Source organism: Pongo abelii, chromosome 8, assembly GCF_028885655.2.
Source record: "Pongo abelii isolate AG06213 chromosome 8, NHGRI_mPonAbe1-v2.0_pri, whole genome shotgun sequence".
Taxonomy (NCBI): Eukaryota; Metazoa; Chordata; class Mammalia; order Primates; family Hominidae; genus Pongo; species Pongo abelii.
The window spans coordinates 5,630,126-5,752,021 of record NC_071993.2 but is presented as its reverse complement, the minus strand read 5'-3'; the positions used below and the strand labels follow the sequence as shown (position 1 = coordinate 5,752,021).

Below are 121,896 nucleotides of genomic sequence, written 5' to 3'. Positions count from 1 at the left end.
TAAACTTGGGAAGCTGCTTTGCAAAAATAAATCAATAAAATAAAAATCCCTTACTCAATTGTTGACTGGGTATTATTTGGGAAACAGGAAACAGGTTTTTCATTTCTGCTAGGTTGTGCCCCAGCTTCCATTTGCTTAGCGGCTTAGGGGAACATTGGATTAAAAACCACCCGTAAAGAAAAGGCATTAAAAAACTGATTTGAACGATTTGAAATTATTATCTTGAAAGATCAAAGAAACAGTGATTATGAACACCGGCTCTGGTGGGAAGCGGTTCTTGAAAGTTAAAGCATGGGGGAACTCGAGTACTCTGGAGCATCATCAGCATGAGTACAATGCAAGTGAACTCTGGAAGCCAGACGCATGCTTTGCACGTGGACACACAGACACATGCTTGCACAGGACACCTTTGCAATACATACATGTTTACACATGGACACATGTTTTGCACACGCTTGCACAGGACACGGTTGCACAGGATGCATGTTTTGTACAGGACACATGTTTTGCACATGGAAACACATATCCATGCTTTGCAAAGGGACACAGGGAAGCATGCTTACAATGGATACATGTTTACACACGGACGCATGTTTTGCACAGGACATATGCACGGGATGCATGTTTTGCACACGGACACACACGTTTGCATAGGACAAGTGCACAGGACACGTTTTGCACCAGACGCATTCTGTGCACGGGACGCACGGTTTGCAGATGCAAGCACACACACTCCTCGGCGCGACGGGCGAAGCGGGGTGGCAGCGACAGGGGAGTCGCAGCGACAGCGGAGTCGGGACGCAGGGACAGCGTCTCCGGGAACCTCGCCAAGGCGGCGGGAACTACAACTCCCGGCTCGGTCGCCTCGGGACGACGCGCGGCCCAGCGCAGACTGGCCCCGCCCAGCGGCCCCGCGTGGCCCGGCCCAGGTCCCGGCGCCCAGAGTCGCCGCGCGGCCGCCGGTGAGCCGCATGGAGCCCCGGGCGGCGGACGGCTGCTTCCTGGGCGACGTGGGTACGTGCGGGCGCCGCGGAGGTCAGGGCGAGGCAGCCCCGCCGGCTCGTGGGGCCGGCCGCGTATCCGATGGCCTGCGCCGGGGAGGTGGTGGCGCGCCCTGCGCTGGCTCCGTGGGCGGGGGCGTTTGGCGGGGTGGGCCGCGGTGAGAGCAGGGTCCCAGTGGTGCCGTGCATCCCAGACGGGCTCTCATGTCTGGTGCCTTGTCCCAGGCCAGCGCACTGCGGGGCTGCAGTCCGTGGGGCTCGCCAGGTGTGGGGTTTCGCAGCCGCAAACCCACCGAGCGCCGCGCGCCCTGCGGAAGGTGCGGGGCGCGTGCGGAGCCGTTGCCCAGTGGCGGGGGAGAGCCTGGGAAACGCCCACGGTGCTCCCTCTCGGGGCAGCCAGGCGCGAGCCCACGATAAGAGCTAACCCCCGCTCCACTGGCGCGGGTGAGGCCGTGGCGCAGTGTCCGAGCATCCTGCAGAGGCGTCCGCGTGACCCCTTGTCCGCTCCAGTGAAAGTGGCCTTGGGGCACCGCGGCACACTCCGAAAAGTGCGATCCCAGTTCTACACGCAGCCTACTTTACCATCCGAGCAGCCCAAGAATGAAATGGATTTGAGGGAAGGACACTCTTTGGGGAAGCAAATTTTTTTGCTGCCTATGAAGCAATAATGTGGTCACTGAAATGAACGACGGAAGCACTATGAAAGCCTAAAAAGAAAAAAAAATCTAAGGCATATTCATCCTGGTAAAAACAGTAGTGCACGTAAGAGGGAAAAGTCTTAAGGGTAAATTTAGCTGAAGAGGAAGTTGCAGTCATAGCAAGGCAAAGATATTTTAATTGACTTTGCAAAATAACCACCTTTGACATGATCAAAGGTATCTAATAAGCATGTGTTTTTACTTGGCATTCCAGTCCAGGCAAGCACAAGACTTTGACCCTGACACTGTGATCTGCATTTGATTAGCTTAATTGAGTAAGCAGTGAATAGCTAACGGCGGAAGCTTATTTAAACACATATTTTAATATTTCTGTTCATGGCATCACTTCTGAGCATGTCTTCTGCATCGTTTGTTATGGAATGCATCTGTAGAAGAAAGGCACATTTTAAACTAATGAATCTGCAACTTTTGAGGTTCACTGGTATTTTTGATATTGTCATTTTTTATTTAATATATTTCTCCCCAAATAAGTTCTGCTGATATTTTTTATTCCCAGTGTAATGAATAAGCTGAATGTGTTGGATCCAAAACAATACTGCCATTCCAGCAGCACCAGAGGTGAACCATAGGAGGTTTAGACAATTTTAACATTCTGACCTCAAATTCTGGATGTGTGGTGTACCCCGACCAAAACATTTAGGTTTTGGGCTGTTGCGCAGTCTCTCATGCCTGTAATGCCAGCACTTTGGGAGGCCGAGGCAGGTGGATCACTTGAGGTCAGGAGTTCGAGACCAGCCTGGCCAACATGGCGAAACCCCGTCTCTACTAAAGATACAAAAATTAGCCGAGCATTGTGGCGGGTGCCTGTAGTTCCAGCTACTCGGGAGACTGAGGCAGGAGAATCACTCGAACCTGGGAGGCAGAGGTTGCAGTGAACCGAGATTGGGCGATTGCACTCCAGCCTGGGCGACAGGAGCGAAACTTTGTCTCAAAATAAATAAATAAAAATACAAAAATTAGCCAAGCATAGTGGCGGGCGCCTGTAATCTCAGCTACTTGGGAGGCTGAGGCAGGAGAATCACTTGAACCTGGGAGGCAGAGGTTGTAGTGAGCCGAGATCACGCCATTGCACTCTAGCCTGGGTGACAGAGTGAGACTCTGTCTCAAAAATAAATAAATTAAAAAAAAATAAATAAATAAATTCTGCATTCCCTATGGACGTCCTTCTGCGGGAGATGAACTTCTAACTTACTGGCTGCTCCCCCACTCCCCTGTATGTTCCCCCCAGGGTCCTCCAGTAGAATTGCTTTTGTTTAAATCAGATTTCAGTGTTGACATTATTGTGACTATGTGAATATTGCAGCTGAGCCACTTGCTATGTGGGGACTATGTTTCTGTTTTCGTGTAACGTCTTGCTTTTCTTGGACATGGTGAGTGTTCTTTTTGTTTACCTGTGGTAGGTTCGGTGTTCTCCATGCCTAATCCCTAATTTATCCCCAGACAGTGTTCTTAGGCCCTTCAGGTAAGCAACGAGTCCTGTGTTCTCTCTCTCCTGGTTCAGTGTTTGGAGACGTGTCCCCTGCAGCCTTGGGTTTTCCAGCTCTGCCTGCTGCTGCTCTGGGAAGCCGGGGTGGGGGTGGGGCAGGGGGTGTCTTCCTGTTGTTTATGGGGATTTGCGCATCCCTTTGCGTTCAGTGCCCTCCCAGGGGTGGTTCAGATTCCCTGCTCTTTGCGGTCCCCACCCCGGGTGCCAAGCCTGCCTTCTCTATCCTGGTTAGCCACTGCACCAGCCTGCTCTCCAGCTCCCCCGATGGTCTGGAAATCACTCCCCAGCCTGTTTGTTTTCTACTTGTTTGTATGGATTTATGTCTCCCCACCCAGGTACTCTCAGTTGAGTGAGATCTTTGCGGAGGGGCAGAGAAGATCCTCCGTGTTTAATCAGAAACACAGCTCTATCGCTCTTGATTTCAGTGTCAGGGCGGGGAGAGGGAGAATCCACTAGGGTAGCAGTCCAGGGCATTTCTAAAGGGTAGAGAGTTACTTGGAGTGGGAGGCTATTTTATCCTAAAGTAGGAGTTCAAAGAGGGCCTGTTGACACACCAGAAAAGCTTATTTAGGGCCAATGGAAGTATCAGAGGAAATTAGCAAGTTACAAAGGCTTAGGAAGCATGTTTGTGGGCAAAACAGTACCTCTATCCTCCTTCTCGACACGGCAGCCCTGGGAGACATTGCCTGCTGTCCTAAGGAAACTGAGGCTTAGGTGATTTAGGGTGAAAAGTGTCCCTCAGGTCCCTTAACTGAGACGGGGAAGATGCGGGATCAGAGCTCAAGGGTCCTGAGTCAGGGCCTGAGCTCCCACAGTGCCTTGAGGGTGGGATTGGGATTGGGGGACCCTCCCAATGCTCCCTGGGCCATAGCCTTTTGGGGTGGACCGGGGGGCAAGGGAGGAGTCGGGGTAGCAGATAATTGGGTGAGTGATGAGGGAGTCGGGGAGGAGACGTTGAAGGATAATGCAGCAAATCCAGTGTGGTTTTAGCGCCATGCCGTTGGAAGGAAGTGCCTGTCATTCACCAAGCTCTCCTGACACCTTCGGTCCTTTCTCCCAGTTCCTTTACTCCGTAGCCCACCTATTTTCACCTCTTTTCTCCTTGTCTTCTGCTTTCATTTATTCTTTCCTTTTCTTTTCTCCACTCTCACTGAGTTTTGACCATTTTGTCCCTCTAAAAAGGTAAATACTGGCATTTTTGCTTCATTGAACACATCTTAAAATCAGTCTGCTGTTTGACCTCAAGTTTACTGACAAACTATATTTTGGGGATTCATAATGAAAACATTTAAAAAGACATGGTTGAAAAATATCACCGTAGCAACAAAACACTGAGCCCAGACTTGTAAGTGGGAGTTTCTACATAGAAAAATAAAGATCAATATTTTTTTTCCTTGGGTTTCAAAGACACTAAAACTGAAATTTAGGCTGCGCTATTAAAATTTGGTGATAGTGGTAAGTGCCATGTGTTATGCACCCTCTTTGTTCTGGGGTTGTCACGTAGACTGTCTTTAGTTGTCACCATGAGATCCTTCATTTATCTTTTCCTCTGTGGTCTCTTTGTCTTTGTGGATTTAGCCCCCACTTTTATTCCCTTACTATCACTTCCGTGTGGTTTGGACAGCAGGCAGAGATGAATGGATGCTACATTTGGCTTTTTCTGGGAGTGTTAATCATCTAGGATCTCATCTCATCTCTTCTCTTCTCTTCTCTTCTTGACAGAGTCTCACTCTGTCGCCCAAGCTGGAGTGCAGTGGCACGATCTCAGCTCACTGCAGTCTCCACTTCCTGGTTCAAGCGATTCTCCTGTCTCAGCCTCCTGAGTAGCTGGGATTATTACTGGGATTACAGGCACGTGCCACCACACCAGCTAATTTTTCTATTTTTAGTAGAGATGGGGTTTCGCCGTGTTGGCCAGGCTGATCTCGAACTCCTGACCTCAGGTGATCTGCTTGCCTCAGCCTCCAGAAGTGCTGGGATTACAGGCGTGAGCCACCTCACCCGGCCCATCGTCCAGCATTTCTAAGGCCTTTTCACTTCTAACAGTCAGCACATGTTCATGAATCCTTAGCTTTCTGGGACCCTGGGGGGCTATGTCACTCAGGACTCTTGACTTTTCCCTGAGAGCTGAGGATGAGCCCATTGAGAGCAGCATCAGAAAACCCTCCCTGGGGGCTTCTGGTGCCTGCCTTGGTTCTTCCAGGGTGGGTTCCCCAAGTGTGTGCTCGCCCGCCCCAGCACGGCTTTATGGGTGGGTCAGGGTGGAGGGCCCGCCCTGTTTCAAGAATGCTTACTGGGGTTTTGCAGGGAGGGCTTCTTACAGAGGCTGCGGGTTGTTTTTGACGCAGAAACGACATTTCTGCAGCCAGGACCCCAGACTCCCCTTGGTGATTTACTCTGAACAAAATTTCTGACTCCAGCAACATTTAAGAGTGCATTGTGGGCTGGGCGCAGGGCTCATGCCTGTAATCCCAGCACTTAGGGAGGCCGAGGTGGGAGGATCACTTGAACCCAGGAGTTTGAGACCAGCCTGGGCAACATGATGAAACCCTGTGCCTACAGAAAATACAAAAATTATCCAGTGTGGTGGTGGTGCATGGGCCTGTAGTCCCAGCTACTTGGGAGGCTGAGGTGGGAGGATCACTTGAACCTAGGAGGTTGAGGCTGCAGTGAGCCCTGATCACACCACTGCACTTCAGCTTGGGTGACAGCGAGACTCTGTTTCAAAAATAAATAAATAAATAAATAAATAATAAGAAAACAAAATAGGAAAAAAGGTGCATCTTGGGTATTTGACCTGGATTCAAAGCCAGCATGCTACTGGATCAGCTTTGTCTGGAAGGTGTCCCTGGTGGCATTTGAGAATGCTCTTTGTTGGAGTCGGCCCTGACCCTGGAGAGGCCCCAGGCTCGGTGGGGCGGGGTTGGGGGCAAGTGGTTCCGCTGCATTTACGGTTGCAGTCCCTGTGAGGCCCGCCAGTGTGGTGCAGGCAGGGCAGTGTGGAGGATGGGCTCTGGAGGTGCCCAGCTCTGCAGTGTGCAGGGGCCAGCAGGCCAGCCGCCTCCTAGACACAGGCTCTCTAGGGGGTGGCCAGGCCTGGGCACAGAGCTGCCACTTGGGCCCAATGAGTGGGGCTCTGGCTCTGGGATGACTGAGGAGATACTGGCAAACTAGCTGCCTGGGGGAAAATTAAAGAAAAAGAAACAAAAATAAAAGTCTGCTTTGCTGTTTTCCCTGGTCTAAATACTCACACCCTGGCTGGTTTCAAGCTGCTGGTGGTCTCCGGCCAGCAGAACCTGGCTGTGCAGCCAGCCAGCTGGCGAGATGGCCCGGCACACTGCTGGGTGGCTTACAAGGCAGGGAGGGATGGAGGGGCTCTGGTCTCAGAGGGCCCAGGAACTGAGCAGAAAAATTGGGCAGAGACTCAGTCAGTCACCCGACGTAGATAAGGATCGAGTTACTGGAGCTGGAATGCAAGATTGGGGGGCTTGCTATGGAACAAAGATGAGATGGTAGAACCCGCACCTGCCCTCCCCACAGGACTGGTAGGGTAATAATGACAGCAATGATCCTGGAGCCATTACAGTGCCTGTTACTCAGAACATTTGCAGGTGGCCAGGCACGATTTTCTTCAGTCTTCACAGCACCCATTTGAGGAGAGAGGAGGCCGAGGTTTGGAGAGGGTAAGCTGTGAGACGGGCTTTGAACTCACGAGCGGGGCTGTTCCTGCAGCTTGCCCCTGTAGAGTCTGCTCCCTGAGGGTAGGCTGACTTTGAGCCACTTTACCTGTTCAGCCAGGGCTTCCTAGTCTCAAAGGACAGGTCAGTCCTGGGGCAGGGCACAGCCTCAGATGGGAGGGTGTCGGGGCCCCAGCAAAGGGGCAAGAGAGGGGAAGAGGAGCTGGGGTCCAGAAAGGTCCACACCTGGCACACGGTCTTAGTCAGTAAGGTCATATCGTGGGTGGAAGAGTGGAGAGAATGTTCTGAAGCATGTGTCATTCCTTCTCAAGGTGATGTCTGCCATAGTCTGCAGTAGATACATAGATGACGTCTGTGAAACTCTAGTTTTCAGGGCAAAGGCTTTTGCCTGGCTGTTCATGAGCTCGGGCCTGCAGGTGGCAGGTAAACAGGAGGGGCCGTGTGTGTATCACCGTGACCCTGACCTGAAGCAGAGGAGGAAGTGGGTAGAATCCAGCCATCAGGACTGGACCATGAGTCACCAGGGCTGCAGCCTTGGATCTTTTTGCAACACAAGTTCTTCATTTAATGGATGCACAAGCCCCTGCCTGGCCAGAGTGTGCGAGCGTCATGTTAAGTCTCAGGCCACTGTCCTGGGCTGGAAAGTGGAGCAGGGGACAGAACCCAGTGGCAGGGGTCCGAGTTCAGTCTGGTAGGGGAAGATGCGTCTGGGGAGTGCTTATTCATTCAGATACCTGCACGTGCAGCCTGTGCGGGGAGGCCGGCTAGCTGTGGTACTATCCCCAAGGTGACAGGAAGGCCCAGGGAAGGAAGAATGCTGGTCAGCTGGTGGTGTGGCGATAGCGTGGAGATGGCGTGTGGGGGTGGGCTGCATGCTCGGGAGGCTTCCTGAAGGAGCAGGGGTTCCCTCAGTCGAGGAATTTCAGCCGGAAGCGAGGTGGGGAGTGGGGCTGAGAAGGGCTTTCCAGGCAGGGAAGGAACAGCATACGCAAAGCGTGGGACTTGCAGCCACTGGACACTGTGAGTCGGTAGAGTTTGGTGTCACTGGACGTGGCTATGTGCATGGCGGGGAGCCTGGGGACAGGGCCTGTGACTGCATGGTGGTGGGCCTTGTACCTTGCCTGGATTCTAACCTGGGGGAGGGAGCCCTTGTGAGCAGGCCCTGTCAGACTGGCTTGTCAATCATCTGCATTAGGGAGGGGGCAACGGGAGATCTATTATGTGGCAGCGGTGGGTGGGATTTAGGGGCAGAACGTGAGTCCCGGAAGGAACTTGCCAGGACAGCGTGGAGTTTCGGGTTTCCAAGGCGGTGCTCTGCCAAGGGAGAGGGTGCAGGGATTGGGGAGGGGGGCGTCTTGCCACCACAGGGAGCCCGGCACAGGGGCTGGAAGCAGCCTGCAATCCATCCTGGCCAGTCCATTCACTAACAGACAGCATTTCCTGCGCTCACTCCTCATCCATTTAAGGTCCGTGACCACAAGCTGTCGTTCCCGATTCTTTTCATCTGGGACATTGACCCTGCCATTGCAGGGCTGAGTCACATTGCTCTGTGGTGGTGGGTGCTGGGGGCTGATTTTTATGCAGGGAATAGGTCTCTTCGCCCCCTGGAAGGGCTGTCGGTGGTTTGGGGGTGTCAGGAAAGGTGACGAGGTGCACCCCAGGCACCTGCTGTCCTCTGGCCTTCTATCCCTCCCTTCCCCAGTGTAAATCTCCTGTGAGGACAGCCTGCGGGTGACAGTCCCCCCATGCTCTAGATCCTCCAGCTTCTGGTTACTTAAAATTTTTTTTTTTCTATTTTTAATTGTAGTAAAGAGCACAGAAGTTACCACCTTAGCCATTTCAAGTGTCCATTTCAGTAGGGTTGAGTACATTTACATTTTTGTGTAACAGATCTCTAGAACTTCTTCATCCTGTAAAACTGAAATTCTGTCCCCATGAAACACTAACTCCCTGTTTCCCCTCCCCCCAGCCCCTGGCAACTACCTTTCTACCTTCCATCTCCATGAATTTGACTGCTCGAGGGACCTCACATAAGTGGAATCATACAGTATTTGGCTTTTCAGAAATGGCTTATTTGGTTTTTTTTTTTTTTTTCAGACAGAGTCACCCAGGCCGTAGTACAATGGCATGATTTCGGCTCACTGCAATCTCCACCTCCCGGGTTCAAGTGATTCTCCTGCCTTAGCCTCCTGAGTAGCTGGTATTACAGGCATGGGCCACCATGCCCGGCTAATTTTTGTAATTTTAGTAGAGATGGGGTTTCACCATATTGCCTGCCTCGGCCTCCCAAAGTGCTGGGATTAGAGGTGTGACCCAGTGCACCTGGCCAGAAATGGCGTATTTATTTATTTATTTTTGAGACAGAGTCTGGCTCTGTCACCCAGGCTGGAGTGTAGTGGTGCGATCTCAGCTCACTGCAACCTCTGTCTCCTGGGTTCATGCGATTCTCGTGCCTCAGCCTCTGAGTAGCTGGCACTACTGACGCACCATGGATTACAGCCACCATGCCTGGCTAATTTTTGTATTCTTAGTAGAGACGGGGTTTCCCCATGTTGGCCGTGCTGGTCTTGAACTCCTAACCTCAAGTGATCTGCCCGCCTCGGCCTCCCAAAGTGCTGGGATTACAGGTGTGAGCCAGCGTGCCTGGCCTAGAAATGGCTTGTTTGACTCAGCATAATGTCCTTAAGGTTCATCCATGTTGTAGCATGGGACAAGATTTCCTTCATTCCCAACGCTGAATAATATTCCACTGGACACTTGGATTGTTGAGAATAATGCTGCTATGAATGTGGGTGTACAAATGAATCTCTCTTCAAGACCCTGCTTTCCATTCTTCTGGAGATATGCCCAGCAGTGGAGTTGCTGGATCATATGATATCCTGTGTTTCATTTTTTAGGAACTGCCATACAGTCTTCCACAGTGGCTGGACCATTTTATATTCCCATCATCAATGCACAAGAGTACCACTTTCTCCACATTCTTGCCAACACGTATTTGGTTTTTTTGATAATCCTAACAGGTGTGAGGTAGTATTTCATTGTGGTTTTGATTTGCATTTCTTTAACGATTAGTGACATTGAATACCTTTTTTTTTTTATGTTTGTGGCCATGTGTATCCTGTTTAGAGAAATGTCTGTTCAACTCGTTTGCCCATTTTTAAACCTGGTTATTTGTTTTTTTTCTTTTTGAGTTGCAGGAGTTCTTTATATATTCTGGACTAACCCCTTATCAGATATATGACTTGCAAATATTTTCTCCCATTCTGTGGGTTGCCATTTCACTTTGATTGTGCCCTTTGATGCATGGAAGTTTCTTTTTTCTTTTTTTCTCATCATGTCTGCTGCTAATTTTTGCCCTTAATTGCTGCTGGTAAGACTACAGCAGCTGATGTGATTCACTAGAAATAAGTTGCATTTCCTTTGTAGACTGGTGATACAGAGAAATAAAATTAGATTTTCTTTTAAAAATTTTATGTCTGGTGGTAACTGAACCCAGATTTGGCTGCTTACTGCCCAAAAGCCAAACACGAAAGACAAGAGTTGGTGGCAGGTTTATTTGGAGAGCCAGCAAACCAGGAACATGGTAGACAAGTGTCTAAAGTGCCATCTAAGTCAGTACAGGTTTTGGGTTCTTAATTATGTTAAGGGCAGTGGGAAAAAGAGGCTGTTGGGATCAAGAGGTAACCAAGGACCAGTGACATCTGGGCACCAGCGAGGATCCTAGGAGGTTGGGAACATCTTTGTCCTTGATCAGGTCGCAGTGCTCCTATAAATCTTTAACAAAACATAACTAGTTGTTTACATGCTTTCCTTTTAATCCCAGAGTTAATTTCAAAACCGCACGATTGCTCTTTTTGCATATTATCTCAATGCTCTAAAATTATCCTAGCCTCTGTGTAAGAATGGATAATGTCCCCTCAAACAAAAATGTTAGTTCTTTTGCTGTTTCACTGCTACAGACTTTTTTTTTTTTCTTGAGACGGAGTCTTGCTCGGTTGCCCAGGCTGGAATGCAATGGCGCGATCTTGGCTCACTGCAACCTCCGCCTCCTGGGTTCAAGCGATTCTGCTGCCTCAGCCTCCCGAGTAGCTGGGATTACAGTCACGTGCCACCGCGCCTAGCCCAGATGCACTTTGTAAAAGTAAGATCTGGGGAAGATCCAGGTGATAGGAAGGTTTTTCAGGGACATGTCAGAATAGTAAGAGGAAACTGTTGATTGAGAAGAGGGTGTGATGTGATCTTGTCTGCTTGAAGATGGAGAGTTGACAATAAGGATATGTCATCAGCTTTCATCCAGCACTGTTGTCATTTATGACATTTTAAAGTGTCTGGAAGACTCCTCTGTGTCTGAGATGGGTGCTGAGAAAACAGGTGCGTGGTTTCTGCATCTGGGGAGTTTACGGTCTGTACCAGTTAGCAAGCTTTTGTCTGCCCCTGGTTTAGACAATAAAGAAACATGACTAAGCCCGGCCATTGGCTTGGCTCCAGGCACCTGATGGTCCTTGACTCGTCCTCCAGGTTCCAGCCCTTTCCCGGCTTTGCCATTCTTGTAGGTCCTGTCTTCAGGCAGGTAGCCAGATGGCTCAGCAGGTCCAAGTTCACATCCAGGCAGTATCCAGAGAAGGATGGGAGACAGCCTTCCCCTGGAGCTCCTTCTTGGGAGTGAGCAGAGTGTGGAAGCTTGGAGGCCTCTTCGCAGACTCTCCCTCACCTCTGCTTAGCTAGAGTTGTGTTGGATGCTGTATGGGAAATAGGACCGCTATGACTGACTGAGACAAAAAAAAAAGGAAAAAAGAAAACCCAGTTAACATCATCCTTAAAGGTGAATGACTAAATGCTCTCCCCCGAGACTAGAAACAAGACAAGGATGTTGGCTGTCACCCCTTTTGTTCCACATTGCACTGCAAGTCCTAGCCAGAGCAATTCAACAAGAAAAAGAAATAAAAGGGCTGGGCGTGGTGGCTTACACCTGTAATCCCAGCACTTTGAGAGGCTGAGGCGGGTGAATCACCTGAGTTCAGGAGTTTGAGACCATCCTGGCCAGTATGGTGAAACCCCATCTCTACTGAAAATAGAAAAATTAGCTGGGTGTGATGGTGTGTGCCTGTAATCCCAGCTACTTGGGAGGCTGAGGCAGGAGAATTGCTTGAACCCGGGAGGCAGAGGTTGCAGTGAGCTGAGATCACACCATTGCACTCCAGCCTGGGTGACAGAGCGAGACTCCGTCTCATAAATAAATAAATAAATAAATGGCATCCACATTAGACAGGAAGAAGTTAAACGATCTTTGTTTGCAGATGACATGACCTTGTATATAGACAAGCCTGAGGAAGCCACTAAAGCGGAATAATTAAAACATGGATTCTCAAGGCACTCGAGTGCAGGAGACACTGTAAATGCAGGGGTCTGAGCGTGTGTGCGTGAGCATTGTGGGAAGTGTTTCCCAGAGAAGTTGTTTTACCTGGGCCCACCTGGAGGATGTAAACACTTCACCAGGAAATTGCAGAGTGGACAATTGGCAGGGGGGCAAAGGTGGGCGTGTCAGCAGAGAAGGATGTGGAACTGCAGGGGAGTGGTGAGCACCTGTGCCTGCAGAACGGGTTTATGCAGGGGCAGGGGTGGGAGGTGGACCGTGGAGGTGAGCGGGGTCCACAGGACGGAGCCCCTTGTAGGCCTTGCCCAGGAGCTTGGACTCCAGCCTTCAGGCAGTGGGGGTGGCTCAGGGATCTTTGTAGAAGTGCTGGGACAATTGCATGATCACGGATGGTGCCTTGGTGGCATCAGCGGCCCTGGAGTCTTACGTGTGCTCATTTGTCCTGGATGGAAGTGGCAGGGTCTTAGCGTGAGGTCCCCTTCCTTTCCAGGTTTCTGGGTAGAGCGGACCCCTGTGCACGAGGCAGCCCAGCGGGGTGAGAGCCTGCAGCTGCAACAGCTGATTGAGAGTGGCGCCTGCGTGAACCAGGTCACCGTGGACTCCATCACGCCCCTGCACGCGGCCAGTCTGCAGGGCCAGGCGCGGTGCGTGCAGCTGCTGCTGGCGGCTGGGGCCCAGGTGAGAGGCACTGTGGGGCAGACCCCCAGACTGGCTGCAGCTGCCAGAATGGAGGAGGTTGACTCGGGAGAACTTGGGAAAGATGGGAGGGTGGGGGCTGCACCGTGTCCACTGCAGAGAGGTACCAGGAAGCCCATGGCTGAGAAGTGCTCGTGACCTAGGAGGTCACGGTGGTGGAGGACAGGGCAGCCTGAGCAAATTGATGGTGGAGTGCCAGCCCTGTGGTGGGCAGGAGCCAGCAGGCTGGCCGCAGCCTAGATACAGGCTCTCTCAGGGGCGGCCAGGCCTGGGTGCAGAGCTGCCACTTGGGCCCAAAGAGCAGGCTTCCGGCTTTAGGATAACTCAGTGGGATGCTGGCCAGCCAGCTCTCTGAAAAAAGGAACAAAAACAAAACTGTGTTGCTGCTTTCCCTGGTGTAAATGTTCCCACCCTAGCTAGTATTAAGCCACTGGGGGTTTCTGGTCAGCAGAATTCCTGGCACATTGGCAGCCAGCTCTCCCGAGCTGGCAAACACTGGCCCTGCACACCCCTGGCCAATGTATAAGGGACACAGGGACCTGGTCTCAGAGTTCAAGGGGTGGGGAAGAAGAGAAGACGGTGTACTGTTATACTCTTCCCAAAAGCTTGGAATGGAACCCATTTCAGTGTGTACCCAAATAGAATTTGAATTTGGACAAATGCTAAATAAAATTTGCCAATTTGGGGAGTTGCCTTTTTCCTGGCCTCTGACTTTCTCACTAGGGGAGGCGTGGTAAGCTGTCTCAGGCATTCCTTCCACTGAGGTTAGAGTTTTGTGTGAGTGTGTGTGTGTGTGTGTGTGTATGTGTTTTGTTTTTTTTTTTTTTGAGACAAGGTCTTACTCTGTCACCTAGGCTGGAGTGCAGTGGCATGATCATAGCTCACTGTAACCTCGTCCTCCTTGACTCAAGTGATCCTTCCACCTCAGCCTCCCGGGTAGCTGGGACTATAGGTGCATGCCACCACACCCAGCTAATTTTTGTATTTTTTGCAGAGACAGGGTTTTGCCACGTTGCCCAGGCTGGTCTCGAACTCCTGAGCTCAAGTGACTCTCCCTCCTCGCCTTCCAAAGTGCTGGGGTTACAGGTGTGAGCCACTGTGCCTAGCTGAGGTTAGAGTTTTTAAAACTCATTTTTAAAGCCTGCCTTTCCCAGCTTGCACCCTAGGGTTCCCCTGTCCTGCTCTGTGCTTAGGAGGTGTTTGGGGCGGGGGTGGCGAGGGGGCTGCTGAGCTTATCCTGTCCTGAGAGAGAAGAATCCTGAACGAGATGACTTCTCTACTCAGGAGGACGTCGGTGCTCCCCAGCCACGTGCTATCTCTTTCAGTGTCCTTGCCTAGCACACAATAGCAAAGCAAATCGGTGCTTCTAAGAAGCATCTTAGCAAAGATGAACCTGCACCGGGATGGGAAAGCGGGTTGTGTGGCATTTCTCTGCCCTTTGACACTTGTTTCTTCCTCTCATGAGGTGGATGCTCGCAACATCGACGGCAGCACCCCGCTCTGCGATGCCTGCGCCTCGGGCAGCATCGAGTGTGTGAAGCTCTTGCTGTCCTACGGGGCCAAGGTCAACCCTCCCCTGTACACAGCGTCCCCCCTGCACGAGGCCTGCATGAGCGGTGAGTTGGCAGACGGCTGGGCTGGCCCAGCTGGGCTCTGGAAGTTTCCTCCTTCCTGGGATTAAAGGGACTTAGGAAAGGAAGCAGAGTAGACAGAATTGGGAGCCCTTGGCTGGTGAAGGAGTTCTGAGTCTGTTTCTGGCTCTTGGTGGCTCAGCTGCTGAGATTTAAGCTTTCCCTCCTCGAGGTCTTTGTCCAGGGCTGGGGCGGGTGACTCTGTGGTAGGATTCTGTGTCCAAGCCAGGGTCCCTCGGGCCTCTCCACGTTAGCAGCAGGGACTGGGGGACTCTGCAGAGGCTCACCTGGGCTTTGCTATAGTTTGCTCTGCAGGCCCCTGATTGAGATGGGAGATGACAGAGAAACGTGTCCCAACAGCCTGGGCCGGGAGGCTGTGCGTGGTGCTCTCAAAACAGTGCTGGTCCTGCAGGCTCAGGGAGCAGATGGGACTTCAGCTGCCCCCCAAGGACGGGCAGATTGCAGATGCTGGGAAGACAAAAGAGCACCCCGAGCATGGGGAACATTCCTTGTCCTATCTTACTGCATCAGAAGCTCCCAGTGGAGGAGAGAGGACTGGAATTTAGGGTGAGACCAGCTGGTAGGAAGATGTTTAAATGACAGACTAAGGAGTTTGGATTCTACTCTTTCGAGCAGAGGTTGCAAACTGTGGCTTATATCTTGACCGGCCAGCATGGCCTTTGTCTTTGGATGCACATCTAGGGTGCAGGGTATGGGGTATGTACCTTTCCACGGTGCTGGCAGGGCCATGGCTGCATGTGGCTCACCCTTGATTCCTGTTCGTAGGTCTTTCCACGTCTGCAGGCCATGGGGCAGCTCCAGGGAGCTCTTGAAGGTTTCTGAGCAGATGTCAACGGTCAGGAAAACAGAATTTGGGGAAGGTTCATTTAGGCCACTCCATGTGCAGATACACGGAGATGGCAGTGGTGGTTGGGGTCTCCTGGAAGCAGGGGGATGAGTTGGGGACCATTGCTGGGATCAAGGTGCCCAGTGCTCAGAGTAGGCGGGTGGAGTGGGATGGGTTCATTTAGTAGGTTTGGGGAAGGAATCCATAGGATTTGGTATGAAGGGGAGGCTCAAGAGGTCAGAAATGAGTCAGGTTTGAGTTGGGAGCAAGGACCCCAGGAAAGGGAGAGGGTTCTAAAGTGGGAGACACCGGCTGGCGGCCAGCACATGGCTCTGGGGCTGGGGCTGGGGCTGGGTGTGAGGCTGGTGGGGAAAATCAGGGAGCTGCCAACAGTGAAGAGGTAATTGAGTGAAGGGAAAGGTTGGAGCCTAGACGGAATGTGCAGGGGCGGGAGGATGGGGGGCCTGGAACTGTGCTCCAAATCCGCGTTACAGACCCAGGAAGAGGGGCCACTTCAGAGACAGGAGAGGCTGGGCGCTGTGGCTCATGCCCTTGGTAATCCCAGCACTTTGGGAGGCTGAGGTGGGCAGATCACCTGAGGTCAGGAGTTTGAGACCAGCCTGGCCAACATGGCGAAACCCCGTCTCTACTAAAAATACAAAAAAATTAGTCGGGCGTGGTGGTGCACGCCTGTAATTCCAGCTATTTGGGAGGCTGAGGTGGGTGAATTGCTTTAACCCGGGAGATGGAGCTTGTAGTGAGCTGAGATCGCACCACTGCATTCCATCTTGGGCAACAGAATGAGACTTTGTCTGAAAAAAAAAAAAAAAAAAAAAAAAGAGGCAGGAGAGGCGGCTGCTGTGGGGCACAGGAGGATGACCTGCCTAAGAAAGTCTGGGGGGTTTCCTGGGAGGCTGGGCTCAGTGCCGACGGCCGCAGGTAGACACAGCGCAGCGGGGCAGCGGGAGAGTTTTCCCTGACCCATTCTAGGTGGTGCCCCGTGTCTTCTGTTCTCACAGCAAGAGGCCGGCCAGGCCCGTTTCTCCCACTGCCTTGAGCCCTCCCCTCCTCAGCGGGGCGCAGAGCCCTGTCCTGGCTTCCTGAGGGCCGTGGGGTCGTGAACTCCTCCCTAGGTTGGGACGCAGGCCTGCTTGGCTTCTCCGCCCTGCACCAGGGATGGAGGCTGCTGCAGCTGCCGCATCTGTGTGCTTGTTGTCTCCAGTGTCCGTATTCAAGGACATTGTCCCCCCTTTTCCATTTATCTTAAGGGAGTTCCGAATGTGTGAGGCTTCTTATTGACGTCGGGGCCAATCTGGAAGCACACGATTGCCATTTTGGGACCCCTCTGCACGTTGCCTGTGCCCGGGAGCACCTGGACTGTGTCAAAGTGCTGCTCAATGCAGGTGAGTGGGTGTTTACCTGCGTGGGTGTTTAGCTGCGTGAGTGTTTACCTGCGTGGGTGTTTGCCTAAGTGGGAGTTTGCCTGCGTGGGTGTTTACCTGAGTGGGTGTTTGTCTGAGTGGGTGTTTGCCTGAGTGGGTGTTTACCTGCGTGGGTGTTTACCTGTGTGGGTGTTTACCCGAGTGGGTGTTTGCCCGAGTGGATGTTTGCCTGCGTGGGTGTTTACCGGAGTGGTTGTTTGCCCGCGTGGGTGTTTGCCCGAGTGGGTGTTTGCCGCGTGGGTGTTTACCTGAGTGGGTGTTTGCCTGAGTGGGTGTTTACCTGAGCGGCTGTTTACCTGCGTGGGTGTTTACCTGCAGAGTGGGTATTTACGGATTTATCTGAGAAGTTTGCCTGAATGGGTATATACTTGCAAGGCTGTTCACCTGAGCAGGTGTTTACTTGCACGGGTATTTACCTGAACAGGTATTTACTGTGCCTAGCAGACAGCTGGGTAGAGGAGTCAGAGGGACCAGGGTTGGAGGCTGGCTCTCTTACTTGCCAGCTGAGACCTCGGGCCTCAGTTTACATATCTGTAACACTGGAAGAATCTATGCTGCAGGTCGCTGGGAGAACTGGGGATGTTTCCCCGGTGCCTGGTGTGTCCTAGTAGGTACTCAACAGATGCCAGTGATTATTTCTAGAGATCACAGGCCACTGTCCCCACAGCTGCCTGGTGAGGTTGCTGCCTGAATCCAAGAGAGAAGGGGATGTAATGGGAAGTGGAGTCGGCAGCGTTTAGGAGAATATGGAGCATTTGGAATCCAGGCCATTGTCGGGTGTTCGAAAAGACTCAGGATCGAGAGAGATTCCCAAAGAGGGAAAAAAAAATCAAAACCAAAAAGACCAGCCAATCGAGGATTAGGCTCAGGACCTGTGTATACCAAAAGTTTTAGCCAAAGTGACTGTTGGCACAGGGTTTTTCATCAACCCAACTTAAATGTTTTGTTGAGGGAAAATTTTAGTTTCATCGTCTTATCCAAATTCGGGGTGTGGTGTAGGATAAAAACAAAACTGTTTAGGATGGCTGGGCACTGTGGCTCACAGCTATAGTCTCAGCACTTTGGGAGGCTGAGGCGGGAGGATTGCTTGAGCCCGGGAGTTTGAGCCAGCCTGGGAAACATAGCAAGACCCCTTCTCTTAACAACAAGAACAAACCTGTTCAGGAACAGGAAGATCATGAATTCCGTCTGATGACAGCCATTTGAGGTTAGTTATATATAGTTTTTTATTGGAGAATCTTATTCACTTTCATGTGCCACTTTTAAGTCTTTTTAGTGGAAAAGATTCATTTTGTGTAGGAATAGTTGTTGGGGTACTTTTAATTTTTTATACACGGTCTTAAAAGTATCTCCATTGGAAGCAGGCCTAAGCATTTCCAGCCAAGCTGCTCCTCTGGCAGCTGGATCCGTTTCTATGAACACAGGGCAGTGCATTCATATCAAGCCTTTATGAGCTCAGTACACATGAGTTCCATTTTTACTTTAGTTCTGTTTGGTGTGGTTGTAGGGAAAGGGATCAACTTAGTGTTTAAAGCAAACATCCTTTCTGTATCAGTTAGGACTTCATGTCAGTTGGACGCCTTTGCGAGTAACAGGAAGCCACTTCCACTGGTAAACAATGGTGGGCATTTCTAGTTCAGGTGACTTCAGGGCTGAGATGCAGAGCACGTTTAGGGGCGGCTGGACCGGAGGTTCTGTGGTGTCACCCAGGCCTCAGTTTCTTTGAACGTTGCGATTCTGCTTTCCTCAGTGTTGGCTTCATCCTAAGCCTCCGGCTTCCCTGAGCAAGGTCACGGGGCTGCAGTGGCTTCAGGCCTACACGCCAGACCTTTCCTGTTTTAAGCCTTCTGGAGACTCTTTCAGAGGAGTGGAAAATCCCTTTTCACACACCCCTCCCCAGTCCCTTTGCCCAAACTTTGCCAAATTCTGATGGGCTGAAGCCTGGGTCATTAGAACCAATTACTGTGGTCATGGGAGAGGGATTGGACCAGGCGGGACCTACATTGGAGCTGAAGTCAGGTCTGCTCCTGCCCCCACCACATTACCAGGTGGCAGCACAGTCCGGGGTGGGGGCTGGAAAGGAAGGGGCAGCTGTGATGCCCACCGTCGCCCTAAAGCGGGGTTCCCACAGCTCTCCCCAGGAGTTTGCATGCCCCTGGGGAGTTAGAGGTGAACGCGGCTTTCTTGGGGAAGCCTCCCCACAGTGACTGTTGGTGTTGGCTCGATGCTGTGGGTAGCGTCCAGCCATCAGCTCCATGCGGGATTCCTGATTCCCATCCTACTCTCTGGTGGTCTTCTCTAGTACCCCTTGTGAGAGCAGATGGATCATCATCTTTTTCTTAGAAACCATTTTTTCATTGTGGAAAATTTCAAACATACAGAGAAGAGAGAAACAACAGCATCCCCTACGTCCTCACAAACAGATTTTTAAAAAGTAGTGATTCTGAACTTTTGGGGTCAGGTCACAGATCCCTCGGGAAACCAAAGGAAAGCCAGGGACCGTGTCTCTAGAAAAACAGAAGAGTGGAAATTCCCTTTTCCTGCACCCCTCCCCGATCCCTTTGCCCAAACTTTGCCAAATTCTGATCGGCTCAAGCCTGGGTCATTTGAACCAGTTACTGTGGAGAGGGGAGAGGGATTGAACCAGTCGGGGCCCACATGAGTGCAGGTGCTTTCGTGCGCAGTTTGAGAGCTGAGCTGTGAGGCAGCCACGTTGCACCCCGCGGGGGACGTAGAGATCGTTGTTCTTGTTCTTTGCAGGCGGTGAGGCGAGTCCAGGAACCAGATTGTATTTGTAAAGGAGGAGGGCTGGGGAGGGTGAAAGTCAGGTTATGATGGTGAAGTAATTTTTAATCTGATTGCTGACAGTGAATATTGAACTCTGCCAGGAGTGTTCAGAAGCGGCTCCCTGAGGACGGTCGTGCTTCCACCTTTGTTCTTAGAACTGGCCCTGGCACAATTAAAAAAAATTTTTTTTTAATTGTTGTTTAATTTTTTAAAAAGTTTTAAATTATAATTTTTTAAATTTAATTGTTTTTTTTTAATTTCTCTTGTTGCAACAAGCACCTATTGAGCTACTTGTGTTTATGTTCCAGGATTGCGCCAGTCTTGGCGTGCTAAGGTCTTAGATGGTCCCTTCACATCACTGGCCACGGGTTCTCTGAATCCACTTTAATCCTATTTTGTGTTGAAAGCAGGATTTTGGTAATGAGCCTGTGTTGACCCCTTTTCTCTGAAGCATGAAGTTCAGAGCTTTTAATTGCCTAGTTGTTTCCTGGCTCCCCGTCTTTGTCTTTGTCTCTCCCTGTCTCTGCCTCAGTCTTTCTCTTGCCTCTCAGTTCAAGGTATGTTTCCATCCTTGCTTCACACAAAGTTACTTTCTTTTCCTCTCCTACCCTCTTTCTCTCTTCCTTCTTTCCTCTGTATCTGTTCCCTTCTTTCTTTCTTTTTTTTCCGAGACGGAGTCTCGTTCTGTCACCCAGGCTGGAGTGCATTGGTGTGGTCTCTGCTCACTGCAGCCTCCATCTCCCTGGGTCAAGAGATTCTCGTGCCTCAGCCTCCTGAGTAGCTGGGATTAGAGATGTGCACCACCACGCCCAGGTAATTTTTGGCTTTTTAGTAGAGATGAGCTTTCACCATATTGGCTAGGCTGGTCTTGAACTCCTGACCTCAGGTGATCTGCCCGCCCGAGGCTCCCAAAATGCTGGGATTACAGGCATGAGCCACCGCGTCTGGCCCTGTTTTCCTCCAACGAGTACCTGTATATGTTTTCTCTCTCACTATGGGCCTCACTCGGTCATCCAGGCTGGAGTGCAGTGGTACAATCATGGCTTGCTGCAGCCTCAACCTCCCGGGCTCAAGTGATCCTCCTACCTCAGCCTCCACAGTAGGTGGGACCACAGGTGTGTGCCATCACGCCCGGATAATTTTTAAATTTTTTTGTAGAGCGAGGGTCTCACTATGTTACTCAGGCTGGTCTCAATTTCCTGGGCCTAAGAGATCTGCTCGCCTCAGCTTCCCAAAGTGCTGAGATTACAGGCGTGAGCCCTGCGCCTGGCTAAGGCATATATTTTTAATGGACATAGCTGATCAGGTTTCATCTCTGACTCTCTTCTTGGCTCACTCAGTGCTATACTTTCAGGATCCATCCATGTTGCTGCCTGCACCCCTGGCCTGGTGTTTCCTTTCAATCCCTTATTCACATTTTCATTTCCTTCCTTATTCACCTTCTTTCCCTTCCACCCAATCAAATGATGTCAAACACACATTTTGAAAAGATGTACATTGGGAAGGCCGCCTCTCTGCAAGAGCCCCAGCCCAGGCCTCGTCTGTGGAGCGCGGCAGGGAGCGTGATTTTTAGAGCTCTTTCCAGCCATGGTTTTCTCCCTGATCGTGAGAGAGTAGCTGTGCCTCCCTTGGGCCTCTTTCTCTGTTTTTCTTCCTTTGTTAAAATAGAGACCATCTCTTTCTCTCCCAATTGGCAAGAATATTGCCAGAATTAATGACACGAGAGAAACTTGAACTTTAGATTCTGTGGATGGTACAATTTGTTTTTCATTACAAGCGTATGTTTAGTGTTAAAATTTACTTCGTATTATGATTGCAACATTATACTGGAGGAAAACCCCTTATGTGAAAGAGAGGTTGAATTGTGGGGAAGTATTTCTTTAATCTATTGCTTTTAAATATTATTTTTTGTAGTACATTTCTGCCAAATTCAGGACCTAGGTGATTTAGCATTTTTCCTAGTTGAGAGATCCTTTTGCTGTCCTGACTTCTGAGTTTTGGCTGTGGGAAGTGGAAAGAACTTTCTTGACTTATGTCACCACTTTGGAGGGCTGGGGCATTCTTAGGATCCCTCCACGAATGCTGTTATGAGCATGGTTCTTATGTGCTTTTAGGGGATTAAAATATTTTAAAGCAGAAAGCAGGATTTTTCAGATATTTTTTGAGCAGAGGAACTAGAAAATATAATAGCGTTCTACCTCTCAACTCCTCTTTTGACCCTCTGAAACTGTCGGTAAGTGATGACATGCTAGTGGTCTGATTGTTTTCAAATCCCACTTTTGATAATACTTTATGTTTGTGGTTTGAATCTATCATTTGGCGGATTATTTTACTGATGCTGGGTGATTTGCTTGGCTTCTTTAAAATACTTCTCTTTTATTTGTTTTCTGTTATAACCTCCTTTGTTACTTGAGGAACAGACTTCGAATAAAATGGCATTTTCTTTCAAAAGAATTCTGAAGCCCTGGGAGATTCCATTGTATTGGATTAGTGATGGCTGTGCCCTAAGAATGATGTGTTACAAAAATCATATTTTTATCAAAATCTTTTTTTAGTGCATTGAAAAATGCCATATTTGACCAGGTGTGGTGGCTCATGCCTGTAGCCGGGAGTTCGAGACCAACCTGGCCAACATGGTGAAACCCCGTCTCTACAAAAAATAGAAAAATTAGCTGGGCATGGTGGCACACTTGTAATCCCAGCAACTCGGGAGGCTGAGGCAGGAGAATCGCTTGAACCCTGGAGGCAGAGGTTGCAGTGAGCCGAGATCATGTCACTGCACTCCAGCCTGGGTGACAGAGTGAGACTGTCTCAAAACAAACAAACAAACACCCCAAAAAAACCAAAACCAGCCAAATTTAGCTACTAATTCTTTGCATCTTTCTGAATGTCTGCTCTTTTTAAAAAAAAAAAAATTTTTTTTACTTTTACTTTTAATCAGCTTGATGAATGTCTGCTCTTATCGTGAGAAAGCTGAGGAGTGCAGAGCTTACTCTCTTCTCTGAATTGCCTACTGTTTTGGGTACATTATCTGTTTTCCTTTTGTAAAAGAATATGCATTGTTAAGGAACATTCATTCTTTCACTCAACCAGTATTTCTGGAGCCTCTGTCCTGCGCCCACAAGAGGAAGAAGCAGTGTGTGTCTGTGCTGGAGGCCAGGCGGGAGTGCTTGAGTGGCTCTGGTTTGAGCTTCCAGAAATCTCAGGACCCCTGAAGGCAGATTGATAGGGCATTAGAATGGTTGTTTAACTCAGGACGTTTTTCATTTCATTTTTCTTCTTTTCGGTTCTATTTCCAGTTCTTTATTATTGCTGCCTACCTTTGTCTCTCTTCTCATGGGGGGGACAATAAGTAATTCCAGCTTTTGGATGTTGAAAAACATTTTTGAAAGCTATGGTAGAGTCAGGATTGCTTCTGCCACCGTGCTGTGCGACGAAATGGACGTGATTGTCCCCCTGACTTCAAGTTCTCTTCTTGGTGAAATCTCTTCTGCACTCTTGACCTCCAGGGGCCAACGTGAATGCGGCAAAGCTTCATGAGACGGCCCTTCACCACGCGGCCAAGGTCAAGAATGTTGACCTCATCGAGATGCTTATCGAGTTTGGTGGCAACATCTACGCCCGGGACAACCGCGGGAAGAAGCCGTCTGACTACACGTGGAGCAGCAGTGCTCCCGCCAAGTGCTTCGAGTACTACGAAAGTGAGGCGCCCCATTGAGCGCGCCCCATCCCCTCCAGCCTTCAGCCTGGACCCCTGATGTGCCGGCTCCCTGTGGGCTTCCGGGGAGAGCTAGGCTGTTAGTCCTGGCTCCTGTCCTCTGCACTAGGACAGACCCTTAAGCACTTTGCGGGGGCTGTTTGTGCTGTTGCCCCAGCTCTCCCTGGGTTCCCTGTGGCCCGTGGCCTGGAGCAGCAGAAGCTGTGGCTGACGCCTGCCCGGGCACCAGACCTGTGCCTCTTGTGCTGGACATTTGACAGATGAGCCTCCTAGCTGCAGATTAGTTGTTTGATGACAAATTTGGGTGCTGAAATATAATGCCGTGTCTCAAAAAACCAAAACCATGGTTTTGAAAAGGCGCGGTGGCTCACACCTGTAATCCTAGCACTTTGGGAGGCTGAGGCGGGCAGATCACCTGAGGTCAGGAGTTCGAAACCAGCCTGGCCAACTTGATGAAACCCCATCTCTACTAAAAATATAAAAATTAGCCGGGCGTGATGGTGGGTGCCTGTAATTCCAGCTACTCGGGAGGTTGAGGCAGGAGAATTGCTTGTATGCAGGAGGCGGAGGTTGCAGTGAGCTGAGATTGTGCCACTGCACTCCAGCCTGGGTGACAGAGCGAGACTCTGCCTCAAAAACAAAAAACAAAAAACAAAAAATCTCAAAACCAAACAAACCCCCGAACCCCACAAAAGGCAATCCCAGTGGACATCACGCCCCGAATTTCATTTCCTGGGCTCCCTTCCTCGGGTTCCTGGCTGTCCTTCCAGAGAAGGCCTGCAGGACACATCCTGGTTCCAGGGGAAAGGGAGGCGTTTCCGATTCCCTCTGAGTTTGTGTTCGGTTGCAGGTGTTGTGCTCCTGCCTGAAGTTAACCTCACGTCCTTCCTTGCTCCCTTTTTCAGAGACACCTCTGACTCTGTCACAGCTCTGCAGGGTGAGCTTGAGGAAGGCCACTGGCGTCCGTGGGCTGGAGAAGATCGCCAAGTTAAACATCCCGCCCCGGCTCATTGATTACCTCTCCTACAACTGAGTTGCAGGCGGGGTCCGGACCGTGCCTGCCCCCGTTGTGCCCAGCATTGCCCAGGTAAGGGCTCTGCCTGTTCCTCTGAAGCAGCGTGATTGCTGTAGATAGAACAATGCTCCTTCCAGTCCCTTCCTGCGATCCTGTTTAGGCTTCTCTCCTGGATCCTGGATAATGTTTCCAGGGTGCAGGGTGTTGGGAAGGCCTGCGCCTCAGGTCACAATTGTGGGTGTGGCCCTGCGCTGTTCTACGGAACCTACCCTCTCAATGGGCGTGGGCCCAACCGTCCAGTTTTCCTCTTTAATGGACCGTCCTCAAAGGCACTCTCAGCACAGATGGCGTGGGGAGCATAGAGGAGGCTGGCAGAGCTGGGGACTCAGGGCATTGTTGCTGATTCCCACTCGCCTGGGCAGCCTGCTGCAGATGCACAGGCCCCAGATGCAGGCCACCACCTCCGGGTTGGCACCAGGACTGCCCTCGGTGCTCATAGGGAATGGCTGGGCCCACAGAAGGTCGGCCTGGGATGTAGCCTAGGACTGGTGCTCTGCTGGCTGCTGTGTGGATGCTTTTCCTGGAGCACTTTCCAAGGCATCCCCCAGCCCCGAGCCTGCGCACATCTGCCACTCGGGCTTTCTGTGGGTCTTTGTGGGGGAAGGCCCTGGCTCTGTATTCCTCACAAGTAGCACTGAGTTTCTTAGGAAATTCGTCTTCAGTATTAGGTCTTGAACTCTTATAAAAAGTTTATATGTAGGATAAAAACCTCTTAGAGGACATGTAGGCGGTACCACTAAGGTTTTGCTAATGAGCCATTCAAACCGACAGCAGTGTGAAGGTGTGTCAAGGTGTATATTCTTGAGGCTCGGCATTTTTAGTGCAAAGGGCTGTTTGGAGACTCTGTGGGAATTGTTTTTCATCCGTTTCTATGGTTGTCAAATGAATTCTTCACCCACCCTACAGTTTGCTAACTCCTTGAAGCTATCAAATTAGTAAGAGAGGCTGCCCGCACCCAGGGGGCACCATCACCCACTTGTTATTTGGTTTTGCGGATACTCATGGAACATCTATCACATACAACATTGTCCCAGTGCTTTGAGTTGGATGGGAATGGGACTCTGTAGCCAAGGCAGGATAAGAAAATCTTGCAATCCCGTCCTGCAGTAATAGAAACAGGTCGTTCTGCATTATAAGCCATAGGTGGAGCATTCAGTAGCCTATTCAGACTGCATGGGCTGGCCTACGAGTCTTTGTCTTCATAAATTTTAAGAACCCCTCCCACAACAGGGAGTTAAACTGGAGGACCTTTGCATGATTAATTCAGGGATGAGTGGTTTCTGGGGCAATGGAGAATGGGTCAGGCCTGTCCTGGAGACAGTGTGCCCAGAAAAGGGAACGTGGTACTCACCGGATGCACCCAGCCCGGCCTGAACCTCCCACCACAGACAGTGTGGAACAGAGTGAGCCTGAGCTGCCCAAGGTGATGCCCTTTGTGCCGTATGACTGGAGGCCTCTCCACGTGGGTACTTGGGGATGGGGCCACAAATCTGGCAAAAAACTTCATGCTGGCCGCCGTGGGGTTTCTCTTCTCCAGTGTTCCAGCTGTCGTCATGGCGGGTCTTCGTCTTAAACTGAGAAGAAAAGCATTCCTGTTTGATCACCGCCTTAGTTACCAGTTCTGGATCAGTCAGTGTTTCTGCATGGAATAACAACCATTAAAAAAAGCATTGGATTCTGCCCTTTCATCTTTGTAAGAGATTCTTGCCTCTAGCAATGACATCCTGTGATGTCTCACAGTAGAGCACTTAGTGCAGAATCAGGTCCCCACGGCTGTTGCTCATTAAAAGTGGTGGAATAAAGTGCATCCCTGTGTTCACACAACTCTTTTCTTATGGTGCAGAAACACCAAGATGGGCGCATCCTGTGTGGCTGGAGAGGGGTGGCTCTCGTCTTGCCATGTCTCAGGTCGTTCGGCAGCGCTGTGCTTGCCAGGGAACCACACCTTCCCGTCTCTTCCCCAGGTTTCCTGGTGCCAACTTCAGCACCCCCCTTATGTGGACTTTTCTTGGGGGAGACAGACGCTGTCCACGGGACCAGGTGACTGGGATTTTGGGTCCTCCCCTGCCCTTACACAGGGCTGTGACTGCACACAGGTTTGTCTGCTTCTCTACTCTGAGTTTTTCCAGAAAGCTGCAAAACCGAGATAATGGATCAGACTTGGAGCATTGAAGGGGTCTTGATGACCAACCACTGAGCCAAGCCCCTCACCTCAGGTGGACGAGATTCGGTACCCTAGCCTCAGGTTTTTTTTTTTTTTTTGAGACGGAGTCTCGCTCTGTCGCCCAGACTGTAGTGCAGTGGCACAATCTCAGCTCACTGCAAGCTCCATCTCCTGGGTTCACGCCATTCTCCTGCCTCAGCCTCCTGAGTAGCTAGGACTACAGGCGCCCGCCACCACACCTGGCTAATTTTTTTTTTTTTTTTTTGTATTTTTAGTACAGACGAGGTTTCACCATGTTAGCAAGGATGGTCTCGATCTCCTGACCTCGTGATGCTCCCACCTCGGCCTCCCAAAGTGCTGGGTTTACAGGCTTGAGCCACTGCGCCCAGCTGCCTCAGGTTTTTATGCAGCTGAAATTAAATGATTGAAAGATGCCTTGGCTGGGTGGGGTGGCTTACGTCTATAATCCTAGCACTTTGGGGAGCCAAGGTGGGCAGATCACTTGGGCCAGGAGTTTGAAACTAGCCTGGCCAAGATGGTGAAACCCTGTCTCTACTAAAAATACAAAAATAAGCCGGGCGTGGTGGCGTACGCTTGTAATCCCAGCTATTCGGCAGGCTGAGGCAGGAGAATCGCTTGAACTCGGAGACGGAGGTTGCAGTGAGCCAAGATCGTGCCACTGCACTCCAGCCTGGGAGACAGAGTGAGACTCTATCCCCACAAAAAAGAAAAAAAAAAGATGCCTTGAAAAGCATAAAGTGGTCCCCAAATATGAAAGTTACATCGACTGTTGTGTGGTTTTGTTGATGTTTGTAGATCTTGCAGCTGGGTGAACTATTCTCACTTTAAGATCATACCATCTATTTCAGGAGTCCTGCAGTCATAAGACTTCTCAGTTTACATTTTGAAATGCAGTGTGCAGCGGACATATTTGGAGCAGACGTTTGCAATATATAACAAGTAATTGGCAAGCAAAATATATAAAGATCTTATGATAGATCATTAAGAAAATGGGCCAGGTGCTGTGGCTTATGCCTGTCATCCCAGCACTTTGAGAGGCTGAGGCAGGAGGATTGAGCTTAGGAGTTTGAGACAAGCTTGGGCAGCCTAATGAGACCCCATTTCTACAAAAAAGAAAAGATAAACAACCCAATAGAAAAAAACTGGGCAAAGAATAAGAACAGGGCTTTATAAAAGAGGGATCTTGAAATGTCCACTCCCAGGAAAGGATGCTGAGAAGTGATCAGGGAAATTCAAATTAATGTTTAATTCAACAAAGCGATTACCATTGAATGTTGCCATCGGGACAGTCATTGAAAGGTCTGAGTTTCACAGTGTTGATGGGTGGGCCATATGGGCAAATGGAAACGCACAGGCTGCTAGTGGGGAATGCAATGATGATAGGTCTGTTTTGGAGAGCTATTGGCTGATATTAATGCAATGAAAAATGTGCATACCCCTTGTCCCCAGCAATTCTACTTTATATAAATAATACCCTAAAGAAACTCTCAGGTAATATCACAAGGAGACATGTATGAGGTTGTTTACTGCAGCAATACCTGTAATAGTGAAAACCCCATCAGTTGGGAATGAGATGTAGAATATCATATACATCTTACATATCATACCTACACTCGATAAAAGTTAAGATGGATTAGAATTACATGTTTTAACACGAATAGATCTAAAAATATAGTGGTTGATCAAACAATTGCCAGACTTTTCTGTGTATGGTATGAATCAATTTGTCTAATTTTTTTAAAAAGCCCATCTAAGAATTCATACATGTGCAGTAAATACATAAAATCATGGAAAACACAAACTGGCGTCATGGGGATACCTGTGGCTTGGGGATAGGAACACAGGGAACTTCACCTCTGTTGTAGTCCATTTCTTAAAAAGTGATATTGGCCAGGCAGGGTGGCTCACGCCTGTAATCCCAGCACTTTGGGAGGCTGAGGCGGGAGGATTGCTTGAGCTCAGAAGTTCGAGACCAGCCTTGGCAACATAGTGAGACCCTATCTCTAAAAAAAAAAAAAAAAGAAATGATATGAATCACATGATAGAATGCTACTATTTGCTCATGTTGGGGGGTGGGGCAAATAGAAACATGGGTGTTACTCTCCATGTGTTTTGATGTTTGATTTTTTCATAATAAAAATTGAATGCATAGAGGAGCAACAAAGGGCAAAAAAAAAAAAATTATAAACTCGGTTGTGCTTAAAAACACCTTTCAGATTCCTGTTGGCCACAACGGCATGGTTTTGGTTATAGGAGCTCGTATTCCACAGTGGGTGTTGACACCTTTTTTGGAACTACTCTCAGATAAACTAGGTATGCAAAATCCTGGGTCCTGAGGTTTGTCTCACAGAGCCGACCCTCATCTCCTCTGCAGGAAAGTGCTGGGTAAAATGCTTCTCACTGATTAGCCTCGCCTGCGCTGGCATGGCTCCCTCCCTAGATGATGGTGGGTCTTCTAGGTCTGGCTCTGGACAAAGTCCCTGGCATCAAACCCTCCCCTTTGGAGAGGTCATAATTGAGGAACCATTTCACAGTAAGAAAATGCAGCTGCACTCTCTGTGCCCAGCCCATGGAGGGGGGGTGCTGCCCACCTTCTGCAGGTGGGAGGCATCGGGAGGTGAGGGAGACAGCAAGAGACCCCAGTGGGATTCCCAGTGGGATCTCTTGCTCAGCTCTGGGCTCCCCGTGGTCTTCCAGGGAGGGAGTGGAATCTCATCTACTCCTGGACCCATAGCAATGCTCCCTGTGGTATCCCATCTGTGCTACTAGGTGAGTCTGCAGAGAGCTCTGAAGTCATTTGGGATGAAAAGAATGCCTTTGCCTGTCCATTTCATCCCCTGGGCCACTTTGTTAAACTGCTTGTGCTTTCTCTCCAGCGGGCAACACCTGTTTCTTCTAGGCAGTTGAGTTCCTTTATTCAGAAAAATGAGCGTAATACTGGCTCTGAGAACAGAGCTGGACAGCTTGCTCATCTTTCGAGCATCTGTACTGTGGAGAGATGAAGGTAGGGCGTACAGGGCCCTGGCAGGGGCTGTGCCCCCTGTAATGGCTGAGAAAATATTTCCAGACCTTGGAGTCTTTGCCTTTTCTCTTTTCTCCACATTAGCACCACATGGCAGTGACAGCGAGGCCTCAGTGATTTTGGGATGAAGGTCTTGTGATCTCTGACAAGTTGAATGAAAAGATGTCTTAAATTGGTCCAATCGAAAGAGTGCCTCCTTTTTCTCCAAACCATGAAAAAAGGCAGAACAGATGGATGATAGGCCTCTCTGCCTGTCTCTGTCTCTCTCTCTCTCACGCATGTGTGTACACATTTATTCGTTCAAATACAATTTCACTCTAGCATCTGGCCTCCAGGCGTGCGGTTCTTGTGCACACAGACTTCATGGCTGGGGAGAATCTGCCACTGAATGCTGAGCCAGGATGTGCACTTAGCTTCACCATCTGCACACTGAGTGATCAACAAAGAAAAGTCCCTCTGTTCTTGGTGTGACTCCAAATCCCAAAGCTTGTTGCGCTGTGCTGGGGACAGAGGGCTGAGACCAGGGGAGAAGCAGGGACGTCCTCTTGCTCCTTGGTCCTCTTTCCCATCCATCCAAGCCCACCCATCTTCTTCTTTCCTTTTTTACCAGTTGTTCTATTTTAAGTTCTCTGCTGGGCACTAAAGATATGAAAACACATAAAAGCAAATCTTGGCCCCGAGGATCTCAGAGTCTGTTTCTCAGGGAGCAGGTATAGGAACAGATGTTGCACCTCATCATGCAGTGAGCTGGGGGATGCTGTGGTCTGAATGTCTGTCTCTCCCCAGATTCCTGTGTTCAAATCCCCACCCCCACAGTGATGGTATTAGGATGTGGAGCCTCTGGTTGCTGATTAGCTTATGAGGGCAGAGCTCTCTTGAAAGGAACCAGTGCCCTTAGAAAAGAGGTGCCAGGCCTGGCGCACTGGCTCACACCTGTAATCCCAGCACGTTGGGAGGCCAAGGTGGGCGGATCACTTGATGTCAGGAGTTTGAGACCAGCCTGACCAATACGGTGAAACCCCATCTGTACTAAAAATACACAACTAGCCAAGCATGGTGGCGGGCGCCTGTAATCTCAGCTATTTGGGAGACTGAGGCAGGAAAATCTCTTGAAGCTGGGAGGCAGAGGTTGCAGTAAGCCAAGATCGTGCCACTGCACTCCAGCCTGCACAACAAGAGTGAAACTCTGTGTCAAAAATAAAAATAGGTGCCAGAGAGCTGCCTTGCCCCTTCAGGCAGAAGAAGACACAGAAAGAAGGCGCTGTCTGTGAAGAAGAGAGCAGCCATCACCAGGCACTGATCCTGGACTTCGCAGCCTCTAGAACTTTGAGAAATAGATTTCTGTGGTTTAAAAACCACCAGTGTTTAGGTTTTGCTTTCTTTTATTTGAGTCGGGGTCCTGGTCTGTTGCGCAGGCTGGAGTGCAGTGGCATGATCTCAATCTCCTAGGCTGAAGCGATCCTTCCACGTCAGCCTCCTGAGTAGCTGGGACTACAGACATGTGCCACCACATCTGTCTAATTTTTTAATTTTTGTAGAGACAAGGTCTCATTATGTTGCCCAGGCTAGTCTTAGGCTCAAGGATTCCTCCCTCCTCAGCCTCCCGAAGTGTTGAGATTACAGGCATGAGCCACTGTGCCCAGCCATATAGAATCTGTTTTAGCAGCCCCAGCAGACCAGGACAAGGCATGAGCAAACTTGACTCTTAACTCTGCCAAGGACACTGGAGAAGACAGAAGAGGGATGACTGCTGACCTTCTAAAGTCTTGGATTAATAAAGTCAATTACATAGCATAAAGAACAACTTCATTTTGATTCCCATGGTGCTCTGTGGTTTACAAAGCTTTATAATGACTTTGATTAATGGCAGCACTCTTCCGGGGTGAGGATGAAGAAACAGAAGATTTGTTGATGTGACTTTTCCTTCATACTTTTTCTACCAGGCACGAAAAAGAGAGTGAGACTTAATTCTTTGGAATTTTACATGTATAACACGGCTTACTGTAATCCTTCTTATGCTTATGATTTCCAAAGACCTGGGAGAGACTTTGATCATAAAAGGCAAGATTTGGCCATCCGGAGAGCGTGGGATTTTGCCTACGAGCCTCTAGGAATCTGTGGGCGGCAGAACAGAAATAGGTCATTTATAAAACTTAACTTAGCCATAGGAAAAAAGTCCACCACAAGCTGACTTCGAAGAGTCTAATTGTTAGGTTTTTTTCCTTCTTCTTTGCTGTCAGAGGGGTCCCTTGCTGCTTCTAAAATGGCATGGAGTATAAACTTGTATTCAAGAAATATAGGTAAGATACGATTTAGGTGCAGTTTTGGTTAAATACGGCATTGATGAGAGCAGTATTACTCAAGAGGCTGAGTGCTACTGAGTTCCCACATCCAGCCCCCAACCTGTGCTTGTCCCACCAACCAGTGGCTCCCACATCCAGCAGGCTGAATCTAAAACTGGCCTGGTCTATAAGGCCCTTCCTCAGATGATCTGACAGCCCATGGATTAATTCTGTGTCACTTTCAAACAGGGCAACAGAGTTGTCAAGACTTGATAAAGCCCAGTAATATTTCTAATAACAAGTAAACTGAAAGCCCAGTTGGGCACTGGTTCTTATTTTGTGTTGGGCTCCCAGGCCAGCCTACAACGATGTGTTCCTTTGCATTCAACAAACATTCACAGTCAGGCTTCCTAAGCTGGAGTCCCTGGATGTGTGCTTTGCAGATCTTGGCTGTAAAGTATCTCACTGGTCTTTCTCTCTGGCACCTCTTGTTATGCCTCCAGCTGCAGCCAAGCATCTGGGCCTTGGTCACTGAGTGCTGCGATTGCAGGCACTCTGTGCTGACAAGTGACTTGGTTGCCTCAGACCAGGTGTGACTCATTATTTTCCTCCTGACATTCCAAGCACTGAAGTAAATGACTGATGGAAGGAAAGATCCAAAGTGTCAGAGAAGTCTCTCTCTTAGCTGTGAATAACAGGCTACCTTGAATTGGTGTTTCCTTTGTATATTTTGTTTCTAAGCAAATCAAGTCGCGGGTAGAGTTTTGCCCTTGAGCAGCTTCATGAGGTCAAGGAGGGGCGCTCACTTCACTCTGCACGGAAACACTGAGAGTGGAATGAAAATACAACCAGAGAGAATGTCCTCCCCACCAGAAGGTTGCCTTGAGACAGGCCTCCACGCATCGTCGCTGACCTCACACAGTGATACCTCTGCATGCTGGGGAGCAATTCCATCCAAGTAAGTGGTGGGTGGGGACAGTTTCTCTCCCTCTGGGGACATGCCAGACTGAGTCCTTGGCAGTACTCTGTTTTCCCGGGAGGCCCTTTTGCCCAAACTGGGACATCTAGTTCCCTTAGGAAATCAGAATGTTCCCCTGGGCTTGTGGCGTGCTCCCAGGTGGACACTCCTCTGGGAGCGCAGCTCCCTAGGGCAGGATCATTTCACAGGATGGCAGGAAGTTACAGGAGGAGCTTGGACCCAAATCCTCCCCAGTGCAGTCAGGAAACATGGCTGCGAGAGTGTTCCCTGCAAGGCCAGAGATGATGGCTTTAATATTACCTCTCTCTCTTTCTCTCTCATCTATCATCATCTATTCCTTCTCTCTATCATCTATCATCCCTCTATCTTCCTATCCATCCATCAGTCATCTATCTATTCATTTATCTACCCATCCATTGATTATCTATTATCTATCATCTGTCAATTTGTTTTTAGAGACAGGTCCTCACTATCTTGCCCAGGCTGGAGTGCAGTGGCTATTCACAGGAGTGATCCCGCTACCGATCATCACGTGTGTTTAGACTTGCTCCATTTCCAATCTGGGCTGGTTCACCCCTCCCTAGGAAACCTGGCAGTCCCTTGATCCCACGAGTTCACCATATGGATGCTGAACTTAGTGTGGACCCCTGATCTGCATAGTGTACCACAGCTTAGAACTTCTAGACTCAAGCAATCCTCCTGCCTCAGCCTCCTGAGTAGCTGGTATTACAGGTGTCTGCCACTGGCTATCTGTCTGTCAATCATCTATTTATCTGTTTATTATCTATCTATTGATCTGTCATCGATCATCTGTTTATATATCTATCATCAATCAATCAATCAATATATCTGTCTCTTGAGCTATCATCCATCTATTGATCTATCATTGATCTATTATTTAATGGGCACGTATTGAATGTCTAATACATGGCTCTGAAACTGAGTCTCAGGAAGGGAAGTGCAAAGATCTTGGCTTCCCTTTAAGACCCTCCCATTTAGGAGAGGATAAAAGATGCATCAGCTTTATCAACATCGTCTCAACAGAAGCCAGAATGGAGTGAATGCCACACAAGAGGAAAACAGTGCTTGAGAATTTGTTGTTTTTAAAAAATGCATCATGGAGAAAGGGAATTTGAGCTCTGTATCTCCAGTCAAGGAATGATATGAACCGAAACACACATGTTCTGGAAAATTGGTCAGATTGTGGCGTGTGGTGTAGACAGACAGCTGGCAGAGCTGAAGGCCAGATATGGAGTTGGGAGAGGCGGTGAGAGAGGAATGTGAAAGCCAGGCCATGCCTGCCAGTGCAGAGATGGACTGGACTGAACTGGGTGCCCAGGTGGATGAAGCCTGGGTGGGCGTTCAGTAGCTGGGACACAATCTTTGCTCTTCAAATAGAACACCTATCAAGGGAGATCTCAGCATCAGGTGCCCCAGCCTGAGCAGTGCTTGCTGAAGGTGTGTGGAGCAGCAATGGTTGGTTGTCTCAGCGGACACAGGGGCTGTCATGTCTTTATCCTCCAGGCCTTGGAATGATGCTATTCACTATGCGACATTTGCATCTCTGGAGCACTGACCTCAAGCCACCATGTGGTCTATTTAAATTGTGTGTTACTTGGCTATGGCTGCCATAACAAAAGACCACAGATTGGGGCCTTAAACAATAGAAATAAATTTTCTCCAAGTTCTAGAGGCTGAAAATCCAAGATCAACCTGTCAGCAGGTTTGGTTTCCCCTGAGGCCTCTCTCCTTGATGTACAACCACCTTCTTTCTCATGGTGTCTTCACATGGTCTCTTCTCCTTGTGTGCGCATCCTGGGTGTCTCTTCCTCTTCTTATAAGGAACCAGACCTATTTGGTTTAGGGCCTCACTCTTATGACCTCATATAACCTTAATTACACCCTCAAAGGCCCCAACTCCAAATACAGTCACATTGAGAGATAGGGCTTCAACATATGAATTTGGGTGAGGGACACAAGTTAGTCCACACCATATGGCTACTTGGTATATTTCTTTTATACTATAAGCTTCTAAAGACCAGGGACCATGTTTTATTCACCTTCCACAGTGTCTGACACAGAGATAATCCCCATATACTCGTTGAATTAATGGGCTGCTGGATGAAGGCAGAGCTACAGGGCTGCTGCCTCCAGCTGCCCAGGCTGTGCACTGCAGAGCTCCACCTAGAGGACGCCGTGAATATTGCTGCTTGGGGTTACAGAGGGCTGTGTCCCCGCTGGTTGGCGATGATTTGGGGTGTGTCTTTTTCTTAATTTTCTAAAAGTTGCCATGTTCTGCTTCCACAGCTGTGTAAACTCTGAGTGCCTCGAGTGTAAACAGTATTATATCCATTAGTCTGTGAGTAACAGAAACGTCATGTTAAACACAAGAAACCTCATGTCAAACACAAGAGAATTTTTTTTTTTTTTTAACATAATAAGTCTGGGGATAGGCAGTTACTGCCTGTGGTTTAAAGCAGAGTTTCTAATTTTTTTTTCTGATAGCCAATATTTTTAGCATTGTGGGCCAAGTGGTCTCGGTTACAATCACTCCCCTTTGTGATAAACAGGGCAAAATTAGCTCCAGACAAATAAATGAGCATGACTGTGTTCCAATAACTTTATTTACAAAAACAAGTAGTGGGCCAAATTTGACTCATGGGCTGTAGTTTGCCAGCACTCATGTATACCACAGCCAAAGCTTTTGCAGTTTTTTTTTGACCTTTTGACCATGGGACCCTCATGGTCCCAAGATGGCTGCTACAGCTCCGGTCATCATGCCTATCTTCCAGGCAGGAAGAAAATGGAAAGAGCTTGGCAAAAGGGGTGTCTGCCAGCTAAGCAAGCCTTGTGTATTTTTTTTTTTTTGATGTGTTTGTTTTACTTCGGGCAGAGTGCCATCCCAAGCAATATAAGGTTTCTCTTATTGAGGAAGAACAGAAGAATAGACAGTAAGTAGCACCACTCAGCCCCTAGCACCACCACCTTAAAAAAAAAAATCCTCCAACTCCTAGAGTAGTACTGTGCTGAGCACACTGCAGGAAATCCATGAATAACGGCTTCTCGTTTCCTCTCATACTTGTTTCTGGTCACCTCTGGTCTCTTCACTTCATTATTAAATCCTTAGAGAGGACTACAACCTTCGCAGTCTAACTTTGTAAAAAGATGACTCAAATTTTCCGATTCTTGTTAAAAAAAAAACCACATACACCTCAACAGCTCCTTTCATGCTATATAGATTTCCAGGCAGGGAACAAAAGACAGAAAGAGACGGGAAGGCAGGAAGGAGACTATTACGCATTGCTGGCTCAGCAGTAATTGTTGGCAGCTTTCGGAGAGTCGGGAGGTGAGGGCTCAGGCGGCTTTGGGGCCTGATTGATGGGGACCAGGAGGCATGTGTCCTGTGTGTTCGAGGATTTGGGGAAGCAGATTCTGTGGTGTGTCTCAAGCATCCATTCTGATGCTGCCTCCTCCAGGAGTATTTTATGAGAAGGCAGGGATTCTCCTCAAAACTCAGGCTCTGCTCTGTTTTCCATGAGTCTTTCCAAATCCCAGAGCTCAGACCCTGATGAAACTCTTTCAGTCTTGTGAGGGGTGGGGTGTGGCAGAAAGTCCCTAAGCTCCCAGACCCAGGGAGAGCAGTGTTCTCCGGGACCTACAGCGTAATAGTTTCTCTTTCTGCTCCCTCCCCTGCCATCCCTCCCCGCTTTCCAGAATGAGTCTACAGTGAGGACTGGATAGGACAGGAAGAAAGATGCCTGGAGTTAGTGTAGAATCAAGGAGATCTGACACAGAAAAGAAGGAGATGACCCTGGACCCATCCAGCCTCTTCCCTTGATTTGGGAGTGGCCCGGAGGATGATCTGGGTCCCTGGTTTTCGAATCTCTTCGGCAGTTCTCTCTGACATCCGTCCTGGCCACAGCCCCTCCCTTTCCGACCCTTTCCTCACTGCATTCTCTTTCCAACCTTCCATTTTTTTTTTTTTTTTTTTTTTTTGACGCATTGCTGGGAATGCCTGCTACAGACTTAATTATGCCTCCTCCAAATTCCTATTTTGAAGCGCTAACTTCCAATGTGATTATATTGGAGGTAGGGCCTTTAAGCGGGTGAATAAGGTTAAAGGAAATCATAAAGGTGGGACTGTTCTCTTCAAAAAAACTGGTGTTCTTATTAAAAAAAGGAAAAAGACACCAGAGATCTCTCTCTGTCTCAGACAGAAAAAGCTACGGGAGGACACAGTGAGAAAGTGGCTGTCTGCATGCCAGGACAACAGCCCTCACCAGAACCCAAGCACACCAGCACTTTGACCTCGGACCTCCAGCCTCCAGGACTGTGAGAGAATAAATGTCTGCCGTTTAAGCCACCCGGACTGTGGTACTCCGTTATAGCAGCCGGTGAGGCAGTACCCACCCCACCTGCAGTCCTGGAAGGCACAGGTCAGTGTGTGGGTTCTGGATATTTGTGGCTTTAGCAGCTGGAATTTTTATTTATTTGTTTATTTATTTATTTGAAATAGGGTCTGACTCTGTCACCCAGGCTGGAGTTCAGTGGTGCAATCACAGTTCATAGCAGCCTTGAACTCCTGGGTCCAAGTGATCCTCCTGCCTCAGCCTCATGAATAGCTGGGACCACAGGTGTGCACCACCATGCCTGGCTATTTTTTAAAATGTTTTGTAGAGATGGGGTCTTGCCATGGTTCCCCGGCTGGTCTTGATCTTCTGGGCTCAAGAAATCCTTTCACCTTGGCCTCCCAGATTGCTGCGATTATAGGCGTGAGCCCCTACGTTTGGCACAACTGGAATTTTTAGATGCCAATGTAGCCTCAACACTTTCTCCAGACATCCACACTAATGTGGTGAGGTGTATTGCTGGCTTAAAACAACAACAACAGGCTGGGCGCAGTGGCTCACACCTGTAATCCCAGCACTTTGGGAGGCCGAGGCGGGTGGATCATGAGGTCAAGAGATCGAGACCATCCTGGCTAACCCAGTGAAACCTCGTCTCTACTAAAAATACAAAAAAATTAGCCAGGCGTGGTGGCAGGCACCTGTAATCCCAGCTACTCAGGAGGCTGAGGCAGGAGAATGGCATAATCCCAGCTACTCAGGAGGCTGAGGCAGGAGAATGGCGTGAACCCTGGAGGTGGAGCTTGCAGTGAGCTGAGATCGTGCCACTGCACTCCAGCCTGGGCAACAGAGCGAGACTCCGTCTCAAAAAAAAAAACAACAACAACAACAACAACAGTAACACAACAGTAACAACACAACGCCGTAATGCCAACGTGTTCCCTGCCTATCCTCCTTCTCACTGTGAAACACATTTTGGACTGTGGAGAAAGCTTTCTAGTTAAGCAGGAAATTCCTTTCCATCTTTTAGGGCTCAGCTCATTTGTGACCCCTGTGAACGTTCCTTAATTTCCTCCCAGACTGAAGAACCCTTCTCTTTCTGGGTTTCCAGGTACCTTGCTTGTAACTCTACCCAAAGCACTTTGCTTTTAATTCTATAGCAGTTCCTATCTTTCTTGATTCAAATACTTTATTCATGTGCTTGTAAAGTTTCCCAGACTGCAAGGACCTTGAGGCTAGAGGCCAGATCCTGTCTGCCCTCACTGCAGGAGCTCCATGCCCAGCGCACAGCCTGGCTCAGAGAATGAGCTCCGAACACGTTTGCAGCATGAGGGCCAAGGTGGACAGTGGCCTTCAGGGGCCCTGGCTGCTGGTGCCAGGTGGGAGGGACATCTGTTGGTCCTCATCGGTCATTCTGGTTGCACCTGGCTGCTGTTGTCATTCGGCACAGAGGGCTGAACCGGGCACCTCAGTCATTTTTATTTTTTAACCATCATTTCCCAGGGTGACCCTGAGCCGGGCCGCAGCAGTGGAGGGAGGCCTGTTGCGGGAGCAGGTCCGGGTTGACTGTGTGCCGAGGGCAATTGTGAGGTCAGTGGGTAAAGGGAGGAAGCTGCCCTTTGGCAGTGTTTAAAATCTGGAATCTAAGTTTTATTCATGGTGTGGTGTAGATGAGTGAATGCGCAACTATCTGAGTGTGTTCCCCACACAACGGAGTCATCCCTCCCAGCAGATTTCCAGAACCTCTCGGAATAAACCTTCTGGCCCATGTGTGGATCAGTAACAGCTGCTCTCTCACAGCTGCCACAATTGTAGCTGTCCTTTAGGGCTTCTAAACTTCCAACCAGGGTGCCCTGGCAGAAAGCACTTCATGACGAGTCCAGAGTGAGCCTAGCATTGGAAAGGCTGCAGCACCTGTCTCCAAGTCAGAGCGGTGGCAGACCCAGAGACCAAGGGGGGCAGCCTCGCCATCAGTGACGTCGCCTTTGGATCCCTGGGCATCTCCACGGGGCTTCACCTGCTGTCCACGCAGGGCTCCCCACTGGATGCGGCCTGGCTCAGGGTCCACCTGGGAAATGAGAGCGAAAACACATTATTATGATGGCGCCACTCTTTTCACGGGAAAAAGTATATATTTAGGATTAGCCAGCTGGATGCAGTTTATTTTTTAATTAATTGCTTTTAATTTTTGAGACAGGGTCTCACACTGTCACCCAGGCTGGAGTGCAGTGGTATGATCATGGCTCACTGTAGCCTCAACCTCCTGGGCTCAAGTGATTCTCCCACCTCAGCCTCCCGAGCAGCTGGGACCATAGGCGTGAGCTACCACGCTGAGCTAATTTTTAAAAATTTTGTAGAGATGGGGTCTCACTATGTTTCCCAGGCTGGTCTTGAACTCCTGGGTCCAAGTGACCCTCCCACCTTGGCCTCCCAAAGTGCTGGGCTTACAGGTGTGAGCCACCATGCCCAGCTCTGGACACAGTTTAGATGACCCCGTTTTGTGGGCAGCACCCAAACCATCTCAGCCAGGTGCTAATTGAACCTCGGGCCTAAGCAGGGTATGGGCCTTGGGTACACCGATGTCGGAGGGCTTCTTTCCAGCCTGTTTGACCGGAGCCTGCCAGTTTTGACATCCATAAGAAGCACAAGTGTGTGGTTGGCTTCTGTTAGGTTGGTGCAAAAGTACTTGCGGTTTTTGCCATCCAAAGTAATGGCAAAAACTGTGATTACTTTTGCACCAGTCTAATAACGTCTTTATGGCCGACTCGGGTTGGGGGCGCTCCTTCGGGTGCTCTTCCGAGGATAGCTGGGCAGTCTCCGGAGCTGCAGCGTCTTGGGCTGCCGGAGGGTGGCTGACGGCGGATCTCCTTTTTGTGGCTGTGGACACCCTTCAGCATTGCCTCCTTGGCCCTCAAAGCCCCTACTTTGGCTTGGGCTTTGGGAGGGGCAGGAGCTTCCTTCATTACCTTGGGCGCCATCTTGAGAAAAGGGTCCTGGCAGTTCCGTTTCCGGTGCCTCCTGCGGGTGGCAAGTCTTCGAGATGGCCGCATCGGGCAAGTGCTGCTGTCCTCTCTGCTTTACAGATGTGGGGAGGTCTGGGAGGTTAAACCATTTCCTCCAGATCACATTGCCGGGAAGAGGAACCCAGCTGTGCCTGACCGCTCCTTTCTTCTTCCTGCTTCTGCAGAGGTGGAGACGCCCGCGTGGCCCGTGTTGTCTTCCTCTGCCCACTCCAGGCCGAGCATCCCCCTTCCTGTCACGTGCTCTTTGATGGCTTCACTGTCCTGGACACCCCCTCAGATCTGCGCTGTCTCAGAGAAAGCAAGCAAGAATGGGCCCACGGTGCTTCTTGTCTTTGGAAATGGATTTTTACCTTTGCAAGTGAGAGCTTTCAGAGGTACAGAGTCCTGGGGCTGCACAGGAACAGGGGGCCTGGTCGGGGCTCTTTTCCTTTCAGGGGCCTCTTTCTCTATAAAAAAAAAAAATAAAAATGCGATTTTATGACTGTTGGTACAAAGATGAATGTAATCTAGGCTGGATTCATAACTGTATATTATTATTATATTAAAATTTGATTTTAAAAGCAGTGGAGGCTGGGCGTGGTGGCTCACGCCTGTAATCCCAACACTTTGGGAGGCTGAGGTGGGTGGATCACGACGTCAAGAGATCGAGACCATCCCGGCTAACATGGTGAAACCTCGTCTCTACTAAAAAATACAAAAAAATTAGCTGGGCGTGGTGGCCGGCGCCTGTAGTCCCAGCTACTCGGGAGGCTGAGGCAGGAGAATCGCTTGAACCCAGAAGGCAGAGGTTGCAGTGAGCTGAGATGACGCCACTGCACTCCAACCTGGGTGACAGAGCGAGACTCTGTCTCAAAATAAATAAATACATTAATTAATTAATAGAAGTGGAAGAACATTTTCTTGGGTCCCTAAAATATTGTGGGCTCCAGACACTGGAGGATAAGTCACCCCGAGTGTCCTACCCTTTATAATGAGTGGGAATTTAGCCACGGGGATGGGCCGAAAGGGGCTGCTTTGGGGAAGTGATCCTTCTGGGATCCTGTAACCGCTGAAGATCAGAACAAAAGGGGAGATTCTTGAGGTTAGCTTTTTAACTTTTTTGAAACAGGGTCTCACTGTGTCACCCAGGCTGGAGTGCAGTGGCGTGATCTTGGCTCACTGCAGCCTTGATCTCTCATGCTCAAGCAATTTTCATGCCTCAGCCTCCAAAGTAGCTGGGCTGGGACTACAGGTACATACCACCATGTGTGGCTGATTTTTTAATTTTTTGCAGAGACAGGGTCTCCCTATGTTGCCCAGGCTGAGGTGAGCTTTTTAGTGTCACCATTAAGCTGCTTGAAGCTCGAGGTCCTCTGCATGTTCTTAGTTTTCATGAATGAGCCGCAGGTTCACCCCTAAATATTTGCCAGCCACTGCTCAGGCACAGGTTTGTGGTGTGAGTCGTTGGTGCGCAGACGTCCTGAACCCCATTGGCCCTGACCTGCGGGTGACAGGCGCAGCAGGCTCAAAAGCTGCCCGGGTCCATTTGCACCCTCCTGGTGTTTAGCGTTTGGCCACACGGGGGCACGAGCGGGACAGCCTAGATTGGCCTGCGTCCCGTCTGGGCCGCGGGAGGAGACGCGGGAGAAGCCTTGGGCTGGGCCCAGGAGGGTGTCGTCTAGAAGGCCCCTGCTCCCTGCCACCATCAGTAACCCCCAGCCCTGGAGGCATTGAAGGCAACTCAGTCCCAGGGAGCCACGGGCTGGATGGAGCTGGGCCACCCTGATTACAGGTCGTTCAGAGCTGGTGGCCTGGGGGTGTCACGCCCCGGGCCTTGGACTTCTTACCTGAAACACGCAGGGTGCCTGTGAAAGGTCTCAAAGGTCACTTTATGCTCTCAATTCTTCTAAAATTAAAATTAATTTAAAAAGACTTTTTCAGCTTTATTGAGGTATAATTAAATAAAAATTGTATATATTTAAGGTGTACATGATGCTTTGATATATGTATAGACCGAAATGATTATCACAGTCAAACTAATGAACAAACCCATCAGCTCACGTAGTGACAGGATTTCTGTGTGTGTGGTGAGAACACTTAAGATCAAATCTTTTAGCAAATTCCCAGGATACAGTATTATTAACTGTACTCACGATGCCATACATTAGATCTCAAATAACTTACTCATCCTGCATAACTAAAATGTTATACCCTTTGACTGATTCAGATCTTAATTCTGCAGAAAATGCACCAGGGCCAAAGTGTAAGCAGACAAGGAAGGTCTCCAGGGACCACCATAGGACTTTTTTTTTTTTTTTCAGACAGGGTCTTGCTCTGTTGCCCAGGCTGGAGTGCAGTAGTGTGATCACAGCTCACTGCAGCCTTGACCTCCTGGGTTCAAGTGATCCTCCCATCTCAGCCTTCTGAGTACAGCTGGGACCACAGGTGTGTGCCACTACATCCAGGGACCGGAGGAATTTAATCCAGTTGAGCCATCAGCCTGGGTTACAGCCTCCTGCCCTGCAGCCTACTCTTCCCTAAACCCTGGGTGGAATGAGGCCACCCTGTTGGTCAGAACCAGCTCCTGGAAGACTCTGGCAACTTAGACGTGAATCCCAGGGAACTTTCCTCATGACAATGCTAAGTCTCTATCCTGGAAAAGCTGCAGCTTCAGGACCATAATGTGCAACCCACGTGCTGGCATGATGACACGGTCCTGTGCCACAGAGACCCCTGCTCTACATGCGACGATGCACCCTCTGCCCTCTCCATTGCCCCATAATACCCTCCTGTCACTTTCCCTTGGAGAGACACTGCTTTGAGAATATGCCCAGTGCCCTCCTTATTGGAGCCAAGTAATAAACTCATTGATCAAAACTTGCATTCTCACAGAGAGTCATTGTTGCTTGATAGGGGAATGAACCCTGGTATTTTTCGGGTAGCAGAAGCTCATGTTTCATGGCACGGCCAGTTTCTGATACCTGCTTGGCCATTACCTTGGCTGGGTGACCTGAGGCAAGTCACCTTTCCTCTCGGATTCTTTGTGTGTTGTTGGCCCTGTCGTTTCATTTTTTATTTTTATTTTTGAGACAGTCTCATTTTGTCACCTAGGCTGGAGTGCAGTGGCATGATCTCAACTCACTGCAACCTTCGCCTCTTGGGTTCAAGCAATTCTCGTGCCTCAGTCTCCCGAGTAGCTGGCACTACAGGCACACACCACCATGCCTGGCTAATTTTTGTATACTTTGGAGAGACGGGGTTTCTTCCATGTTGTCCAGGCTGGTCTCGAACTCCTGAGCTCAAGTAATCCTCCTGCCTCAGCCTCCCAAAGTGCTGGGGTTACAGGAGTGAACCACCGCACCCAGCCAGCCCTGGTCCTTTCAATGGGCCCTAGCTTGTCTGGGAGCATTCTTTGCGGGGTGAGAGGGAAGTCCATGTAAACTTTGCTTTCTACCTCCATCCCTCACACTGCTTGAGGAAGGTCTGGCTGAGGGCTGTCTCAGAGGAAGGGGGCTGCCTACAGGGGGCCAGGTGATTCCATCACCCGGAACCTCGAACCTTCCACTGTCCTGCTGCTGAGGCCTGGAGGGACGGCTGAGTCTGGGGAGAAAAAAAGCCAGGAGAACTGTGCCTGAAGTAGAAAGTCCACTCATTTGTCCAACAACCATAGCCCTGCACCCCCGGCTCCCAAGCGGCTTCGTCCGGACTTGGCAATGAACCGCTTCACCAGGTGTCCATAGCCCTGCAATCCCGGCTCCCACGTGGCTTCGTCCAGACTCGGCAATGAACCGCTTCCCCAGGTGCTTGTTATTTAAAGTGTCTCCACCATCCTGTGACTTCTTTTAAATTTAACCATCTTGGTGTCTTGCCACCCAGCCCTGAGCAGGGGTGCGGAGGAGTTAGCTGGGTGCTGACGGAGAACGTAGAGTTCTGGATCCTGCTCCGGGATGGTTTTGTAGAAATGTATCGAGGGAATGAATCATTTTCATCAATGGGTGTTTTCCTTCCTATCTTTTCATTTCTTTTTGTTTTACAACATCTTAGTATCTTGGAATTCTGGGAAGGAGAATGTAAACATTTTTCAGAACCAGTATTTTCCTGTCTTCTGTTTGGTCTGGGGCAGTGTCTTGGCCTCTCCTGGGATGTGGTGGCTGTGGAAGGCTGGTGGGGGTGCACCTTCCACAGCACCCCGAGACCCTTGGTAGCTCCCACTTGCCTGCTCTTGCTTTCAGCCCCTAAGGGCCAGCTGGTGGGGCCACCACTCAGCTCAGGGCTGGTGCAGGGCGCTTAAGGCATGTCTTTTGTCCTGATGGGCTCTGGAGGCCGGAACCTCAATTCTGCCTTTTGGTTTTCCCAAGTGAAAGAGAAACACCCAGCCCAGGGTGGGCGGAATGACGCTCGGCTCCAAGTGGAGGCTGGAACACAAAGTGAGTTTCTCCGGAGTGTGGGTTCCTCCTCTGCCATCTGGCAGCCTCCCCATTTCTTCCTCCTCCCCCTGTCCCACGCACTCATCAACCACCTAAGCCTAAACCACTCTCCCAGCGGCTCCCTCCTCCTTCCTCTGTGGATCCTGGGACTCTGTGGCCCACGAGATACCTCCAGCTTCCCTGACCTGGAGGCCAAGGTCACCTGCTCAATAGCCTTGACTTTGGCAGGGCAGGTGTCCCGAGACCTCCCTCCCTGGGACCCCAGCCACCTCCCCCACAGCCTGCCCATTCTCCATCCCCCCTCCCTGTAAGCCAGGCTCCAAAGCCAGTCATAACAAGGCACAAGAAAGGAAAGCGGAGAAAAGGAAAAACATGTATCTTGGCCTCAACACAAACCTAGAGACGATTCACTTCCAAACCACTGAAAACAAGGACGTGCCAGGGGTCTGACGCAAGGGTCTGATGCGGTGCGCTCACTCCTGGCCTTGCGGAAACGGGTCTCTGTTGGGGGGTGGGGGTGAGAATGGGGAGCGACAAGGGAGGTGACAGTCCCCCCACTCCGAAGCAGGGCTGAAAGTTGAGCCCCCATAGGGCTTCCCACATGGAGCAGGCACAGGGGAGGAAGTGGCTGTCTGGAGGGCAGACTGTCAGGCAGCCTTTGCCAGTCCTGGCTCCTCTTCCCCCTCCTCAGCCCTCCGTGCAACCCCAGCCTCTCCCAGAGGGCCTGACTGGTTTTTCCTGTTAACTCCGCCTGTTCTTCTTCTGCGGCCTTTGAAGCTCAGCTCTTTCCTTCCATGCCGTGACCTCAAATCCCGGCCCCTCCACTTCCTTCGTGGGGATTGTCCTTTCTTTCCAGGTCCCTGCATCCTTGTCCCGGAGCAGCCATCAGTGTGGAGCTGGGGCTTGGAGATCTTGCTCCCCGTTGCCTCTAGGGCTCAGGGGCATGGCTGCCGACCACACAGGGGCAGGTGGGTATGTGTGCTCCCTGCAGGAGGACAGGTCTGGCCTGCTGTTGTGATCTGTGGGACTTGGAGGGGTGTCCCTGACACTGAGCAGCTCCTTTCTTCTCACACAGTTCTGGAAAAGCCCATGAGGCTGGGGCAATTGCTGCTCGGAGAGTGTCTCTTATGAGGGAAGAGGTGGAAGGATTCATGCATTCTTTCACTCACTCACTCATTTACTCCTTGATCATTTCAGCACTGAGTGGGCACCTGCCCTGTTCCGGTCTCTTTCCGTAGATTGAGAGGTGGGCTGTTCCAGATTGACAGATGGGCTTGACATGGTCTCAGGCTCTGTGCACAGGGCTCCTGGGGCAGCTCAGAGCTGCAGTGCAGTCAGGTTATACCTCATAAGGAGAAGCCAGTGCAGTCAGGTTATACCTCATAAGGAGAAGCTGCCTGGGACCTTGACCCCTGGCCAGCAGAACAGCTGCTGCAGCTGTCACTGATTACCGAGCCTGCGTGGGCCTCGGGGCCTCGGGGTCGAGTGTCATTTGTCACTCCGGAGAGGACATACTGATGCCTCTCACAGCTTGTGGAGGAAATGTGCAGGCCCGTGGGGTTTCATAGGCTAGCGAGGGCCCTGCGGGCATGACCCGGGCCAGGAGCGGCTTTCTCAGTCTGTCCGTGAGGCCCTGGTCCAGGGAAACTTCCAGGGGCCCGGGCACGTGGCCACCCACTTTCTCAACCTCCTTCCTCAACAAGACACACTTTTTAAGGCTCAGTCCAGAGCTGACCTTCTCCCTGTGGTACTTGGTGATGAGAAGTCTTTCCACCTCCCGAGCCTTGCCCTTTTTGGGGGCATGAGATCCTGGGATGTTATTAACCCTCTGAGGCTCGGTTCCTCATCAGGAGCTTGGGGATCATTGTAGTTCCTACCTCCAAAATTCTTAAAAGGCCTGTTGCTATTATTCAACTTTCCAGACAGTTTAAAAGAGAAGTGCTGGAGAAACAGATCATCATAACAGCACATTTTACTGTAGTCTTCTGACGAGCCAGGTACTGAGGTACACCCAATACTCTCTCTCCAGGTGTAGAGAGTAGAGAAATCCGCTCAATCCTGAGTTTGATAATGAGGAAACAGAGGCCCAGAGAAATTAAGAAATGCATATAAGGGCATACACTGTTAAACAGTAGAGCTGGGATTGCCACCTATGTTGGATGATGGAACCCACGCTTAACCACTACCCTGTTCCAAAACCCAGCGAGGGAAAGAGAAACAGCCACAGAGCCTCTGCCTTCTTTTAAAGCACATTGGCTTCACCTTCAGAGTGGAATGCTGAGCCCTGCCTGGGCTTGCCCTGTAGCGTTTGGGCAAGGAGCTGAGGTCCTTGCACAGAGTGATGTGGTTGGTGCATGGTTGCGTGTGCACTGCCCAGATGCAGGGTGTGGACTTTGCTCAGAAGCACAGCACCTGTGAAGCTTTCGGAAATTATCCCTCTGGCTCCAGCCCTTTCTAGAGATCTCCAGGCACATCTCTGCATGAAGGTTTCAGAGTCACTGGGTTTCCCAGGGCCTTCTCTTTGCTAGGAATCTCTGAGACGCGCTCTGCAAGATAAGTTGGCAGCATCTCTGTGCCTCTGGTTTTGCCAGGCTCCACCAACAACCCGCTAAGAACTCTTCGTCCTCAAGGTAAAACCCAAACTCCTTAGCACAGTATTCAAGGGCCTGCTTCCCTGCCTACCTGCTCACCTTCATCTCTGCCCACCTGCTTACCTGCTCACCTGCCTACCTGCCTACCTGCCTACCTGCTTACCTGCTCACCTGCTCACCTGCTTACCCGCTTGCCTGCCATAGTTACCTGTCCAGCTCGTCTTCCCTGGCCCTCCTGCTGCTGTTCTTCATGGGAACTACCGCTCTCCCATCTTCTCCAGCCAGCCCTCCTCTCTACTGCCACGTCCGCGGCCTTTCACTGTCCTCACAACTGATGCATCCACCCTGGTCCACCTGCCCCAGATGCTCCTTAGGGCAGCGGCCCCACTGAAGCATCTTCACATTCCCATAGAAAATTGTGGGATGCCAGACAGGGACAAGCACCTCCAAGATGAGGGGATCAGAACTAGAGATGAAAAGGGATTTGTCATCCATCACCAAGAAAATCAACACAAGAGGCGGGACTGGAACCCTTTCCCACGGCATCTGGGGTCGATTTGTTTGGGGGCCACAGGGCTTTTTCACCCATGTCCACCTTAGTACACTGAGGGGAACCCCAGTGAAGGCCAATGAGGGAAACCACACATCACTGAGGGCCGACGGAGGCCCCCAAAGCCCAAATCGCTGTGCTCCCCAGTAGGTAAGCATCCCCTGCAAAGAAAGCCTACCTTCTCTCTCCGTCCCCAGATCCCCATATCCAGACAGAGTGAGGAAATGCATAAAAACAAAACACAAAACACACTCCTTCCCCAGGTCCCCAGACACCCTTAACACAGCTATCTGCAGGATTGAATGATTGCCAGGACCACACAATTTACACTTGGCTGTCGTGGTCGGGAGGGGAGGACTGCGCCAGCATGAGAAGACCAGAGAGCAAGGAAATGGAAATTTGGCGAGATCCCGTGGCTGCTATTGGTGGCTGCAGCCAGACAGGAAAACTGAGATGGTGTGAGCAGAAAGGGCTGGAAGGAGTTGGCTTTTTCCAAGAAATTACAGCAGAATCTTCTTCCAAGAGGCTGGGGGCCTCTGCAGACATGATCTCATTACTCACGCCCCAGATCCCCCCGGCTTCCCTATGGACCAAGGGCCAGGGGTCTCTGCCCAGTCCTAGCTCCAAGGAAACTCACTGATTCCCGAGTGGGCGGCACTCGGGGGGGTGGATGGCACTCGGGGGGTGGACGGCACTCGGGGGGGTGGACGGCACTCGGGGGGGTGGACGGCACTCGGGGGGGTGCACGGCTCTCGGGGGGTGGATGGCACTGGGGGGGTGGACGGCACTCGGGGGGGTGGACGGCATTCGGGGGGTGGACGGCACTCGGGGGGTGGACGGCACTCGGGGGGGTGGGCGGCACTCGGGAGGTGGGCGGCACTCGGGGCGTCGGCGGCACTCGGGGGGTCGGTTGGCGGTATTCAGGGAGCCAACCACCCACGTGTTGGAGCCTCTTCTATGCCACAAGCCCTTTGCCAGACACTGACCATTGATACAAGGTGTGTCAGAGCTGGGCCTTAGCAAGCAAGGGACAGAGTTGTGCTTATGATAGGGGCTAAATGAGGTCCTGGAGCTGGTGCAGAAGAACAGAGTCTAGGGGTCCTGGAAGGCTTTGTGGAGCTGCCGTGCTAGCTCCCATCCAGGGTGCCAGCTATGGGCAGGCACTGTGCTGAGTGACCCCTAGACATCAGCTCACTTAATCTCCCTAACAACCCGGAGTCTGCTCAGAGCATGGCCCATTGGCTACCTAAGTGCGGTGCCAGGCACCGGCCATGGACGTTCCCTGGGTGAATGGCTGACAATGATACACACTGCGAAACAAGGAGGCCGAAACCCTGGAAGAAAAGAAGCTTATCAGCAGTCCCTCAGCCCGGGAGTCAGATGCCAAACCCAGGACCCCAGTGGTTAAGAGTCCAAGCCTGGACACCAGAGAGGCCAGGCTGGATGGGGCTGGACTCTCAGTGTGGCCTTGCAAAAGTCACAGCCTCTGAATGCATGGGTTTGGATATGGAGATAAACATATTTCAGAGGCTGTTGGGAGAATGAAATAAAATATAAACTTGCTCGGCACAGGACTGGCTTGCAGTCACCGTGGAATAAATTACCATCACTGAGCTGCGCTCTGATGCTGGGTCTGTGGGTGCCTGCTGTGGTCATGCTGTGCTTTCCCTGGACACTTTTCAGCATCCTCCCTGGGAGCTGCTTCTTCCTAAAGCTTTGGGCTAGGCTTAGATGTCCTCCTGCGTCAATACAACATGACGTGTACAGGAACCTAACTACGGATTTTTAGTGAAGATGTTCATGTTTCTGAGAAAAACAGGCCTATTGAAGTAGCCTCTGTGTTTAAGTTAGAGGCTGGCTTTAACCTGCTGACTGTGGTCATTGAATGACAAACAGAAAAAGTGACCAAATTGTTTAGTAACTTACTCTATCTGAATACTTTGGAAAACAAAATGGACATTTGGGCTAACAATGAAAGGAAGGAAGGAAGGAAAGAAGGAAGGAAGGAAGGAAGGAAGGGCCAGGCACGGTGGCTCATGCCTGTAATCCCAGCAGTTTGGGAGGCCGAGGTGGACGGATTGCCTGAGGTCAGGAGTTTGAGACCCGCCTGACCAACATGGTGAAACCCTGTCTCTACTAAAAATACAAAAATTAGCTGGGTGTGGTGGTGTGCGCCTGTAAACCCAGCTACCCAGGAGGCTGAGGCAGGAGAATTGCTTGAAGCGGGAGGCAGAGGTTGCAGTGAGCTGAGATTGTACCACTGCACTCCAGCCTGGGCGACAGAGCAAGACTCCATCAAAAAAAAAAAAAAAAAAGGAAAAGAAGAAATGGCTAAAACACCACAACCAAGAAGAATGACAATGAATTGCTAATTAGGGTCCCTTCCAAATCTTGGTAAGGATGGGATGTATCTGTTAACTTAGTTAAGATTCTATGGCTTGAGTTTGGTTACTACAGGAAAGCATGGAATGAATCCCAGCTTTGGTTATGAAATGTGAGATCTGTGAAATTCCAGCACTTTATCCAGCACAGTGAAAGCAACATTCTTACCCAAGGAAACAAAAGCCCATCCTTGATCCCCACAGGCTCAACCATGCCCTAATCCTAACCACAGGATTAACCATGCCTAATTAGAGTGTCTGTTAATCATTTTCCCTTGTTTCCCAGGCTGGTGGGCGGAGACACCCACATTTGGGATGGTGGGGGAAGGACACTAGTTTCTCCATGCCTCTGTTCATTATGGCGCTCTGTGGTTTGAGATAGATGAAACACATTGGCATGTCCCAGACTGACAATCTAAGGAAACTGGAGGAATCTTAGCAGCCAGGAGCTGGAGGTTACCCTTAGCTCAGCTGGGGTGAGCAGCTAGAATGCAGCTGGTGGCTCTGTGGAGAAAAAGATGCAGTGGCCTCTCCCTTGGAACAGTCCTCCTCTGTTCCAATTCCCAGTGTTTATTCTGGCCCCAGGCAGAGGGCCCTAGTGGAATAGGGCAGGGAGGAGGCATTTGGAAACCACAGGGTTACTGATGAGATGGTGCAAAACACACCTAACCAAAATACTGGCCCTAGGGTGGATCAGGGTGGTGCATTTCTGGACTGTTCCATGACCGTCAAGGCCAATGTGCACAGCTAAACACAACCAGGTTCCTGGTTCCTGGCAGACCTCGATTTCCTGAAAAACCTTCCACAGAGTGGTCCCAAGCCATATAAATCTATATATGGCTAGAAGGCCATATAAATCTCCTCCCTGCCCCCACTATGACGTGCAGCTTCAGGGTGGATGAATTTGCCTGTGATAAGCAAGGCTTCTGGAAGAAAGACCTGCTTAGGGGATCAAATGCTTCCTGCCTAGGGGAAGGAGTGCCTTGTGCCCTAGCACAGATGGGACCTGGGACCTGCATCCCCCTCTGGCCCCCAGTCCTCCATCCAGGCGCTTAGACTGGGGAGCAGGGGGTAGCACTTCTCTCAGCCCCAGCCTTTGATATGACACAGAGCCTGGGGTTCACTGGAGTAGGGCTGCGGAGGAGGAAACCCTGTGGTCGCGGAGGGGACTGGAGACCTCTGCCCGCCCTTGGGAACGTGCGTCTTTCCTTCTGTTTGCTTGCAGGGAGGAGAAGGTGAGTATAGCAGAGAACTGGAGGGGACTTCGGAGTCCGTCTCCCATGGGGCCTAGTGCTGAAGAACTTTTCCCGGTGGAGGGTGGGGTAGGCCCAGGTCGTGAAACGGAGCCATTTTTTTTTTTAATTTATTTTTATTTTTTTTGGAGACAAAGTCTTGCTCTGTCCAGGCTGGAGTGCCGTGGCACGATCTCGGCTCACTGCAACCTCTGCCTCCCGGGTTCAAGTGATTCTCCTGCCTCAGCCTCCCAAGTAGCTGGGACTACAGGCACATACCACCATGCTGGGCTAATTTTTGTATTTTTAGTAGAGATGGGATTTCACCATGTTGTCCAGGCTGGTCTCAAACTTCTGACCTCAGGTGATCTGCCCACATCGGCCTCCCAAAGTGCTGGGATTACAGGTGTGAGCCACCATGCCTGGCCCACAGACATACTTTTAAGATAGCAGAACCGGGACTGCTGCAGCCTCATACCCAGCTAAGCCTTCAGGTTTCCAAGTAAGACCCAAAGCAGTAAAGACTTCCCTCAATCGGCCAAGTCTTCAGACTGCTCACAGGCAAAAGAAGTGGACAGGGACTCAGCTTCTACACAGCTTCCCTGACCCCTCCCCTGCAGCTTTCTTTTCTTTTCTTTTTTTTTTTTTTTGAGATAGGGTCTCACTCTGTAGCCTAGGCTGGAGTGCAGTGGTGTGATCTTGGCTCACTGCAGCCTTGATCTCCTGGGCTCAGGTGATCCTCCCACCTGAGCCTCCCAGGTAGCTGAGACTACAGGTGTGTGCCACCATGCCTGGCTTGTTTTTTGGTCTGTTTTTGTTTTGTATTTTTTTGTAAAGATGAGGTTTTGCCATGTTGTCCAGGCTGGTCTTGAATTCTTGGGCTCAAGTGATCCTCCCGCCTTGGCCTCCCAAGGTGCTGGGATTTATAGGCATGAACCACCATGCCTGGTCACCCCTGCAACTTTTGATGTCACTTGAAGGCAGGTTCTTTTCTCCCAGCTGAGCCCCAGCTTTCACCTTGAGGGCAGGGACAATGCCTGACTCTCCTTTTGCATCCTCAGTGCCTTGAAATCTAGGCAAGATAGGTGCTCAAAATGTCCAGTGAATGATGAATAAGGGGCAGGAAAACATAGTGGGGGAGGAGGGAAGGGGACAGAACGGTTGCCTGCAGGGAGCCTGCAGGGTGGGGAAGCAGAGATGGGAAGGCCACAGGCAATCCAGCTGGTGAGGTTGGAGGACACTTGTCTCTCAGCCTTTCGATGCCATCTGCAAACCTCACAGGTCCCCTTCCACAGCCTTTCCTGGAGGTTTGCTTAAGAACGTCGAGAGAGGGAATTAGCCAGAGACAACAGGTTTCTCTTCGCAGTGGTTGGAAGTCCGTAGAGGCTGGGGTGGGGAAGGGCTGGCATGGGGAGCCGACTTCAGGTACGTGCTTTCCTCATTCATGCTGAGCCCTGAGCTCTGGACGGCACCACACAGGCCTGCACGCTGGTGAGACTGGCGTGGAGAGGTGAGTCATCCATTCTTCATGGCACAGCTGTCGCCTTCCTGAAACTCACATCAGACACGCACTCATAGAATCAAATGTACCACGTGCAGCCATTACAGAAGGGCACAGCAACCCCAAACTGCTGTTGCCAGGTACGTGCGTGGTTCCTCTCACTCACTGGTCCTGCAGAGCCTGGGGATGTCTGCAAGGATGAAATGAGGTACAGATAAGATTCACTGAGGCCACTTTTCTCTATTTTTGTGCTAAAGTGACCAAGAATAAAAACTCTGGTCACCTGGTAGTCCCTGCACTAGAGGCCAAGTGTGGTGGCTCACGCCTGTGATCCCAGTACTTTGGGAGGCTGAGGTGGGCGGATCACGAGGTCAAGAGATCGAGACCATCCTGGCCAACATGGTGAAACCCCGTCTCTACTAAAAATACAAAAATTAGCTGGACCTGGTGGTGCACACCTGTAATCCCAGCTACTTGGGAGGCTGAGGCAGGAGAATTGCTTGAACCTGGGAGGCGGAGGTTGCAGTGAGCCAAGATCGCACCACTGCATTCCAGCCTCTTGACAGAGAGAGGCTCCCTTTCAAAAAAAGAAAAAAAAAAAAGTAAGTCTACAAATATTGCAGTCTATGGATGCTTGCGAGACCGTGAACCAAGCCTAAACATCTAGAGGCTCCAGTGAATCTGTTTGGCCGGCACTTTGGTTGTATCCACTTACAGAATAACCACTCACTTAGGAAGCATCCAGCCAGCCCTCCCTGCTGTGCACCAGGCCTGGGCTGGGTGCTGGGGTACAGAAAGAAGCAAGGCAGGTGGTGCCTGCCCCAGGACCTCGGCTTCTCTCCATGCCCCATTGGGGGGTCTCCTGAACCTGAGCATTTCTCCAAAGCGAGTGCATTTTGAGTTCCTTTACAAATAATATTTCCAAGGACTGAAACCAAAAGGCCCCAGTAGAAAGAAGGGGTTTATATTCCCGTTCTCCCAGCCCTGCTGCCTAACCTAGAAGCATCAGAGGCAGATGGCTTCTTGGAGGTCACCCAGTGCAGGGTTTCTTTAGGTCAAAAGAGAGTGTGGTGACAGTGTTGTGATGTGTAACGAATTTAGGAGGTGTAACTCAGGCTCTACCTGCAAACCCAGGGTACAGTCTGCTGCTGAGAGGCTGTCAGAGTGGTGAGTAGCCACTCATACCACCTGTCTTCAGAGAATGAGGAGCCGGCAGGGGAGGGGCAGGCCGTGTGGCCTCCGGAGATGGCAGCAGATGGAGATCTGGGCAGAGGCAAGTTGGACTTTGTCCCTGGCTATGCCACTGATTCTGATTCACCGTTTAGAGAGGACTCACTGGTCTTCTCTTCCTGGGCTGTGCTTGCTTGCTTGCTTTCTCTTTCTTTCTTTCTTTCTTTCCTTCTTTCTTTCTTTCTTTCTTTCTCTTTCTTTCTTTCTTTCTTTCTTTTTCTTTCTCCTTCCTTTCTTTTGTTTTCTTTTTCTTTCTTTTTTTCTTTCTCTCTCTCTCTCCTTCCTTCCTTCTTTCATTCTTTTGCTTTCCTTCTCCCTTCTTCCCTTCCCTTTCCTTCCTTCCCTCCTTCTTTCTCTCTTTCTATCCTTTCTTTCTTTCCTTTTTTTTCTTTTTTTTTTTTTTAGAAAGAAGCACCTGCTTTTCTGCCTTCCCTCCTTTGCCTGTCCAAAGGTGAATGATATGAGTCAGGCAGTGTGCATGTCTTCCCAGAAGAAAAAATGAGGCTCAGATGTGACTCAGTGTCCCCGGTGAGTGGGTACATCATAAATGTCAGACATTAACTGCACAGAAAAGCCTTCTTGGGCTGTCTTCACCGTCTTGTTCTTGGCTTTGGATTCCTGAGCTGCACAATAAGGATGTGCATGGTGCTGCTGACCGTATGCTCCCCCGACAGTTCCAGGAAGGTGCAGAGTGCTGACAGCCATGCCCTGGAGCTTTCGCTTGCCAGTGCTTAGTGAGTAAGGAATTGTGAGACTTGTACAGCTCTGACAGCTCCTTAGGGATCACATAGCTCAGTAGGTGAGCCCAGCAGTTTCTGGGTGGGGGAGGGCGCTGAGTGAGCCAGCAGTGGAGAGGGGCTGGACAAGATCCGCTGACCACAGAAGAGAAGAGGGAGGTTCTGAGTGACCCACAGCACACTCCACACCCTTGGAAGATGGGGAAACCTTCCTAGCCTCCCACTGAGTCCTGGAGGCAGCCAGTAGAGCGTTCTGGGTCTGAGACCCGAGTCGTTTTTCACCCTGATCCTGCCCTCTCCTTGGCAGCTCTCAGAACTGACTCCTGAGGGAAGGCAAGTGTTTGAATTGACTTTCTCCAAAATTCTCACTCTTAGGAAGATGCAGGTGGAGTTATCTGTGATTCTCCCTGTGGGTCAGGTGAGTCCTCAAACTGCTTCCCTCATGGTGATAAAGTGGCTGCCAGCACCTTCCAGGTCACATGTATCCTTGTTCATATCTAGGAGGGAGATGGCTCCACATCCCCCAGACATAGAACAAAGTCCCCAAAGAAGAGGACTTGCTGGTTTTCCATTCTTTGCTTTCCTAGTTTCTTAAGTCCTGGAGGTGGTGTGTTAGAGTCAGAATGGACAAGTAGTTCGTTGTCCAGATCAGGCCCTATCCAGAGTGATGGGATGGGTGGTATATGTGATAATGGTGCTGGGATGGCAGGGGGAGCTGGTCACCTTGGCCCTTGTGGGGGACCCAGGAGAGCTGAGTCGAGGTCCAGCTCCGCCACTGGACTTCCTGGGGCTCAGTTTCCTCCTCTGTCAAATGGTGTCATTTGATTGTGATCTGTTTTGTCTCCAGTTTCCTAATAAATGTCAGCTGCTTGACAGAATGCATCTCATTTTGAAGGGAAATGTCCACTGCATTTATTTTAAAATATCTCCTGGAAAAGGGAGACCTTCTTAGCAGAATTTACCATTTAAGGAGCCAAGTGGTATTGCCAGCAGCAGGCACTGGTGACATCTGCCCTCACGGCTGGCCGGGCTTTGAGAGTGAAGCATGGGAATCCTGTCTCCTCTCCCCCTGCTGCCTTGAGCAGAGAAGGAATTTCTCAGGCTCTCGTTCCCAGAAATCTTCCCACTTACGACTCGAATGCAACCTTCTGCTCCCTGCCCACCCTATCAAGCAAAACAAACCTAACAAAACTGCAAGTGATCTAAGACCAAAATAGATCTTTCTGAATTTCAACCTTGCGGGCATGGTGGCTCATTGAACCCAGCTGCCAATTCATCTTCCCAGCATGCGTGGCCTTTCGGTTTCACCCTCTTCTGTGCCCGTGACTGACATGTCCCCTTTGTCCTAATGCTGCCAGCCCTTCCTCCTTGCAGTGACTCTGGGATGGCTTCCCCTTCCTTGACCTCCGTGGGGCGTTCCTCAGCCGATCACTCACTGTTCCTGCCTCCTGGCCGATGGCTCTGATTCGCGATGGCTTCTGCATAGTGAAGGCTGCCAGGCAATCTTCCTGGAGTATCTCCTTCACGACGTTGCTCCTTCTGCCTGAGAATCTGTAACGAGCACGGAAGGTCTCAGGATGTTGTGGGGACACGCTGGGTTGTTCTGATGGGCCTTTTGGGGGCTCCTGTCCGGTGGCCCGGGAATGTGTGTGTGGGAGGACTTGGTGTGGCAATCTGGTTGGAAGGGAGGGGTGGCTTTTATAGAAAGCACACTATCTTTACTTCCTGCATCATCATAAAGCCATGAAAAGACTCAAAGTTTCTAAAGATGATTTTATTAGAGTGCTTCACAGTCCGGCTACAGAACATCCACATCCAACTACTGTTAACAGGGGCTTTGTCAGCTCCCACAGCTAAAACACACCAAGGAAGGTCAGGCATCTGGGTTGATTTTCTCCAAAGCTCTTGATCCTATGAGGCTGCAGGTCGAGTTATCTGTGATGCTCCCTGTGGGTCAGGTTAATTCTCAGCCTGCTTCCCTTATGGTGATAAAGTGGCTGCCAGCACCTCCTGGATCACGTGCGTCCTTGTTCACATGCAGGAGGAGGGAGACATCTGCCCTCACGGCTGGCCAGGGTCTGAGAGTGAACTTTCCCCTAAACGTAGAGCAAAGCCCCAAGTTTCCCTCTGAAAGGATTCATTTAGGTTTTTCGTCCATCCTCGAAACCACATCTACAATAAGAGACGTCACTGCAGGTGCCCGGGGTGCCCTCCTGGACCCTTGGGGGTGTCGGCACCTACCCCACAGGCCACTGCTGAGTGACTGTGGGTTGGCGGGGGAGCCCCGTGTCACCACAACGTAAGATGGAGAAACCACATCACAGGGGAGCAGCGTTAATGGATGGCCTGGCCGAGGGGTAGGTGGAGACTTTGTATGTGTGGGATGCACACACCCCAGCTCCTGCCCAGCCCCACAGGCTGTTAACTGGGCATGAAAGTGCTGGCCCAGGGCTGGGTGCAGGCTCATGTCTGTAATTCTAGCATTTTGGGAGGCCAACGTGGATGGATTGCTTGAGCCCAGGAGTTCGAGACCAGCCTGAGCAACATTGTGAGACCATGATTTTACAAAAAATAAAAAATTAGCCGGGTGTGATGGTGCATGCCTATAGTCCCAGCTACTCGGGGGCTGAGGTGGCAGGATCACTTGAACCAAGGAGGTCGAGGCTACAGAGAGCCAAGATGGCACCACTGCACTCCAGCTTGGGCAACACAACTCTCAATTTGTGCGATCATGGCTCTCTGCATTGATTCTGTCGCCACAAAATAAATAAACAAACAAACAAACAAATAAATAAATAATAAATAAAATAAATAGATAAATGAAGTTCTGGCCCAGAAAAGGAAGTAGGTTTGAGAAATAGTTGGGGTGGGGAAGGAGCTTTCCTGAAAGAGCCACCTTTCCTTTGAAAAAGGAGAAATGGTGGCTCTGGAAGGACCCCCTCTGGAGTCAGACTTGAGTCCAAACATGCTTTTGAGGACACATCAAATGTATGGAAAACGAAGGAGGGGGTACAGGTGTGGGGCCTGTACTGCCCCTGGGGTCCTCCGGTTGATGGCATCCTGTGCCTGCCCTTCAGGATGGAGCGGGTTTCCTTCTGGTGCATAGCTCTGCCTCCCTGGGTGCCTGCTGCCTTTCTGAAAGTCCCCTATTGTGTATGCATCAGCCCCTGATTGATACGGCCACAGAGTAGGTGGACACCTGCGTGCCTCAGTTTCCTCACGGAAGAAGCAGAGATGCGTTCACAGGAAACCACGTAAGAAGCTTCTAGATACAAGCCTCACCCCTGAGGACAAAATTGACTTTCCTCAGGACCGAAAAGTCCCGGGGATTTTGGTTTCTTTCTGGCCGGGAGTCAGGAAAGACCCTGCCTGCCCAGTGGCTGGGACACGTGGCCTCTCCTTCTCTGCTTCCTCGGGGCAGGAAATGGCAGGCGGCACCTCGCTTTACTCCATGTCCAGCCCAACACCCCTTCCTGTGTTGGAAAACGCATAGAATCCATCCGGGGAAGAAAAGGTGCTGCAGTTCCAGTAGCAACAACATCCTCTGTTCACTGCTGCCCGGGCCCTGTGGCACTGGGTGAGATGGTGGGCGGCGGGAGTGGCTGTATTTTGGGAGGCTCCCATGCACGTTGTGTGACCGTGGGGTGGGGCACTCAGTGGTCCCTCGGAGGCATGTTGTTTGGTGGACCTCAAGTTCACAGCAGTGATACCCACTGAGTCAGTGGTGGTAGGGAGGTTCCAGGAGCCTGGCTTTTCAATGCCAGAAGACATGTTGCTGAGGGTCACCTGAAGCTGGAATTGGACCAACCCAGGAAGGATAAATGAGACACTTGCAGAACCAGAAGGACCTTAGTGAGACCCAGTCCCCTCCTTTGAGTTTATATAGAGAGAGACAGGGAGACCCAGGGAAGGGACAGGATTTACCCACAAAACTAAGCACTAGAAAGGGTTGGAATTTGACTTGAATTCTTGAACCTATTATCTCCTCATCTCCAGTCCTGGGCCTGTTATTGCCAATACATCATGTAAATGGAGAAACTTAATGTTTTGAGGAAGTTATGGCTCAAATAACCTACACTGTTAACTATTTTAAGTCCTAAAAAAACAAAAGAAAAACAGGTCAGGCAACCTCATCACTTCTTGGTTCTTGGTTTTCACATCTCAACAGGGTTCTTACCAGTTGGGGTGGTCTGGAGTCAGAAAGGCCCCCAGGGTCTCCCCAGATTTTAGGATTCTAAGGCCTAACTCACAAGTATCTGGTTTGGAGTGAATTTGTATCGGTGGGGAGTCTTCTTCAAGTCACTTAATGCTTTCAGAAAATGTGAAAATAATTAGTGGGGCGTGGTGGGGTACACCTGTGGTCCCAGCTACTCTCGAGGTTGAGGCAGGAGGATCGCTTGAATCCGGGAGGTTGAGGCTGCAGTGAGGTATGATAGCGCCACTGCACTGCAGCCTGAGCAACAGAGCGAGACCCTGTCAAAACAAACAAACAAACAAATAAACACACACAAACCAACCAAATAAAAAAAGCAAGAAAATGTGAACACATGTGAGAGAGGAGAAGGAGCTCCATGAGGATGTTAACACGCCGGCGAGGTCTTTCGGAGGCATTTTGGTTGTCAGGGTTTACACTGGGGAAATTACGTCCATAGAACGGGAAGTAAGAGAACGAAGAGGGTCTTTCGAGGGTCAGCCCCACGAAGTCCACGCTGGCTCCTTGATCATGATTTTGGTTTTGTTTTGAAAGCAGGAACCCAGTCTTCCCATTTCACTGCCTTATGTAACTGCGTGGGCTTGTTTTGAAGCTGGATTTAATTTTAGGTGAAGTTATACATGTTTAGACTTATTAGGCCTCATGAGGAGTGAAACTCAGTCTGGCTGGTGCTTGCTCTGGGAATTAACGTGGTGTTTTCATCCAAGTTCTGGAAATCAACTGCTGCAGGAATATGCCTTGGATCCCACACTGGTGGGATCCCACCCACCCGGGATGCCGTGCAGAGCAGGCCCCAAGCCTGCACCCCCTCTTTCGTTTTCCTACACTCGATGTGTCCTCAAGAGTGCATTTGGACTCAAGTCTGACTCCAGAGAAGGTCCTTCCAGAGCTACCGTTTCTCCTTTTTCAAAGAAAAGGTGGCTCTTTCAGGAAAGCCCCTTCCTCCCACCAACTATTTCTCAAACCTACTCCTTTTGCTGGGCCCGAACTTACTTTCTTTCCTTCCTTCCTTCCTTCCTCCCTCCCTCCCTCCCTCCCTCTCTTCTTTCTTTCTTTCTTTCTTTCTCTTTCCTTCCTTCCTTCCTTCTTTCTTTCTTTCTTTCTTTCCTTCCTTCCCTTCCTTCCTTCCTTCCTTTCTTTCTTTTCTTTCCTTTCTTTCCTTCTTTCTTTCTTTCTTTTCTTTCTTTCTTTCTCTTTCCTTCCTTCCTTCCTTCTTTCTTTCTTTCTTTCTTTTTCTTTCTTTCCTTCCTTCCCTTCCTTCCTTCCTTCCTTCCTTTCTTTCCCTTCCTTCCTTCCTCCCTCCCTCCCTCCCTCCCTCCCTCCCTCTCTCTTTCTTTCTTTCTTTCTTTCTTTCTTTCTTTTTCTTTCTTTCGTCAATGCAGGGAGCTATGATCACACCTCTGCCCTCCACCTCTGTTGCCCAAGCTGGAGTGCAGTGGTGCGATCTCAGCTCTCTGTAGCTTTGACCTCCCTGGCTCAAGCAATCCTGCCACCTCAGCCTCCCAAGTAACTGGGACTACAGGCATACACCACCACATCTGGCTGATCCCTTGTGCCTCGGTTTCCACCTCACCTTTCAGGCCTTTCTAGAAAAATATCCTACAATGAAGCTTGTGGAGATCCTTGAAGATGAGACTGGTGGAGCCTGGTCTAACCCCAAGACGGGTGGGGAGGCCCGAGCAGGGAGTGCGTGTGGGCTGCAATTGCTGTTTTCCACGCAGCACCAAGGATGGCTGCCCGCCTGGGATCCTGCCTTCGCTAATGACATTGAACCTGCATCATGCGTCTGCATGGCCTCCCGGAGTCTGAGGACTGTGCTGCACAGCCTCCTTCTGGGACTGAAGTTGGAGGAGTGAGAAGGGAGGATTCCCTCCTCCTTCTGAAGTCTAAGGACAGGCTCCTTCTGACTGGAGAAAGGAAACATCATTATTGCTTATGAGAGGATGGGAAGGGAACCACCTCCTGCAGAAGACAAACCAGTCTTGGCGTCTCCAAGTGGTTGGCTATGCTGGTGTCTCCTCTCTCTCTAACTTTTCCTTGACTGTGCTTACAGAAAAGTGCGCACGCTGTGAGTGTTCAGCCAGTTGAAGTTTTATAAGCGGAGCCCACTCTGAAGCTGTGCCCTGCCGGCACCCCAGACCCTCTCCCCGCCCCTGCCCCGGGCGGCCGCCTGTCCAGCTCCCAGCAGCAAGGCTGGCTCTGCCTGTTCTTGGACTTCATACACTGGCAGCGGACAGTGTGTGCCCTTTTGTTTCTGGCTCTTTTGCTCAGTGGTGTTTGTCCCACCTCTTTGGAGGGATCTAAAACCCAAGCAGGGTTACCTGTGTGTGGGTCCCACAGGCAGCTTCCCAGTAGGATGTCAGGAAAAGAAAGGGGATGCGCTCAGAGGCAACTTCAGCCCAAAGCCAGAGAGACCAATGTTGTCTCCAGAGCTGGTCCCCACAATGTGGTGCAGAGCTCTGACCACTTGTCCCCAGCATGCAGGCTGCGCAAAGCTGGGGGAAGTCCTCCTGTCCTGGTGGCCCAGAAGCCAATGGAAGAGGCGTGACTTCTCAGGGCCCCCAGTACTCTGTCACATTCACACCCGCTTTCCTGGTGCTAGGAACTGAGTGTTTGTGTCTCCCCCAGATTCCCATGTTGAAATCCTCACCCGCATGAAGATGGTGTTAGGAGGTCAGACCTTTGGAAGGTGATGAGGTCATGAGGGTGGAGCCCCAACGAATGGGATTAGTGCCCTCATGAAAGAGACATGGGAGAGAAGATCTCTCTCCTCCGCTTGCGGGCACAGGGGGAAGCCTGCTCGTCTGCAACCAGGAAGCCGGCCTGCAGCAGAACCTGACGGTGCAGGCGCCCGGATCTCAGAACTGCCAGCCTGCAGAGCTCAGAGGAGAGACATGTCTGTTGTTTGTAGGTCACCCAGTCAGCAGTTCTTTTTATAGCAGCCTGAACTGACTAAGACACTTGGGAAGGTTTGTTCCTTTTTGGTTTTGGTTCTTGTTTTGTTTTAACCTAACCAAATTCTTGACCCAGTTATTTAGAAAAGAGAAGCCATGTCTTCTGAGGCGCCAGTCTTCAACAGGGAAGGCCTCCAGTGGTCTCAGAGTCTGCTGTTTGCTAGGTTGGGGGAAGCTCCTGTGCTTCTTAAAATACTTCTAAGGCAACTTATAGGTCATGAAAGCCATGAAATCATTGTTTTTAAATTGTTTCTCACACCATTAATTCAGGAGGGAGATCTTTATCTTTCATCCTATCTTGGGCAAGAGGAAAAAAGTAGGAATCAAGTTAGGCAGGGACCTCGGAGTCCTTTTGGGAGTGTAAGAGCTGGCCATGCCAACAGATAAGATGGAGCTTTTTAAAAAAATATTTATTTATTTTAAAATAGAGATGAGGACTCACTAAGTTGCCTAGGCTGGTCACGAACTCCTGGCCTCAAGCAGTCCTCCTGCCTTGGCCTCCCAAATTGCTGGGATTACAGGCGTGAGATGGATTTTGTTGTGACACTGTCGGCATGAGTGTGCAGTCGCCACACAGTCTTGGTGACTTAGCCTTTCATGTTAGCTGTGATTAGGATTGTGTCGTTCATGACAGCAACTCTGGAGAAAGGCCTTGGGTAAGGCATGAAATGGTTTTTCTCTTCCTTGAGCTTCAATTTTTTCCCCCCTCAGGATGTTTGCAGATGTTAGGACTATGCCTACATGCTAAGAGCACCTGGGAAGGTGATGGGATTCCTGTGGGCCCCTTATCAGCTGGACTCAGGAAGGTGATGGACTTCCTGTGGGCCCTTCTTCAGATGTGCCTGGGAGGGTAATGGACTTCCTGTGGGCCCCTCATCAAGTGGGCCTGGGAGGGTGATGGACTTCCTGTGGGCCCCTTGTCAGGTGGGCCTGGGAGGGTGATGGACTTCCTGTGACCCCTCATCAGGTGGGCCTGGGAGGGTGACAGACTTCCTGTGGTCCCCTTGTCAGACGGGCCTGGGAGGGTGACAGACTTCCTGTGGTCTCCTCATCAGATGGGCCTGGAAGGGTGATGGACTTCCTGTGGACCCCTTTTCAGATGGGCCTGGGAGGGTGATAGACTTCCTGTGGGCCCCTTTTCAGATGGGCCTGGGAGGGTAACAGACTTCCTGTGGTCCCCTTGTCAGACAGGCCTGGGAGGGTGATGGACTTCCTGTGGGCCCCTCATCAGGTGGGCCCAGGAGGGTGATGGACTTCCTGTGGTCCCCTAGTCAGGTGGGCCCAGGAGGGTGACGGACTTCCTGTGGACCCCTTGTCAGACAGGCCTGGGAGGGTGATGGACTTCCTGTGGGCCCCTCATCAGGTGGGCCCAGGAGGGTGATGGACTTCCTGTGGTCCCCTAGTCAGGTGGGCCTGGGAGGGTGACGGACTTCCTGTGGTCCCCTAGTCAGGTGGGCCTGGGAGGGTGACGGACTTCCTGTGGTCCCCTCGTCAGACGGGCCCGGGAGGGTGATGGACTTACTGTGGGCCCCTCGTCAGGTGGGCCCAGGAGGGTGATGGACTTCCTGTGGTCCCCTCGTCAGATGGGCCTGGAAGCGTGATGGACTTCCTGTGGGCCCCTTTTCAGATGGGCCTGGGAGGGTGATAGACTTCCTGTGGGTCCCTCATCAGATAGGCCTGGGAGGGTAACAGACTTCCTGTGGTCCCCTTGTCAGACAGGCCTGGGAGGGTGATGGACTTCCTGTGGGCCCCTCATCAGGTGGGCCCAGGAGGGTGATGGACTTCCTGTGGTCTCCTCGTCAGATGGGCCTGGAAGGGTGATGGACTTCCTGTGGGTCCCTCATCAGATGGGCCTGGGAGGGTGACAGACTTCCTGTGGTCCCCTTGTCAGACGAGCCTGGGAGGGTGATGGACTTCCCGTGGTCCCCTCGTCAGATGGGCTACTTGCCCGCCCCGTGTCTGTGTTGAGGCTGCAGCAGGAATAGCACATTGGAGCTTAAAGCAGAGTGCTGATGTGTGCACCGCATTCTTCCAGGGCGGCTGTGGTGTTGAAAGCTCATTTGGCCGGGGTTGAATTAGCAGAGTGCATTGAGAAATGGAACTGAAGCCCAGTGTGATCTTCTGGGAAAAGCTGACACCAGGTAGGCCAAAAGCCAACATCAAATCCACACAGTGGCAGCCGCCGACTGCAGTCAGGGAGACAGCCACATGCTCCAAATTGGGTGAAGATGAGGTCTGGAGAGGGCAGATTAGGAACAAATGAAGGGGGCTCAGGGGCTTCTGTGGCTGCTTTGAGGATTCCAGACCAGTGTTATGGGCAGGGGGTGCAAGGCCTGGCTGGTGTTAGGACTCCTGGGTCCTGTCCTGACAAGTGAGGGCCCGGTCAGGGGAATGCCAGCTGCGAGGGGCTCCCCTCTAGAGTCCCAGGGCAGAACTCTGCTTCGCTAGTCTTTCCCAAGCGGGAGGATGGCTTTGCCAGCCTCAGCGCATGCACCCAGCTCTGAGCGCTGTCTGGCATCTCAGTAGCTACTCACTAAACGTGCCAAATTGGTTAAGTCCTAATAGCCAAGGGAGGAAGCGGTCAGAGTGGGCCGGCCCTGAGTGCAGCTCACTGGTGGGGATTTATTGGGAGTGTCTATTGCTTGTTCTCCTCCATAGCAGCACGTGGGAAACAGAGGCATTTCTGGTGTCCAGGTGACCTTGTGAAAGGGTCTTTTTTGTATTTTTTAAGAGATAGGGTCCGCTCAGGCTGGAGTGCAGTGGTGTGATCATAGCTCACTGGAGCCTCTAATTTCTGGGCTCCAGTGGTCCTCCCGCCTCAGCCTCCAGAGTAGCTGGGACTACAGGCTCATGCCACCATGCTTGGCTAAGTTTCGTATTTTTTTGTAGGGATGCAGCCTTGCTATGGTGCCCAGGCTAGTCTTGAAATCCTAGCCTCAAGTGACCTGTCTGCCTTGGCCTCCCAAAGCTCTGGGATTAAATGCATGACTCACCATGCCTGGCCCCAAAGCGTCTTAATTCCAGACCCTCCTTGTTCACTGGAAACTCCTTTTCTGATGCCTTGGGTGAGCTGTGGTCTTCATCGTGGCCTCCCTTTATTTTTTTCCAGCTACCTACATTTCCACTGATTATGTGATTTTGAGGAGACTTGGAAATTTATAACATTTCTCTATGGTTCACCTACCATCTTGGGTCTCTAAAGTTCACTTCCAGCAGGGCCAAGGAAATATTGAAGACTAGACTGTTGTTTTTCCAAATGTTATCACGGGAGCAGGAGCTGAAGAACAGAATCTTCCTCCCGTCTTCCCTTCATGCTCATTCTCTCTCTCTCTCCCCCTCATTCTTCCTCAGTCTCTCTCCCACCCCTCTCTTCTCTCTTTCCCTAGACTACACGATGAGAACATACAAAATAGAAACAGAAAACGAAAATTAGATGTATGTGACCAAGGATTCTGCTTTGAGCAAAGGAAAAATAAACCATACCCACATTTCTATTTTTCCCAGGACTTGAAGAACAACCTTGGCTATTTGGGCAGTTGGCTATTCCTGGGAACATTTCAGAAATAACTCATGTTTGTTTATTATTGAGTATTTATAACAGTTTCAGAGTAGGTTTCCAATAGCCCCACGGAGGAGAGCGTGGGCTCCGGGAGGGATGGACAGGAGGGCCTCTGGGCAGGAGGTGGGAAGGGCACCATCACTGCTGGGTCTCACACCCCCACCTGCTCCTTCAAATTTCTGCTTGCTGAGGCCACAACACGGGAGTGACTTTCCGAAACACAGGGCTCGGAGCTTTGTTTCTCTGTGAGTCTTCCCTGAAAGGACATAAGAGCCTAAATTGGATTACTTCTTGCATTTGATGGAGTGTGGTGCACACACACACACACACACACACACACACACAGGCAAACACTCTGTGCTCAGGCATGGATTAGAGGTGACATTTCTGGAGGCATAAATGGATGGCGGATTCCTGAGCAATCACCCACAGACCTGTGTGCCCAGGAATGCCGCCAGCTGCAGGGCGCTGACATCACCCCTCTCCTCTGGGCCCTGGGAGAAGTGCTCTGACCCCAGGTCTCAGGGCGGTTATTTTTCGCCAGCAGACCCAGGCTGTGGCTTTCTCACGGTGTGCTCCAGGGAGCCAGGCTTTCGGGGAGGGCCCCTTTGGCCTTTTGAGCTCCCAGTCTCTGCCTCTGCTGTGAAAGAACCAAGAGTTACAGGTGGTTAAAGGTGGAGGAGACTTGGGACCCATTTGCTCAGCATCTTCTATTGATAGATGAGGCCAGAGGTCAAACAGCCTGCTCAAGGTCAAGCAGCCTGCTCAAGGTCAAACAGTCAGTGACAAAGCCACTGTCCCCTTCAGCTCGCCCCTGCACTGCTCTTTGTTTATTGCAGTGATCCTCAAACAAGGTAGTCTCAGGACTCACTTTGTACTCTGAAAAACCATTGAGGCTCCCGAAGAGCTCTTGTTTATATGGCCACATCTGTCAATGTACACTGCATTAACAATTACAGCTGAGAAACTTAAAAAATATGTATTTACTAATCTATCAGTCTATTAATAAACCTGTTGCACACCAACGTAAAATATTCTTATAGCAAATAATTACATTTTTTCAAAACAAAATAATTCAGTGAAAAGAAGGGCATTATTTTACATCTTGCAAGTCTTTTTAACGTATGGCTTAATAGAGGACGTTGAGGGTGTCCTATCTCCTTCCGCATTCAATCAGAGTTGAACCTCATGTCATGTAGCTTCTGGAAACTTCACTGTGAGAGAATGAGAATGAAGAAGTCAATTAGTGTCTTAGAATTATTATGAAAGGATCTGGAACCCTTCAGGTGTTCCTCGGTGACACTTTGAGAACCACTGGCCAATCATATGTTTCTGTTGCCTCTCCGGTAGCACTCTTTTTGACTCTGGCCCACACAGTCATTCAATAAACATCCACTGAGGAACTACCAGGTGTTAAGCTGGGAATTTAAAAACAAATGTCGCATATGTAAATGCTGGTCCAAAAACTCAGTTGCAAAAGAAATAGAGCACACTTTATTTTCCTGTAGTAACTTGGCATCTGAGTGCAGGTCCGGGTGGCAGGGTCCTGGGAAATTCCAGTCAGTCCTTCCCCGGCTTTCTCCACCCAAAGATGTGGGGTAATCTTGGGGGTCTCGGGGCCCTCATTTCCTTGTGGGGCCTTTATGCTCTGTGTGCATGGGGGCAGCTGAGACTCCGAGGCCTGGTCTCATGGCACTCCAGCTTCCCGGGCAGGAGGTGAGGGAGGTGGGGGTCCATCTGCCCCCTTCAGAGTTCAGCTCTGTCCCTCAGAGGAGCTGAGAACATGGGCACAGTTCTCCAGGATGCATATTCCCTCTCTCCCTTCTCATTCTCTCTTTTGTTCTCTCTTGTTCTCTTTCTTTCTCCTCTTGTTCTCTCTGTCTTGTTCTTTCTCTCTCTCCTGTCTCTCTCTTGTTCTCTCTCCTTCTTTCTCTTGTTCTCTCTCTCCTCTCTCTTTTTCTCTCTCTCTTGTTCTCTCTCTCCTCTCTCTTCTCTCTCTCCTCTCTCTTGTTCTCTCTCTCTCGTTCTTCTCTCTCTCCTCTCTCTTGTTTTCTCTCTCTCGTTCTTCTCTCTCTCGTCTCTCTTGCATTCTCACTCTCTCATCTCACTCTCATTCTCTCCTCTCTCTTGTTCTCTCTCTCTCTCATTCTCTCTCCTCTCTCTCATTCGGTCTCTCTCATTTTCTCGTTCTCTTTCTCTCTCGTTCTTCTCTCTTTCCTTCTCTCTCGTGTTCTCGCTCTCTCATCTCACTCTTATTCTCTCTCTCCTCTCCCTCGTTCTCTCTCTTGTTCTCTTTCTCTCTCATTCTCTCCCTTGCTCTGTCTCTCTCATTCTCTCTCTCTCATTCTTCTCTCTCTCTCCTTCTCTTTCTCTCTCATTCTTCTCTCTCTCTCCTTCTCTCTCTCGTTCTCTTTCTCTCTCTCATTCTTCTCTCTCCTTCTCTCTCTCGTTCTCTTTCTCTCTGTCATTCTTCTCTCTTTCGTTCTCTTTCTCTCTCTCATTCTTCTCTCTCCTTCTCTCTCTCATTCTCTTTCTCTCTGTCATTCTCTCTCTCTCCTTCTCTCTCTCGTTCTCTCTTTCCCTCTGTTGTTCTTTCTGTGTCTCCTTTGGCTGCTTCCTATCAGGCCTGATGAATCTCTTGTTGGGGAGATCCTTCTCCCCTCAAGCTTCTTCAAGCCCTCTCTGCCCATTCCACCCTCCCCCTTCTCCTGGGGGCTCGGGGTTTTAGAACCAAAAGCTAGAAAAATGTGCAGGCTGTTTCTGCCCCGGCCTGCCTCATGCCTCCCTCAGGATTAAATGAGATAATAATACATGTGCCTGGCACACACAAGGACCCACTGAAGCCGCTGTTGGTGTCCTTGCGATTTGTACTCAGGGATATTGAGGCAGAAAGGTAAACAGGGAAGAGGAAAGGGGAAAATTCAGGGAAAGGAAACCCTGCGGCATTCACATTTCAACACGGGCCATGACAGCGGCGCCTGGTCCCTGGTCTTCTGCAGCTGCTTGGGTCCCTCAGTGCTAAAGGCAGGGGTGGGGAGCATCCCCCCACCAGGGGGGCATCCCCTGCTGCCCTCTCCTCCTTAGCCACTCTCCTTTCTCAGGTCATGGCACGGATTTCATTTCCAGGAAATCCACTTCTAGCTCACTTGTCAGCAGGCCCAGTTGAAGGGACGCAGCCTCGGGGGGTCTCAGCAGGCCCTGTTGGTGGGATGCAGGCCTGTGAGCTCAGCAGGCTCATTTGGTGGGACACAGCCTCATGGGGTCTCAGCATCAGCAGAGCTTTGGAGCCTCCAGTCCCCTCTGACACTGCCCTGCTGGGACTGCCCAGCCTCTGCTCAGAAGCTTCCAGGGATGAGCCCTTCCTTTGCGGCTCCTGAGTCCTCCTCCTGGTGACTCGCCTGCTGCCCCAGGCGTTTTCAGGGGTGTCAGTCCCTATGTGTCCTCATCCGTCTAGGACCAGTGCCCCTGGGAGCACATGCCTGGCCGTCTGCTGGGAGCCTCTGGGCCAGCCCTGGGTAATTTCTGTGGGACACGCAGACCACGGTGGGCGCACCCTGTAGGTAGTCAGTAATGGCCCACGATGACGGGTGTGAGCTGGAGCACAGTGAGCAGGGGCAGCTCACCTCTTTGCAGAAGGCGGGTGGGGCGGCCGCTCTGGGTGGCTGGAACCGATGGGGCAGGGCTGTCTTGACCATAGCTCGGACCCAGGCTGCTCGTCGTCACTCCCTTTGCCCACCTGGATGGGGCTGCTCACGCATGGCCACTGCGAACTGCACTCTGCATGTGTGTATGTGTGTGTGTATGTGTGTGCATGTGTGTATGCGTGTGTATGTGCGTGTATGCACGTGTGTGTTTGTGTGTGTGTGTGGTGGCCTGCGCTCTGTACACACAGCCGCCCAGCAGAGAGAAAGAAGAGCACGGGATGGGAGAATCTCCTTTCTTTCCTCTGACGCTGTTAAGCCTTGTGGGTAAATCTAGAAGACGTGGTTGGTGGACAGTTAAGATTCTGTTAAAAATGGGAAACAGCCCCTGCATGTTGCCTTTAGGCCGTGATGCTCACAGCTGGATGAGTGTCTCACCTGCTTTAGGCCGTGATGCTCACAGCTGGATGAGTGTCTCGCCTGGCTGGTGCTTGCTGCCTTTGAACTCCTTTGCGAAGCAGGCTGGTGGTCTCCTGTGTGGGGATCAGACATGGCATTGGGTCCTGGCTGCACCCCACAGCTGGACCCCGAGCTCTTGTGAGTCTGGGCAGCGTCACCCTTCTGTTCTCCTGGAGGGGAAACGGGAGATGGGTGGATTTGTTGCAGAAAAGCAGGATGAGAAGCCCCGAGGGCCCCAGCCTGGGTTTCCTGCACAGGCAAAGCTACTTGTGGGGGCTTGAGTGAAGAAGCCACAGTATATTACAACTCAGGAAAAAATCCACATTGTCTGTCCTGAGCAGCCTCATGGGAGGTGAATTAGAGGTGAATCAGATGCCTTCGGGGGAGGAAGTGACTTATCAGGCCGAACTTCCTTCAAAGTATATCCATCCATCACTTGCAGAAAACAAAAGAGAGCAAGAGAGAAGACAGTGGGTGAAGTCCTGGTTCCAGACTCCCCTTTTTGCCAGGATATGATGGATCTGTCAGCTGGTGAGGCCCCTCTAAGAGGGGTGGTATCTTCAGGCCAGGTCAGGCCCATCTGGGAGGCTCAGGCATTCCCTGCAAGGGTGAAGGTCGCTCTCCACGCACTTTTAGGGTCCCCTGCTCATACCCTGCCTTGAGGGCTGAATGGTGCCACTGAAGAGCTGGAAAAGCTATAGCTTCCCATGGCAGCCTTTGTGGCCGGGAGTCCTGGTTCAGTCCCGTGCCTATGCCTAGGGATTCTTGCTACTGCATGCATGCTTGTCTTAGGCGGAAAGCTCGGGGAGGCACAGGACTTTCTGTCTGAAACGTTTTGTGCAGTGCTCAGCATGGCACACCTCTCCTCACTGCCCTAGTATGATGATTTCTGCAAGAGTTTATCCTGATGATTCTATTTCCCCACTTTATAAAGGTGCCTGGAGTCCTAGAGAGCTAGAGATGGAGGGAAATTCAGATCATCTAAACCCTTCAGCCCTTCATTGGACAGAAGAGGAAACTGAGGCTCCATCTGCATGACGTTCCCAGAGTCACAGCACAAATTCATGGAAGAAGCAGCAGGAAACAGTTCTCCGGTCTGGGTCCAATGTGTGTTTTAGAAATATCTCCACAGAGTTAATGATTCAATTTTTCATGCATGATTACTAGTAATGACAGTCATGTTATGTTTGTTTCTGTAGCTTTGGAAATCACTCCTTCCACTTGAGTTTCAGGTCCCAATTGTCCACACCTGCAGGAGTGAGGTTTTGCTGAGACTGATAAGGCACTCACATTTTGTGGGAGTTGAATTGTCTCTGTAGCCTAGAATCTAGATTTTTTGCCCTCCTCTGCTCTCAGTGAATGGAGAATTCCATCTCAGTACAATCTGTGAACCATTCTGCAGTAAGATTGTCATCGTCTCATTCATACTACCTGGTCGGTAACACAAAGGGCTGTAATTGATGTGGTTCAGAGACTCACATCCAAGCAATAAAAATGAATCCCTTATGGTGGTCTGCAGCAACGCAAATGGATCCAGTGTCTGGCTTTAATGGGAGCGGGGAAATTGCTAACAGATGACGGTAACTTTCAGAGGGAGAGAGAGAGACGGAGAGAGAGAGAGACGGAGAGAGAAAGAGAGAGAGAGAGAGAGAGAGAGAGAGAGAGAGAGAGAGAGAGAGCCTCTGGCCTTCCAGCTGAAACCACTTCTGATGGCAGCTCTTCTCCCACATGTGCCTCACAGACGTCGAATATTTACGGGGTGCCCTGAGCCCAGCCCTGCTCAGGATTTAACAGCAGGGGCCGCGTGTGTGTGACGGCTGAGGTCACGCAGTCGTTCATTTCAAGCTGTAGAGACATTTGGTTTTAAAAACCCCAGTGCCTCCACTGGGATTGGCTTTCGGAGAAGAAAAACAGCTCCTGAGTTCTTTTCCTGTCCAAGCCCGGGTGGGATCATGCTGCATTGCCAGCCTCCATTAACCCTTTGGGGGTGAGAAAGTTCTTAAACCTTGTGACTTTCTTCTGGTGATTTTTGCCTTTTCGAGGAAGCTATGTGAGCCGCAGTGATTTCCCGTGAGCTGAATTAAAAATGCGTCTGATGCGTATGCACCTGAGCTTGAAAGCCCAAAGACTGCTAAGAAGCCATGTGAGGGCTCAGAAACAAACTTGTTGGGGCTTCAATAAGCCTGTTTCTGGAACCACTTTCCTTGTCTGCAAGGCGGAGGGAGGGAGGGAGGGACTCTTATTTCTAAGTCTTTCTTGAGCTCTTACACTGTGCAAGCCCATGAGCGTATTTAATCGTGCATTAGACAATTGTTTTTAATCTATGCCCTGCCTCTCCCAAGATCAACCTTTCCCTGAGATCAGGGGCCCCCTCTGGGTGCACAGGGATATTTTTATTTTTATTTTTTGAGTTGGAGTTTTGCTCTTGTCACCCAGGCTGGAGTGCAATGGCATGATCTCGACTCACTGAAACCTCTTCCTCCCAGCTTCCAGTGATTCTTCTGCCTCAGTCTCCCAAGGAGCTGAGATTACAGGCATGCACCACCACACTCAGTTAATTTTTGTATTTTTAGGAGAGATGGAGATTCATCATGTTGGCCAGGCTGGTCTTGAACTCCTGACCTCAGGTGATCCTCCTGCCTTGGCCTCCCAAAATGCTGGAATTATAGGCGTGAGGCACCATGCCCAGCCCATAGGGATATTTTTATATAGTTTCCTGCCCCATGGGTCAACTGTTCTTGAACCAAAGAAGTTAAACAAGAGGCAGGGAAGTTATAGGAAGCTTTTAAAATATGCTCCTGTGCAGCACTGCTCACAGCGTGTCACAGATGTGCGGTATTGGAAGACGAAGGTGAAACTGCATGGAGATGATTGTGTGGGGGATGAGGAGGTGGTGGGTAGGGGACTTGGCTTTCTTCACACAAAGACATTCAGGCAAATAGTAAGTCCAAAAGCCGTGTGACAGACAATGGCCATTGTTCCTGCAGGGTGACTCTTTTCTTTTCTTTTCTTTTTTTTTTTTTTGAGGTGGAGTCTCACTCTGTCACCCAGGCTGGAGTGCAATGGTGCGATCTTGGCTCACTGCAACCTCCGCCTCCCAGGTTCAAAGGATTCTCAGCCTCCTGAGTAGCTGGCATTACAGTTGCCCGCCACCACGCCCAGATAATTTTTGTATTTGTTTTAGTAGAGACAGGGTTTCACCATGTTGGCCAGGCTGCTCTTGAACTCCTGACCTTGTGATCCGCCTGCCTCAGCCTCCCAAAGTGCTGGGATTACAGGCGTGAGCCACCGCGCCTGGCGACTCTTTTCAGTCCAAAGAGTCATCATTGTCACTAGACCGTCTTTGAACATGGACAGCAACAGCACTATCTAATATTAACTTTCCCTGAATCAATACCCTCATTTGACAAATTACAATTTAACAAAAATATGTTTATGTGTAGAAAAAAGACTGGAAGGATGCAGTGTCTCCGTGGGTGAGAAAACACACGATTTCTGTTTTCTTCTCACTCACTTGTATTCCCTAAATTTCCTACCGAAAATGTTAATGAATTATTTAGGTAATAAGAACACAATCTTAATTATGTTTAATTGGTACATAAGGAATGACAGAGCTTGGCAGCTTCTTGCAGGGTGCTTTCTGCCATCCCCAGCTGAGACACCAGTGGGGCTTGGAAGCTGCCCTCCAATGATGGCTGGTGATGACGGGGACATGGCCAGCTCCCTTCTCCTCCCTCTCCATTGTGATCCGGGCAATTCCATGTACTCCTCTTCCTAAATCAAGAACACTCTTGATTTCTGGCATTAATACCAGCTCCTGACATAGGACCATGTTGCTCCCTCCTTCAACTCTTTCAGACTTCCCTGCACCGTGGCCCTGAAGGGCCCTCCCGTCCTTCCATGGCACTGAGCTTCCAAAGAGCATGGTGGACACCAGGCCACACTCTTTCTTGTGCTGTCCTCTTAATATTTCAGGTCCATTTGTCAGCCACGCCTCCCCAAACCTTCCCGCACACCACCTGAGAGAGAGTGGGAATCATGCCGTCTCTTCCATTAATGGTAAAGTTAGTACAAATGGCCTAGCTTGGTGCTTCGTGTATATTAAGCTCTGAGAAATAAAGGCAAAATGCAGCTGTGTTTGAACTGCACAGATAGCATCGTGCCTGGATCCTGAGAATCTATAAGATGAAGACTTCAAAGCACGGTGGGCAGTTTGCCAAATATCAGAGGAAGAGAAAGTTTCCGGAAAGCAGGGGTCTAACCCCTAGGAGCAGGCATGCATGGGGGCTGGGTGGGAATCCATGCTGGCCTCCATCACCTGTTCGCATGTGTCCCTGGGTGGCCGTGGAGAAGTTGTTGCTGGGTAATGGGGGGCTGGAGGGGCTCCTAGCAGGAACCCCAACAGGAAGTGCAGGCTAGGGTTTTCCTTGGGTACAGAAGAAAGGGAATGGGAAGGATCTTCTCCGAGGTACAACAGGCAAGAACATGGTCCAAGATCCTGTGACCAGCATTGGTCCAAGCTCAGTCGACATAAGCTCCTAGCAGTGGTGGCATCTGGAGTTTGGAGGTTGTGAGTCCCTGCACCAAATGGCTCCAGCCTGAGTCTCTGCCACGTTCTAGGGATACATCTGCCAAGGTGTGTGTTTGCGTGTGTGTGCGTGCGTGTGTGTATGCATGCACGTGCAGAGGCCACATGGGCTGGGCTGGGGGCTGACGCAGCCTCCCCTTAGCTGCTAGCCCTGCTCAGGCTCACTCATCTCCCACAGCTGTCAGGAAAGAGAGCAGCAGGTTAAAGCAGGCCCGGCTCCTTGTTCCCGGGAAGGCTTAGCTACACCAGCCACCCCTCTGCCTGCCGTGTGGACCTCCAGCTCAGCATTGTCCCTGCAGGAGGCCAGCCCTTGGGGCGCCTGGGGCTGGAAGGCTGAGGTACCCCACCCACCCTTGAGAGTTCCCCGCATCTATGCCAGGAACGCTGCCTTGGGCTTCCTGAGGGGCGCCGTGAGATACAGGGACAGATGCGGGCAGCCCTCTGGGAGCTCAATTGGGGCCCTCCGGGCTGTGGGGTCAGAGAGCGCATTCCACCTCTGCAGGCCGCCCCGTCATCCAGCAGGGCAGCCTGCAGCACTTAGTGTCTCTGGTCAGTTTGTCAGCTGCACCTCCCTGAACCTTCCAGCGCACCACGTGAGAGTGGCAATCACGTTATCTCTTCCCTTTAAGTTAGCGCTAATGGCCTAGTGTAGTGCTTCATGTATATGAAGCCTCAAAAAATAAATGCAAAATGCACCTGTGCTTGAACTACACAGATAGCATCATGCCTGGATCCTGGGAATAATAAGGTGAAGACTTCCAAGCATCCTGGGCAAAGCTCGACAGATACGACAGAGAAAGAGAAAAACGTGAACACCAGGGCGTAGCCCCCAGGAACGGACACATGTGCGGGAGAAGTGAGGAGCAGGCATTAAAGCGGGGGCAGCCTGGAGGGCCTGGGTGAGGAGTTGAGTCTGGATCCTGGGGCTGCGCTCACCCTGCCAGTCTGAAGGGTTCCTGGGCTTTCTCATCCTCCTGACCCCAGCCTCCCCCTGGCCCCTGGAGCGGGAGGGCTTCTGGCTCTGCTTCCTGCTCGACTGCCCTCCACTCCATCTCTTTGTCATCGCCTTACTTTTTGGGGTGAGTACGAGGACAGAGTCGTAAGATAGTAGATGAACAGTACAGTGAGGTCTGAGACTAGGGGTGCATTTTGGAGAAGGGAGGCAGTTAGGGAGGGCCTGGAGCCCCCAGATCGGGAGAAGGAGGATAAGATAGTATAGAAAGCAAGGAAACATTGAATCAAGCATAGCATCCAATTACACTTTAGGTAAAATTCATGAGTCCTATCAAAAAGGCCTGGGGTTGGTTGCAATTAAGGGAGAGCAGCCCCCTCCTGTGTGTGGGGTCCCCCGAAACCAGCCAGAGAGCCCCATCAGCAGGAATGGGAGGGTTCCAGGGAGGGGGAGCGCGGTAGGGGCTGGGGCCTGCCTGCTGCCGGGGTGGAGATCTTCTTTTTCCCTCCCCCGAGGGCCTTTTTCCTTCATGCTGGGTCTCTTTGGAGCAGGTTTGGGAAGTGAGTGGTGAGATGTGACGGTTTACCCCCAAACTTCTGCCTCACCAGCGTTTGGAATTCCTGGTGTCGGCCCACTGCTCACTGAACATTTTGCAAAGACCACATTTCATGAGACTGCTTAAATCAGCCACAAGGGGCCTGCCTGGGTTTGCTTGATCGGATTCTCTAGTCTGGAAACTGTGGGGTGAGGCCCAGCTTTGTGGCCGGATCAGGGCCCTGGAGATGACTTCCTGTCTTTATTCTTTCCAGCTGTGGTCCACCCTGCCATACATCCAGATTAATCTTTGGAAAACCCCTACCGCCATTCCTACCGCCACCCTCCCCTCCTTTTAAAACCTCTGACGGCAGCCCACTACCCACAGGATTGAGACTAAGCTCTTTCCCTGGGCTTCAAGGCTGACCCCAATTCCTCTCCCACCTTGTGGTCCTTCCAGCGCCCCCTTACAGTTCACCCAGCCAGGAAGACTCTTCATCAGCTCCCCACCAGCCCTGCCTGCTTCCACCCTCAGACCTCTGCTTCCACGCTTTCTCCATGCTGAAGGGAAGCTCGAGTTCCATTCATGTCCCAGATCCTCAACGAAGCCTGCCCTAAACAACCTCGGCTGTGATAACCCTTCCCAGAACTTCCATCCCTGCTGTTACCGCAGCAACGCCTGTTTGCTTTTTACCATTTGTTGCACTGGAAAGCCATAGATTTTTTTGATTCACATATTCTATCCAACTAGATAAGAATTCTGTTTTGGTTAAGGACTGTATCTCACACATAGGAGGCTCTGGTGCATGCGCTTAATAGTTTTGCAACTCTAAGTGGGGCTTAGGGACAACAAGGCCACTAGGAACCAGGGCTGAGAGGGCTCAGAGGAGGTGGCCTCACATCTCAAGCTCTGGGATGATGCCTGATGAACTGGGGGCCAACAGGAGTCCCAAAGCACTGACCCCTCAGCTGCCACAGATCAGAGCCTTGGGCTGGGGCTGGGCCATCAGGAATTGCTACAGGTGTTAGGTTGCAGCAGACAGAACCTTTCACCTTGGTTGTTTTCCATGGAATACTATGTCAAGGAACCTTTGGAAACCAGAAGCAGGGCTGGGAATTGGGCAATGGGAGGGGACCCGCCCACCAGTGCTGCAGATGTGGGTGATGGTGCCTCCAGGACCAGCGGTGCCTGGGCTGCCTGTGCCTCACCCAGGTGCATCTCTGCATGGGCAGAACCTGCCCTCCTGGAGACCGGGCTCACCGGCCACCACCAAGTCACTCCCCACCCACCTCCTCCCAGCCAAACCTTTGAGTGGCAGGAGGTGTGTTGTGGTTCCGCAGAGCCAGCCAGAGGCCCTGCAGGTGGGGTGAGGGCCTCCCGTGAAATCCACCTACTCTGCCTCCTGCTTCTCAGTATTGCAACCCCCTTCCTGGCCCCGCTTTCTCTGCTGTTCCTTTTGTTCCTACCTCTGGCTAACCCAGCTTTGTCCCGAGCTGTCATCTCCATCATCTCCCCATTCCCAAGTGCCTCTGAGGAACACCAGGAAAGCATGTGGGACCCATCCTGGGTGCCCAATAATTGGGCTTCAGAATAGCTTTGCTTAAGCCCCCTGAGGACACTCAGTCTCCCTGGCTCCTGCTCCCCCATTTCTCGGTCACACAGTCCCAGCTGTGCCCCCGGAGAGGTTGTCACTCAACAGCCTGGGGCACCAGCCTATTTTTAGGCAGTCCCTGGTCCTCCCCAGCTACTTCCCCAAGAGCCCTCAGGTCCACCCTCCTGGGCTGACAGTGGCTGCGTGTCCCTGGGTCTCCTTTAGGAAAGGTGGCCTCGGCTAGGAGCATCCCGTGCCTAGCAGAGGAAACAGACAGGGAGTAACAGGAGAAGGGTCTTCTGGACAGAGAGGAAATACTTGCTAAGTTTTGGGTGGGTTCTATTTAGAGTGGAGTTGGGGGACAACTGAGGCTGTTGACACCTGCCTTTATTCTGACTATAGGGGGTCCCAGAAGGCTGGGAAGGGGGCCCCAAATTCAAAGAGGTTCTTTCCCTCAGGGCTGTGCAGTTCTGTCGAATTCCTCATGACTCTCCTCCTCAAATTCCCTCACCAGTACATGGGTGGCCTTACTTGGTGGTAGGGCGTGAAAGGGAAAAGCACTTGCAATGAGTGGCAGAGTGGCTGCCCTTTGATGGATCGCTTCTCTGGATCTCAGTTTTCACATCCGTCCAATGGGCATAATGAAATTCCAACCCCATCTATTGTGCAGGGTTGCTGTGAAAACACAACCTCATACCTGAGGGCGCAATGCCAGTGGAGCATGATGTGTTTGCGTCACCTTCAAAATGCCCTCTGGTTTCTGGACGGGGATGCAGGAACAGTCCAGCACTGGAGAGAAGCTGCCCACTAACTGAGTGCAAACCCACGAGGGTGGTGCCTGTCACCTCGTCATTTTTCCAGTAGAGTCACATGTCAGTCTTCACCCGCCGGTCTCTGAGGGCCCCTGGGTGAGGACCCCAAGTCTACGGTAGGAGGGGGGCGCCCGGCTGTCATATTCTGCAGAGCAGACTTTGCTCTAGTGAACACTGAGGGCCTCTCGAAATGAAGCTCTGATGTCGGTGCTCAAAGTCAACCCCCCAACAGGGGCAAGGAGGGGAATAAACAACAGCCAGGCCTGGGGAGCGCTCGCCTCTCCTGCCATGCGTGGCGTGTGAGTGAAGCCCCTGCCAGCATCAGGTCTCTGACATTCCCGAGGACATGGCTGCAGCCCCCGGAGGTGCTCCTGGTCCTGGAGCAGCCCTACCTGGTCCCAGGGGCTCAGGCCAGGCGAGCTGTGAGAGGGGAACTCAGAGCCAGCTCGGCCAGTGCCAGCTGTGGTTCCCCCACCAGCTTGGCATCTCGAGGAGGGGTCATAACAAAACAGACAGGGCCACTCCCTGAGCTGCAAGTTCTGGCCGGGAATCCAGCGGCGTCTGGGGGCCCCGCAGACAGCAGCCTGCCTTTCATGTGCTGAGCTGGGGGCCTGGAGGAAACATTTTCCATGCCTGCTGCCAAATTTCCTCAAAGAACAATGCAAGAGAAGATGCTGTTTTGCAGTCAGGGAAGCTGGAAGGGGGTGGTGGTGCAGGTTTCAGGAAGGTCAGAAGTCAGGCCATGAGCCTCTGGGAAGCTGCGCCCCCTCCCCTAGTAGAACAGGCATCCTGAGACTGTTCCCCTCCCGTGCCCAGGCCCTTCTCAGGGCAGGAGCTGCCGTCATCGTCATTTGCAGGGCACTTGGGCGGGTTATAGGAAGTGGCTGCCCCAGCAGAAATGGCTGGTTTCTCCTGCTTCCCGGAGCTGCGGTGTCTAATTAGTGAGATGGAGGTGAAGGACACCTCTCAGTCTTTGCTGCTGCTGCGAACAGCTGCCAATGTCATCACGAGGCATTTGTCAGGGGCCTGCAGGACTCACTGTAAGATGTGTGAACCCAAAAGTATCTGAGACAGGTCTCAATCCATTTCGAAAGTTCGTTTTGTCAAGGTTAAGGACATGCCCGTGACACAGCCTCAGGAGGTCCTGACAACAGGTACCCAAGGTGTCTGGGACTCAGCTTGGTTTTATACATTTTAGGGAGACATGAGACATCAATCAATATGTGTGAGATGTGCATTGGTTTGGTCCAGAAATGTGGGGCAACTCAAAGTAGGGGTTCCCAGGTCATAGGTAGATAAGAGACAAACAGTCGCATTCTTTTGAGTTTCTGATTAACTCAAATTAGCCTTTCACTGAATACACAATTTACATGTGAGAGAGGGGTAGAGGAACAATCACTGATGCCTCAGTCTGGCTCAGTGAATCTGCGTTTTTACATAGACAACAGGGCAGAGGAAACAATCACATATACACTGGTCTCATATGAACAGAGGGATGGCTTTGAGTTCCGTCTGTTCTTTGTCCACAAGGAATTTCCTTGTGGGTAAATCGTGAGCAAGGTATGTAAATTTTTGTGTAGTGATCTTATTTAGGAATAAAATAGGAGGCAGGTTTGCCTGATGCAGTTCCCAGCTTGACTTTTCCCTTTGGATTAGTAATTTTAGGGTCCCGAAATGTATTTTCCTTTCACAGATGTTTTATGAAGACACCATCTCTGCCTTCTAGAAGATTCTAGTCTACATGGAAAATGCAAGCAAGCATGGCAGAGTGAAAGGCAGCACTGTGGGTTAAGACCACGGACTCTGGAGTTTGCTGTCTGGTCTAAATCCCTAGTTACTTATGGGTCATGTACCATGCCTCAGTTTCCCCTTCCAAAAATGAGGATGAAGATAACAACAGCGTCTCCTTTACGGAGTTGTTATAAGGATGAAATGAGTCACTGTTTGCAAAGCTCTTAGAACAGCGTCTGGCATTACACACCTACAGTGTTTGCAAAATAAATAACACACGAGTAAAATAAAAAATTGGACCATGACAACTGGAATGAGACCACATTTAGTTTTTAAGATGAAGTTTGGCAGTTTTCCAACATGAGGTTTTTTTTTTTCTAAGCATGGTTTCGATTGCTCCAAATCTGTTTTGGGTTTGTGGGAAAGGCAAATGGGAAAAGAATGTGATTCTGAAATGCAGGGAACTTTACAAAGCTTTCGAAGATCACAGCTTCACCTTCCCAAGAGCAAATCCTGAAAACAGAGACCTGTGTTTCTGCAAAGCACTGTGCAAGTCACCTCTCCAACAAGTCTGGGTGGATGGAGAAGTTTCCAGGCTCTCCTGAAATCAACACTCTCTTGTTGATGGGGAGAAATTAAGAACAAGAGGATTTGGCTAAGGTCTCAGCGTGCAATGGCGTCTGAGCTGAAGTGCTGGGCTGCCTACAGAAATCTCTTCTAGAGATTGAGCTGGAGTAGGATTTCTCTCCTCTGAACAAGCAGATGATTATACAATGTTCCATTCTCAGGGGGTAATGCCCTCTCCAGTCTTCCCAAGACCCAGTGAAGAAGAAGAGAGGGTTCCTAGCTAAGGAAGGGAGACAAGGGTGGTGGCTTTCCATAGCTCCCGCACATGCTGGGTGTGAAGCTGGTGGTGGAAGTGTGTTTCCTCAGCAGCTGTGAGTCCACAGAATACTGAGTCCCCACGGACCAGCCAGCAGAGGGACAGCCCTTCCTTAGTGGGGCTCTCCAAGGGCCATAGGAGCACCATGAGCTGGTGCATGTGGCCTCGGGCTGCTCTGGGGAGAGGGTCATTGGTCCCTCTTACTCACCTCCTGTAGGGAGTGGCCAGGCACAGCCTGACCATACAAGGGTGACTAGGAGTTTAGGTTCGAGTGTATTGAGGGTGGCCAGGCATTCTGAGTCTGGGGCCCTCCAGGCAAAAACAACTCATCAACCTTTTGAAAGTAACAGCTGAGTCACTAATACCAGTAGCAACCACAATTTGCACTTTCGGTGTGCCGGCATTCTTCTGAGTGTTTTACCTAGAGTCACTGACTCAATTCTCACTGAAACCCTACGAAGGAGGCAGTGCTGTTGCCTCCATTGTATAGATGAGCCAACTGACACTCAGAGAGGTGAAGTAACTTCCTCAAGGATACACAGCTTATAAACACTGGGATTCACACCCAGTTAGTTTGGCTCCAGAATTCTTGCTCTTGACCCCAACATTACACAGCCTCTGATTTATACAACTACAAACATTTTAAATACTGGAAGCTGAATTCAAACTGTATCCGCCAACTTGACTTCTAAGACCCCATACACTTTACCTGAGGGGTGCTCAGCCACCAGGCAAAGAATGGGCTGTAGTGACACACTGGCACATGTGCCTGCCGCTTGTGTCTGTGTTCTAAGCTGCTGTGTCCCTGTTGATGTGCTTGCGAGTGATCTGAACTCTCGAGACAATTTCTTTTATCTTTTCTTTTTTTTTGAGACGGAGTCTCGCTCTGGCTGGAGTGAAGTGGCGTGATCTTGGCTCACTGCAACCTCCACCTCCTGAGTTCAAGCAATTCTCCTGCCTCAGCCTCCCGAGTAGCTGGGATTACAGGTGCCCGCCACCATGCCTGGCTATTTGTTTTTGTATTTTTAGTACAGACAGGGTTCCACCATGTCGGTCAGGCTGGTTTCAAACTCCTAATCTCAAGTGATCCACCTGCCTCAGCCTCCCAAAGTGCTAGGATTACAGGCCTAAGCTACCGCGCCTGGCCTCTCGAGACAATTTCTGTTCAGCCAACTTTTCCTATATCTTTCTTAAAATTATTAGTTTCTGCCCACTGTTCCAATCGAATATGGGCTCTTTTATGAATACCAGCTCTGTCACCTGCAGCACATTTGCTCTCCCTGGAAGCTTTGGGTCATTTGTGGATCTGGACAGCTTGTTTTCACTGAAGCCGCTGGGTGAGAACAGTGGAGGTGCAGGCGCAGGCGCGGGCGCAGGCTGGGGTCTGGGCAGACACTTCCTTTACGTGCTGCTGTCTGTTCAGCTATGGATCCATCCACTGTGCACTCCCATCCAGCCGGTTTGTCCCAGAGGTGGTGGTAGGGAAGTTCCAGGACATTCCTTGTTCCTTCGCTGTCTTCTCTCTTAGCTGAGCCCTTCCTCACCTTTCCTCCCAGACCCTGTTCCCTCCCCTTACTTGCGGGGCATCCTTGGGGACAGGTTCTGAAACCAGAGCTGTGGGCCAGCGTTCCACCTATTGTCTGGGAGCCAGCGGAGCAGAACAAACCTGCCTGAGATTCTCATTACAGCTTGTGATTTGGGAGAAGGGCCAGCTGCGGCTGTTGCCAGGGCAACCAGTGGTGCAGAAAAAGGTAACAAAAAAGAGCCTGGAGCCTCTTGACCGGACTTCAGGAGTGGAGTGGAGGGGAGGGCTAGGGCTTGCCATTCAGGAGCGATTGTTGAAATGTCAACTGCAATCCCTCTGCCCCTCTCCAGGCCGGGACAGTTCTCAGCACAGCGCCCTGCCATGCACCACCAGCATGTGCCTGCTCTGTGTCTGTGTTTTCAGGGGTCCACTTGGCCCTGCGTAGCCTTTTCTTTTTTGTGCATTTCCCCACTCACACTTGAATGTCTTCAATTCCTTCCTCCCTTTCTCTCATTCTCGTCTGCAGCTCGTTTCCCTCTCCCTTCCCACGTATGAGAAAATCAGCCTCAAAAGATCAAAAGAAAATTAGCCAGGGGTGGTGACACGTGCACGTAATCTAGCTTCTCAGGAGGCTGAGGTGGGAGAATCTCTTGAGCCCAGGAGGTGGGGGCTGCAGTGAGCTGTGATTGCGCCACTGCACTCCAGCCTGCACGACACAACAAGTCCCCAAGTCTCTAAAATAAAATTTAAAAAAGATTGAAAAAATAAAACGAAATGTAAATAAGGCATGGGAGGGAACTGATGGTCCTGCGCTGGCAGAACCTGCGGCCTCAGCACCTAAGCGGCCAATGGGCAAAGGCGGTGAATTCAGCCTGTCTAGATAACGTGTGATGCATTGATTGGGCAGTGATTTGTGACGAGCCCTGTGACGGTTTCTTTCCAGTTACCCACTGGACATCTTGTGCTGCCATATCCTGGGGAGCCAGAGGGGGGTGTTTTCCTTTGGAGGCTTTGAGAGTCATAGCCAAGCCCTTTTCTCCATGGCATCCCTCCCTGACCCCACCCAACATTTCAGGAGTTAACCTTCACACAGAGCCGAGCTCTGGCCGTTTTACTTATTGAACAGGGAATCCCCTACACATTTTAGGTACTCACGCAGCTCACTTGCCTGAGCACAGGCTTCGACCCTTACCTCACTTCTGGTAGGAGGTCTGTTTCATTCCCACCCAAACTGCAGGTTTTTCCCTAATCCCTTAAGGAAGCAGTAACTTTATGTTTCTCAAAATATCCTGATCGGAAGAATCACTCTGCAGCTTAGAGCACAGATTCCTGAGCCGCATCTCAGACCTACTGAATCAGAAACTCTGGGGAGGTTATCTGGGAATCTGCTTTAGAAAAATTGCCCATCGTGATGCTCATGTTAGGAGAGGTTTGGGGAACCAAGGCCAAGTGCTGACTTTCGCTTCTCGGGCTAAGCACTTGGGTTCTGTCCGGGCCTCAGGGTACTCTTTCTTCTGCAAGGTGGAACTGATCCTCACAGCTCTGTTATCCTGCCCACAAACTTCCCAGGCCAGGGAGGCTCTGGGGAGGCATGGCTGGCCTGGTGCTGGCCCAGTGTGGTCAGGACTGGGTCATGCCCCTGTTGCCTGTGGCTCACCATGCTGTGGATATCACATCCATCCATGCCTATTGGCTCATGGCAGCTTAAGCCCTAGAAGGAACGGGTGGGAGAACTTTAGCTCTATGTGCCCACCAGGGATCTCACACCTCCTGGCTGCAGGAGCTGGACAGGAGGTCACCTGGCTTTGATGTAAGCTGCCACCTCTTCATGCATCCATCCTGTGAGCACTCGACATGCCATTGTTCTGTGGCATCGTGGCAGCACCGTATACTGAGAGGAACGCAGGGTTTGGGGCTCAAAAGCTCTGGTTGAATCCTGGCTGCCACTTGCTACCTGTGGGGTCCTGGAGCACTTCGTTTCCTTATCTGTAAAACATGGATAACAACCAACTTCACAGGGTTGCTGTGAAAATTGAGTATGAAAAATTTCCAGCAGAGTGCTTTGCAGATAGAGAACTTGATGCATGTCAGTTCCCTTTCTGTTCATTTTCTGTCTTCCTGTTCAGGTACAGGCTGATTCATTAAACCTCTCTCACTTCTTCTTTCAGATCCCATTAAAACACTTCTGAAGAAAGGTCAAGATACAAAAATCAATTGTACTTTCTTATAGTAGCACCAAACATTTGGGAACTGATATTTAAAAAACCAGTTCCATTTACAATAGTGTCAAAAAACATAAGATAATTAGCAACAGATTAATAAAAGATGGGAAATATTCAATATCAATACTGAAAACACAAGATGATGCTGAGAGAAATTAAAGAAGATGTAAATACATGGAAAAATATACTATGTTTATGGATTGGACAACTCAGTATTAACATGTCAGTTCCCCCTAAGCTGAAGTATGACTTCAACACAATCCCAATAGGCTTTCATTTAAAACAAATATAAATTGACAAATGAATTTTAAAATTTGGAAATTTAGAGACTTAGAATAGCCAAAACAATTTAGGAAAAGAAGAAAAAGTTGGAGAGCTTACACTACCTAACATCAGGTTTTACTGTAAAGCTAGTTATTTAAATAGTGTGGTTTTGACCTAAGAATAGACAAATAGATGAGTGCAGTTCAGAAGTAGACCCACACTGACATGAACAATTGACTGTTGACAAAATTATCCAAGCAATTCAATAGGGAAAGGATGGCCTTTTCAACAAATGGTGGTGGTGGTCAGGCGCGGTGGCTCATCATGCCTGTAATCCCAGCACTTTGGGAGGCCAAGGCAGGCGGATCACCTGAGGTCAGGAGTTCGAGACCAGCCTGGCCAACATGGTGAAACCCCATCTTTACTAAAAATACAAAAATAAGCCAGGCTGGGGGATGGGGGCGCCTGTAATCCCAGCTACTTGGGAGGCTGAGGCAGAAGAATCACTTGAACCCGGGAGGCATAGGTTTCAGTGAGTTGAGACTGCGCCATTGCACTCCAGCCTGGGCAATAAGAGAGAAACTCCGTCTCAAAAAACAACAAACAAACAAATAAAACATCCCCCCCCCCCAAAAAAAAAATGGTGCTGGAACAACTGAATATCCATGGGAAAAACATTAACTTTGATTATTCCCTTGCCATACACAAAATTAAGTCAAGATTGGTCATAAACTCAAATATGAAAGCAAAACCCATAAAAGCTTTTTGAAGAAAATGCGAAATGAAGGATATCTTTGTGGTCAAGGAGCAGACAAAGATTTCTTTGTTAGAATACAGAAAACAACAACCATGAAATAAACAGTTAATGAATTAGATGTTAAAAAAATTAAAAACTTCTGCTCATCAAAGCAAGCCTCATAACGGACAAGCCACAGACTCAGAAAAATATTTGCAAAACCTGTGTCTGACAAAGGATTTATGAGAATTTATAAAGAACTCCTACAGCCTAATAATACAAACACAAATAGCCTAATTAAAAAATGGGCAAAATTCTTGATGGCCTCTCCTTATTTCTTTATAGAAATATATTAGGGTCAGAGGTGGTGGCTCACACTTGTAATCTCAGCACTTTGGAAGGCTGTGGTAGGCGGATCACTTGAGGTCAGGAGTTCAAGACCAGCTTGGCCAACATAGAGAAACCCTGTCTCTACTAAAAATACAAAAATTCGCGGGGTGTGGTGGCACATGCTTGTAATCCCAGCTACTTGGGAGGCTGAGGCGGGAGGATCACTTGAACTCAGGAGGCAGAGGTTGCAGTGAGCCAAGGCACTGTACTGCAGCCTGGGCTCAGAGTGAGACTCTATTTCAAAAAATATATATATATATATATTTTTTCAACTGGCCAATAAATAAATGAAAAGATGCTCCACATTATTACTTCTTAGAGCAATGAAATGAAAACCATAATGCGATACTATGTCCCCCACTAGAATGGCTAAACTTAAGAAGCTTTACAACATCAAGTGCTGACAAGGACAGGGGGCAACCTAAACTCTCTCATACATGGCTGGTGGCAGTACAGGATGGTGTAATCACCTTGGAAAAGTGTTTGGTGCTTATAAAGTTAAACAGATACCTACCCTATGACCCAGACATCTTACTGCTAGATATCTATCAAAAGGAAATGAAAGCATACGTCTACAAACAACCTGTACAAGAATGTTCATAGCAGCTTTATTTGTGATAGTGAAAACCGGGAAGCAACGTCCATCAGAAAGAGAATGAATGAACGTATTCTGTTATATTCTCATAACGGACTCCTGCACCACAATGAAAAGAACTAAAAAGACATGGATGAATCCTGCAGACGTCGCACCGAGCCAAAGAAGCCGGATACAGAAGAGTGCACGGATGTGTGGATGTTTTTTTTTTTTTTTTTGAGATGGAGTCTCGCTTTGTTGCCCAGGCTGGAGTGCAGTGGCATGATCTTGGCTCACTGCAGCCTCTGCCTCCATGGTTCAAGCAATTCTGCTCCCTCAGCCTCCCGTGTAGCTGGGGTTACAGGCGTGCGCCACCATGCCCGGCTAATTTTTGTATTTTTAGTAGAGAGGGGGTTTCACCATGTTGGCCAGACTGGTCTTGAACTCCTGACCTTAGGAAATCCACCCACCTTGGCCTCCCAAGTGCTGGGATTACAGGCATGAGTGACACGCCTGGCTGTTTTTTTTTGTTTTTGTTTTTTTTTTTTTTTTTTTGAGACAGAGTCTTGCTCTATCACCTAGGCTGGAGTGCAGTGGTGCGATCTTGGTTCACTGCCTCCCAAGTTCAAGTGATTTTTGGTCCTCAGCCTCCTGAGTAGCTGGGATTACAGGTGCCCACCACCACACCCGGATAATTTTTGTATTTTTAGTAGAAATAGGGTTTAGCCACATTGGCCAAGCTGGTCTTGAACTCCTGATCTCAAGTGATCTGCCTGCCTCAGACTCCCAAATTGCTGGGATTACAGGCGTGAGTCACTGTGCCTGGCCTTGCTTCCGTTTAGATGAAGCCCCAGCTCAGCAAACCCAGTCTGTATTGAGAGAAATAAGATCTGTGGCTGCTGCTGGGTGGGAACTTGGTCAGGAGGGGGCCAAATGGAGCTTTCTAGCGTGATAAACACGTGCCATATGCCTTGGTAGGGATGCGAGTCACATACATGGATTGTGCATTAAAATGCACTGGACTGTACATTTAAGGTTTCATTTAATGTAAATTTTACTTCTGAAGCACTATGAACAGATATTGACCCTGGTGAGTAGGTTTGCTTTTCTCAGTGGTAGGGGTTAACAATTCTGAAACCATTTTCGGTTTACCAGAGGTTTAAGCAAGTGAGAAAACGTAATAAAATGGGAGTCAGGCTTCTGGCTGGGAAGGGGCAGCGCATCTGTGACCTTCCACTGGTTCCCAATAATGGCCTTAGGGTCCGCCTCCCAAGCACCTCTGCTGGGGCTGCCCCTCAGCCCTCCCGGTGGTGGGGACAGTTCTCATGTGTGTTCGTGAAGACCGCCCAGAACTTCAGCACCTTGGGCCGGGCGTGGTGGCTCACGCCTGTAATCCCAGCATTTTGGGAGGCTGAGGTGGGCAGATCACGAGGTCAGGAGTTCAAGACCAGCCTGAACAACATGGTGAAATCCCGTCTCTACTAAAAATTACAAAAATTAGCCAGGCGTGGTGGTGGTGTGTGCCTGTAATCCCAGCTACTCAGGAGGCTGAGGCAGAAGAATTGCTCGAACCTGAGAGGCAGAGGTTGCAGTGATAGGAGATCGTGCCATTGCACTCCAGCCTGGGCGACAGAATGAGACTCTATCTCAAAAAAAAAAAAAAAAAACGAAGAACTTCAGCACCTTTAACATTGGGCACATGCTGAGATGTAAGTAGGGGACAGAGGTGCCAGAGGAGGGACAAAGGATAACCAATGCCTTCTAACGCCATGGGGGTTTAGGCATGCATCGTTTTTAGCTTCTCGTCGTGGAGATCACGCTGTGTATTTCATTATACATACTTCGCATTCATTTAGGTTGCTTGCTTGGTTCGTATACACACCCTTTACCTCTATGGGGATGATGTGCTGAGGAATAAGGCGTGTGCGGGGTATGTGTGTGTGGGGGGTGTGTGTGTGTGGGGTGTGGGTGTGTGGTGTGTGCGGGGTGTGTGTGGGGGGTGTGCGTGTGCGGGGTGTGTGTGTGCGGGGTGTGTGTGCACGGGGTGTGTGTGTGCAGGGTGTGTGGGTGCGGGGTGTGCGTGTGCAGGGTGTGTGTGTGTGCGGGGTGTGCGTGTGCAGGGTGTGTGGGTGCAGGGTGTGCGTGTGTGCGGGGTGTGCGTGTGCAGGGTGTATGGGTGCAGGGTGTGCGTGTGTGCAGGGTGTGTGTGTGCAGGGTGTGTGGGTGCAGGGTGTGCGTGTGTGGGGTGTGTGTGTGTGCGGGGTGTGTGTGCAGGGTGTGTGTGTGCGGGGTGTGTGTGTGTGCGGGGTGTGTGTGTGTGCGGGGTGTGTGGGTGCAGGGTGTGCGTGTGCAGGGTGTGTGTGTGTGCGGGGTGTGTGTGTGCGGGGTGTGCGTGTGCGGGGTGTGTGGGTGCAGGGTGTGCGTGTGCAGGGTGTGTGTGTGTGCGGGGTGTGTGGGTGGGGTGTGCATGTGCGGAGTGTGTGTGGGGGGGTGTGTGTGCGGGGTGTGCGGGTGCGGGGTGTGCGTGTGCGGGGTGTGTGTGTGGGGTGTGTGTGTGTGTGCGGGGTGTGTGTGTGCGGGGTGTGTGGGTGCAGGGTGTGCGTGTGCGGGGTGTGTGTGTGTGGGGGTGTGTGTGTGGGGGGGTGTGTGTGTGCGGGGTGTGTGTGTGCATGTACATGTGTGTCTGAGTGTGTCAGCATGTGCCTGTGAGCGTGTGCAGGCGTGTGCACGCTCGGGTGTCAGCATCTGAGCATGTGCACACTCGCAGGGGAACTCTGGGGCCCAGGGCTGCCTTCTGTTTCCCTGAGTACAAGGTCCTGAGCTCAGGGACTAGGCCCCGAGGAAACAGGAGCCCAGCTCTCGGAAAGTCCCAGGAACCCCTACTAGAAACATGTACATTTCAAGGAAAAACTGAAGGTTTTTCTTCAGTGTCTGGCATCTGTGTCTTTCCCTCTCTTTAGTCCCTGACTGCCCCTCCTTGTCCCCACTGAGAGGGAGTGGCAGCAAAGGTCTGGGGGGACCAAGGGCAGAGAAGCTGTGTGTGTGCAGGGAGTAGGGGCTGCGGCCTCTTCACAGGAGTGAGAGACGGAGACAGAGAGAGAGACGGGCACAGAGAGACAGAGAGGGACAAAGAGAAAGGCAGAGAGAGACACGGAGAGACACAGACAGACAGTGAGAGAGAGTGACAGAGAGACACAGAAAAAGACACAGAGACAGATGGAGACAGAGACAGAGAGAGAGAGTGAGAGAATGACAGAGAGATACACAGAAAGAGACACAGAGACAGAGACTGAAAGATGGAGACAGAGACAGAGGGAGACACAGAGACAGTGAGAGAGAGTGACAGAGAGACACAGAAAGAGACACAGAGACAGAGACAGATGGAGACAGAGACAGAGAGACAGAGACAGAGAGATAGCGAGAGTGAGAATGACAGAGAGATACACAGAAAGAGACACACAGACAGAGACAGAGGGAGAGTGAGACACAGAGAGACAGAGAGAGAGGGAGAGACAGGTAGAGAGGGAGGGAAGGAGGGAGGGAGGGAGTGGGCACCACGGGTTTGAGGCTGGGTTTGGGGGAGGGTGGCACAGCAGGCAGGAGAGCCCAGGAAAGGGTGGGCCTGGCCTTGGCCTGTGCTGCTCCTGTGCCCCTGCTGAGGGAGAGACCTCCTGGCACCCGCTGCGGGTGCTGGGCCCACCCCCGAGCTTGTTTCTGAGTGGCCGGGCAGAGGACATACTGGGCAGAGCAGGCCTCGGTCTGGGGCAGGTGGCAGAAGGGAAAGCTGCCCCTCTCACCTGGCCCCCACCCAGCTGGCCAGGAAGGCCCCTTGTCCCCTCCTGAGGCCCACCCTCAGCCACCTGGTCCGAGCAGGTGCAGGTGAGACCACGGAACAGCCAGGCCCTCTCCAGTCATACCTCTCACCGCTAGTGTTCTGTGTGGCTCTGGCGAGCCCATTAGTGCCTGTCAAGAGCCTCCCTCGGAGGCACAGCTTCTCTCCGCCAGGTCCTGCTTCGGGGTCACCATAAAGCCTTGTAGGGGGCTGGTTTCTGTGACATCCACGCCGTTAGATTAACGACAGAAATGAGGTGGTTCCCCCTTTAAGGAATCAGGCACAAAATCAGCGTGTGACTCATCGGCCCCCACAAGTTTACAAGGGAGTTGAGTAAAAGCAACCTCACAGGGATAGAGCCGTGCCAGGAGAAAATGGAGACATCTTTCCTTTAACTCTGGAATGTGTTACGGCTGTTCCTGCTTTCTGAGCACCGCCACCTTTCGAGGGCCTGTGATTAGGAAGGAACCTCTTCTTTTGGGGTTATTTATGCTTTCCCTTCTCACTCCGCACAAATATTCGAGAATGATCTCTCTCCTTCATCTACAGACCACCCAGTCTGTGCTGAGTGCCCGCCTCCCGGGGCCACGTGGTGGATCAGAGACCTGCTGTGCTGGGTGAGACCAGGTGCCCTCCAGCCCAGGAGCAGCGAGTCTCACCTGCACGGGGCTGCCGCCTGCCTCACACACACTCCTCTAATCCCAGGGCCATGGGACTTTATAAATGGGGAATCAGAGGCACAGAGAATGAAAATGCCATGGCTAGTAAACGAGATGAGGACCAAGCCATGCTCCTATCCCTGCCAGGATGGCCTTGTGGGAGTGAGGGGTCAGAGACGGCTCATCACAAGCAAGTGACATCCACCTGGGGGCCCAAGCAGGAGGCTTTCCAGAGAAGGAAGGCATGGAGAAGAGGGACCTGGTCCCTGCAGTGTGGGTGGGGCAGGAGGCTGTGCCCTCCAGGGGTGTGGGAGAGCAGCTTGGACCTGGGCAGGGAGCGTCCGAGCGTCTGCACGGGCTGGCTGTGCATCTGTGGAGCTGCCTTTGAGTGTCCTGTAGCCTGTATTATTTAAGGTGACTGCGCATTTATGATGACTGCCAGAAAGCAGCAGGTGCCTGTGAGTGCAGCTGGAACTCTGCCCTGTGGCCTTTGGATCCTGAAGAACGTGCTGGATCATGAACCAGGTGCAGGGGAGGGTGAAGTCCTGCAGCAGAAAGGCATGTGATGGAGAGGAGGTCTCCCTCGCGGCGGGACCCCAGGCAGGTCACTTTCTGTGACCCTCCGTTTCCTCATCCATGACACCGGGCCTCAGGGGTGGCTGAGAGGATGGAATGGGTTAATAGATGAGCAGCATTTGTCCCATGAGTGTTCTCTGTAAGAGCTGGGGGGTGGTGTCATTGCGTTGCTGTGATAAGGGTCGGGACCCCTGGGTTCCAGCCTTGCTCCTCTTACTCCGTTCCTCTCATACCCGCAGGCTCTCTGCACCTCACTCTTCCCCTTCTTGGTGCCTTTCACTCAGACTGTGACTGGTCCAGAGAAATCTGCATGTCATGTGCCGGCCCTTCGAGGGGCTCCCGCGTGAGGGCAACCCCGCCGCCCCACCTGCTGACCTCATGAAGTCTCATAACCTGATTCTTCCTCCTCAGCAGGCCTGGGCAGCCCGGGAGCTTCTACCCATCAGATAACTAAATTCCTCGTGTATTTATCAGGCCAAGAACACCCTGTACCACTCACTCTGGTGGAGCAGCTGCATGTTGTCCTGAGCCTCCTGTAAGATGACCTCGTAGCAGGCCCAGGCACTGCAGGAAGTTGCTGGGTGTGTGGAGGTGGATGCTGTTCTCAGATGTCACACACACAGAGCCAGCATCTCACGCCAGTGATGGAGCCGCTGAGGTGTGATGAAGGACGGATTTGCAACTTAATGGGCCCTGACCTAGGAACCCAGCTTGTCTGCTGGAGGTTTCTGGGTCCTCAAATAACAATAACCACCTCCTGGGGCTATCATGAAAATTTTATGAGATAATGCATCAAAAACTCTTAGCAGAGACCTTTGAAGGGGGTGGGTCACCCCTTCACACCTATGGGTGTTTCTCGTTGGGTGGAACGAGAGACTTGGAAAAGAAAAAGACACAGAGACAAAGTATAGAGAAAGAAATAAGGGGACCCAGGGGACCAGCGTTCAGCATATGGAGGATCCCCCTGGCTTCTGAGTTCCCTTAGTATTTATTGATTATTTGTCGGTGTTTTTCAGAGAGGGGGATGTGTCATGGTCACAAGACAATAGTGGGGAGAGGGTCAGCAGACAAACATGTGAACAAAGGTCTTTGCATCATAGACAAGGTAAAGAATCAAGTGCTGTGCTTTAGATATGCATAGACATAAATATCTCAATGCTTTGTTAAGCAGTATTGCTGCCCGCATGTCTCACCTCCAGCCCTAAGGCGGTTTTTCCCTATCTCAGTAGATGGAACGTACAATCGGGTTTTATACCGAGACATTCCATTGCCCAGGGACGGGCAGGAGACAGATGCCTTCCTCTTGTCTCAACTGCAAGAGGCATGCCTTCCACTTATACTAATCCTCCTCAGCACAGACCCTTTACGGGTGTCGGGCTGGGGGACGGTCAGGTCTTTCCCTTCCCACGAGGCCATATTTCAGACTATCACATGGGGAGAAACCTTGGACAATACGTGGCTTTCCTAGGCAGAGGTCCCTGCGGCCTTCCGCAGTTTTTGTGTCCCTGGGTACTTGAGATTAGGGAGTGGTGATGACTCTTAAGGAGCATGCTGCCTTCAAGCATTTGTTTAACAAAGCACATCTTGCACAACCCTTAATCCATTTAACCCTGAGTTTGACACAGCACATGTTTCAGAGAGCACGGGGTTGGGGGTAAGGTCACAGATTAACAGCATTTCAAGGCAGAAGAATTTTTCTTAATACAGAACAAAATGGAGTCTCTTATGTCTACTTCTTTCTACACAGACATAGTAACAATCTGATCTCTCTTGCTTTTCCCCACAATCTTGACTCATGGTGAGTTCTCAGTAAGTTGTGAGACTATGCACCAACTTCCTTTACGGGATGAATACGGAACACTGGTTGATTTGCCCACGTTTCCAACCTGGGACACTCGATGCCACTGACTTATATATCTGCATACCCCGCCGGCCTGTGAGTCCTTCCAGCTCTGCTTGCTAAATTGTCACATCTGCCCTAGAAAATATCAGTCACACAGTGGAAACATCTCCAGGGAAGTGGATATTCCTGCTAGAAGTGGACTGGGTGGGAGTTGGGAGTCTCAGTGTTTTCTCCGGCTGCTCTCATCACTTGCCAGCTGCATGATTTTTCTTTGCTTAATGTTTAATTTCTCTCAGGGGCCTGGCTCTGAGCTGGGTTAAATAACTCTGGTGAGGGAGCCTGGAGGATCACTGGGGAAAGTCATTGTCTTTGTCCTCAGCAGTGTATTTAATCCTCTGAACTTTAGGTTTCCCTCTCTTCCCTCCCTCCTTCCCTCCCTCCCTCTCTCCCTCCCTCCCTCCCTTCTTCCTTCCTTCCTTCCCTCCTCCCTCCCTCCCTCCCTCCCTCCCTTCCTTCCTTCCTTCCTTGACAAGGTCTCATTCTGTCAACCAGGCTGGAGTACAGTGGCATGATCTCAGCTCACTGCAGCCTTGACCTCCTGGGCTCAAGCGATCCTCCCACCTCAGCCTCCTGAGTAGCTGGGACTACAAGTGCACACCACCATGCCTGGCTAATTTTTGTATTTGTTGTAGAGACAGGGTCTCACTCTGTTGGCCAGGCTGGTCTTGAATTCTTGGGCTCAAGTGATCCTCCCACCTCGGCCTCCCAAAGTGCTGGGACGACAGGCATGAGCCACCACACCCAGCCAACTTTAAGTTCTTTATGCTGTCATGCAGGCCTGCACAGCCCGACGGATCAGCTCCAGACTTGGTGGCCATAAAAAGCCACATGAGCAAGTGCATCACAAGCATATGCCAAGGACAGGCAGAAGGAAGCATTTTGGTGCTTGTCTGGAGAAGCCTGAATGGAACTGGGATCTGTGGGAGCCCATCCCAGTGAAGAAGCAAAGAGCCACCCTTTCTAGTGCGGGGCGTGTAGGGCTTGGGGCTTTGCAGTCCGAATGGGTTTGAGAAGTGGGCAGGCCTACAGCTGACGGCCGAGTGCTCAGAGGCTGCAGACATGCTTGTTCTTGTATGTGAGATGTGGCAATGACAAGAAGAGAGAGGTTAGGAGGCTGATGCGGCTCCTCCAAACCTAGGGATGGACTCTTGGGGCTCTGCCTCCTGGAGGGGCAGGAGTGACCCAGACCTCTCTGCAACAGCTCCAGCTCCTGGAGGACAGGGCGCCAGCTGCCCTGGGTGGTGCTGGCCACTGTGACACTTGGCTGTTGCCCTCTAAGAAGGTCCTGCTGTCATGCCTTCCTCCTGACTGCTGACAGATATTCTTGGGGGAAGAAGCTGGTACAGAGCCTACTGGTTGTGGTCTGAGAAACCTCTTCCATGGCTAAAACCAAATTTCAGGATAGATAAGAGCAGCTCCTCAGAAGAGAAATTTGGGAATCTCTGACGTGAATCAGGAGCAAATGCATCCAAGCCCCTAATGGTGCATAAGTGCGGTGTTAAACGGCTCTGTTCCTGGCCAGCCCGGACCAAACCTACAGCACAAAGGGGGAAGAAAACCCATCAACGAAACCACTTTTAAGATCCATGGTTGTCCCCCATTTGATAACCATGAATCGACTATTCAGGCTGCGTTTACCCAGCTGCAAGAATTCTAAAGAGAATGAGTTGCCCACTGATGCCCCTGGCTGGGCCCAAGGTGTGGGGCCAGGTGTGAGGAGCTGTACTGGCCCCAGCAGGCACCCATGTGGAGAAGCTCTCTCCTTTGCACCTGGACCTGTGGGCTTTGAGAGCTCGGGCCCCAATTATGGCCAGAGCTAGGGTTCGTCTTCCTCTGCCCTGCCAATCCCAGATGTAGTAAGCATTCAGTACATTGTGTTAATAAATATCCATAAACTTGCATCAGCTTATAAAAAGTATTGATAAATTTTGCTCCCATTCACCTAAGATTAGGCGAGTAGATCGTCCATGGGATGAACCTTGATCCAAGAACCCTTCCGTCTGACTCCACCATCCAATGAGTTTTGGCTGCCAGCAAACTACCTCCTCTGGACCTTTGATCTCAGGTCCGGAGAACAAAGGCTGTGATCAGGAACGCAGGGTCCCTGAGGATAAGGACCTGGGCTCCTGTAGAGGCCTGGCACTGGGCCTGGGAAGCTCTTTGTCTGAGTGTCCAAGCCCGGAGTGTGCGGGTCCCCACCCAGTAAACACACCACTCACACTTGTAAACAAGGCATAAAACACACATTTGTGTAAATGCATGAACAAAAATGCAAGGAGGTTCAAACTCTGTCGCTATGAATAGATAGGACTTTGTTCACAAAGCAATGGGTTCTATGAACAGACCCTGGACCTGCTGAAACTCTGAGCCCTGTCCCTCCGTCTGTCCATAGCTGTGAAGGTCAAAGTTCTCTGGGACACCATGATCTTGGGATCCAGTCCCTAGGGCTGGACTGTCCCAGGATGGAGAATATTATAATACTAGTTTCTAGGTATCAACCACCGCCTCTGTTCCAGTGCATTAGATACACCAATTCTTCTAATTACTCTGTGAGGTGGGTTTTGTAAATCCATTTAGAGAATCCAGTTGAGAAAACTGGCACTCAGAGAGGTTGAGCAATTTTTCCGTGATCACACAGCTGGTAGAACCGAGATGCTTCATCACCTCTTTTTGAATCAGATGAGGGCAAAACAACCCCAAATCATTTAACTTGTTTACACTTAGAGTAGAAGTTGAAAAAAGGGGAAGAGAAGGGGTCATGGTTGGGTATCTGGTATCAATGATGGCAATTACGTTCATCTGGACACGCAGGAACCAAACCCACAGCCAGATAAAGGGAAAAGAGTTTTGCAGATGTTCATTGCAAATCAACAAAGCTAGCACCTGTGCAGCACCTGTGTGCAGGTGCTGGCTGGGCCAGGGTCCCTCTTTTTGTGAACAATCGGTTGATGTGAACCCCTTGATGGGGACCTCTGTCTCATGAGAGAGATGGAGGAGCTCATCTTCTCATTGAAAGGAGCATTCAGTTCAATTTAATGAATGTTTACCACATATTTATTATAGGCCAGGCTTGACGCCAGGCACTGGGTGCCTGCAAAAGCAAGGCAGGGACCCTGCCTCCAGCTAGTGAGGAGGGGGACTGAAGTCCAGGAGAAGAATTAGCACTCAAAGCCCTGGACACTGGGCTTCCCTGACACCGCCCCACTGGCCTCCTCGGCCAGATGAGACCTGTGTTGCGGCTGGACGCAGTCCCCGAAGGCTTCACAGTCTGGTCCCCATCCAGCCCTGCGCCCTCTGCTCTCTGCCCCATCTGCATGTAACGGAAACAGATGGGCGAGCTGGCCTCTGAGTCTCGTGCCCCTGCATGCAGACCCGGGCTCTGGAGGAAGTGTGCCTGCCTGGCTTCAAAGCCATGGCCCACCCTTTCCTCCAGAGCCAGCCTGGCTGTGGCGCTGCCTGGGCTGATGAATGCCAAGTCTGTGCCTGGACATCAAAACAATGCAGCCTCCCTCTTCCCTCATCTCTCCGCCTTTGTGGCGGACAGCACACGGCCCACTCTGTGCTGGAGAGGGCAAAGCTTCACCTCTGGCGCATGTGCCCTTCCTTCAAGTGTCTCCCCATCGTGCCGGGTTCCCAGGCAGCTCTCCCTGCAGACCAGGGCTTTTCCACCAGGCCCTTGCCTGAGATTCCACACCTGGGCTCATCGTCAGTTTCACCTGGTGGGCTTCTCAGAAGCATCTGCTGCTTGTTTGGTCCCTCAAGAATATTTCCAAAGGTTTCGGGGGGAGCCTAGAGATCTGTTTTTTTGAGAGTGTCCTGGGGGATCCTGGCAGCAAACCAGGCTGTAAGATGCACGTCCCAAGCCAGGCTCCCCAAATGCACATTTTGCTGGGCTGCCGTTCTATCGTGAAATGTTTCCCAGAAACTTTGCCTGCAAAATCCTCCTTTTCTGGAGATTTGTGATCACAGCAACACACTGAGGAACTAATGAGCCTTTACAACAGATTGCAGTTGTCTAAAGGTAAACACACTCTTTTGAGAGAAGGTAATTTTTTTCCTAGCATCACAACGGTGTTTTCTAGGACTAGAGAGGAAAGTCTTACTCCAGACGTTTTCTTACTTCTTCCCTCTTTTCCATAGACACATACCTACCTTGTGCCCATTCTTTCCATGGGTGTCATGGAATCATAAGGGAAAAATGACTGGAGAAATGAATCCTGTGCCATTCATTAACTCATTAGTGAGTTCTCACCTCCCAGGAAAGATAGTTCTGTGATCCAGTTTAAATATTTACATTTCCATTATGATTTTTAATTGAGGATCTTAACATTAGAAATATCAGACTTCATGACAGATGGAGACGGGATTTGGGGGGGACTATGAGCTTTTGAGAGCAAAATTTATTAATTCATTCAACCAGCCAACAACCAATCAACGAACCAACCACACACCAACCACCCACGCATTCATTCACCCACCCACCAGCCAACCAACCAATCACCAACTGCCTGTAAACCACTAACCATCCAAGCAATCAACCACCAACCAGCCAACCAATCACTTACCTACCTACCAACAAACCAACCAACCACTCACCCACCTACAAACCAACCAACCACTCACCCACCTACCAACCAACCAACTAATCAACCACCAACTAACCAATTAGCCAATCACCAACCAACCAGTGAAGCACCAACCAACCACCAACCAACCAACCAAAAACCACTCACCCACCAACCAGCCAGCCAACAAAACACCAGCTAACCAACCAACCACTTACCCACCAATGAATCAACACTTTATATTAAATAAGGTGCCTTTAAACAGAAACACACATAAAACAAAGTTATATATGGATTGGTTGACAAAAATGCTATGGTCAGGGCTGGTAGGAACATACCCCATATTTCTCCTGGGAACAATGGTTCAGCATAATTGTCTCTTGGTATCCTTGGGGCATTTGTTCCAGGACATTCTGCGGATACGAGAATCCAAAGATATGCAAGGCCCTGATATAAAATGGCATAGTGTTTGCATATAATCTATGCACACCCTCCTGTATACTTTAAATCATTTCTAGATTATTTATAACTCCTAATACAATGTAAATACCATGTAAATAGTTGTTATACTATACTGTTTAGGGAATAATGACAAGAAGTAAAATAGACATGTTTAGTACAGATGTAACCATCGTAGGCTTAACTACATTATCAATCCAGGGTTGGTTGAATCTGAGGTTTTGGAATCCATGGATTCGGAGAGCTGACTGTATTTGCTAATTCACTGTTCTTGGTGACTTTAGAGAACAGAAGTACTGAGAATGACAAACATTGACTGTACTTTGTCTAATACTGAGAACGAAGGAGAATAAATGAGAATTCAGGAAGCATAAAACAAATTAGTTTACAAAGTCTGAGATAAGCTGGCATTTACTGACGATTTGCTTAGATACAGATCTCTGGGCCCTTAAACGTTAACTACAGTTCACAGCCGTGTTGCCTGAGCCCCTAGTTATTCTCCCTTCTAGCCTCTCTCCATAATTTGGGAGGAATTTGACACTTTGGTGGTCAAAAGCAAGAGAAACTGAGACCCTCTCTGAGGTTCACTGATAATTTTATTCTGTTTTTAAAAATAAGGCCAAGATATAATAAAGTGCACAAATCTATACAGTTTGATGGACTTTTGTGTATGTATACAACCATGAAATCATCCCTTGAACCAAGGTTTAGGACATTCCTCCTTAGATCACTGTAGGTCTGAGAGACACACCTCCTTATACCTGGTGTATTCATCAGAAATGATCTCACGTGACCTTCGGAGAGATACCGCCTCCTATACCCAGAGCAGGGATGTGGTTTTTCTCTTCAGGCTCATTAACAAGTCCATATATTGATAAAATACATGTGATAACATTCACATCATAAAACAAAACAAACCATGCAGATGGATAGGAAAAGAAGGGGTATTGCCTTAAACTGTGGTGAAAGACAATATTGTTATTTATTAGTTAATGAGCTGATTCTTTGAAAATGATTAGCTTCTAGAATACAGATGTTGAACAAGGTAGCATTCCTCCTTATCACTGAGCAAATATTTATGGATGGCTATTTGGATGCTAATACAATGTATTGAAATCGATAGCTTCCTCTTAATTTTTGGCTGGTAAACATTTTGTTCGTATCCTGGAGAGTCACGTGTGCAGCATGTGTTTCTCACTGGATGTATCAAAGCTTGTGGGGTGGCTTTCGTTCGTAATTGTCTTCTGTGGATTTATGGCCAGCTTTTGTTTCAACAAAATCAACTACCAAAGAAGCTTGTGACCATGAGTTTGTGAGAAATCTTCAAATTCATTTTTGTTATAGGTGGTATTTAGTAGGTTTTTGTTCATTTGTTTGTTTGTTTGAGACGGGTCTGGCTCTGTCACCCAGGCTGAAGTAGAGTGGCGCATTCTAGGTTCACTGCAACCTCTGTCTCCCTGGTTCAAGCAATTCTGCTTCAGCCTCCTGAGTAGCTGGGATTACAGGCCCATGCCACCATACCCAGCTAATGTTTGTATTTTTGGTAGAGACGGGGTTTCACCATGTTGGCCAGGCTGGTCTCGAACTCCTGACCTCAGGTGATCCGCCTGCCTCGGCCTCCCAAAGTGCTGGGATTATGGTGTGAGCCACAGCACCCGGCCTTTTTTTGAGAAAAAAAGATAGATATGTAATAATCTTGCATGATAGGTTTTTTGTTCTGTAGGGATCTCCGTCAGCCCCTGTTTTATCCATTGGACCAACTGTCTGTAAAGGCAGGTAACTTACTTCTTTCTCCTGGGGAAGGACTTTTTGCCCTAGCCAAAGCTCACTAGTCACAGAGTTGTCCTAGTGACAAAGACACAAATTGAAGCTGCACTCAGTACTCATGGCCGATCAAGGGAAGTGAGCTCATCTCACCTTGACTCACAGCGATGACAGGTTCAAGCCCCTGCCTGTGGGCCTGTTCCTCAGAGGAGGTTTGCAATGGGGGTGGGGGTTGCCATGGTGATGCCCAGTCAACAGAATGGAGAAAAGAGAAATTTGGTTTGAAATGAAATTTGAGTCTTGAGAGAGGGCTGATATGGAGGAGAATCAAACAAGCCACATGGGAGCATCTGAAGGCCTGGAGATGAGGGCCTGTTGCATGGCTGTGAAAATTTGGCCTTTAAAATAACTAGGCATGGGCCAGAAATCACAGCTGGCAGCTGCGACCACCCAAGTGAGTCAAAGGGAGCAGATGAGAAGGTGGGGGGCATGCCTGGGTTAGGGTCCTTGACAGTTTTGTCTAGATTGGGTTTGAGTGTGGGGTGTCCTCATGGGACTCTGGTGAGTTGGGGGTGTGAAAGGCGGTTGACTCCTTGGGGGCTGGTCACCACTCAACAGCTGTTCTCCAGTGGCACCTTATGAAGCAATGTTAGCAATGGGAGCTCCCCTGCCAAGATGTGGGTGGTCGGTACCCAGTGGCTTTCAAAGCCAGCAACCCAGGGATCTCACAGAAGTCCATCAGCCTGAAGGCAGGCATGTGGGAGATGACTAAAACCAGGTGATTAGGCAAGAGGTACCCTCAGAATGCCCTCCAGTTGCCCCACTGTTCTTTTCTGTGCTGCCTGTGTGTGCAGCCGCTGAGCTCCTTGTGTTTTCAGGAGGTGGAGTATGCATCCCTGTGGGCTCATCCATCCTCGCCCTCATCATCCTCCCTGGCACCGTGCAGACTCTGAGCTTCTGCCCACCCCACCCAGGTGTCTTGTCCCACCTGCCTCAGGGAGCCTGGCTGAACAGCAGGCGCCACCCTGAGCCACCCCTTCCCAGCTAGAGCAGCTCCGGTCCGAGACTTCCTCCCAACAGGCGGGCTTCTTGAGCCTCCTTAATCTGCATGGAGGAAATTCAGAAATCCAGTCATCCTGAAACCATCTTCTTTTGGGGCAGGACAGAACCTGTATATGTGGGTAGATGAGTATGGATGGTGGGGATGGGAAGCACATTTGTCATCCTGCTCAGCCCAGAACTTCCCAGATGTTCAGGCCAATCAGGGTGAACTCTTGAACTTCCCTGGGTCTCTGATGCCTGGCTAGTGCCTCCAAAAGCCTCATCCGTGGGTGCTTTAAAAAAAAGACTTGAGGCTTCTTTACAGACACAGCTCATTCTAGAAATCTTCCAGCCCCAACATCACCAAAGGCAAAGAGAAGAAGGAAACTCACTCTTCTAGCAGCCCCTGGGACAAAACCCTGTTAAGCCATTTTATGGGCCATCCCCTAAAACACAACAATTCTGCCAGGCAGGTGTGGCAGAAGCGGGGCTATGTCTTTTCCAGAACACTGCAGCTTCAGCATGTCCTGCCTCGCCTCCCCTGGTTTCCAGCTGGGGCCCATGGGAGTGATGCCGGAGGACACCACCTCCAGGCTGCCCTGAAAACCTCCTGCCCAATACTCTCACCCTGTCTCTTCATCTGTTGACCACTTTAGGGCAGGAGATCCAGCGGGGGACTACGGAGCTCAGTGGAGCTGCGGCTTGGGAGAAGCCCACCCAAGAGAACCAGGTAACTAGAAACCATCACATTCGGCTTCGTGTGAGGGAGAAGCAGGTGTTTCATTGCACACAGTTACTGAGATCTGGGGTTGTTTGTTATTGCAGCGAGGACCTACCCTAACACACGAGGTGTTATATGCATTTTACAGATTGCCAAGATGGTACAGAAAGAAGTGGCAAAACAACACTTAAACCTGCCCAACTTCAAAGTCCACGCCCTTCCCTGGGCTTCAGACTGCCATCTTTGATGCTGTCTTTCATTGAGATGTTGTTTGCATTAAATGGGGGAACTTCTGACACACGGTGGACCTTGCCCAGCACCCACTCTTCCTAGGGCCAGCCTTACTCTGTGGGGTCAGGCTTTGACCGTCTGGGCTGTGAAGGTGGCTGATGAGGCCCCTTCAACAGCCAAGTTGGGGCACAGTCTCCTCTGGATGTTGTTATTCCTTCACAGTCTCATCGCAGGTAGGGAGGAAGTTGGAGGGCTGATTTAGAGGACAGAGATACAAACAGAGTGAGCAGAGGATGTTTGGCTGCAGTTGCTCCAGAGTTTCAAGGGAGAAAACACAAGCATTGCTGAGCAGCCATTAGGGGCTGGCATGCTCAGCTGGGCACATGTCCACACCAAGGCATCACGTGCAGTCTGAGCTGAGCTCTAGTCTCTGGGTTTCAGGACTTTCAGCACAGTCCTGGCCCTTCAAGTTTAGTCTGGGTGATCAGGGATGTAAACCAGCAATTGCAAGGTGGTGAAGCACCACCGTGGAAGGGCACCAGCTGGGCCCTGGGGTCACAGAAATGCCCCAGGAAGTGTGGCCGTGAAGCCTGGTGAGAGAAGAGCGAGCCGGGAGGACGGTGAGAGCCAGGCATGACGGGGCGATGAGTGTGACCGCTGCTGAGCATGTCTGAGACAGCAGGCAGTCACCAAAGGCTTGTAAGCAGAGGCAACACCCTGACTTGTGGCTTGGAGAGATCACACTGGCTGCTGTGCAGGGACAGAATGGAGGCTGCTCCAGTGACCCTGGCCGTGGGCAGTGGTGGGTGGGTGAGGGGACAGAGGAAAGTGGATGGAGTTGCTGCCCCCACAACCCTGCTGAGAAAGTGCCCACGGGACCTGGCGGGGTGTGAGTCACACTTGGGCTGCTCTGCCTGGCTCTGCATCTATTTCGTGAGCTGGAAGGGACAGCCTGAGCCCTGCCCCTTGGATGGACGTCAATGCAGGAGTGAGGGTCTGTCTCTGAAGCTCTCTGAGCAACTGAAGGAAAGGTGCCCACTGGGCTCAATGCAGAGATATTGGGGCTGATGTGGCAGGAGGGGTGGGTGTGCAGGCCCAGCGGGGAAGGAGACTTCCCAACAGACGGGCTGCCCCACGGGGAATCTGGCTGGGGCCAGTCATTCTCAGAGTCAAACCATCTTCATTCAACTCCGAGGCTGCCCCAGGCCAGTAGCGTCCTTCCTGAGAGCGCTTCCTGCGAGATTTATGAGCCAGGGGCCAGGCCTGGATTGTAGAAAGCTAGAGAATGCCTTGGCTGCCCAGGGGAGTCTGGAATTTCTTCCAAACCAAGCTTCCAGACGTCCCTCTGGACTCCTCCGTCTGAGGATGGGCACTTTAAAGGCCCAAGAGATAATTCCCATGACACCTCCCCGGCGGCTCCCCATTTCCGGCATCTTGGCTTGGCAGGACCCCTCCAGGACCTCACTCCTCTGAGATGCACTGCAGACCTCACAGGTGACAGCAGCGTTTTGCTGACTCAGAGGCAACTACCACGATGACCCTCCAGCCTGTGTCCAGACCTGGGGCAGCGACTTGGACGGGGGGCTGCAGAAGCCGGGTCTGTGAGATGGACCTGACGGGGGGCTGTGGAAGCAGGGTCTGTGAGGTGGACCTGATGGGGGAGCTGCAGAAGCCGGGTCTGTGAGGCAGACCTGACGGGGGGCTACAGAATCTGGGTCTGTGAGGTGGATCTCACGGGGGGCTACAGAATCTGGGTCTGTGAGGCGGACCTGGCAGGGGGGCTGCAGAAGCAGGTCTGTGAGATGGCCCTGGAGGGGCAGCCCTGGCTGGCTCACTGGGGTTCACTCAACCTCGAAGACTTCAATTCCAACTCTGGCTGGTTTTGTTGGATTAGGAACACACAGCCAGCCAAATCTTGGTTACTAGGGTGCCAGAGATCACGTGGAGAAATGAAATAAAGAGAGAACCCCCAAGCGGTGGTGTTGCCATGCATTGGAGCCTCTTGCCCCAACAGCATTCTTACTTTATTTAGTTATTTCTCATCCACATTTTGTTGGAAAATTTTGCACATTCATAATAGCGAATAGAATATGGCAATAAGCTTCTATATACACTATCATCAACAGTTTTCAATTCATAATTAACCTTATTTTATCAATATTCCCCATATTCCCCCATATGCTGTTTCTTGGTAAATCTAGATGACCCATCGTTTCAGCCTTAAAAACTTCAGTATGTAACTGACCAAAGCTTTCTATTAGAATTGCTAGGTAGGGAGGAAGTTTAAGTTTCTATGACTATGCCTAGTAAAGTTTGAAGAGAAGACGACGGGGGAAATAGACACTGACAATTCATATTGAGTAATTGCACAGAGACAGTTCCTTTGTTTGAGGCTAAACTGAGACAGAGTCTCAGATACCCTCACTCACTCCTCTCTGGCTGAGAGGGGATGAATTTTTGTCTAGGTCGGGGAGCAATGAGGTGGGAGTTTTGTGCTTCGGTTCTGGGGTGGAGATGGAAGGTCACAGGTAGCAGTCCAGTAACTGGCCCCACAAATGGTTTTGTGAGGCAGAAGCAGCTGCTTTGTGGAGGACTTGCGAGACTGAGGGAGGAGGAGGGAGGGCTCACACACACCAAGGTGGCCCCCATTGTCTGGGTTTTAGGAACCCTGGGAGACAGTGGCTGTGGTCTCTGGTTCCCCTCACTGGGGCTCCAGGGGCAGTGGCTGTGGTCAGACAACAACAAAGGAGTCAGGACCACGAGGATAAAGAGATACAGGCATGGCTGCTGGTGGGAGCTGGTGGTCTGACGACAGAACACCACAAGACATCCCTCAGGGATCATGCATCCTTTAGAGACACTTCCCTCCACAGGGATGTGGCCATCAGATGTCTGTCCAACCCAAGAGCTAGCTGTGAAATGGGCCCAGTGTGGAGGTACAGCCAGTGGGAGGGCTGGGGCCATGGTCGGGAGTGGAGGGGTTGCCTGCAGTGCCTGTGGACCTTGGGGGAGGGGTACCAGGAGAGGGGGGCCTGGGGGGGACACCAGAAGAGGGGGATCTGGTGGGATACCAGAAAAGGGGGACCTGGGGGGCAATGACAAGAAAGGGGGATGAAGAGAGTGGGCTCTGGGTGAGATACTAGGAGAAGGAGATCTGGGAGGATACCAGGAGAGGGGGACCTGGGGAAGATACGAGGAGAAGGGGATCTAGGGGGGACAACAGGAGAGGGGGACCTGGGGAGATACCAGGAGAGGGGGATCGGGGGGGACACCAGGAGAGGGGGACCTGGGTTTTACCAGGAGAGGGGTACCTGGGGGGATACCAGGAGAGGAGGATGAGGGGGGACACCAGGAGAGGGGGACCTGGGTTTTACCAGGAGAGGGGGACCTGGGGGGTTACCAGGAGAGTGCACCTGGGTGGGACACCAGGAGGTGGAGATCTGTGGGGGGAATGCCAGGCGAAGGGGACCTGGAGGGTAACACCAGGAGAGGAGGATGGGGGTTGGGGGACGCCAGGAGAAGGGCAGAGCTTGGAGTCACTCTGCCATCTTGGGCTCTTCAACTTTGGGACTCCAGCTCAGCCTTTCTGAGACTTGGTTTCGTCATCTGTAAAATACAGGGATCTCCCCACAGAGTGTTTGTGAGGATTAAAGGATTAATTCCAGAAAAAGGCTTAAAGCAATGCCTGTCTGGTGTCGGGCCCACAGTAAAGCTGGGCGTGGTTACTCCTGCCGTGGTCACTGGTGGTGTGATGACCGCGGCACAGGGCAGGAGGGACACGGCCCACGGGGGGTCCAGCCTCCTTGGCACCTGCTCCAGGGCTCTTCCCGTCACCTCCTGGCTCCTCCATGCACGTCTTGCTCCACTGCTGTGTGGCCGCCTGTCCCCATTGCTCCTGCACCCTACATTCCTTTCTCCTCACCTGGGACCCTCTTCCTCCCCTCTCTGCAGTGGAGGCTCCCAGCCTTGTCCAAGGGCTTCCTGGGAAGCCACTTTCCCTCCCAAGCATCTCATGCACCCTCTGGGCACCCTCACCGCTCCGGAGGTCCCGTGGCTCCCCAACTAGTGGGTGATGCTGTCCTATCGCTGGACGCCATGGCTTCGAGGGCCCATGTTACCCTCAGGCAGGGCCTTTAGTCCTGCAGGCTTGGATTCTGTCTTATTCATCCAGCCCCCGCATGCCTGGCATGGGCCAGGGCCTAGGCTGGGGACTCAGGAGATGTAGTTGGATCTGAATGTCGGGTTGGAGAATTCTGTAAACACGTAGGATGCAGGGTGAGCGGCCGTATGGTACATGAGCGAAGTCCTCTGGGAACCTGAGGCGCAAACTCTGAGTTCATTTTCACACCCTCCATGGTGCACACTGCCATATACCAGCAGGTGCCCCCAAACGCACAGCTGAATGACAGAGAGCAGTGACCCCGTGCAGGCTTCATCTGACTGCCTCCAGACGACTGGGTCCACGGCCCTGGGCGATCCCCTCCCGGAGGGTGTCCCTGCATTCTCTGCCAGGTCTGGGCCCAGGACAGTCCTCTGGGGGATGGGTGTGTTGGCTGCTGGCTGTAGACTGTGGCCTGTATCTGCCCCTCTCTGGGTCCCACCCTTCTGGGACTGTCTTAGATTTGAGGAAAGGAAGATGGATGTTGTCTGGTCCGGTCCGTGCCTCACCATAAGGTGTGCTTTTGGCCACTGAAGATTTTCCCTGGTCTCTGGAGCTCCAGCCAAGCTCTCCGAGCGCCAATATCATGTTTCCATTTTCCCGCTGTTCTCAACAAGCAGCTATGGATTGATTGCTTGATCGCAAGGCTGTTTTAAACAAAATAGAATATATCTCTTTCAAGGAGTCCAAAGCCCTCAGAAGAGCATTTCCAACTTGCTTCCAATAATCTCTAATCTCTGAACAATGTCAACCCATCACTCCTAGATCTTGCGGTCACTCCCCATCCCCTCACAATGACCCTTTCCTCTCACACACACTGTCTGGAGATAAAGCTGGGGGGCCGGAGGTGCAGGGAGGGAGAGAGAGACACATACACACCGAGAGAGAGTCACAAAGAAAGATCAGAGAGACAGAGAGACAGAGATAGAGAGAGTGAGATCAGAGACAGAGATTCAGAGAGATCAGAGAGAGTCAGAGAGAGAGAGACGAGAGAGGGACTCATATATGTTTCAGACAAGAACCTGAAGCAATTGAATCAAAGTTCTGCAAAAAAAAAAAAAAAACCATGAAATTTAATTTTAGATGGAAAAAAAATGACGAACCCCTTTGAGCCCTGCCTGTTTTGGTTGTGTGTCATTGTTTAAATATTCTTTGCATTTCCCCTCGCCAAAGCCTGTAGTTAAATTAGAGCCGGCTTAAAGCACGCGTTATTTATGGCGGTGCCTATCCCCAGGCCTCGCGGTTGTTTTGAGCACGCAGGGAAGGTGTACTTAATATAGAGCAGGAGGGTATGTGTGCAATGTTCTTTGAATGATGATTGCAAGGTGCACAGAGAAGATTTGACTTTATTTAGACATTCGGTTTCTTCACAGTCTCCTCTCTGGAAGGGCTCTTGGCTTCCTCTCCAGACAGTATGTGTGTGGTAAGGAAAAAGCCCGCACGTGGAGGTCTGTGGGAGGAGGTGTGACTACAGGATCGGGGTAATAGATTTTCATTATGAGGGAGGTTGCGTCACACACACTTGGAATTCCCAGGAGGTGCAGTTTGATTAAATATTTATATGGTCCAGGTTACCCTCAGCTACCCCGATAGTGAGTGCTCCCCGAGGCAGTGTGTATTTTGGGGAACACTAAAAAAAATCCACGCTGCTTCATCAGAGATAAAACATTCAGAGACGGCAATGATTGGTGCATACCTGCTTGGAGGGTCTACACTCTAAAATATTTGCTAGCATATTATTCTCAACTTATGAAGCAACACACCAAGGCATTCTTGGCAGAGGGGGAGACCCATAAAAAAGCTTGTGCCATTAATAAAATGTGTACTGGCCCAGCACGGTGGCTCACACCAGTAATCCCAGCACTTTGGGAGGCCGAGATAGGAGGATCTCTTGAGCCCAGAAGTTTGAGGCCAGTCTGGGCAACATGGTGAAACCCCATCTCTACAAAAAATACACAAATTAGATAGGTGTGGTGGTGCATGCCTGTGGTCCCAGCTACTCAAGAGGCTGAGGCAGGAGGATCACTTGAGCTGGGGAGGTCAAGGCTGCAGTGAGCTGAGATCGCACCATTGCACTCCAGCCGGGGTGACAGAGCGAGACACTCTGCCTCAAAAAACAAAACAAACAAAAAACCCACGTACTTTCATAAAGCTGAGTTGTGTTTGCAAGAACACGTCTCCCCTATAAGGAAGACTTGGGAGAGAATTGTGGATTTAATCATCTGTGATTTATCTGGGCCTAAACACACATAAACAAGCAATAATCTTGAGTTAGAACAACAGCCACAGCCTCTGAGGTCCCTCCTACTTCCAAGACAGGGATTTCAGACAGGATGCATTATCATTTACAAATTGCAAAATAACCAGAGAGCTAGTTGATTCTATGATGCTGAGAACACCAGAGCTATCCTCAGACAGTGCACTCTTTGTTTTAAACTAAATTCAGTAAATATTTTGGAGGATTTTTGATGTGTCAGATACACTCGCTCTTTGTCCAGGGCAACTGGGAACTGGACGAAGGGCAGGACCTGAGGCTCCTGAACCTGCTCAGTTGCTCAGGAGCAGCCCAGTGCTGCATGGGCTCCAGATAGCCTGTTCCCTCTGAGGGGACGTCAGGGACTCTCCAGAGGAAGGCGGCCTTAGAGGTGTGCCTGCCAGATAGGTGGGTGCTGTTCCTGTGCCCTGGCACAGCCTAAGGGTGTCAACGCAGCCGAGTCTCCTTCCTGGGGACAGTGGCCTCACCTCTCCCCTCTGGGCAGCAGTTTGCCTCCAGGAAGGTGGCCGAGGGCACCGACTCCTTCCCTAGTGGAGGAGGATTGGGGCTGCAGTCAGGGGTGGGGGCAAATGGTTAAGGAGGCAGCGTGGGGGTGGCGTCCAGCCCTGTGTAGCGCCCTTGCTCCCACCAGTTGCCCTTCTAGTTTCTGGACTAACCCCTGCTGCCTCTGCCCAGGCTCCTCTGGGGGTCAGAGCAAAGACATGGTGAGGGGACTTGGTGCTGCTGGTTCCGGGTGCCACCTTCACCCTGGGAAGCTGGCGCCAGCTTTCTTGGGTGGGGGCTGCATTTACATAATGGTGAGTTCTCTGGCAGAACACCCCCAGCCGCATATGGGGTCCTCAGCACCATCGCATTCCCTGATGGGCAGATGGCCCCCCCGGCCTCTCTGTGCCTCCTGCATCTCCCTGCCGTGGTCACCCCGGCCACCTCCTTCCCGATGAGCCCAGCCCCTCCCCGGCCACCTCCTTCCCGATGAGCCCAGCCCCTCCCCGGCCACCTCCTTCCCGATGAGCCCAGCCCCTCCCCGGCCACCTCCTTCCCGATGAGCCCAGCCCCTCTGCAGCACCCACTCAGCTCCGGGGACCCTTGCGCTCCCCACGACATGCCACATGGCATGCTGTTGAGTGACACTGGCTGGTTCTCCTGGTTCTGCCCAGAGACCCCCAGGGGTGCTGCTCTCAGGCCTCTTCCCTGGAGCACTGAGCTTCCCGGCCACGTGTCGCACAGCCTCCTGGCAGCCTCAGGGACAGACACCCCTCAGCCAGGCAGCCCAGCGGAGGGTCTCAGGACCTGCTCCCTTGGCTCGAGGTTGGAATACGGGGGCAAAGAGCAACTCCTTTCCTACCCTTCCCTCGGGGAAAGGGGAAGACATGCCCTGTCCACTCCCAGACCCTCCCAAGGGACAAGAGGCTGCAAAACACCACTTGGTGAGAGGCCTGGAGGAGCCAGGAGATGCAGGCGCTCAGGGAGAGACAGGCCCCTCCACACCGGGGCCTCCTTCTGGAGACTTAGTTAGAATTTGTCCCTGAATTGTAATAAGACAGCCTCTACTTTGAAAAGAAGCTGGCTTTGATGTATTGTTTGGTGGCAGCTCCCCAACACAGATCTAACGTGCCCCCAGATTCCCTGGGCTCAGAAAACAGGACACGCTGAGGACATGGAAGCCTGGGTGAGCAGACCCCAAGGGAAGTCCCGGTGTTAGAGAGGAACCTCCCTCCAGAAAGATGCCGGGTTCCTCAGAGGGCCGTTTTCATGTGAGATGGGGATGTTTTATTGGGTGCAGTGGCAGGACCAAGGGCTTGGAGGAGGGAACCCCTGGGCTTGCCCTGGAAGCTTCCGTATGGGGGCAGCCAGGCAGAAGCCTGCGGGGTGAGTGCTGCATGCCGCAGGGGAGGGGGAATGGGCTCCCTGGAGGAAGATCTCCTGATCCTCAGGCCTACTCCAGCACCAGGCGCAGAGCTTCCACCACCAAGGATGTTCCAGCAGAGACCACACAGCCACGTGGCCTGGACTCGAAGCCATCGGAGTTTTGAACCTCTAAGTCCTTATTTCTTGCCAGCCCGACTATTAATAAATCAAAAGCTCCTTGGAGCATTGGTTTTTATTTTCTTCTCCCCTAGAACAGTGTGGAAGGAATGAGTACCTGCTGCCCACAGCCAGGAGATCCCTGACCCCTGGTGATGAGGAAGCTCTTGCTTATCACCCAGCCCCACATGGTCTGGCATTCACGAGCCCAGTCATCCTTTCTAATCAGAAGATGTCTTATCCTTTTATGGTTTTGCTCCCACCTTTGCGAGGTCAGCTGAGGGTTGACCCTTTATCTCAAGAAGGTGGCAGGAGCCAGAGAGGAGCAGCCCGAGGTGCTCGGAATTGTACCTGCTCAGGAAGCCAGGCACAGAGTCCACGTAGCTTCACTCCTGAGCCCCTGGGGAGGGTTCCTGGCAGCGTCTGCACAGGCAGAGCCACGGGACGAGGCAGCGTCCACCCCCGGGACTTGGTGGTACCCAATCTTCTCCTTGCGCACAAATGCCGCCGTGCCTGTCATTCACGTATTGCTTTACCTCAAAGGCTTGGATTTGGAGGGGGAGGCAGGGGGCATTTTCATCTCCTAAACAAGGTATTTCTATAGTATAATCGTTGCTTATCAAAATCACACCTTACTTTTGAAATTTAAAAACATGCAAAAGAATAAATTTGAACAGTTCTCCCTTGGAGTAAGGTGATCCCCATTACAAATGCAAAATCCTCCTTGAGGGGTAGAACCAGCTCATTAACCCAGTCACTCCCTCCGAACCCTTAAGCATGGCTAGTTTGTTAGATTACATACCACAGAAGGATCTGGAAAGAAGGATTGCATAACTCGTCAAGGAGAGTGTTGGTTTTGTGCATGGCGTGGGAGTGGTGGGTTGGCTGGGAGGGAGATGTTTAGGTCTGGGGTCCCTGAGAAATCCTAGTGTCACAACATGGCTGAGCCGCAGGGCATTTAGGAGGCTGTGGGCTAGAGGGCCACAGTCTTCCAGTTGTGCTTCTCAGAGACCTGGGGGTCAGTGGGGGGTCTTCTTCCATCCCCTCTTCAACTGCAGCTTGGCTGCTTGGCTGTGCTTTATAGACTGGCCTAACTCATGAGATTCCATCAGAAGGGCTCCTGGCTAAAAAAAAAGTGTTGCCAGGTGCCATGACTCACACCTGTAATCCCAGCACTTCGGGAGGCCAAGGTGGAAGGACTGCTTGAGCCCAGGAGTTTGAGACCAGCATGGGCAACAACAATGTAGCGAGACCCTGTTGCTACAAAAAATCTAAAAATTAGCCTGGTGTGGTGGTGCAGGCCTGTAGTCCCAGCTACTCAGGAGGCTGAGAGGCAGGAGCACGACTTAAGCTCAGGAGTTCCAGGCTGTGGTGAGCCATGATCGTGCCACTGCACTCCAGCCTGTGCAGCGTGCAATGGCACAGTCGTGGCTCACCACAGCCTGTGCCTGTGACAGAGACTCCAAATCTAAAACATAAAGAAAGGAAAAGAGTGTGAAGCTGCTGATGCAATCCCCTTGTCACAAGTGATAGACAAGATGTCTGCGGTTCAAGATTGCAGATGTGTCCACGGGCATGGGATGTCGATGCAGGTCTGGACCTGGGGCAGGGGGCTGTGTGCAGCCAGGCCTGGTCAGCATTGCTGTGGCTACTGCTCTTGTGCAACAAGTGGGGACAACACAGCACAGCACGGAGCGTTTTCTGAGAAAGGCCAGGGGGTCTGGAGGGTGAAAGGACACCTCGGGGCTGGGGCATGGCAGGGAAGGCTCTGGGCACTGAGTGCTTGCAGTCCAGGGGGCTTCGGGGCTGCTGAGAGAGGATGAGCCTCGGGTGCCTGACAGTTTTGCGGACAGTTCAGAGGCTGCGAACGCTTCCTGACTCCCCAGGACTGGTATTCTAAACTTGGAACTCGCGATGCCCTCTTGGCTGGCTTCAGAAAGTTCACGAACATCCTGAACTTGTACCAAAACATTATGTGCGTGGGCGTTTCTCTGGAACCGCGGTCCAGGGTGAGGGAAGTTTGTGATAATTGCATTTTCGAAGGAGCAAAGGACCCCTGCTGGGGTGTGTCACATGGGGACCCAGGGCCCATCCTGCCTGGCCCTTTTCTCTCCACTTCAGCAGGAAAAAAAAAAACAACACACACATGAGTCTCCAAACTTGGAATAGTGATTGCACTGCTAGAATGCTTATTTGTGTGTGCAGGTGTAGATTTAGAGATGGAGGCAGGGAGAAGGACTATGCATTCTGAGAGAGGGAGAGATTGAGAGAGAGAGAGTGAGAGAGAGAGAGAGAGTGTGTGTGTGTGTGTGTGTGTGTGTGTGTGTCAGCAGGAATCTGAAAGTACAGCTTGGTGACTGTAAGGATTGGAGGTGTCGGTGTTTTCTTGCCTGTTCCTTCTCTCTGAACAGAGCTCTCTGTTTGGAAGACCTGTTTCAGCTGTTCCTTCAAAAGTTCTATGTGTTCTCCTCTGATCTGAGCTGACTTTCGGGGCATGGCTCCAATGGTGTGCCAGCAACTCAGGCCAACGGCAACAGCGGAAACCGAGACAGCTCTGGAAAAATATTTGTTTAATTAGCAGAAACGATCTGTGATCAGAATCCATGTTTAACGACCTGGCTTACAGCCAAGCTCAACACATTTTCCTTCAGGACTGTTTTTGGTTTTGAACTGAGCAAATTCAGCTCTGACCTTCATCCTGGCCGGGGGAGGGGAGACGCCCCACCCTGCTCAGACCCTGGGCTTTTTATTGAAAGGCAGTGCCAGGCACACTCTGATGGGTCTTGGGGGAGACCAAGGGTGCCCTGGTCAATGTCAGCCCTGACTCTGTGCCACGTGCACTCAGCTCTGCCACGGAGGTGCGTGGCTCTGTGGATGTGGACCGTGAGCTGGGGAGGAAGGTGGTCTTGGAGAGAAATGCCCCATGGGGAACTGAGCCCTGCGTGTCATGGGATCATCCTGGATTTGGCTTAAAATCCACGTGGCTGTGGAAATCCCAGGGTGCACCGAGGATCTGTGGGGGAGCAGGGATAAGTCCAGGTGAACCTCGAGCTGTTCTCAGCCCTGAGGTTTGGGTCACTCCGAGAGCACTTGGGTCTCCACCGAATGGCACAGATCATTCTCAGGCCCTTACAACCATCCGGGTCTCTCTAGAATTCCTTTTAGGACTCCTGAGCTGGGCTGTGTCTATTCAGGACTCTGGGTAAGAGCCCTTGGGGCCACCCGGGAGGTAGAACCGCCATTTTCTAGCAGCCATCTTGAATGGCAGATTCCCTGCAGTGCAAGCTGGGGCTGCCCAGGAGGTTCTGGGGGGTCCTGGGTGCCTTCCAGTTGCCCCTCCAGGTGCACCCTCTCCTCCCCCAGGACACTAACCGGCGGCAGCCATCGTGGGGGACCTTGTACTCTCTGGCTCTGGCTGGCTCAGCCAGTGGGAGCCTGTGGGGCTGGGAGGGAGGAGGGTGTGATGAGGCATCTCCTTCCCGCCGGGCTCCTCCCCACCTCCTTCCTCCTTTTCCAAGTCCCCTGACCATCCCTCCCCTATCTCTTCAGGCCTCTTAAATTACCACGGTGCCAGCTGCATGGCCCGGGTGGGTGGTTCCCCGCACTGCCTACCCCTTCATACCTCGCCCCGTTACACCCTCCTGGAATCATCCTCCCTGGAGGGGGCACCGTTTCCTGCTGCCCACGATGGACAAAGCAGGAAACTGTCTTTTCCAGACTTCCCCATGAAGTGAGGTTTTGACAACCTCATTCTCCAAGAGCAAACCCAGCCCCTGGAGTTCGTTCTTTCCCTGGGCGCGTGGACGCCCCTGCAGCAGTGGCTCCTTTCGGTGGCTGCTCTTCAGAGACGTGCTAGAGAGCAATCATTGATGACAATGTTGTCTTTCAAAAGTTCCAGAAATCAAAAAATAAATCTTGGGACTCGAAGCTTCCTGGGCCTGTGCCATTAAGGCCCATGCTTAGCCGGTCTAGTGCCAGGCTCTGTGATGTGTGGAAACCAGGCCCACCCACCACACAGCAGTGGCTGAGGATGGCTCCCTCCTCAGCCACTCTCTGAAATGGTAGAGGACACTCTCATGGCTGAGTGGTCTCCGCCGTTCTGCAGACGTGTGGATAAGAACAGGAGTTCCTGCTTGTCTACTAGGGGCCCGTATTGAACGTTGGCAATCAGTGGAAATCCTGTCTCAGGCCCTCTCAGGGGCCCTACGCTGATCATTGTATTTAAATCCTCCCAGTGTCCTGCAGACACCCACCTCCCAGACCAAAGAGGGACCTTGCTGTTGGCCAGGAAACAAGCTGAAGCAGACAGAGAGAGAGAGACAGAGAGAGAGAGAGAGAGACAGAGTTGGGTCCTCGGGTCATCTTAAAAGGCTTTGAGACTTTTTGCCTGGGCAGGGCCTGGCGGGTGGTGGAGATGCAGGATGAAGGACTTAGGGAGGGATCTTTTTCTTTCAGTGTGAAAGTGAGTTGTGTTTTTATGAGGGGGCTAGAGAAATACTCAGAATCTGAGAGCAGGCAGTTGGAGTGGGATCTCAGCAAACTTCCGTGTCTGCATGGTCCTGCAACCATCGTCCTGGACAGAGGTCTCAGCTGGGTAGAGAAGGACGGTTGTCAGGGCACAGCCTGTTCTTAGGGGGTCCTAGGAATGGGGATTGGGGTGAAGAGGAGTTCAGGAAACAGGGGTGAGGCATGGGGAACCTGCTGGCTTAGAGGATGCAAAGGGGCAGCTTTTATGGATGCTTTATGCAGGTTCCTTTCATAAATATACTTGCCCAGCCTGAGCAGAAACCCACACCCTGGGGTTTGTTCCTTCCCTGTGGGCACCCCCCGCCCCCGCAGCAGTGGCTCCTTTCAGTGGCAGAGGCTGACTCTTTTTGCAGCTCCTCCAGCACTTGCAAATGCAACTTCCTTGCACCCACTTCAGACACTTCATAGCTGGAACCCCTTCCTTCAAGATTAGGGGCCCAGGCCCACAGCCCCTGCCTCCAAGTTTCCACATTTGAAGAATCCCAACCTCTTCCCTTTGCTTCCTCAGCCTCAGGAGTGACAACTCGGAGCTCTTGTTTACCTCTTTAGCCACCAACTTAGTAATTTTACACCCATGCAAGTGCGTACAAGAATCTTCCGGATCCAAGTGGCTGGTGTGGGCGTTGTCTTCTGTCTGAACCCTGGCTCTTGCCTGTGCAGATTCCTCCTCTCCTGTCCGGGAGAGAAGAGATAGTTTCGATGTCATGTGGAGACAAAGAGGCTGTGGTCAATGAGGAGAGGCTGTGGTAGGGGGTGGCGTTCTGAGTCACTTGGCTGGCTTGGGAATGTGAGCTGGGCCAGGTGCACCTTAGAGAGCCTGGGTGGTGCTGGGGACCTTCAGGCTCTGGAGTCCTGGGTGACCCTGACAAGTGCAGGTACCCACATCTCCTTGGCCCCTGTCTCTGTTGCTAATGTCCCTGCACAGACCCCCCTGGCCGGCATTTACAGATTCGCAGCAGTGACGCACATGGGCTCAGGTCTAAATCACTGAGCCCCTTGCACAGCGGCCTTCTGGTCCCCTCTGCTGTGAGGTAGGACCACCTGTCAGCCCCTGTCTTCTGAGGGCCCCACTAGGCCTAAGAGATGAGGCTGTGGGGGTCTGTCTTCTGGAGGCCCCACTAGGCCTAAGAGATGAGGCCGGCGGCGGGGGTCTGGCCTGGAAGAGAAGTGTGGTGAGTCACCCCAGGCCTGACAGATTCACTCAGACCTGGTCCTTCTGCTCCTAGGCTGAGCCCTCTCTCAGGGACCCTCCTGCCCTCCTGCACCTCTCACCTGGCCTGCCCCAACCTGTTCTCCAGGCAAGCCCAAACCAGTTCCACCTGGTTTGTGACTGTATTTGGAGAGAGGGTCTTTGCCGAGGTAATTAAGTTAAAAATGAGGTCCTGTGAGTGGGCCCTGAGCCAGTCTGATGGGTGTCCTTACAGGAAGACATTAGGACTTCCAGAGGGTGACTCCAGGGGCAGGTGGCTTGGAGGACTGGCCGTGCAAGGAGGCAGCAAAAGGACAGCCATCTGCAAGCTGAGGGCAGAGGCCTTGGAGGAAGCAGCCCTGCTAGACCTGGTAACTGTGAGCGCATCCTTCTCTGTCGGTCAAGCCGGCAGCCTGGGGCATTTTGCTAAGGCTGCCCCAGCCGCCTAGCACAGTCACCAATATGTCCCCGAGGTTCTGGTGTGCTCTCCGGACTTGTTTCCTGGGGTGGCTGCAACAAATTGCCACAAACACAGTGGTTTAAACCACACAAATGTCGCTCCCACAGCCTGCAGGTCAGAAGTCCAAACCACGGTACCTGCAGGGCTGGTTCCTTCTGGACCCTTCGGGGGGAGTCTTTCTGCCTCTTTGGCTTCTTGAGGCCCCTTCCTGGCAATGCTTCTTTCTCCACTGACTCCTACCATCAGCGCTGAGTCCTGCCTGCCTCTTATAAGGCGCTTCTGGGATGACTCCTGGTGCACCCAATAATCCAGGGTCATCTCTCCAGATCCAGGTTCATAACGCAATCACCCCCACAAAGGGAGGTCACGTGTTCGCAAGCTCCAGGGATCAGGAGGAGGGTGTCTTTGGGGGTGATACTATGCAGCTGACCACACCCTCTCTCCACCTGGGCTCCACACCCACCCTATTTTGCAGATCTTCAGAGGCCACCTGGGATGTCAGAAGCTTCCAGGAACCAGGAGGTAGCTGCATCTCCTGTCCCCTCCCTGAATCACCTTGCTGGACTCCATGGTGTGGTGCAGACAAGAAGCTGCAGGGGACAATGTGGAAGGAAGCGGGGATGGAGGAGGTGGAATGGGATGGGCTCTGGGCCTGGCCAAGCAGGATAGGGCTGAGAGTCATCTGAGCACAGGTGGTTCAAATGGCAGAGAAGCTCCACACTGGAGCGGGGAAGAGCTTGGGCTTTCGGGCCAGAAAGCACAGGTTTTGGCCATGGCTCTTCTGCCATTCACTAGCTGTGGGAGTTTGGAGGCGTTACCCAAGCTCTGAGCCTTACTTTCCTCATCTAAAAAATAGGAATAATGGTAGGGTTAAATTAAACTAAATTTGGTCTGAGGATGCCTCTGCACTTTGAGTCCAACTGCAACCTTAGTAGCAAATGAAGTGCAGGCCTAACTTAGGAGTGTACTTTTGTAAGAAATAGCCGTGTCTTAGCCAATCACAGCAGCTGAGCTTCTATAAATCACAGGTGGCTGCTGAGTAGTCCATGTTCAACCACAGCAAACCAAGCTGTGACCAATGAGCTGTCTCTGCAGCTCACTTCCATTTTCTGTCTGTAAACACTCCTGCCCACACTATGGAGTGGAGCTCAGCCTTTGGAATCTCTTCTGGTCTGAGGGCTGCCCACTTCACGAATCCTTTGCTTAATAAAACTCAATTCATTTCAAATGAAACTAATTGATTGTTAGATTAATTTAAACTTAATTCGTCCAAAGTTTTCTTTTAACAGTTCCTACCTTGTTGAGTTGTCGTGGGAATTAAGTGGAAATTTCTTTTTCACATGGAAAGGGCTTAGCATAGCCTGGCATGTGCTGAGTGTTCAGTGCACACTGGTTATGATGATCACAGTTAGTGTCTCCATCTTTGGTCTGTTCAGCGCTACAGTGTTTGGGGGCCAGCTAGGCAGTGCTGCAGCTGCAGCTCTGTGTGTGTGTGTGTATGTATGTGTGTGTGTGTGTGTGTGTGTGTGTGTGTGTGGAGGGGGCTGTGAGATTGTTGGGCCCAGGAGAAGATGACTACTACCTGCTGCCGAAGATTCTTTTCTGCGAGGGAAAGCCGCAAGTCACTGGCTCCAATGTGGACTTTTAAAAGGCCTTCCTTCCTTTCTCTCTTATTTCTAGGGAATCCATGGATAGGAAGTGGCACTAAACTGACTTCATCTCTGTACCCTGATGCCCCCATCACCCTCAGAGTTTACGCCCTTGATGAATCACTTAGAGTGAACTGGGAGTTGTGTACGAGGTGACGTCACCCTGAGATAGAGCTCTGTGGTCACTGGGAGGTGGCTGTGTGTGTTATTTCCCTGTGGCATGCCAGGAGGCATGTGTGTGTGCATGAGTGTGTGTGTGCATGTGCATACATGTGTGCATGCATGTGCATGTATGTCTTTGTGTGTGTGCAAGTGTGTGTATGTGTGTGGATAATGGAGAGGGAGGGAGGGAGCTGGGCTGTCTCCCTGTCCCCTCAAGTGGACCCTGTAGGTCAGAGCCGGAGGTGTGAGCTGAGTTTGGCGTTTGTATGTTGCTTGAGTTGGAATTTGAACTCACTCCTTATCCTCCATGCTGGGGAAAGGATGCCTGTCCCCAGGACTGACTAACGACATCAGGCCTGGCTATTGAACTTCCTGCTCTGCAGATCCTGGGTTCTGGGAGGATGAGGAAGGGATGAGCGAAGGGTGGGGGATCTCTGGGTGGGGGGTGGACTCAGTGAGTGGAAAGAGTAAAGGTGTTGGGGGTGGACTCCCTGTCTGTGTGACTGCTGGCAAAGTCCTTGACCTCGGCCAGTCTGCGTTTCCTGATCCAGGCAGTGGGGGCACGGTCCTTTCCCTGGGAGGGGTGGTGAGGATTCAATGAGCTCCTTTAGGTAGAGCTCGCTAGGAGCATCAGCCATAACACTTGTCCTGGAAGGTGCTAGGTGCCCTCTCCCTTTGTTCTGTGGCCGCCTCTCTCCGCCCCCTCTTCAGTCCAGGTCCAGACGAGGCCTGGGGAAAGTCTCCCAGAAAGTGCCCTGACCAGGGCGGTGCCAGCTGGGTTCCTGTTTGCCTAAACCCAAGCAGCAAGCTCTTCAAAGGAACCTAACAAACCGGACAGAGAGCTTTGTTTTTTTCCTCATAGCAAAGGAGACAGAAAACTTTGCTGAGTAAGTCAGGCACCATTAAACTCACAAAAAGGCTCTTTGTTCCGGCCTGAGAGGGGGTGAAAAAAATAAGCGAAGTGGTCGAAGGGCGTGTGTTTGCTTCCGTGTTCTTGGAGTGTTTGGGCAGGGCTCACTCAACTCACTCTTCCTGCTCTCCCCCATCTCTGAGTCCTCTGCCCCTGGTGATCCCGCCTGTTATATCAAAAAATTGCACAACGGCCCAGCCAGAAGGAATGGCTAAGGGCTTTTAGTCCAGCCAGAGTTTCACTTTTAAAATGATGCTACGTAGTACTTAAGTTAGACGCTCCCGCAGACTTTCCTGTGCTTTTTCTTGTTGGGAGTGATGTGACCGAGGCTCTTGCCAAAGATCAGTTAGTTGCTGTCTGAGCTGGGCTTGGGATCAAGCCCCTCGTACCCAGCCTGTTGTCATTTACTGTCATCCCTAGTGCTAGCTGTGGAAAAGTCTGCTTGATTCTAACACTTTTGTCTCTAGTACAGTGAGATCTATGCTAAGATTTGTTTGTCCTCATTAAATTAGAAATTCTTCCAGGCAGGTCACTATGTGGCTGGTACCCCCCTGCAGTTGTGCAGTGTGCAACCTGTCAGACTGAACATGGCAGCCCTGCTTCTGGGGTTAATACGATATTATTGATTCATTCTTCCAGCAGATGGAACAATGCCTATGGGGGGCACTTATGCCTTTGCTTCTAAGACTGGTGCTTGTAATGCCCAAAATCCAGTGTAACTGAGCCCAGCTGTGCTGAGAGAAACCAGTAAGTGAGCCAAAAAGAAAAGGTCTCCTCCTCCCAGGCGCACTGGCTGCTGGAGAAGGCCTGTGTGTTCTTAGGTGGCTGGGCTAGGTGGGGGCAGGCTCATGGGCAGGGGAACCAGTCCCTTAGGTGGGCATTTCTGGGGGCTCTCATGGGGTGGAACTAACCAGCCAGGCCCAGTTCTCTCCTTTGGAAACCAGAGAGGGGAGAATGTCAGACGTTTGTGCCTTGACTCAGCAGGTGACATTGTGAACATTTATGAGCTTTTCTTCCTTTGCGCTCATTTCTTCATCTGTTAAAAGCAGGCATGGCAGTGCCCAGCCCGCACCTGCCCAGAAGGACAGACAGAACATAAAAGGGTGGGGTGATTGTGAAATATCACTGGGCATTGTTCATGTCAGAGCTCCTGGTGCAGTGGGATGCCCAGGACTTTGTGTGGGCAGGGCTGGCGCTAAAGTGCAGGAGAAGACTCAGCTGTGGCTGACCAGGTGCCGACCCACACTGCTGCTCTGTAACTCACACCGTTAACAATGGAAAGCGTTGCCTTGTTGTCTGTTTTGTGCATCCATGTTTTCATTCCCATTTTTAGTCCACATCTCTGGAGGGCAGAAAATCCGTCTTATGCTTCTTTTTCCTTCAACCGCATCCTTGGGAGGATGGTAGATAGAAGACAGACATTCTTTACACAGGTGAGGCCTGCAGGAAGAACCGGGGCCAGTCCTCATGGTCATCACACACCTGGAGAGGGAGGCTTCTGTGACTTTGTGTGTGGTGACAACGCTGTGTTGCTTGGTCTTCCGAATGGTTGGGCAGGCTTTGGCATGTGCTCCAGGACACCCAGAGCTGCAGGTTGGCCTCGACTCCTCTAGCCTTGCCAAGTCCCTCAGGTAGATCAGCCCACTGGTACCTTCAGCCGGCCAGCACCCTCCTGCCCAGGTGGGGCCATGCTTCTGTTGGCTGCACTGTCTTTCAGGAGGGTGACCTTGGCTCTGGCATGCTGGGCTCCCAGAACAGAGCTGCAATGGTTTTCCTCAGCCTGTGTTCCTGACTTCTGTCCAGCTTGTGGTCTGCCTTGTGGCTCCCTTCCCTGGGGACTGTCCCCTCTGTCCCCCACCAGGAGGGTCATGTCTGCCACACACTGCTTCTAACAACCCGCCCTGTGATGGCTGTGGCTGGTGACCTGCAGCTGCTGGCCAGGCTGGGCTGACCCGGGACAGCTGCGGATCAGCAGAGCACGCGCCCCACCACGTTGGGCCTGCTCTCGGATACGCTGCTGGTGGACTAACTCATAACCAGCGCTTCCTCTCAACAAAAACAAACACCCAGGGAGAGACTCAAGGGCCCTCCTTGGCTAAACAATTCTTGAGATTGAGTTGGAAGGGAAAACCCATTACACAAAGGGCTTTGCAGGGGAAGAGGGGAGAAGGTGAGAAGCCAGAATAAACACAAGAAGACCCAAGCCACCCAGGACTGGGAG

The 121,896-nt window shown here is 51.1% G+C and overlaps 1 protein-coding gene across 10 annotated transcripts; it reads left to right on the top strand.

Annotated features, from left to right (window-relative positions):
- The first annotated feature begins 602 nt into the window (after positions 1-602).
- On the top strand, positions 603-71,293 carry ASB13 (ankyrin repeat and SOCS box containing 13). 10 transcript variants are annotated; one of them, XR_010141466.1, is made up of 10 exons: positions 603-1,014; positions 12,769-12,956; positions 14,440-14,590; positions 16,721-16,855; positions 23,191-23,382; positions 24,305-24,486; positions 32,705-32,921; positions 37,156-37,378; positions 40,476-40,685; positions 42,612-43,167. XR_010141466.1 is itself a non-coding variant. In XM_063727470.1 (6 exons), exons 1-6 carry the CDS (start codon positions 609-611, stop codon positions 24,430-24,432), a joined length of 1,200 nt encoding a protein of 399 aa, XP_063583540.1. In that variant the 5' UTR covers positions 603-608; the 3' UTR covers positions 24,433-26,298. The 10 variants fall into 10 exon arrangements, 1 of the variants encoding a protein (XP_063583540.1); XR_010141467.1 differs by lacking the exon at positions 42,612-43,167 and having other exon boundaries at positions 40,476-40,874; XR_010141468.1 differs by lacking the exons at positions 37,156-37,378; positions 42,612-43,167 and adding an exon at positions 26,439-26,570 and having other exon boundaries at positions 40,476-40,874.
- The last annotated feature ends 50,603 nt before the right edge of the window (positions 71,294-121,896 follow it).

Excerpts from the sequence above, each read along its gene's own strand:
- ASB13 (XM_063727470.1), top strand. The coding sequence starts at position 609 with ATGCACGGGATGCATGTTTTGCACACGGACACACACGTTTGCATAGGA. Across the intron at positions 1,015-12,768 it reads CTGCTTCCTGGGCGACGTGG|GTTTCTGGGTAGAGCGGACC; the intron begins GTACGTGCGGGC and ends CTTCCTTTCCAG. Across the intron at positions 14,591-16,720 it reads GCACGAGGCCTGCATGAGCG|GGAGTTCCGAATGTGTGAGG; the intron begins GTGAGTTGGCAG and ends ATTTATCTTAAG.